Consider the following 144179-nt stretch of genomic DNA (forward strand, 5'->3'; position numbering starts at 1 on the left):
TATAAACACCGTTTGTCACTTGTTATCATAATCCGACGGTAGAATATTTAGGAGAAAAGCAACACAGCAGTGTCAGCAGAAATGTTAATGTCAGCCATACACATCGCCGTAAAATTAAATTCACCCGTGCCGGTTATCTTGCTTTAGTATCAGTTTGTTTGCCAAATCTTGATGTTTGATTTCATAATCGTCTTTAGTAATTTCATGGCTGAATTCGTGATAAATGAGCAAACTTGTAGAAAGAGTTGGCTTTGAGAATGTGCCACCAGATTTCGACATTCCCATATCAAGACACGTTAATAGTCGTTATAGAGGAAACAACAAGTTCTTGCGGCGGTATGATTGCTAGTTTGCGTCCACAATGCAGTGTACGTGTACTGTATGCGCCATGTGATTTCTGTGTGATGCGCGCTGTGATTGTGTTGAAAAATGATGCTGGGTGTCGAAATCTGATGCCAGCGACGGCGTGACGGAAATCGCTTAAGAATTGAACGCGAGTGCATTCAAATGGGAATTCATTTAAGGCATATTATTATTGGCCTTTGTAGCTCAACTTCATATCAAAATTCCGAGGTAAAACGGTGCAGTATTGATGGTAAACAAGGAAATGTGCTAAAGTGTCGAAAACCGGTGCCCTTACTGTAGTAGGAATTGTTCGTTTGTGATCCTGTGCATAATATTACTCTAGTAGGGCCTACTATAGGCCTACCTGTATTCACATGATTATAGAAATTGAGTCGCATATTGGAAATAGAGTGAAGCACATGATGAAGTAGACTATAACTTAGTTTGCTGAATTGAAGTCTCACTGCATGCACTGACATTTTTGACAATGAAGTGACAACTCACAGTCGGTTGCTAAAGGTGTAGAAATTCTAGGTCTAAAATTTAAATTAAATTTATACCTTTAAAATTTAATAGGCCTAAATTTACTCCCAGCTAGGCAGCTCAATACGACCTTAGCTTGTTGGGCTTGCATTGTAGTTCTATATATTAAGCTTAACATCTTGTTTGATGTTATTATTGATAACACTAATCATAATGTTTTATAATTTATGGAAATGCTGGCCATTGCATTGGACCAACAAGGAGGTTTGTCCTTGATTGGACTGAGTATCTTATGTCTGCAGTCTAGTGAATGTGTCATTGTATAAAATTATTGAAGTAGTGAAACAATACCCTAACTACTACTAGAGTAAATTGACCCTGTGGGAGGGTGCCAATTTCTGGCAGGGGCACTTTTATTCATCATCAAAACAGCTAACAAACATCATGTGTGCTTAGTGACTTAGTCCCACACACAAGCAGGATCAGGAGTTACTTGTACGGTAAGTGACACCTGATTGGGCCTTTTCATCAATGAATGAAGTGGCCCCTGCTGCAAATAGGCATGCTGTACCAAGCCTGCCACAAACAGGGCATGCAGGGTTGTTTACTCTAGTTAATGTGAGAAAATACTGTCAGTTTTGCACTTTTACATGATGAATTTGAAGTTGGGTGTGTACACTGTAGATGACAGTTGAAAATGTTCAGACAAACCCACAAATGGACAAACTCTTGAGAAACTCTGTATATTTGTAAACTGCCACATAAAGTCGAAATATAGTACTAATTATACTTTATTACGAAGTAACAAGTTAGTAGTGAAAATTTCACTTTATTAATATGATTTGCTTTTGAGTCATCAGAACTACAGTCTTAACCTCCTGCATAATGTTATTTAACAAAATAATAAATGCAAACAAAGTGACAGCACATTGCTGTTGCGATGCCTTCAATTATATCCTCTTGAAATCGTTCTTGTATTTCAGGTGTAACACAATGGTCATTCTCAAATCCATGATTCCCTCTGGAACTCTTCCATGTATTCACCATGCTTTTCTATTCAGTCTGAGAGTACAAGATTTAGACTGCTGTAGAAATATAAAGTCCATTGTGTACATGTTGTTAATTTCTTTGAATAGTTGGCCAAGTGAAAAATACGGCGCCGTCTGTGACACCTGTGGTCTTCAAGGACAAACGTTGTACGCTAGAGAGGGCAGAAAAATTTATATCCAGCCACTATTTCACAGACTGTAACTTGTATGGCAAGTGAGTATCAACAGGTTGTGTGTTTGTTTGTTTCCTTTCCTCTCATGGTCATATTTTGCATTTGTTGCAGTTAATGCAAATGATATGAATAGATGTGCAGTACAAAACTTACTCATTAAAAATGTGTTTTTTGTCGGCACAGTTTTTGTATTCTTATATGTCTTGTATTGCTGACACAAGCAATACATGCATTTCATACAAGAGTCACTCGTACAAAGTCATCTGCCTGTTTGATTGTGTCATATTTTTAATCACACTTTTTTTTTTTCAATTCTTTAGATATATTTAAAATATTTTAATTTGTGTTTATTTTTCAATGTCAGATGAACCATATCATCCACTGCAGATTTCAGTGGTAATGGAATCAGCCATTTTAAGGCACTAATTGCATGCTTTCAAAGTGGGTTTTTAGCTGTGGCTGAATCCATTAATTATCCTGCTAAAATATGCATTTCAGGCTCTACCCGGCAAAGCATCCGATTCACATCACACACAGGAAAGTCAATGGTCGAGTGACCTACCAAGAAGCAACGAGAGAGTGGAGCTCTGCACCAATCAATGCGCAGAATTCCCCAGTCAATGAAGTTTCAGTAGGCTCTTCCTATGGCCCCACGTAAGTACAAAAAGGTGAAGATTTCGGGCGAAGGTCTTATGTGAATGTTGTGAATTAGTACAGTCTGCTATGTCGAAATATTGGGTCCCGTGAGATTTTCGTGCCAAAATTGATTTTTTAAGCTAACTTGGTCAATTTGGGGGTGCTGAATCCAAAAAACTTTGGTTCCATTTTTTCCGACCACGTCTTCAGCCGCCATTTTGAATTTCAAAATGACCGCCATAGCAAACTGTAATTTGACCCAATTCTCATAATGTGAGCATCATAGAAGGTTCAAATTTGATGCAAAAAGCATGTTTATGATGTCAGGCATTCTGATGCACCATTTTCTGATACCGTAGATAGTTTTGATACAGTTTTTTGGCAGCCATCTTGAAATTCAAAATGGCCTCCATTGCTAAATATATTTTACCTATATCTAAGGTTGTAAGCATTATGGAAAGTACAAATTTGGGGCAAAAAGCATGCCTGTGATGTCAGACAAGCTATACATTTTGTTTTATTAATGATGGATCATTTTCATTGGCGGCCATCTTGAAATTCAAAATGGCCACAATAACAAATGTAATTGGGCCTGTACCTCACATCGTATACATTGTGCAAGGTTCTAATTTGGGGCAAAGAGCATGCGTATGCTATCAGACATTCTGAAACATCTTTTTCTGAAACGATGGTTCATTTTGATATTGAAGGTGGCCATCTTGAAATTCAAAATGGCCGCCATACCAGAACGTATATTTTGACCCATAACTCATGTTGTAAGCAATAAAGAAAGTTCACATTTCGGGCATAAACTGGGTTCATGATGTTGACCATTCAGATGCACTTTTTCCCTCCCTTAAATTGCAGATCACTATCGAGGCGGTCATCTTAACATTCAAAATGGCTGCTTTTCAGCTAATATCTCTGGTTACAAGCAACTTTTAGACATATGAATGGTGGTGGCGTATGGTGGCGTACAGTATACATTCTTTTAAAAAACACACATAGGGCCTATACATTCTGTAATAATGGATTATTCGCATTGGCCGCCACTCTTGAAATTCAAGATGGATTTCGACCATATTTGGTGCTGTAAGATCTGTAACTGCAAACCCAAGCATGCTGGAACACTCATGTGTAAGTCAATCACTTCAGTGAATTGCGTAGGCGGGACTGCTTCCTGTCCTGTAGGTACACTGCCATGTTGAAATGCAAAATGGCTGCCATGGGAAACATTACTTTAAAAGCATTGCGTTTGGGTAAAAATTGTGAATGGGAAATCATGTGATTCTGACGTCAAAACAAATGAATTTTAAAAGAACCTCTTAATAGCTGTGTCTGTTAGTGACTAAATGCCCTATTTAGACGATTTCGTTGTAGAGTTTACAACATTAGCCCTACATTCTAAAAATTCATGGGAAAGTCACTTAGATAGATAATGTCTTCTAGGCTCATTCCCTGCATATGTTTTTGAAGTCACCGCACTTTGAGGCTGTACACAAGGGAGAATTGGTTCTATAAAATTCTTCCAGAAACAGTGACTTTTGCATTTCTTGCTATGAGCATGATAATGAATTCTGTGGCCACCGTTGGTGTAGGAAGCTCAAAGCATTTAATTGAACATTTTATGCATACCCTCTGGAATTAACTACGATGTAAATATCATATTTCCCTGTAGTAGAGGCACAAATTAGGTTGTGAGAGTTTACGAGCTTTGCTCTCTGGATTTGTTGTATCAAGACTCTACGAGGGTAGAGCGGGAGATTGTCCTGGTTGAAGTCATCTACGCCAAACTTCTGGAAGGCATGCGGAGACTCCAACTCTGCCGTTTTCAACGGGAGATCTCCCACCGAAAACCCATTTTTACAAAATCTCCTGTTCTCCCGCTTGAGATTTGATTTCTCCCGCCCTGGCTCTGTGTCTCCCGGTGGAAAGGATTTCTTACTTATTGCTGTCGTATGTTGCAAAAATAAGCCTTAGATAGCACGAGAGAGCATCTAGAACCCTAGGAACTTTGCGCTTCGTACACATCAACTTGGAGTCTCCCGTTTGCTAGGGGTTTCGGGCGGGAGAATCTCCAGATCAGAACATGCTTTGGGTTGGGGTCTCTGCCGCATGGACTGTGTCATTGCACATTCTGCATGATTCCAGGTTTAGATACTTCTTGGTCCATCTGCTCTTTGAGACATCCTCAAATTTTCAACTTCAGCCAGCACCAGTAGAAGACATGAAAAAGCAGACGTTTGTTTTTTTCGCAACGAACTGCAGAACATAATCTCTCAATAATGTAAATTGTACTTTTATCATTTCCTTTTCCAGTGATGGAGCAGATATCATGCAATCCAGTAAGTAAAGCAAACTTACAAGATCCATGAGGAGAATTGAAATGTCAGTGTCTACATAATAATCATCAATATCTCTGATTATCCCGTTGCTCTTGAGGTAGCATCTATATACAATGGAATGAGGCTATCTATTTCCTCGTTGTGAGTGACGGGTGACAGCTCCCATGGCATCTTTGATGAACCCTTTGTTTCTTTTCTTTCCATGATGTGGTCTCTGTGGCAGATGGAAATGACTGCTCAGTATTTCAACTTTCAGGCTGATTATATGGCTCAGTTTTGTGGGTTTCTAAGGCATGGGTATGGAAAATGAACCTTTGTTAGTGAGAATGAGAAGGCCATGAAATTATGAGATGAAGAGTGATTGTGGAATTACTGAGAACTTATACCTTCCGATAATTGTATCGTTCAGCAATGACTGGATAATGACAAGTCTATCGAACTATAGAGCCAGTAGAAATGTTTTGAGAAGTTGGTGATCCTCTTAAGCTTAATGACTTTGGATCCAATCTTACATGGTGTATTTTAATTGCACGAGTTGAATGTCTGCCCTTTTTCATACTATCCCAGAGATTAATATATTTTTATTCTCCTAGATACAAATTCTTAGTACAGAACATGAAAACTTCCCTTTTCATCTCTTTCGAGAAAAATCCCCCTTGAATGTTTCCGATAGCTGATTGCCAAACACCACATTCATCAGCTTCAAGGCAGTGACAATTTTTGAGATTACCCTCATGTTGTGGTGTTCTAAATTGTGGAGGAATTCTGATGCATGCAAAGCGCCAAAGAACTGAGCTATTATTGCTCCTTTGTTGTTTTAGAAACATTGGCTGTACAGCAGTAAGCATATTGGAAGTCTTAATAATTGAAGATGACCCACTCAAAGGCAATCAGGAAAAAGCCTACTCATTCCTTATTCATTCTGTATTATTCCAGAAATATATCTAGTGTCTAGCAAATCTTGTTTCAGTTTGTGGCCAACAAACAAGCTTGTGAATGGGATGCCTGTTATGGTGACCATGGCATTTCTTGCCATTGGCCATTGCGAGACTTTTCCTTGTTTGTCTTCATTTTCTCGAGGCAGCATCAAGTTTTTGAAGATCACCTTCAGTTGTATCAATGCTTACTTTTGTACAAATATTTTATTGACTGGGCTTAAATATAATCATTAACGAGGTTCCACGATGCAAAATAATGTGTTCCCTGAGAGGCAAAAACAAACCGCTTTAGCGTGCAGTTCGCAAACCGCATATACCCGCCTGGCTATATGGGATGTAACGCTTACACGCTTGCCCACATATTGTATGGGACAGTGGTATGCCCCCTCCCCCCATACGCAGTTTTTGGCCCTCAGCATGGCTTGATGACGTCATTGGAACCTCGTCCTTACATTTTGAATTTACGGCGACCATTTTGAATTGAGAGATGGCTGTCAATCTGCTTGACCTGGAAATAAAATTCGGTCTATCTAGAACAATCGTGGCAAATTCATCTAAGCCGCTTACAACAGTACACGGTATAATATGTTTTCTATGGCAGCCATCTTGAATCTCAACACGGTGGCCTGTCTAATGATCCACAATGAGGAAACAGCTGTACTGGTATGTTGGACACCACAAGCATGTGCATTCTTGAAAATTTGATGCTTCTACAATAATTGCAACCTGAGATATGGGTAAAAACGTCATGGCGGCCATTTTGAATTTCAAGATGGCAGCCTACAAACTGTACAAAACAATCCACAATATCAGAAAAAGATATATCAGAGTGTCTGATATCACAACGATGCATTTTGCAACAAATTTGAAGCTTCTACAATGCTCACTTTATGAGATATGGGTCAAATTACAGTTTGCTATGGCGGCCATTTTGAAATTCAAGATGGCAGCCTACAAATTGTATCAAAACAATCCACAATATCAGAAAAAGATATATCAAAGTGTCTGACATCACACTCATGCATTTTGCACCAAATTTGAAGCTTCTGCAATGCTCACTTTATGAAATATGGGTCAAAATACAGTTTGCTATGGTGGCCATTTTGAAATTCAAAATGGCGGCTGAAGACGTGGTTGGAAAAAATGGAACCAAAGTTTTTTTAATTCAGCACCCCCAAATTGACAAAGTTAGCTAATAAAATCAATTTTGGCACAAAAATCTCACGGGATTACATAGTAGCCTCTACTAAATGGTGTAACGTGAGAGTTGACATCTGTCCATTACTGCTGAAATTTTAATGGGTCTTGCATGCACTTTTGATCTTTACAGCTTTCATTGAAACAATTTTTTTTTCCTTTGGCAGGTAAACAAAATGAAAACTATCAAAAGATGCAATGTCAAAGTGCTTACATGATCCAATGAGTTTGCTGACAGGATAGTTGACACCATTTCATGAAGCCATTTCACCAATTTTATTACCCCTATCGACACTGCATGGCATATTTTACTTCAATCGCAGCCTGCTGCATTAGATACCCCCATTATGTGAACTGTCCTACACAGGAAGTTATCACTGATCTCTGTCAAACAGGTGGGCTACGCACTGGTTCAGACTCCAGATCGAGATCCCTGATGATTGGAGAGACAAAGAAGTGCATCTACTGTGGAACTCCAGCTCAGAGGCAATGGTAGGCCGTTATATAACAAATACAATGTAGCACACATGTTCTGATGAGACCTGCACAATAATATAGCAGATGTGTCAGGGATATAACTGGGGGAATGTGGAATTGCATGCATTTGTCAACACTTAAGGCCATGGGGATAATGTGGGTTAAAGGCTACTGTAAAAGGAGGAATGTTCACATGCATTTTAGTTTCGCGAATTTTGCGAGCGCCAAGATTTGCAAAATTAAAATGCACGCAAAAGTTCTTGTCTACACTATATGCATTGAATGCCAGTGGCAATTCGCAAAAATTTCATGCCGCAAAAGAGGCCGCCAGCTCAATTCGCAAAAATTTCATGCCGCAAATATATCATGTTTTACAGTAATGGGGAAAACGGGACTTTGATGGTGGAATTGTAGACATTGTGTATTTGAGGTCCATGGTCGTCGATCCATGGACACTGTGGACAGACCCCTGATTAGTGTATGTGTGAACATGAGCTCACTTGCCTTTCACCATTCATTGTCCCCATGTAAAAACAGCAAGATCTGAAGATGCTTCACCCTATGTCAAACACTTTTCTTGAAGAAAAAAAAAAGAAGTATGTGCCTGTGCCAGAAAAATCCCACACAAACTTTGATACAAGATAGCATAATGGAAAAAGATTAGAGCATGCTTTTGCCCAAAAAATCCTGAACAAAAATTTTGATACTGGACATCTTAGTGGAAAAAGGGGTAAAGCCTTTACCTCACAAGTTGTAGTCAAGTTTATATCTGGCTGAGCTTGTGGACATTGAGACTGAAAATGTATTTGTGATCACCGCTTTTGTCGCAATTTTATTAATGAGAATATGGTTAATCCTTTACCCCAGACCATTAGCAATTCTCTACTACTGTAAAAGTAGAAATTTTTGCAGTGTGGAAATTTTCGCACATTTTGTGCAACCAGAAAGTAGCGCGAAAACAAAAGCACGCGAATATTTTTGCTTGCCATATGTTCCAGTAGTTGATATCTTGATTCGCAGAATTAAAAACATGCAAAAATCTTCTTACCCAGCTGAGCGTGAAAAATTAGACGTGCAAAAATGTCTACTCTTACAGTATTGAGGGCCAAGTTTTCTCAACCCGAAGATCTTTACTGAAGCCGAATTCCTGTACACACATCAGGCTTCCCAGAAGGACTTATAAACGTGCAGCTACAAACGTTCTGTTGTGTATGATGCTGCATATATTTTTGCTCGTACTGTGTGTGTACACAATAAACAAGCTTAAAGCAAGCATGCTTAAAGCAAGCATTTGCAAGGAAAGCTGATGTTTTCTGTCCATGGTAGGTGTGGAGTGAGTATGGTGAACCACTGCAAGGGCTGAACAAGGATGACCGAACCAGCTTCATACTGACCAGAAAACACACACCTGGCCTCCCAGGGTGAGTGATTGAGAGGTCCTCTTGTGTTTTTCTGGTTTCTGAATGATACAGTATTCCATCAATGCTTCCAATTAAATCTCACAGTTTCCCTGTATTTGATTGCACACAGCGGTTAATTCCCACTTATTTGTAATTTCTCATATCTAAAGCAGTACCTATCCTATCAATATGAATCCACAGGCAAAGAGCTTTAGAATAGCTGCAGTTTGATGAAGCAAAGAAACAAGAAACCTCTGACTGCTTTAAGACAACGCTACACACTGGCATTGGTCCGATGGTCCAGGACCAGTAAAAATCAGTGTTGGACCAGTAACTTTCTCAGGAATAGACCAGTAAAAAATGGAAAAACTGGGTACCTACTGGTCTGACTGACCGGTCGGACCTATAGAAAATATGGGTTAGTGTGCAGCCCTGTTTAAGGGATACTGTAATGTTCATCAAACATCAGCAGTTGGATTTCCATCATTTACAATGAGTCCAGGGATGCCAAGTTCAAAAAAAATTTATGAGTGAGATTTTCATGACTCAGCATCTCGGCATGCGAATGTGCGTGCGAGCGAGGGTGTGGAAGGGGTTTTTCCCCCCTGTGGCCTCCCACGGTAGGGAGCTTTTTCAATTTTTAGCTCTTAATGGTGCGATCAGGTGCATACTTAAGTGACTATTTTTTACTTATTTTGAAAGACAAAAGGGAAATATACCTTCAATTGCAACTATCACTTTAATCTTTTGAGCTATGCTCATTATTATAGCCCCAAGTTGCAGACTTCGCCCGATGCATGAGAAAAATGGGTGTCATGCGTGAGATCATGAGATGGCCCCTAAATGCTTGAGTCTCACGCAGAATGCGTGAGACTTGGTAGCTCTGTGAGTCACAATTATCTATTTACTCAAATTACTATGCAAGTCTGCTCAAAGGATTGCAAAACATACTAGCTGTTTTTTGCTGCTTTCATTTTGCATAGCCTTTCTGTCAGTGCTTTGAACACTTACCAACAAAGTACACTCCCACCACTTCTCTGGATGCCTCAAATGAATTTAATCCTGATACATCTGTTCCACATTGTGGTATGTAGATGTGAGACTCTCTACACATAGGCATTACTTGTCTCCATGTATGACTCTCTGTGTCACAGATTTGGAACTCTCTATATTGAAATGGCATGCAACTCCATGTTTGGAGCTGGGAACAGCCTGATTGGACCACCAGCACCAGATAGGACCTTCACCCTCAGCCAGGCGGAGATTGCTGTCTTTAATCGAGAAGCCTACGAGTTGATGATGGACATTGAGACACTGATAGATATTGTCAAGGTAAGAGGAGTTGTGAAAATTTTATGAACACTGTAGAATAGTTTCACAGCCTTCATGTTTAATAAGAGAAAAATAGGAGGCTTTTAAAAAGTGGACATACAATGTGATTGCTTTTAGTCTTTAAACTTTGTTGATTGCACATTGGCATGATTTTGTGTAGGATTAGGACTTGATATGTCTTGGTAATTGTGTGAAGTCAAATGCCCGTGCGGTGCTCTGTACCATGCTTTCTTGATTTGTGTAAGTGCTCAGTTTTCACATGATTACCTGGTCCAGTACTGACACTGATCTGCTTTTTGTATAGCCATATTATGTGATATGGATGATAATGATGATCTGTATTTTAGCTTTTAATAAGCCAATGATCATGATGTTTAAAAATCTCCATTTCCCCAGCTAATCATATCATTCACAAACTGAATGATTACATAATAAATTCCATGTTTTTTTTATATTAAAGCTTTATTCTATCCATTTTAGTCACCTTTCTTCTTGTCATTATCTGTAAAAATATCAGAACATTCCTGAAGATGACCAACGAAGCTTCCAGGCTCTCTACACAGTAAACAGAATGGTCAATGCCTGCGACACGGACAAGCCTGAGACTTATGTCGCTGCCAGGGAAATATGCCAGAATTTCCTTAACCAGAGGAATGGGGATGGAGTTCACAACGTCCACGCCTGTGGCAACGCGCACATTGATTCTGGTAGAGATTACCAGTCAGCTCTTCCATTTCCACTAGGAAATTTTTCCTGCAGAGGGTTATCATTTTTTTTTCTTTTGGTATTTGCTTATATTTTTTTTAGATCTCCATAAATTGCTCTAAAAAAGTACAGGCAAATGTACTGCTGCCATCCAGAAATGACAATGCATATTTACTACATTGTAAACATATCCACATGCTGACCATTCACTTAAATGTATTGAGCGGATATTTCCGTAAAATGAAATGCCTCAAAAAAATTTTCTACAGTGAGAACTTTTCAGCATGTCCATTTCATTAATTCATCAAGAATATTTTATGCTCAGTTATTTTTATTTATTTATTTATTTTTTATTTTTTGTAACCTTGCATTGAATATTCAGTGAGTATGAGGATGAAGGTGTTGCAATACTCTCCCTTCCTCACTATTTTTAGCTTGGTTGTGGCCGTATGCTGAGACGAAGCGGAAAGTGGCGAGAACTTGGGCCAATGTGCTGCGCTTGATGGAGGACTATGAGGACTTCACATTTATATTTTCACAGGTAATCTGATCTGCAAAAATGTGTGCTTTCTTTTAAAGTTAAGTGAGTATATTCAATCAGGATAAAGAGCATGGTAGCTAGTGGGCAAACATTGCTATAATGTGAACTTAATTTTTGTGTACTCTGACTCTATGACAAAGAGAAATTGGTAGCATGAAGACTGTAGGCCTATGCTTTGAAATAGACCAAAATGTCTGTATTATATAAAACAGAACTGAAAAAAAAAACAGATTAAAGGAGAATAATTACAGAAACATGATATGCTAGAAGGGTGGTAAGATGTGAAATGTCATAGCTGTATTTCTTGGATTAGACAAAGCTAGAGTTTCTGAAACCATTCCTCCCCCTCAAAAAAGATGTACATGTTGGACATTTTTTCAGTTTCTTTCAGGAAAGCAGTTTGTTTCATTTCTATCATCAGAGCATGTATGTTTGAGACAAGAAATCATTTTGAAGGGAAAATGTTGTATACAGTATTGGCATGATAAAGCTCAAAAAGTGATAGTACTCATTTTACTGGCACCAGATATCTGTATAGGTGTTTGTGCTTGTTCGAGGTACACTGCATTCTCATACAAGTTTATGACACAGTGATTTCTGTTTAGTTAATCCACAAAGCTGACGTGATAAGCAGAGATCAAAATGTAACCCGTGTCTTTCAGAACAGGTGTTTGTGACATGAACAGCACTAAGGCTCCAATATTGCATTATCTGTTGAACAACCTCCCAGGCTCAGCAGTTTGAATGGGTGAAAACCAACTACCCATCACTGTACTCGAGGGTCAAGGACATGGTCAAGCGAGGGCGCTTCATTCCTGTTGGCGGATGCTGGGTGGAGATGGACGGAAATCTGCCCAGTGGAGAATCTTTTGTTCGACAGCTTCTCTATGGACAGAGGTTCTACAAAGAAGAATTTGGCAGCTATTGCAAAGAGGTGTGAGAAACAAATTAACAGCAGCACATTTCATCAAATATAGATTTTCTAAAAAGATGCTTCACAATAGAGGTTTATCTATTCAAATCAATTTGTTAGAAAAGTTTCAGTGGTATCTCTTCAGTGTTGTTCATTTGTTGACAACATGCAGAATGACTGTGATCACTGTGATTACCTTGAATTTGACAAGCAGGTTGTATGATCAATGGACAGACACTGAGATTTGTACAATCTTTTTTTTTTTTTAGTAAAGATTTCACTCTGAATTGTCAAATTATGTAAAGTGGCTGCATTAGAGTGGATATTTTGTTGTTGTTGCACAAAAATATCACTGGCCTGGCACATCTCATAATCAGTGAGTGCTCGCAAGTGGTCACTCCATTTGTGGAGAGTGGTACTTTCTTTTCACCAACAAAATTCTGCGTTCCTTCCTCTTTTTCTCTGTGGTTCTCCTTGTTTTGATTTTTTTTTTGTCTCTTATTTAATTTTTGTTCTTCTCATGTTCAGTCTTTTGCTTATTTTCTCTCCCCTTTTGATCCATTTTCTCTTCTTGTCTGTTTCTGTCCATCCTCTTGTGTATGACTCTCTCCGTAATTCCTATGTTCTGCCACTACAAAGATTCTGCTGTTCATTACGTTCCTGTAGTTCTGGCTGCCAGATACATTTGGCTACTCGGCCCAGCTCCCACAGATCATGGCGTGTGCAGGAATCAAACGTTTTGTGACCCAGAAGCTCAGCTGGAGCCTCGTCAACAAATTTCCTGTAAGTTGGGGGGGGGGGGGGGAAAGAAGAAGAAGACACAAGAAAGTGAGAGAGAATGAACATTTGTGATCCATGGGCATTTTTATCTTCACATTCAGTAGAATAATTTTCCAGGTAATAACAGTTATTGGGGGAAAAATGGAAAATGCATAAATGAGAAATAATGTTGCAGTACATTGTAGATTTGTTTGAAATGTATCAAACTAAGGAAAAAAAGCTAGCTAGTACAGGGATGAAATAATTAGCACAAGTAATGCAACATTTGTATGACATACATACAAGAATTAATTTTGTATTTTACAAAATCAACTGAATTACTCCTCGTTGAGGGATACTTTGTGTTGAATTAATGATACAACCATCATTCTGCTGGAGTGAATCAGTCTTTTCTGCAACTAACTGTGAGGCACACTGCTGCTGTGATGAATCAAATCTGTGAGCTTGCAATAGCAATATGTGGCCCTGTCAAATTCTCGGCTGTACCTACACATTTCACAATGTATGTTACAGTGAGAGAAAGAATTGTAGTTCATCATAGATATCACATGATGAAAATACAATGTGGAACAAAATGATGGTCCCATATTTCATGAATATTCCTGTATCCAAGCCATTTCATATTTTTGGTGTGCACGTTTAGACTGCATTTGTGTGTTGAAAATAAGGTCCGATATAAGACCTTCTGTTTCCTCTTCATGTACAGCACAATACCTTTTGGTGGCAAGGCATTGATGGTACGAAGTGCCTGGCACACTTCCCACCCACAGACACCTATGGGGCAAATGTCAAAGTTGAAGAGGTGAGATACTTTCCAGCTGATCATATCATTAACTAAAAGTGCCCTAACATGCTTTGATCTTCCCTTTGTGCTGAATTTGCAAGTCTTCCTGTTTAAAGAAAGTCATTGCCAAACTTGTATGTTTGGACTATAACATAGCAACTTAAAGCCCATTACCCCATAGAAATCATTACTATAAGGCTTTTGCGAAACTCCAGTGATTTGTTTTTATGGACAAAAGTTCTTCTTTTCTGTTTGTTCTCTAAAAGAAGAAATTTTGAAGAGAATTGTATACTTGTTGATTGTTAAAGACTTGTGAGCCATGACATAATCTTTGCATCTTATTTGTATATGTTGCAACTAACATCCATCACTGTTTGGTGAAAATTAGTGAACCTTCGAATCCAATTCAACGAAACTTTTGCCATTTCTATAATTTAATTTGATTCCATTACTCAAAGTTGATTTGAGTACGGAGTGGCGTGTCCGCTTTCTGGGGATCTTGCTTTGAGGGGTGCTAACCGTAACAGTCTCTTTAAAATTTGGAAACTTTGACTAGGTGCTGAAGAATTCAAGGAACAACAAGGACAAGGGGAGAGTGAACCACAGCCTGATGCTTTACGGACATGGAGATGGTGGAGGAGGTCCCACGTGAGTAAAATCACGTTTCCTGAAAGCATCAGTGGAATTTGTACTTCCTTAATGCGTAGCATCCACGATAGGCAATTTGATGTTTCATTTCATTTTTTTTTTCCCTTTTATTGCCAAACAGTTTTATGTTGTTTAATTTTGCAGCTAGGCTGGTAAAGGATTTAACTGTGATGGCAACTTTCTCTGTGGCACTTTAAGCAGTCTGATCTTTTGTTTTGATGATATACTTGAGTACTTAACAGTTCTCTGGAGGGGCAAAGTAGCAAAGTATTCCATCGATGTACAAAGTCGTAAGCCCCAGTCAAATAGTCGCTTAAATTGAGCTGTATTTGTCGCGGATAGATACAGATGAGTGGACTTTAGCATGGACTCAGGCATCCACAGGGTCGTAAGTAGATTTAACTGTCTGTGATTTATCCACAGTAACATGCAAAATTTTGGCACCAAGCCTGCAAAATTTTGAATTTGTAAAAATCTCACAGGGAGTCACAATAGATGCAGACTTACACAAGTAACTGTAACTAAACCTAACTATCCGTAATTTGGACACAAACAATCCAGGAAAATTGTTACCTCCTGTTCATTTTTTTGATGCATCACTTGACGCAGAGCATTAAATGACTGATGCGTTACTCGTGCTGATTTCTTTCAGCATCAATGCAAAGCATGAAGCTATTATTGTTGACAAGCATAAGAAGAAAGAAAGAAATGTGTTTTTGTCACAGAAAGGACATGCTTGAGAGAATGAAGAGACTGAAAGACACAAATGGCATCCCCAAGACTAAGCCCTCCACCCCGGACAACTTCTTTGAAGCCATCGAGGCAGAGTCAGACCAGCTGTGTACATGGCAGGGAGAGCTGTACCTGGAACTCCATCAAGGAACGTTCACCACACAGGCAGAGGTAGGGTGATCTTGTGTTGTTTTGTTTTGTTTGTCTCTTTTTTTTTTTAAAAGCACATATATTTTGGGGATGTTGGAGGTGGATTGGACATGTCTTGGACATGTCTTATGAATGGCCGCAAACTCCATTCCTAGAGTGGCTCTTCGTTGGACACCGGAAGGGAAAAGAAGACGTGGCAGACCCAAGCAGACATGGAGGAGAACAGTAGAGGGTGACAGTCCTGGGCTTCTCTCCAGAGGATGACCAGCTACAGAGACGGGTGGAGAGCCTTTGTCTCTGCCCTACATGCCAGGGGGCTTAAAGGGTTGACCTTATCTGATATTTTTGGGATGTTCTCACTTTATTTTGATCTATTTTGTTCTGTTTTTATAGTCTCAGAACTCATTAAATGTTTCCATTGCGTAGTAAAAGTCTGTGTCCTTCAAACATCTAGGACGCTTTTGCTCAAGCCACAAGAATGGAATGTATAGCTTGATGTGTATCTGTGAGCTTTATAGATCTTCTCTGTAGCAGTTTTGTTGGGTAGATCTACCAGCTATTTACATCCTTCTCCGTATTGATAGTACTTGTGTCTGTTTCTCACCCTACCTTTACTCAGATCAAAAGACTGAACCGCACGCTGGAGAATAAGTTTCGTCTGGTGGAGTTCCTCTTAATGCTCTTCCAGGGAAGTGAGGTTCCTCGTCAGAGCGACATCTCGGCCAAGTGGCGCCGTCTGCTCCTACATCAGTTTCATGACGTCCTCCCTGGGAGCTGCATCAGAGAGGTGAAAGGTCACCGTTTGTTTCACTCTGATTGGCTTTCACATTTAGAAGAACTTGGTTTATTAACACGTTTCTGAACACCTCTCATCGTAATATAGAGTTGTTTTTTTTTTTTTTTTTTTTCAAAGTCTGAATGCAAAGTTAAGTCATATTTTTCCTAAACACATTTCTAAAATCATGTTTGGTCAGTTGTTGTCAGGAGGTGCTTTCCAACCCAATTTTGGTCATTTTTGGGTTGCTGCATATAGGCATTTACGCTTGCATGCACAGTTGTAGCTGTTTTGAGAGTGTGTTTTTCAATGACAAGCCGTTGACTTTGTGACACAGCTGCTGTATGGAATGTCCTTTGCCGTTACAAGTCATCAGGGGGATTCATTCATTTGTCGGAATGGTTGGATGCTTGAAGTGCGATATGCCAGCTTAGAGAATATATTGAATTGTTCACTAAGTAAAAAGCATATAAACTTTGTAATGCTGCATTTGGAGAATTGGTATAAGCTCAGACTATTGTTGTGTCTACTATTTTCCTATGAACGTCGGATCATGATATGAGATAACTTTAAAGGACAAGTCCACCTTTGTATATCTGTGGATTGAGTGAATGCAACAATATGAGTAGAACACTTCAGTGAAAGTTTGTGGAAAATCGGACAAGGTGTTCAAAAGTTATGAATTTTTAAAGTATCTGCGCGGTCACTTCTGGATGAGAAGACTACTACAGTGTTTGATGTCACATGAGTATTAAAAAAGGAAATTATAAAGAGAATTTCGCAAAATTTTTTTATTTTTTTTTTTTTAAGTGCAAATTTCCTCAACTTGCCATTGACATATGTTAAGGGTAATATTATTTCCCTTGCCTTCTATCTGAAAGAGGCAAGTTGCGTTTTATTATGCGAGAAAAGTGAAAATGTGTTAAATTCTCTTTATATTTTCTTTATATCATTCTACATATGACATCACAAGCTGTAGTAGTCTTCTCATCCAGCACTGACTGAGCAGCAACTCTAAAAATTCAAAACTTATGAACAAATTGTCCGATTTTCCTCAAACTCTCACTGATGTGTTCTGCTAATACAGCTGCATTCACTTAATCCACATGTCTATGAAGGTGGACTTGTCCTTTAACTTACCAATTCTCATCTGTCATCTGCATGTTCACCCTGTGATTGTTTTTTTCTGTGTAACAAGGTGGTGGAGGATGCTACGACAGACATGAAAGCTCTCATGGCGGAACTGGAGTTTGACACCAAGACTATCTTGACAGCCATGGCCAAGGTGAGACTTTGGGCATCTTGTCACTATGAGTGACTATACCACAAGAGACATATCAAGATATCCTACAAAAAATAAAGGGGCTGGTAAAATTATTTGCAGAAATTTTCTGTAGGTTGCAATTGTATGATTTGAATGCATTCATGTTCCCAGAGTCAGAACCACAGTAAGAATTCATGTACCAAAAGGTGAGATATAAGCAGTTTCCACCTGAATGTTTTTTTTATGATATTAAGCAGATTTTTTTTTTTTCCCAACACAAATGTTTTTTTTTTTTTTTGTGTTGCATTTGATTTCATATAGCATACTAAGTGTGTGCAATTTTCCCATTTTTAACCTAAATATGATTTTTGTCTTCAAGATGTGTTTTTGAATGGCATAATGATAGCAGGAACGTTTTCACTGTGCATGAGTGTATTTTCTAATCTGCATGGGGTGGTAGTCCTATTTTAGTGAATTTTTGTGTATCCAGTATCAAAATGACAAAACTTTGATGGGAAAAACATCTCCCTGTTCTTTGATCAGAGGCAAGAGTTGATTGTTCCAGGCTGAGAATTGACAGTACCAAGATCTATGAAGAAACCGGCTTACCATTCATATTCTACTTTTGTACAAACCCTTGTAACAAAGGTTGATCCTAACAACAGGAAAGATTCCTCAGGCTTCCTAACACAACACCAATCAATGAATACAAATTGGTTTCCAAGTGTGGGAAATATCTAATCAGAGACAAAAAAGTGAATGTCTTATTGCTAGATCGTCTGTGAAACTATCTCTGCATTTATGTACACTTGTAAACTGGCATTTTCCCATGCATATTTCATATTATTCAAATAAAAATGACGATGACAACACATACATACACGCACACAATTTAAAACATATTGCTTCATTAATCTGTTTTCACCTTAGGCCTTTTCAGTGACCGGTTATGTATCTGGAAATTCAAAGGTCATCTGCAATACATGTAGCTGGGACCGCCTTGAGGTCATCTCGCTCTCCTATGATTTGCAGGAATATGGCTCAAGTCCTGGCCAAGACTGCAAAAATCTTGGTGAGACAATCATTGATTTGAGTGGTATTTGTGAAGACAGCATATGAACGATAGTAACTTGTTCCATGCTGAATTCTGAAATGCCCATAAACTTAATACGCAGGCCACCAGGGTCCCGTATAGAATGGGTTAAAGGAGACCTCCGGATGATTTTCAGACTTTTACATTTGAACAACTATAAATTAGTTATACTGAGTACAGAGTTTCAGAATTTATAGTGATTGGGGTAAGGAATAAGAGTGTTTTCAAAATGTATAACAAATTGCAATAAACAAGGATGATGACATGGCAGCCTCACCACAAGAATGCATGACTTAGGGCTGAAGGAAGCATAACAAAAGAAGAAGGCATGCATAGATTCTACACAGGTAAGCGGTGTTGTAATGGAATTACAGTGCTACATTTCTGAAATATGTGAGGCTCCTATGTCATCAACACTGTTCAGTGTAATTTGTGTAAGATTTTTCAGAGTAGTGGTTTCTCTACTGAAGGACCAAAATAAATTCCAGAACTCTATACTATATCAGAACATGCAGAAATTTGGCAGAGGAAATAGAAATCTATTTTTTTCCCCCCTTACCATCAAAAGTGCGTGTAGCTCCTTTTGGAAAGGAACTCTTCATTCAAGTATCTCTCTGATTTTGATGTATGAATGTTGGCAGCCTCAAACTTTTGTCTCTCTTATCTGTTGCAGCAATGGTGACCATCCCGGCCATGTCGATGAAGAGTGTTCAGAGTTGTCAGGTAGAGGAACCCTGTGCCGGAGCCAAAGTGGAGAGCACTGCAGATGGGTACAGACTGTCCAATGAGCACATGGTGGCCTCCATAGATCACTTTGGAAGGATTATTCAAATCCGCCTCACCAAGGAGGACACACCGTGAGTATGGTGTAGAATGCATGAATGATCAGAGTGAAACCCTATCACTAAGGATTAAAAAAAAAAAGAAAAAAAAAATGAGCCCTCTTCTGCCGTGTAGTGAACAATCTATGTAGCTGTCATTTACAAGTGTTGCCTATTAGCTTGTCTCAATATTAAGATAATTCCAAGAGCTGAAAGTGGAATTCATTACAGTGAAGCTTAGAGCAGACAGACTCAGATCACAAAGGACCTCACCTAATTACACTAAGTCCTGGGGGAACTCAGAGACTCCAACTCTCCCGCTTTTGGTAGGAGATATCCCCCTTTGATGCCGTTTTCACAAAATCTCCCACTCTCCCGCTCTAGCTATGTGTGTCCCACGCAAGACATATTTTCTCCTGCTTGAAATCTATCTTTCTCCCAGCGAACTTTAGTTTTGTCATGTATGGTATGTTGAAATTACGGAGAGCTTCCAGGACCCATGAGGATGGGCCCCGAGTATACTCGGGCAGAGGTCAATGGGAAATGCATGTTACAGCAAAATCAGCCCATCCTCAGCGGGTTAAGCAGGCCCCTGACCCTAGCCGCAATTGATGTTGTTCTTTGTGATCGTATTTTGCGCTGGATCAGAGTTTCCAGTTTGCTAGCGGGGTCCAGGCGAGATAATCTCCAGTTCAAGAGATGTTTGGGGTTTGAGTCTCTGGGAACTTTGCAGAGATTAACACTTTTTCCCCCGATAAATGGCAACTCTGAAGCAAACTGTGTAACATTGGTTATTTTAGGTTGGTTTATATTGAGAATAAATCTTAAGATGTTGCCAAATGTCAGTGAGATAGGTGTCTTTCTAAATTTACTGTGTGTGTTATCATTGATGCATCACCAAACTCAGGTCCAGTGTGTTTTTGCCGCTACACAAATCACCATTATCTATTGAAGACATAGTTGTCCGTTGTGATCTATTTGTGATTCACCTGTTTCTACCAATCACCTCACTAGGGACGTCATCCTACCAGGTGGTCACCTGGGCAACCAGTTTGTGGTCTATGATGACATTCCTCTCTTCTGGGATGCGTGGGATGTTATGGACTACCATCTCGAGACAAGGTACAGTACAACCAAATCACAACAAAGCTATGAAAGAGTCTGAAAGAGGTCATTAACCCTTTGTGTGCAATCTCTCCAAACTTAAAGGCATAATTTACCATTTGCAGATGAAACAAAAACCCAGCATTAGTGCTTCAAAATAGTTCTAAAATGTGAGTTAGGGCTAGAAACAACCAATAAAAAAATTTGAATCGGTATTATCGATGTTAAGTATTGTTAAATATACAAAATGTGAACAATAGTTATAATAAGAATGCTTCCAGGCTAAACCGTCTACAGTTCTGGTTTACTAAGAAAAATAGTGATATCTCCTTGTATTTTAGGCTTTATTGCGAAATTTTTGTATGGTAGGATGTTTTGTGATACAACTGACCTATACATATGCATCAAATGTGATATCTTGAACATTTTTAAAATCACTGCTCCCAAAGGTAAACAGGACCTTTAACCCTAAAGGGGCCGGGCTTTTTTTGTGTTATAAGATTTTTTGAAACAATCAATTTCTAATTTTAATTAAGTAATTATGCAAATTAAGCTCAAGGTGATATTTTAGCTTAATTAAAAGCATTGAGAGTCTAATTTTTGATCTGTAAATCTGTTTTAGCATATTCAACAATTGTACATCACAAAAACTTTCAAAACTCATTTCAATTCTTATGTATTTTATTGTTTTCAGAATTTCTTATGTATTTCTCTGTTTTTCAACTTTTGTTTTTTCTTTGTTTTTTCATTGGAAATTGTCACTGACCACTTTTCTACCATAATTAGCACAAAATTAATCAATGAAAGTGATTAATTGTAAAAATAATCAGGTTTTTATGCCTTTCATGACAGAGCACTGTTTTCCATAGGAAATGTACACAAAAACACAAAATTGTGCCCGTTTTGGAGCGACATTCCGTTACAAAAATGGGCGTGGCTTCGCAAAAGTATGCGCGGACGTTGCAAATTTGGTCTCAAAAGTTGCGCGAGACTTGAACGAAGAAAGTCAAGAAGCCTCGCGATGAGGCCTTCTCGCGTTACAGAATTATAGCGCGAAACGTCGAGGGGGGCGGATTCCCCCCCCCGGCCCTTTTAGGGTTAACCTATGGTTGTGAAGTCATCATGTCCACTCAGGTGTAGCAATAGGTCTCAGTCCAACAGGAAATCCAAAGTGACACAATGTTGATTAGGGGGATTACGTAATCTCCATTCATTGACAATGAGGTTGCAGACATCTTGTACCCATTGGCGAACAGTGTACTCCAACATGTGTGCTCAATCAGCAAACAAAGGACAGTAAGAGATAACATTGAGCATGGACCTGGCAACAGGAATGTCCTCCACATCCTGGTCTGGTCCACCACATTCCAGTTTGCTTCCAACTCAACAGAGGTGCAAGTGTTCATATAGAGTTGTGATTTTCTGATGTGTGTGTGTGTGTGTGTGTGTTATAATGTTTGCAAATACGTTGAAATACTACCCACAATTTCAGTTGGCATCTCCCCTCAAAATATGAGAAGTTAGATAAACTGAAGTGACAGTAAATAAGAAATCATATACTGGAAATGGAAAGAAAAGGTACAAGAGTATTCTATAATGTAATTCCACGTCACTTGTAAATAGAATGCCTGCCAACGGTTAATGTTTCCTTGAACCTTGAACCTTGAAGTAGTAATCCCTTTCAGCAGTTTCTTGGAACTATCCCGGGATGGTAGAAGTGTGCATCAGTGAGAGGTGACATGATGAACAGGATGATTTTAAATGTCACTAATGTACAATAAAAGTGATTAAAAGTGGGATTACGTACTTGAGCTTATGGTCATGCCTTCCTATGTATGTAGCTGGGACAATCACATGTGGTAAACATTGAAGTTGACAGTAGTGTATCTTATGAAAGAGGGTGCACTGTGCAAGGAGACGCCGTGTGTGGAGACTATCCCAACCAAGAGCCGAGAACAGCGTTAAGGAAGATGTTGAATACCTGTAGTCCCCATGTACAAACCGAGCAGCAGTTTTCTGCACCTGCTCGAGAGAGTTTACCATTGTTGTTGTGTGTGGGTTCCAGGCCTCTGATGCATATTCTAGTTGGGACCGGACAAGTGCAGTATAGGCTCTGGCCTTTACTTCCTTGGTGCATGGTGATAATGTTCTGCGGAGAAGCCCTAGTGTCTTGCTTGCTCTGTGCCTGATGTTTTGGCAATGCTTGTTCCAGCTCAAGTCATGAGTGATTGTCACTCCCAGGTACTTGTATTCCTGGGCCTTGGGTAATTCCCCCCAAAATGGAAAAATAGTGGTATGGTTTAATTCTTTACACAATCCCTCTTGCAGCAAAGCATTGTAGCAAGTCAGCTTCCACAAATAATTTTCAAATATACAATAATGCAATATTCAAATTTAGGGATATTTCTCTTCAAAGGCCCTAGTCACAAGCTATTCTATTTACCTGTTTTATGTCCAATTCATTTCAATAGTTGGAATACACTGTAGTATCATTTTAATTGTTGTTATGCCCGGCCAGCCTCTTGGAAAATCTCTGGTCATCAGAAAAAGCCCTTTTACAGGTAGGCAAGCAATATGAATATCTAGGGAATGTCATTACAATGAGGTTGCTGTGACTACCGATTTTTCCTCATACTGTAAAAGTTGATATTTTCGCGTGAGTAATTTTTTGCGCTCGGCCGAGTAAGAAGAGTTTCGCGTGTTTTTAATTCCGCGGAATTAAGTCATCAGCCACTGGAACGCATGGCAAGCAAAAATATTCGCGTGCTTTTATTTTCGCGCTAGTTTCTGGTTGCGCGAAATGCGCGAAAATTTCAACACCATGAAAATTTCCACTTTTACAGTAACAGGATTCTCGTAAGCATACTAAAAGGAGACCACCTAAATTCAACTTGTGACTAGCGGCATATCCTCGTATTACCAAAGAGAGCTCGCTCTGACGGGATTTCCCTGTATATCAGTAAACCTGTCTGTAGGTAGTGTTTGTGATATGTGACGTGTGTGGGTATCTTCTTTATCCCCCTTTGCAGGAAGCCCATCACACACTGTATAGCATCAGATATGGAGTCCACCAACCCTCTTCAGGTGTCCCTCAGGGTCTGGCTGAAGATCAGTGAATACAGCTGTATAGAGCAGCAAGTTGTGCTCAGAGCAGCTTCAAAGTACCTGGAGTTCCACACTAAGGTATGTCCATTGTATTGGTCAAAAGCATTCACCAGTGCCGTTCATAAAGAGAGTCTGGCCAACTCGTTTTTTGGCTTATGACTTTTGAAGCCTTTGCTATTGGTCAAAACTGGTCCCGTGATCTTCATGGAGCCATGTCGTTACCAAAGTGCGCTCACACGCAGTGCCCATTGTTCGCTACCCTTTATTTGGCTTGCTTTCATTGTGACGTCCGAGCGTTAAACCTGTAACACGTAATACACCGAGTAATGACATGGCGTCTAATTTAGCTGTTGTCCAGACTCTCTTTATGTATGGCACTGACACACACTATTTGAATGTGATGGGGAGAGGGTGGGGGGGGGGGGGGCATGAGAACCACAGAGAGGCTTTTCAATACAATGGGGGGGGGGGGTATAGATGTGGGAAGATGATTAATAGCAGGGTATTTACCTTCAAAAAAGCATTTTGATCAAAGGGGGTGATATTTCAAGCAACATTTGTACTTTGTGCAGTATCATTGTCATTAGTTACCGCCATAGCATTTTTGTTCTGGTTCAATTCTTCTTCTTTTTTTTATGCCTCCGCCACGAAGTGGTGCCGGAGGCATTATGTTTTCGGGTTTTCCGTCCGTCCGTCCTTCCGTCCGTCCTTCCATCCGTCCGTCCTTCCGTCCTTCCGTCCGTCCTTCCGTCCGTCCGTAATGAATTTTGTGGACAGGGTAACTATCAAAACCTTTTGAGGTATCCTAATGAAACTTGGCATGTATGTGTATTAGGGGGTGAAGTTGTGTCTATCAACTTTTGGGTGCACATGCTCAAGGTCAAAGGTCAAAAGGTCAAGGTCAAATGCATACAATTTCACTATTTCCACCGTATCTATGCAATGCCTGAAGATATTTTCTTGAAACTTAGTGTATACATATATAACCCAATTAAGATTCTCTGGTGAAAGTTTGGGTCATGAGGTCAAAGGTCAAAGGTCAAAAGTTCAAGTAATAATATTAAAACTTCACGTTTTTTCTCTGTACCTTGGAAATAGTTCAAGGTATCTTCATGGAACATAGTATATATACATGAACTGACTAGCACTGATTATCCAGAGAATTTAGGGTTCATGGGGTCAAAGGTCAGGGGTCAAAGGTCAAGGGCAACACTTAAAAATTTTACTATTTTCGTCATGTTTATGCAATGCCAGCAAGATTATTTTTTTCTTTTACACTTGGTGTATGCATGTATAACCTAATAGAAATTCTCTGGAAAGTTTTTTTTTTCGTTTTTGTTTTTGCCTCAAAGGTCAAAAGGTCAAAGATCAAGTGAAAGTGCTGAACTAAGTTTTTCCTCCATATCTCGAAAGTGGCTCAAGTTATCTTGAAACGTACTACATATTTATGCATGTTTTGCCTGACAGTGATTATCTTATGAATTTTAGGGTCAAAGGCCAAATGAAAATGGGAACAATTTACTATTCAATACAGAAATTGCACTTTTTCTCCATACCTTGAAAATTACTCAATGCATAAATGTATGAATGGGTTAAAGTCAAGGTAAAGTCCTTAAATCCCAAATGCATGCTCTCCTATTCATTCAATTAAACCTAGGTCAAGGAAGGTGAACATTCCAACACATTTGTGACAAACTTGTCATTTTAATATCTTGCCAATTTTGTGAAAATGTAATCACACATTGTCCACATGTACTATCTAGACCTATTAGGAGAATCATGCATTATGGCGGAGGCATATCAGTCGCCCTAGCGACAATTCTAGTTTACATTTATTTTTGCTTAGCTGTTACCTCTGACAAGGGTACTATGCATTTGTAGTTATGCGTTTCCTCTAAAAGGCCATTGCATGTATGTGAGCATGTTTGCATGTCTATTTTCACTTCTTTGAAGTGCCTTGGACACTCAAGTGGATAGAGCGCTATATACGTAACCATCATTATTATCAGATTTAATGCTTCCTGTGTGCTATCTTGCCCTTTTTTTTTAGTCCTCCTTATCCATTTGTGCAACTGAAAAAAAAAAATATGAACATTTGATCAAAGATGATAGGAATGGTGTGCATTTAAGTGCGACAACATCTTGGCAATTCAACCAATTCTTACAAAGTACATCTCGCCAAACCCAGGTACACTGGAAGGAGTCTCGCAAGTTCTTGAAGGTCGAGTTTCCGGTCAATGTCCGCTCCCCCGTGGCCACGTATGAGATCCAGTACGGGCACCTGCAGCGGCCCACGCACCAGAACACATCTTGGGACTGGGCCAGATATGAGGTGGGTAACTTACACCTCCTGTCTCTTCCATGCCAGCGTTTAACACTGACTGGTTGCCAATGTGCCAATGACCTCACTGAAGGATATCGTCAGCTGAGAACCAGAAGGGTGCTATTGCATTCTAAGTTTTGAGCATAAATAGAAACAAACAATCTATTCCCATAAATTAAAGTTTACTTAACTGAAAGTGGATAGTTTTATAACATTGTTCCAAATATTGGGTAAAAATAAAAGTGCCCTTGTGGTTATGATTTTTAGCATTTCACTGAAAATGAAAATAATTTCAAATTGACAACATAATGTAAAGGAGATCAAGCTCCACAATGCGATACCAATAACTCAGTTCTCCCCCCCCCCCCCCCGAAAAAAAGAGAAAAAAAAATTGCGATAACGCCCTTCTGGTTCTCAGCTGACGATATATGTCATTGTGTGCACATCTGCATACAATAATTTGTTGGGTCCATACTACACTACCATGTAGTTCTTTTTGGTTCATTGTGGAAGGCTCTTTTCCCATCAGAGTGGGGCCAAAGAAGGGCCATCTTTGACTCCCTCCAACCCTCAAAACATGCTTTGTTCACCAACTGACACACTGGTTGGAGTGTTTTCTTTGCTGATTGGGACAGATGTGTGGAAACTAATTGTCAATGAAAGGAGATTACCTAATCCCCTTAATCCCTATAGTGTCACCATGACCTCCCTGTTGGACTGAGGCACATTGCTACACCTGAGTCAGCTTGCTAACTTTACATCTAGGTCAAATATGGAAGGATTAACTGAATGGAGGTGAGAAGGCTTGGCAAGTTAAGTGCTCAGCCACATACAGAGTTAAAGCACAGTCATCCACATATTTTTTATGACTCGCTGCCATGTATTTAAAGAAGTGACAAGCTGTGATGTAGTGACATGCTGTGATGTGGTCCTCATCCCACCAAATTTGTATTGCTTTCTATATCTCTGAAAGAGAACCCACCTAATTTGTCCTGTTTCCATTAGCTACTGGCTTGATTTACCAGGGTCAAATTTTCGAAGTGGACAAAATAAGGAAGCTAAAAAAAAAAAAAAAAAAAAAAAAATCAATCAAGCAGATCATTACTCTTCGAGACAACTTTTCAGTGCCAAGAGGTTGATAGATGAGGGTGAGCTACAAAGATGTTTTAGAAAGCGATACATGATACTCCTTCTGTCTCGAGGTTTCCACTTCCTGCAAACCAGACTAAACTGATCACAGTTGGTTGGTTGTTGCCCAGCAACTGCCATGGCAACTGTGGTTATACTTAGTACAGCTGTGGATGTTCTATGTATTGTAGCGTTGAGATCGCAGATGACCGCTATCAGGGAGTTAAATTCCTCTGTTTGCGGTGATCTGAGAAGTTTTGACCCATTGCCCACTGCCACAGGTGGTCGGACACAAGTGGATGGACCTCTCGCAGCACAACTGGGGAGTGGCCATACTGAACAACTGCAAGTACGGACACTCAGTCCATGGGAGCACCATGCGACTTTCACTGTGAGTAACTCTGACCAATATGGATCGCTATTTTTTGACAGGGGAATCAATTTATCACCAGAATGAAAGGGCAGTGTATGAGAAAAAGTAAGGAGAAACCCCTTTAAAATAAGCTTACTCACAAGTTTCCGCTTTTGATGTGATGAATTTGACTATGCCGAATTTCCAGTAGAGTGTGTACCAGGTAGTTGGTCTTCATTTTAGTACTCTGCAAAATGGTTCTTACTTTAGTTGCAAATTAATTTGGTGTAGAGGCAATGCAAAATATTTCATACATTCTATGCCATTGAATTTATTTGTTTATTAGATAAAACATGTCAACATAACATATGCAAGATGACTAATTACCTTATAGGAATTGTTTGTGTTTGTGTGCCTGTTTGTTTGTTTGTGTGTGTATGTTGGGGGGATTTAGCATACATAGGTTGTTGAGAAAAAAGTTCCAGTTTACTACAGGCAGGTCATGAGACTTCCAGGATGCTCAGAAATATCCATATAAAGTATGTTATGAATGAGCTGATAGTCCTCTTTGTGCATTGTAGGAATATGAGCTGATAATCCCCCTTTTGCATTTTAATCCCCTTCTGAATTCCCAGTCTTCGCTCACCAAAGAGCCCAGACGATCAGGCCGATATGGGTGACCACACTTTCTCGTACGCCATCATGCCACACACAGGTGAGAAGAGGGCAGTTCGGGGTACCACCAATACGCAAATGCCTCCTGGCCAGCCCTGTGTCAGGTGCATTGTGGGATAGCTTGGTAGCAAAGTTGGATCTCTGGGCTGCATCTCGCTGGCCAGACCAGTGCTGGTATATGTGCCTGGGATGAGTCATGGTTCGCAGTAAAACTTGCCAACCAACCAACAAGCCGAGATCATGTCTTTCATTTTTGCAAATTTCTTTGCCTATCGTTGTATGACCAGCACATTGCAGCATGGCAGTGATGACCCATGACTTTAATGGCGGCAAGAAGTCAAATGTAAACCTGTAAATTCTTTTCACGCCAAATTTAAAGTGAAGAAATGAGTAGTAAGAACAAAATGCATGCATTGATTGCACTGCATTGTATGTGGACAAAGACGCGAGCTAGACAACTGGAAGCGACAATGCTACTGAGCTATCCCAAAATGTCTTTGTGACAGGGCTCTGCAATGGTGCTTTGCATATTATGTTATCCCGCTTTTTTACCTGATAGCAAAGATACGGATAAGGGCAGTGTTAACAGCTAAAATTGTGGCAGATCACAAAACATGGCACTGAATAAGGTGTGCACTTGTTACACAGACATGTTTTTCTTTTCACTACACTGTTTGATCTATTGAGACGCGTTAGTTTTTTGGAGCGGGGCTATTTTTACTTGTGATACTTCGTAAAGTATCCTTACTTGTCCTAACAAATTAATCAAAATACAATAAGGAGTTGTAGAATTTCATGACTGCAATAAGAAGGATCTCAAAAACCTTGAGATATAATTGAAATATATTTGCCTCTGAGAGGTTCTAATTATTGTGACTATTTTACAGTGATTTTTACCTCCGCCAAGGGAGGAGGTTATGTTTTCGTTACCGTTGGTTTGTGTGTTCGTTCGTTCGTTTGTTGTCTGTGTGCAAAATAACTCAAAAAGTTTTAATGGATTTGGATGAAACTTGCAGGAAAGATTTAGAATAGCACAAGTAACAAACGATTAACTTTTGGTAGTGATCCGAGAATTTTGGGGGAATTTATGAAGGATTTTTGATATTTTGCCAGGTAGGGTCAATGAACTTGGGAGTTCAGGCTGCGCGTATTTGAGGTTTGCATGCGTGCACTAAAGTGCGTGCTCTAGTTTCTGCTAGGGCGAGGCATGCCGTGCAGCTGAGGGTTTATGACTTAACAAGGGCTTCTATATTGGGAAATTGGGCGACTTTCAGCACACTGCTATAAGAATGTATGGGTGGAAATCACTGATAATTTTATGGAAGAACAAGATCAGTGGTGGAAATGAGCTGCATGCTTGGCGGAGGTCTGCGCTCTCGGAGTGCTTTTCTAGTTATAACATAAATTCATCCTTCTATCTAGTGATTACCCTTTCCATCCCCTCCCCTCTTTGTTTCGTGGTATGTTGATGGTGAGTGTAGGAACCTTTCAGGATGCTGGTGTGATTCAAGCCGGCTATGAATTCAGCAATCCCCTGACTCCTGTGGAAGTACCCACTCCTCTCGACAGAGGTCACCCAAAGTACACAAGAGCCTTCAGTATTCATCCATCGTCGGTCATCATTGAAGCTGTGAAAAAGGTAAAAATCAGTGACTGGGTAGAATGTTCAGTAAATGAAGAATCGCACAACAACAACTCTGTAACACATGTGACCACAGTAACTAATGTATCATTACTATCACAATGTCAGTTCAGTTTTAGTTTATTTTATTTTAGCACAGAACCTGCTTCGGTCCATGGCTGTTCTGCAGCTAGTCCAAGCCAGATAAAAACTGCATACATCATTATACATTATACAATAACAGAAATAACAATAAAAAAAAAAAAAAAACTATAAATACAATACATTGATTAATGTAATTTCTGCTTCTCTTGAAAATTATGTCTTGTGCAACTTTTTGTCACAGTCACCTTATGTGCCAAATTTCTTCTGAATTGCTTCAATACAAACAAGAGGAATTTCAGTCAGCGAGGCTATTGCTGATTTGGGGATGTAATGCACTGTTACCATGGCAACAGAGTGCAATGGAGGAGGAGGACGAGGAGATGGAGATGATAATGATTGCACAAGTTTTGTTCTCTTGTTTCCTGCGCTTTCAGGCGGAGGATGAAAGTGGGGCTGTGATTGTGCGGTGCTACGAGGCCTACGGTGGTGAGGCGACAGCACAGCTTTCAGTGGCCAGGCCTGTGTCGAGTTTTAGGAGGTGAGATGGGGCATTCATGTCATCAAGGGGTTTGAAATTTAGTGCAGTGATTACAGTTTACAGTCACTGTCACTGGATGGGTATCTCTCATCAATATTCCACTGGGTCGGTATTGAAAGAAAGTTTATTGAGTCGTATGGCATTCATCTTATAATGCTACAAACATTTGGTCTTGTTACCTCACAAAAATCCCTCCCTTTGAAGGAAAACAAACATGAGTACAAAGTGAGTTTGCAGACAATTGGATGGACGATTTTATTGAGATAAGAACAGATGTGTTGATAAATAATGGGAATCAGTATAAACAAAATAAACAAGGAAACATAATGGAGTAAATATTTCATGAGATAAATCCTGTGTGTTTCAACAAGGTATAACGTTGCATGTTATGTTTCCAGACATTTTGAGCTAATTGTCCCCGCCGAACGAGTTCGAGCAGGGGACTATGAAACGGGCTCCGTACGTGTGTGTGTCCGTCCGTCCGTCCGTCCGTCCGTGTGTCCGTCCGTGTGTCCGTCCGTGTGTGCTCAAAATCTTCAATTTGCTACTTCTCTGTCATTTATGAGCCAATTTTGATTCTATTTGCTTTATATGATAGCACTACATGGGAGCTTTGAAACTTCTACACAGAATTTCAGTCGTGACCTTTGACCTTGACCTTTGACCTATATTGTACATTTTGCTACAAAATGCTACTCCTTCGCCATTTCTAACCTGATTTCGATTCCGTTTGCTTTATATGATGGCACTAGGTGAGGGCTTCAAAACTTCCACACAGAATTTTGACCTTTGACTTCTTTGACCTTTGACCTTGATTTTTGACCTGTATTGTACATTTTGCTACAAAATGCTACTCCTTCGCCATTTCTAACCCGATTTCGATTCCGTTTGCTTTATGTGATGGCACTAGGTGAGGGCTTCAAAACTTCTACACAGAATTTTGACCTTTGACTTCTTTGACCTTTGACCTTGATTTTTTGACCTATATTGTACATTTTGCTACAAAATGCTACTCCTTCGCCATTTCTAACCCGATTTCGATTCCGTTTGCTTTAAGTGATGGCACTAGGTGAGGGCTTCAAAACTTCTACACAGAATTTTGACCTTTGACTTCTTTGACCTTTGACCTTGATTTTTGACCTATATTGTACATTGGCTACAAAATGCTACTCCTTCGCCATTTCTAACCCGATTTTGATTCCGTTTGCTTTTTGTGATGGCACTAGGTGAGGGCTTCAAAACTTCTACACAGAATTTTGACCTTTGACCTTGATTTTTTACCGATATTGTACATTTTGCTACTAAATGCTACTTCCGGCGGGGACATATTTTACGCACCGCGTAATTTCTACTTTTCCTTGTTGCATTAGGAAGCAAACAAAAGGGTGTTATCAGTTGGCAAAACAAGGCAAAAAGTTCTTGGAATATATTTTTCCTTGTTCTACACTTCCTCCTTTCTTCTTCTTCCATACCAGATGTGACATCCTTGAGGAAGAATGTGAACCCCAGGATCTCGTCAGGATCAACGATTCCACCGTTCAGTTCAGACTCCGTCCATTCCAGATTGTGAGCATTCGCATTACACCACAGGCCAACTGAACTGTTTCCAGGTTTTAAACCCTGTAATATCATGAACCGCTCATTCTGCCTGTTGCTTAATTTTCCTCTATAGATATGAAGAGTGTAACTCGAGGACAGTGCTCCCTTTTAGCTACTTACCGGTACTGTTAATCTGTACTTACCAAAATGAGATGACTAAAGTTGAAATAAGTGTTTTAATGTGCAATTTATTGGTCAGAATCAAGCCACTGAGTACAGAACATACTGTGGCAGGAGAATGAGATACGGTTGGTAGGCTTCACTTTGACGATCAAGGTAATACATTCCCCAAGTGGCATAGCAGTGTATTGGTAATATACTGCAGTCAATCTTTCCAACCTCAAATCTATTTGGAATTCAGAATGTAGCTTCAACTTAAAGAGAAAATCTGACTTATGAGGGATTAAAATCAATAGAATAATGTATAGAAAGAAGAGGACTTGAAATGACCTTCGACATAGGCGATTATTTGACTTCTGCGAGGTTGACTTCAGCAAGGTTGACTGTAGTATAGAGAGAAAACATGTTTTAACAACTGGGTCTTTGCTGTTGATGAAGCAACTCTGGCAGTTCTGCGTTTGCTTGGGTCTAATTGTACAACAGGAAGCCTCACCTACACTGTAGCAGCTGACAAGATCATGGTTTACAGCAAAGACATTTTTGTTTTTGTTTGTATGAATTAGATACACAAGCTGCGAGTTCTTGAACAAGTTATATTACATACATATTTTTGACATTGGCAATAAACATATTTCAGAACACATATATTGGTCTTTATGGAGGCATTCATAGCCATATGCATGTGTGTGTAATATATTTAGACATCTCTGCTACACTGTGTGTGTAGCCCTGCAAACTTGAAATATTCTTCTGTACCTTCCGTGGGTTGATGTGTCCAGTGTAGCTTATGTTCATTAATAATTACTAGAAAATTTGAATGAGAACATATCTTTTTGAAATTTAAATTGTATTTTATTTCCCAAGTCTTGAAAGAGACTTTGATGCATAAATGAGTACCAATAGGAGACTTTGAAGCCTGTAGTCACATGTTTTGGGTGTACCTAATGAAAAAAAAAAGAAGAAAAAACTTTCCACAGGGGGATGTGACTTTTAACTCTTAAGATAACACTGCTTTGCTGAATCCCCCTTTCTCCTCACTTTCAAGGGGTTTCGCTTAATACGTTTGAAAAGTCTTCTCGTTACTCCAGCCTGCCCGTGCCAAAATCTTACGTACAGGCAGATATTTCCTCTTGGCAGCCACAGTAGAGGCTACCCTTGTGGAGTGTGTGGAGAACACGCTCATGTCTGTCCCAGCGCCTGTCATCACTGTCTTTATCCAACGAGACAAACTCTGGGTAGAAACTCTGTTGTACAGTTTACAGAAACTGATTAGAAGAAACTTTTGGTCCTTTCTAATGCCTTGAGTCTTTCTCAAGTACTCACGAAGGTATCGTACGATACAAACACTTCTGTCTGGAGGGTATGCTCTTAAAGGGGAAGGCTAGTAACTGATCAGTGGGAATCAGTGGAAATGCTGGGAGATGATTGTTCCAATCCTTATGGGATTCATTCAAGAGTTCATTGTATATCTATTGTTGTGTGAAAATGATTTGCTTCAGAATGGTCTCATATTCAAGTAATGTGCAGTTTAATGCTTCCAGGTTAGCGTCCCTGGTCATTGACGGAGCATTAATAACAGTTAAATTTAAATTTAAAGTTATCTAATCAAATTTCAATTTTTCAATTTTCAAGTTATCAAATTAAAGTTATCTATTTATCTTTTGCAAAGTCTAAAAATAATCCAAAGGTAACCTTGCCCTCGTCCGTTTGTTTGGTTAATTCATCACTTAGATTGATCAGCGATAGTTTTGTACTGTGTCCTTGTCTAAAACCATACTGGTGTTTGTATAATATTTTATTTTCCTCAAAAAATTTCATCAGACGACTGTTTACCAGTTTTTCCATTATCTTACTAATTATTGGAAGGACCGAGATAGGTTGATAGTTTGAAGGCGCATCTTTAGCTCCCTTTTTATAAACAGGTAGTACCTTAGCAATCTTAAGCGCATCAGGAAATACGCCAGATGATATTGATAAATTTATGATATATGCTAAAGGATGAGCTATGTACCGAGCAGCATCAAGTACAACTCTTACTGGGATGTCATCATATCCACATCCCTTATTTGCGTTCAAAGAGAGAATAATACGATGTACTTCAATCACCGTCACAGGTAACATGAAAAATGATTTATCAACTTCTTCTTTCATGAAAGTGTAAGCATCGTTTTCACTAATTTCTATTTTCTTAGCTAAATTTTCCCCGATTTCAGCAAAAAAAATGATTGAACCTTTCACTTATTTCTTGAGGTGTTTTGCATTCCCTTCTAACACCATTCTCAGAATCCTGAAGTTTCTGTACAATCAATTTATCTGTTTTATCTTTCTTTTTGTTTAATATTTCATTAATGTGGTTCCACGTTTTCCGTATATCCTTCTTATCTCTATCAAAAAGTTCATAATAATGCATCGACTTTGCTTCCCGTAAAACCTTTGTTAAGGTATTTCTATAGCGTTTGTATTTCACGATTAAATCAATATTGTGTTTAGATGCAAGTACCTGTTTATACAATTTATACTTTTTTGAAATTGATTTTGCTATTGCAGGTGTAATCCATGGCTTCTTCACACGATGTTTTCTTATCTTTGGTGTTTTTAAGGGAATATGTTTGTCACAAAGACTCGATAAGATCAAAAGAAATGAATCGTACGCATCATTTACATCGGTACAGTCATAAACATTTTCCCATGAAATACAATCTAAGTCATTCCCTAATGCTACTGGAGAATAGGTTGCATAGTTGCGGAACCTTTTTTCGGAGGCATGAGGTTTCAATCTTGCTTTTTGGAAATAACACTCAAATAAAGCAAAAACAGGTAAGTGATCTGACATATCAGCTAATATGGTTCCAGCTGAAATTTGACACGAACTGATATTTGAATAAATATGGTCAATCAAAGAGCTACTATGTCTAGCTATTCGTGTAGGTGTTTTAACAAGTTGCTGCATACCATAGCATTCCATCATTAATATATACTCACTAGTTTTGTCATCTTCCGAAAGTAAATTGAGGTTGAAATCACCAAGAATAATGCACTCTTTTCTATCTAAACTCATTTGATGCAATACATCGTTTAAAATGTTACAGAAATCATTAATTTTTCCACCTGGTTTTCTGTATACAGTACCAACAATAATATGCGTGTTACCATGTTCTACTTTCATCCAGAGCGATTCCGTATTCGGTATAGCGAAATCACGCATGCGCGTGTAACGCAACTCGGAGTGTAAGTACATTGCTACACCACCTCCTCTACCATCATTTCGGCTTTGGTATTCAAAGTTATAATCAAACAATTTATACAGATTCAGGTTATCGACATGTCATATTTCTGAAATTCCAATGATCTTGAATTTAGATTGTAGCGCTGTTTCAAACAACAATTGTAATTCGTCGAAGTTTGCATTAATAGATCGAATATTAATATGTGATACGCTGAGTGTGGAATTTGTGTCACATGGAAATGTAAGTAGATCATTCGGGCTTAGATTGAAATGATTTACCGACAATGAATTATCAACTAAATCGTTCTGAAAGCATCGTGTATTCATCTTTGAATATTTACACTATATACATAACATAATATCATCATGATATTAAACAATGTAAAGCCACAAGTAGACTAGATATCTATACAATCTACTTAATCTTCTGAAGATCCTCCTCACAGCAAATGACAATCGCCGGAGAGTCAGAGTTTTTCCTTACAAGGATTCTGGCGTTCGATGTCCAGAGGTACCTGTAATCGGCCTTCTTTCTCTCCACGTTGGCCTTCGCAAGTAGCTGCCTGGTGGCTGGCAGGAGATTCTCGTTTATGAAGACCCTCTGATTCTTGGTTTTGCCCCGCAGGTTCTTTCTTCCGTTATACACAGCATCCCGGGCACGTCGTGTCGTGAATCGTACTATTATGGGCCTTGGAGGTCCGCCTTTCTCTTTTTTCGGCCCGAGACGGTGTGTCACGTCCACGTCCTGCTCGGGAAAGTTGGGATCAGTGTGCTTCGCAGCTTCTACAACGATCTTTTTAACGTTTTCCCCCTCTGTCTCGGGAATGCCGACAAATTCTAGGTTGACCCGTCTGTGGTACTGATCTAGGTCGGTCACTCGGTTCTCCAGCTGAGTCACGCTCTCCTTCAGCAAACTGTTCTGGGCCTGAAGCTCCTTGTTCTGCTTCTCCAGCTTTTCCGTCTTCACTTTCATCTCTTCGAACTTTTCATTGAGAAAGGACAAGGACCGTACGATGGTTTCTTGTCCGTCGCTCATTTCACGAACAGTCGCTTGAAGAACAGAGAGTTTGGTTCCAATGTCTGATTGAAGTTTTGACATCTGCTCTCGACTGGGCTTCCATCTACCCCGTCATGTCTGTTGATATTGGAAGTTGATGCTGTAGATAAACTCCCGTCCCCGTCACTCTCAGCTTTTGCAACTAGGGTTGTATTTGCCCCCTTCTCACCTCCCTCCACTGCTGATTTTCTCTTCTTCCTTGGCATTGTGATGTCACAAAGCAATGTAACTGTAGCGCTTCGCGTAGATGGCGTAAGTGCGTTGTTTGCACTTGCTGAACTGCATGAAAAATGTGCGTGGAAACACTCACGCACACAAGCGCGAGTTTCCAAGAGACAGGCGCTGTTGAGATAACAATAAGATGCGTAGATGATCCCTTGCTAGGATAATGATGATGAAGCTCGAAGAAGTTTATATGATGAAAATATATCCAGAAATGACGAAAAATCGACGAAAATTTCAAAATGGTGATATGATGTAAAAAAGATATTATCACAGACAGGTCCACCTATGTGCAAGCGTTCAGCCAATACGAAAATTTTCCAGTAGAAAGGTGAATAGACGGATATAGGGAGCCAAACTCAAGAGCAACAAACACGCACCTCCTCCCCCACCAGATTGATATGATTGATATGATTGTACCAGTGGGGAAGATGTTCGGCTGGGAGGTTTTTGAGCTTGTCTTAGCACCAATTAATAACTTGAAGCACAATCATCAGAAGGGGCTTTGGAGACCATATGGGGTATTTTCTTCAGAATTTTCTTCATCTTCTTCCCCAAATCTGGAGACACAATAGAGCAGCGTAGGTCAGGCTGCTCCTCACCGATAATGGTGCAAACAGCTGTACTATTCTGTTTTGTCGCCAAACCATTATCGCCGAACGGAAGTGACTCTAATTCTGTAGCACAGTCCTCTGACCCAAGTGTTGCATGTATAGACTGGTCGTGCTGGTCTTTTAAGTGTTGGTATATTTTATCAAAGCATAGCTTGAAGCTTGATAAAATGCATCAAAACAGTCCCCAGAGTTCCAGTTGACCAAAGAAAGCAAAAAATTTTGCAAGGAAAGTACATATCCGCCATATGAGAACAATCCGGAAAAGGGAAACTGGAGCTCATAAGAGTTACTCCTGTTGGGTGGAACGAATGTGAGCGCATTGCTGGATCACGCGTGTGTAGTTTGTTAAAATTTAATGGTTGTGGTAGTTTGTGTCATTGCTCTCTCCAAAGATCCAATAGACAGTGTGCTGGTTTAAATATTGTAGTTATCTTAGAAGAAACACAATGGCAGCTGTTTCATGACTGTAAATTGAAAACTGAACCAAACAAGTATATATTGGATATATTGTGTGCAAATTATATGTGAAGTCAACAATTCAAGCCCTGTTCTCGAGTGTAGATGGTGAGAAGATGTTCTAAGGTATGATTATGATCCTACAACCATTGATGTACCTTATACCTTCTGGATTTTCATCAAATAGTGGTGATATGTGTATTTGCCATATAAGTAATGACTCTGTTGGTCAAGAATGACGAGTGATATCTTTCGTTTACCTAATCAGCCGCAGTATCTCTTGTGGCTAAACAGACTGATGCATTGAGTGACCATCACTTTTATATAGGTCACATGCAATAGATACATCCAATATTAACATTATACAGCAGCTGGTGGCATTTGATGGAAAACAAAGTACCTGGTATTCCACTAGTCAAAGACAAATGAAATAGGTGTACTCATATTTAGTGCCAATAAGAGTAGTATTTTGTTATACCCTAAATACAAGGCCATCAATATAGAATGCAGATAGGCCATGGTGGCAAAATATTTGTGTGTATTGTAAAGCAAACTTGCTTGATATTCATATTGGGTCTTTCATATGTCTGTGCATTATGCCTTGGGCATACAATGAAGTAAACAAATACAGTGTACGCATATTATTTTTCTAGAGGACTCAGTTCAGAGACACAATGATGATGTGGTACTCGTAGAGTGTATAAATACAATTGTAATTTATTCATCGTGGATTGACCATTTCATGTCCTGCAAAGTATATAAAATGGTCAAACATTGCATCTCAACTGAAAAACAAGACAAGTAAGATATTTTCAAATGTAATTCTCCAAATGAAAACAAAATGAAATTTTGTTTTACAGTGCACTCCCATTATAATGAGCATGCTTGTAACAAAATTTTGTTACAATTAAGTTTAAGAACTCGGATCCCAAAATCGTTATCACTACCATCTACAGTGCAGGATTCCATTCATTACAACAAAATTTTGATTAACAGAAGTAAACTGCCAGACCCCAAGGACATTGCTGTAATGGGAGTTGCTTGTCCATGCATTCCCTGAATGGTTTAAATGCCTTGCAGGATATCGCTCTTTAAAATGCTATGTAATGAAAAGTCTATCATTGGAGTCCTGCCAACATGAAGCCAAAGAAACATTCAGTTTTCCTTTATTGAGGTTTTTGTACAGTACATACTTCCTCTTCATTATTTAGATTCTTATACTCCCATCTGTTATTTTGCTCTCATGAGATTGCAAGGGGGGCAATGTTTGAATCATTGTATACACAGTCTGAATAGAGTTAGCATGCTTTGCAAATTGAGGCATGGAGCATGTTTGAGGTATCATTTGATACAGTTTTAACTATGGAAAGTGCAGATCCCAGTGAATCTACAAGTGTGGGCAAATTCTGTTAAAACCTCTTGGGTCTGTGAGCGCAGTGGGCAAGTCACATTCAATATTCTAACAGAGATCTATGAGCGAGAGAGAGAGAGAGAGAGTGTGTGTGTGTGTGTGTGTGTGTAAACAGAGAGGGTTTTTTTTTTTTTTTTGCTACATTATTTTATTTTGATAATCTAATTTTGTCACTGTATATAATACAAGATTATGCTATAATTTTGTGTATTAATCAATTGGGCAAACTTTATAAAAAAAATTAAAAAAGTACCTACAAGAAAAGTGTCTGTGCTTGTGTGTCTGTGCATCTGTGTGTGAACAAATCTAGAACAATATACATTCAACATCACAGGGACTGGAGAAAATCCTTTGACTTTTACTTCCACAACAGAATTAACATATTTATTCCCATCAAAGGGTAGAGTTTCTCTTCCACTTGGTCAATGTTTGGACTTGTGCAAGGTTGATTTGGGTAAGACTGATTGTGTTTTGGTCTATGGGACAGAGTGCATATCCTCAGGGGTCCATGATCTTAATCCTCCCATTCGTCATATTCAATGCCTATTTAATATGAATGAATGTCATATATCTTTGATGAAATGCCATGGACACAATCAGACAGCCATGAAACTGCGACAGAAAAAATCCATAAATCTTCTTTCCTCTCATGGGTAGACACATAACCGAGTCACTGGTGCACAATGCATCAGGATCTCCGTGGCTCATCTTCACTTTCTCAAGTGTTGCAACTTCTACAGGTCATGTCTCCACACGGCAGTCTGCGATAGACGTCCTTCTCGTCGGCATTCAGCTCGATGAGACTTTGCATTCAAGCGGGCTTCACTGGGAGGGTCAAAGTCAGGGTCTGCAGATTGTGCAAAGAAAAATTAACATAAAGATGAAAGCATGTGCATGTTAACTTGTACTGACTGGAAATCAGCAAGGAATCAAGGTTGTGTGACTTTTCGTTTTTACTTTTTGTTTTCTGCATAATGTGACTCACCAGTAAAAAGGATGTCGGTGTCCTGTGAATTGTGAAAAGATCATTTCATGCCCAAGAATGTCATATCAAGGCCAGTGACCATAGCATCACATTGAGTGTTGATAATCTGCTTTTTCTTTAATCACAAGGTCATGGAGGTACTTTTAAGGTAATTTGAGGGCCTACAACAGTGAAGAAACACATAGGAGGATTGGTTTCGAAAGATGAAGTACGGTAAGTTAGCTAATCAAGTGAAATTCCTGAAGAAAATCACAAACCATACAATACAATCCATCATGAAAGTTTGTTACTTTATACAACAAAATTTCAATTTCTCTCTTCAAGAAATGTATTCCTGTGACTACAGATCCATCTGTTCTTCAGATCGAGTCTTAAAATAGCACTGCTCACTTGTGGAGAAAATCAAATCCTAGATTACAGAACTTGCTTTCACAGCACAACACAGGATTATCATAGTTTCACTAGAATGCTTTATCATCCCTACTTCAAAATCACAATCTTGAATATAATATAAAAAAAAGATCCACTTTTCCTTTTAAATGATGCTCACAACAAATCTGCCATCATACTTGGAGCAAAAACTGAAAACAAAACCCTCACACACACAAACAAAATCCAAAAACAGAAAACAAAATAACCCCCCAAAACAAACTAAGAAACAAATAAAAAACCCAGGGGCGGTTCATACAAACCTGAGTGTCTCTATTAAACTGGGAGCCACTGGTATCCTGGTCTACATCAAAGGGAAGGAAGATGTCGAGGTGATAGGCACGGGGGTGAGCATGAAGCAGGATGCGATCTTCTCCCAGGTCAAGGGTCAATGTCTTGGCCGTTTTCTGTACAGCAATAATTAAATCAACCCTGTCAAACCTTGTGTTCCCCAAATACAAAACCCACTTGCTGCAGTTACCAACATTATTTGTGCATGAATGTTGTAGTGTCAATCATTAAGCTATGAGCTTATCCTTATGTCCCTGCACATTATAGGGTACGACTGTTTTCTTTTCAATAACAAATTTTCTAGTCTTCATGATTTGGCTGGTGTTGACAAAATTATTATCCAAGGCAACCGCAGAAATATTTTAGGCAATCACAGAGACTTGACAGGAATGGAGAGGAACTTTTCATGAGATTGCTACAGCTTTTTCATGTTTGTTGCTTCACTACTGAAGTATTGCAATGAAGTATGAAATGCCCCCCCCCCCCACAAGACCTAACAACCCCCCCACACGCATACAAAACAAAAGGATACCAACAATATACAACAGAATTCTCACTTTTAAAGACAATGATGACCTTAGTATGATATGACATGATGCGTTATGATAAACAGTTGCACTCTCAATAGAAACTTTGCCAGATAACTTGAAGATGAAAACAAAAGGCAACAAACAGAGAAAATAATGGGAATTGAATCAGAATATGTTCTTTCTTCAATGCAAATGCCACAAACCATCTGTCAAAAATGCAAATAGAAGCTACATTTGCAAATATATACAAATGTACAAACAAATGTAATTATACACAGATGTACAAACAAATAGGTGAAAATTGGTTTGAGGAAGTCTTACTATACACTCATTGATGACAAGTCCCAAGTATACTCAGGCAGGTGTCTGTGAGAAATGTGTGTTATAGCAAAATCAGTCCATCCTCAACAGGTTCAAGAAAATATAACATCTTAACCCTATTCTAACTGGGGGGGGGGGGGGTCAAATTGACCCCCCCCTCGACGTTTCGCGCCACGATTCCGCAACACGCAAAGATTTTGCCGCGTCGTTTCATGACTTTTTTCATTGAAGTCTCCCGCATATTTTGAGACCAAATTTGCGACGTCCGGGTACACCGTTCTGAAGTTATGCAATGTTTTGCATATGCATGTCAACCCGAAAACCGCTCAAATTCATGATTTCGTGTGCAAATCCAATGCAAACTGTGTTTTTTTGTTTAATTGATATAAATTAGATTATTTCAACTTTTAACCATTGAAATAAATCAATTCTAATGTAGATAAGCTTGAAAAAGTGCCTCCAACAAATTTTGGCAAAAAAACAATAGAAAACAAAAGATCGAAAAAACAGTAAAATAGATAAGAAATTAACAAAACAATAAAAAACAAAAGAAAATGATTTTGATTGTACTATTTTTTTACAAGAAAATTGTTTGATGTGTCTTGAGGAACTCTGACACAAAAATTTAATAATCCTTCAGTCTTTTTGATGGAGTTATAGGTGAAAATATGATTTCACGCGTTAATTTGCATAATTAATTTATTAAAAAATATGAAATCAACATTTTTCTATTGTATGACCATGTAATCTTGTAGTTGACATCCGGCTCTATGTTCAGGCAAAATTTTGCGGCGATCGCGCGATCGGCGGCCGAGATCTGAAGGGGGGGTCAAATTGACCCCCCCCCCCCCCCCCCCCCAGTAAAAACTTGGTCTCAAATAGCCCAGTTAGAATAGGGTTAATCTATACATGTTTACTTTAATCATTCTACTGATATTGTCTTTATGTATTGTATGTGACATTCATTTTGTACCTGAATGTTTATATGAATAAAATTTCTCTGTGAAAAAAATTCTACTCATATAATATCTAACATCACTGCAAGAAAAGATGAGCCTTTTACACAATCCAACAAACCTACCCTCTACTCTACACATCAGAGCGTTTCTTTTTCTTAGCTACATATGCCCTCCCCCTCCAACACTCTCCTGTGTCCCCAAAGCATCCACTTACCACCCCAGGAAGTTCAATGTCTACCACGAGAAATTCAGGATGACCATCAATAGGCTCCCTCATCATGGTGTACTTAGGTTCAGGGGCTTTCACGCCTTCAGCATCACTCTCTGTCCCTGGTGAACTCTGAACTTCTGATGTCAGCTTTGGAGAGAAATTTTCACAGTAAATATTGTCAACTGAGAGCCAGAAGGGCGCTACTGTTTTCTAATATTTGATCATAAATAAAAACGAAACAATCAATTTTCATGATATGAAAAAGTCTATTTAATAAAAAGTGGGTGGATTTATAAACATTGCTCACAAATGTCAGGTAAAACAGAGCAAATGTGGTTTTAATTCTTAATATTTTACTAAAAATGAAAAGAATTTAATATTGACACCATAATGTAGAGGACCTCAAGCTCTACAATATGATATCAATAACTCAATATCCCCTCCCCCCCCCCCAAAAAAAAAAAAAAAAAATGTGATTACACCCTTGTGGTTCTCAACCGACAGTACATAACCATGTGCAGACAAATCACCAAAGAATAGCTTTAAGCAAAAGCAATAAAAAGTTTTGGGAAGAAAGAAAGAATACCTGAATTTTCAGAATGGGCAATGACTCAAAAGTCAAATGCATTTCTGGTGGTAAGAACAAGCGAAATGAAAAGTACTATCTCGTATTGCTCTACACAAATATTTGTAACTACATTCTTACATTCCTCACATGCACTTGTTCAAAACAAATGTCAGAGATTCTCACCCACCAGCTATAAAGACTAAACATTCAAACAAACAACAGTAAAGTCAGCATCTGCATTGCGGAGTTTTTTTTTTTTTTTCTTTTTCTTTTTCTGGATAACCCTCCCTTCCCCCATCCTTCTTCCTAAAGATTTTGTCAAAATCACCATACATAATTCAAGTTTTCTTTGAGATCTCATAACCTCCAAATGTTACTCATACACTTTAAGATCTCCCAAGATAATAAAACAGCATGGAACTTACCTCAGTGATGAGTGGCTTTTTGGCAGTCACTTGCTGCCCTCTTGAATCTGCTGGCAGTGTTGAGTCTGCACTCTCCTCGGGATGCTCCATCTCAAGAATCCGTGGCTTGGACTTTGCCCGCAGGTTGTGCTGGTGTAGGGTACCAAGGCATTTCCTCTTCTTCAATTGGGACCAGTCTGGGGGAAATATATATCAAAATTAATTAATAAATCTAAAAATGTAAGGGATATACATACGATCATGTTAAGGGCACTGTTTACATTTTTGGAAAACTCAAATCACAATGTGATCCCTGTGGGTAATTACCATGCAGATTTACCAGTACTGTTCCACATCTTATTATGTGGATTTATCAATGTCTCTGTTGCTTATGTTTCAACCCCCCCCCCCCCCTTCCCATGCATGTAATGAGTACATTCAAGATGTGCACTGGGTTGGGAATCTCCCCAACTGTGTACTGTTCTTAATCTCATTACAACAACAAAGCAAATATGGAAAATAAAGACATATTTACCAGTTAAGTCTTCTTGTACTTAACAAAATCGTTTTAAGGTATTAGTTTCTGATATTAGCTCGTTTTACCATACAAAGGTGTGCCACAGATATGTGAAAAAAACTCTGTCAACAGAAAAATCTCTCAATAATGAAATATTGCTGCAACAGTGTTCATTATAAAAGGGTTTGCTTGTATAATACGTAGATTTAAATGTTTATATATATATATATATAACAATATATACTTTTTTTCACAATCAGAACCAGTGAAAAATAGGAACGTAGAGGCTAATGATTTAGAGATGGGAGATTGATATCAAAGATGAATTTACTGAGTTTGAACCCAACCAAAGAACATGTAATTTAATTGTAGATTAGATTGCTTTAACCCCAACTAGGCCGGGGGGGGGGGGCCTCCGAGGCCCCCCCCCTCGACGTTTCGCGCGATGTATCGCTATCGCGAGAAGCTATCGCCGCGACGTTTCATGACTTTTTTCTTTCGAGTCTCCCGCATCTTTTGACACCAAATTTGCAATGCCCGGGTGTGCGGTTCCGAAGTTGCGCATAAATATGCATGTGCATGTCAGACCAAAAATTGCTCAAAAACGTGAATTTGTGTACAATTTCAATGCAAACTGTGTTTCCAGGCAAATTTCATAAAAGCATGATTATTTTTGGGTTTTATTGATTAAAATCAATTAATAACGCATTTTCTTGTTGGGAACAATGTCACGGACAAATTTCATCGAAAAAACAATGAAAAACATAAAGTCGAAAAAAACAAAGAAATACATAAGAAATTCAAAAAACAATAAAATACTTAGGAAATCTTATCTGATTGCACAATTTTTTCTCTTACATTTGCTAAGGACACTAAAAAGAATATTTACACAAAAAATGTGCCCGTTTTGAGCTTTATTTAGTGATTTATAGCAAATTGTCTGATTTCATGCATCATTATGCATAAATTAGCATAATTTAGTGTAAATGATAATTTTTGAAAAAATTAACTTCATGGTACTTTAAATTACATCATAGGCAATGCGTGTGCCAATTTTCGTCGCGATCGCGCGGTCGACGGCGGAGATCCGGAGGGGGGGCCTGGGAGGCCCCCCCCCCCCCCTATCATCTACCTGAATAGCCCGGCCTAGTTAGGGTTAAAAAGCTGCATTTAAATACAGAATTCAAGAGAGCTGAGAGTATTGCAAAAGTTGGGATCAAGAAATCAAACTCTTGTTCATGCTATGGCAACTTGGACAAATTTTATTTTCATGATGCTTCTGAAGATGTGTAAAAAAGTTGTGTTAACCATGCATTAAGAGTTATGTTCCTTCATACTCACTTCTGTTGAGGAGAATGTTGTACTTTTGCTCCAGTGCTTCAAATGCCACAGACATCAAGAACCCCTTGAACAGATTGTTCTTTTCCACCTTGTCAAAAAATTTCTTATTGATCATGATGTCATATGCTGTACAGCCATTACCAGCTGAAAAGAGAAAACACAGTGGTTTACTGAATGTGGAAGTTGCTGAACCACAATTACACAACTCTACTTGTATCAATAAAGCTTCTAGACATTTCACAACATTATCACCAAACAGCTTTAGCAGACAATCTGCCTTCCTGGAGCCTGTTTCATATATAAAACTTGTCATCAGTGACAACTGCCACATTTCTATGACAAATTTGCTCTCAGCCAATCAGATGCAAGGATTTCAGTAGCTTGTCACATCTATGACAACTTGTCACTGATGACAAGTTTTATGAAACGGGCCCCTGATGCCTACTTTTCATTTTTTTTTTTTTTTAATCTTTCATGTATTAGTACAGTAGTTTCATTCTATGTTGGATTAGATTTTACATCTATTACTTTGAAAATCCATAATTTCTCATCTGTTTGAAAGGCTCATTTCACCCTTTCTACAACATAACGGGGAGGGAAAAGAATATGTGCATCCACATTTGATGACATACTTATTTCTTTGTGTGTGTCTGTGTGTCTGTGTGTTTTAGGGCAAATTGACTAAACAGTAATCTGTAAAGGATCATATTAGATGACACTTTTTTTTTTTTTGATGAGGGCAAATCAAAATAACGTTATTCTGCATAAAACTAACTATGTTACTGATCTCAGTTTGTGGACTAGTCACTAGATATGATATTCATACATTCCTTACAGTTGTTTGTACAAAGCAGTGTTTTTTGGGGGTTTTTTTGTAGCTAAGCATCAAATTGTGACGATGTCATCCAACAATACAGCATGTCTTCACATTCAGTTGATCTAGACTCACAGTTATCAATTTCAGCGTGAGCTTCCCCAATGCTCATTGGAACCCTGTAGTCGGTTATTTCAGGTGATTCAAGCAGCTCTAGCAACTCTGCATCATTGATGTCCTTTGGTGCTGGCATCTGATGTCAATCCAGTGAAAAATAGATAAAAACTGAGATTAAAAAGTTTGACAAGTCTATCATGGAGAAAAACTATGATGGCATACAGACTGACAAAGACAAAACAAAACAATTACATACAAGATATGAGTGAAAGCAAGAGATTATCAAGCAAAGGGGTGAGGATGAGGTGTGAGTTTTCATCAATTTGTCTCCCTCTACAAAGATATGGGTGCTTGCAAAACAAAAGCGGGCCCACACTTTTTTTAGGATAAAAGAACAAAATGTTATCCAGGATTATCCTGGATGGGTAGTTTACAGTCTTCAAAGGAAAACTGCATAGCTTCAAAACCATTGGCAATGCTCACAGGCCTCACTTATCATGCATAATCCCAATTGAATCGACAGGAGAAACGGACTCGGCTTGAATGTCTCTTACAGTAGTCCTACACAATACATGTATGTCCAAAGATTCACCTTTCCAGACTCCAACTCTCCCGCTTTCGACGGGAGATCTCCCGACGAAAGCCCATTTTTGCAAAATCTCCCGTTCTCCCGCTTGAGATTTACTTTCTCCCGCCCTGGCTCTGTGTCTCCCACTGGAAATGATTTCTTACTTGGTGTCATTGTATGTTGAAAAATAAGCCTTAGATAGCACGAGAGAGCATTTAGAACCATAAAGCTTCCAGGGCCCTTAAGTGGGCCCTGGACCCCGGCTGCAAGGAACTTCGTGCTTCGCCCACATCAAGTTGGAGTCTCCCGTTTGCTAGGGGTTTCAGGCGGGAGAATCTCCTGATCAGAAGGTGCTTGGGGTTGGAGTCCCTGCCTTTTCCCCATCAGTTAACATACACGCAGACATACATATTATGAGACACAAAAGACATAAAACATAGAAAACCTTGAAGCACAGCAGTACCACGAAATGCCCAGCTAAAAGGCCTACCATGGAACCACTTAGACGCTGTTGAGGAATACACTTGTATGTGCCCTTCTTCCAGCCACTTGAGTACACCCTTGCTGATTTAGCACACACACACACACACACACACACACATACACATACATGCAACCTACAAGAAGAAATACCAACCTCTGATGTGTGGCAAAGGTTTATAAAGACTTTGCCTCCCGTGTTGTCCTTAGTCTTGATACACACACCAGGTTCTGGGGTCACCACATTGCTGGCCAATGGGCTTGGCTCAGGCTGACCATCTCCAAATAACCCACCAGCATTCTCTGTAGCCTAGAACAGAAAAATAAAAGAATAAAAACATGCTCACACAAACACAAACACAAAATCATACCACAAAGGTATGCCCCTAAATGAGACTGGAATGTAAGGCCGAGGGCAAACAAATGCACACATCTGATCTGTATACTTAGCTGGGGAAAAAAAAAACCATGTGAAGAGATACCATACCATTTTATACTGGTATATGATTTTGAAAACACAAGATTTGAACATGTTGTGTTTCACACTCTGTTGTATCTAGGTCAGTGTTGTTACTTTTTGGGCTATATTTTTTCAAGTTCCTTACGTGATAAACTTCTACACAATCAAAATTTTGCACTGTACTGGTTTGGTACTGTATGCTTTCACATAGCATACTCCAACTCTATTCCTGGCTTTCATAAGGTAAATTTAAAGAAGTCATAAGAAGAAGAAGAAGAAAAAAAAAACTTACGCAATTAATACTGAATAATAGTAAAAGAAACAAGCCTAGTACTTCAATCATTTTTATACCAGGCTGTCTTTAAAAAGTGTTGCTACATGTAGATGTAGGGTTTTATGGACATTTGTTCAGATAAACTGGCTGGTCCGGAGCTGTTGGATTGATGATTTACATTACATTCATCTTGTTAGAAACACAGCTGGTTGTCCATTATTGATGCAGTTTGAAAACAACAGCATGGCACTTGTGGCTGTGCACTTTCATGTCCAAGCAGATATCTCACATTCAACAAGGCTAGAAAATTAAACAGTAAACTGCATCAAACTTGCACAAAATATTTTGCAACATGTAGACCCTATTAAATCATTATAATCATTGAATAACGGGAGGTATTTCACTGGGTTTTATTAACAACTGGTAAATAAGTGTACATTTATTTACCCATTCTTGCAACTGACCTCTGCTACCATGTGTCACTGTAAAGCAAGATATATTTGCGGCATGAAATCTTTGCAAGCTGGAGCCAAAAGTCCTTTTTGCGAATTAAATTTTCACGAATTACCACTAACAAAATTCAATGCTTGCATTGTCAAATGTCAGTGTAGACAAGATAAAACTTTCGCAAACCTTGGCTCTTGCAATACTGAATTGCATGTGAACATTCAAATCGTATTCATCATCATCTCTACAGGAGTGTATGAAGCAATGATGCCACATCCCGTCATCAGTGCATCACAGCTCTAGCTCAGCTCAGATATCCACTGATTCACATGAAGGAAAGACCCGATAAGATAGTTAGTTTTAAAAAACAAAATAAAAACAAACAAACCTGTTCTGTTTGATTTGTTACAAACCTAGACCTCTCTAGGCTTACTTTGCGATCTTGAGGAGACTAGATGATAGATCTAGAATAAGTTTACTACACTAGCGTCTAGCGAGTAACGTTAGATGTTCTACTTCTAGACTAGAAGTAGGCCCAGATTTTCTTGTTGTTGTTTTGTTTTGTTTCCCTGGATTCTATTTCTGCCATCGCACCATCGGCATTGCATCAAGCTGCCACAGCGAAATGACTTTGTGACATGTATGCGGATGGTTACTAGAGCAAGTTAACGTTAGAAGGAAATTGTCTAGACCCGACAGACCAGGCCAGCTCAGAGTCTTTGTTGAGAGAGGGAGGGTTGAGTAGGGTAAGGGCACCAGTATTCGGTCAGCCCCCGGTATTCGGTCACTTATCACTAGTCACCAGCCAGTAAGTTCAACTGTCACAACACACGCAAATCACATTAATTCACATACTTCCACACTCATTCACAATAGGAAACTCCCTTAGCCCCCTCCAAAAATCCATCCAAAATCCCAAATTTTACCGTCAAAAGTGCAGAATCGGCGCTACTTTCCAAAAGCGCGCGCGGATAAGGCCCAGTTATAAGAGTACGGGTCGCCGAAAAAGCGCTAAAAATCGAGAAATACGCTGTTCTCTCGCGGGAATTTTCGCTTATCGCAAGCTTGGAGTGTAATGGTATCCTCAAAAACGCAAAAGAAAAACAAAATGTCCGTACGTGCCGATACAGTGTCCCAATGTACAAGGGTTGAATGCAAGTGCCGAGGACCCAGTATTCGGTCACCAACGGTCGCCGCAACGTCCCCGATGCAATTCTGCGCCAACAAGGTAGCGCGCGTGCGCGTTTTTCAGCTGCCTTGAACACGCATTGACTTTGAACGCACACATCGCGTGACCGAATACTGGAGCCGATGACCGTATACTGGGGAATTTTCAAGGTGAAATATTTCGCGATTTTGTGCAATTCTGTGAGATATTTAACGAAATGAAAGTTGAGATTAAAGAAATTTGATATATTTCACATACATTGCTGTAGATATGATGTATGTATGTATTATTTTAGTTTGAAAAATATTGCAAAAAAGCTTAAGTGACCGAATACTGGGGATGTTACCCTAAATTCATAATCATGATCTGGGGGGCATTTCATGAAGCGTTTTGGTCAGATATTTTTCTGACAAACTGTTACAAGCTACTGAAATCCTTGCATGTGATTGGCTGAGAGCAAATTTGTCCGACAACTTTGTCGGACAAAATGCTTCATGAAATGCCCCCCTGACATGCAGCAGCTGTGCACTGAAGACACCGGCCCAGCCAGGCGGCGCCGGGCCCGGGCGCTGCCTGCAGCCACGAGCTTCGCGTTCTGGCCAATGCGGCACAGCATGCGGCTGAGCTGCGGTTACCTAGTACAAGTTCTAAATCTGCAAACAGACCACCGAATTCCCATACGGCACTACTTATTACCACCGCGCTTGGCAAATTTACCTGAAGCAATAGATGTTTGTAAAGACTTTCCTCGTCCAGCTCAAGGAGAGATTTGTCAAACGCGTCCTTCGATACGCTGCCATCAGTGTGAGCTGCCATCTTGAACACTATCTAACATTCCGCAACAGATGGCGCCGTTTCAAAAGTGGTCCATCTATCACCAGTCGTGCCGTACCCTAGTATTTCAGTGGTCCATGAAGTGGTAGTCAAAAATGAAGCGAAAATTCTCAAATCCCTGATTGCCCGCTTTGATATCCATCTATCCATCCAATCTAAACTTAGTTCAAGGAAAGAAACACAGACACAACACATTATTTTGTGATTGACATGTTTTATTTATTTATTATTATTATTTATTTATTTTTTTTTTTTTTTTTTTGCCAATTAGGTGACACTGTAACAGTTGTCTCGCATTGTCAAGATGTATACCGGTACTTTAGTTTCTATACACCTGGGGCCTGTCTTATAAAGACTTGTGATAGAAATCAATCACAAGTTTCTTGTGAGCTGCAATGCAAGTTGCGATTTATTTGGGGACTTGTGATTGATTTGAAGGCTTTATAAGACGGGGCCCATTGTGAGAACCACTTTGGCGGAGGCATACATGTGTCACTCAGTCCGCATAATTTATTATAAATAGGGACATTATTTTGTAGCTTTTATTCTAAATCTTGTGATAATACTTCAGCCTGAAACATAATTATTCCACTTTTTCTTATGATAAAAGAAAGCTTGACTTGCCTCTTTCAGAAGGCAAATTGTTTCACGACATAAGAATTGACAAAAATATGCCCGTTTTATGTATTCTTTTTGTTTGATGGAAATAAAGTGTTGAACCGAATTTAAAATTGAACAGTAACCTGCTATCGGTTGTTTAACAATAAAATCCTTAGATACAAGATGCACAATGACCTGAGTATCCCCAAATGTATAAAGGCTAGAAAAGGAAAGAGTGTCAGTTGTGTCGACGTATTTTATGCTCACATGTTATTTATCATAATATGAGCATTAAAGGACAATGTAGTCCATCTTAATTATTCTTACATGTGGATTGAGTGAAGGCAGCAATGTTAATAGAACACATCTCTAAAAGCTGGGAGTAAATCAGATAATCTGTTCAAAAATTATGAATTTTTAAAGTATCAGTAGGCAATCACTGCTGGACCAGGAGAAGACAACTATGTCACATGTGACGAACGATTTAAGAAAAACATGAAGAGAATTCACTTTTTTTGTAAAAAGTGAACATTTCCTCGACTTGTCACTGACGTATATTAAGGGTAATATTATTCCCCCTGCCTTCTAAAAGAGGGATGTCAAGTGCTGCTCTTTTATGTCTGCTATGCAAGAAAAGTGAAAATATGTTGAATTTTCTTTGTATTTCCTTTATATCGTTCTACACATGTGACATCACAAGTTGTAGTATATAGGCTCTAATGTTATAATCCAGCAGTGACTGAGCAGAAACTTCGCAAAATCCATAACTTTTGAAGGGATTGTCCGATTTTCCTCAAACTCTTGCAGTGATGTGTTCTTCTAATATTGCTGCATAAAATCTATCCACATGTCTATGAATGTGATTGTCCTTTAAAAGTGCAAAGACAATCACTCCATATAGGCCTTTTCATGACTTTGATTCCTGTAGATTAAGTCAAATAACCACACTAACATGTAGGATAACAGGGCGAAAGTTTCACGTCATAAGATATAGAATGTTTACACATAAGGTTAACCTCTCATCAGCACGTTTTTCCGAATTTTATGCTATCAAAATAATAATTAACCGAGGATGCAATATCGTAAGCTTATACCTCTCTCTTTGGTTTGTGGACACATCATAATCAGATGTTTTGGAATGATTGAGCAACTTGACACAACCTTTTCACCAGGGCATGTTTCCCATATATGAAAGTCGTCGTTGTTATTAATATTAGAATTCGACAAAAAAAAAAAGAAGAAAAAAGAAAGAGAACTAAGCCTAATAACCAGATACAACTGATTCTTTCTCATCCCCAAAATAGAAAGTACATTGTAGGCCCTAAGTAATGACATCAGCAGCTCCTCCGGTTTGTATTAGATGAATTCGACTTCAGAGCACTATGGCGGCTCTATACCGGGCTTTAAAAAAAAAGGAAAAGAAAAAAAAAAGAGAAAAAGACCAAAAGCACTTTCAGTGGGTTATGTAATGAGCCAAGTGCGTTGCTATGTCAGTGCATTTACTGTCATCCAGTTTTGTTAGGCATATAGGGCCTACTTGTAGTCCCCCCCCCCCAGTTAGAAATCACCATTTTTATTTAAAAAAAAATCCCCAAAACTAGAAATGTCGCTATGGCGACTGGTATGCCTCCGCCATAATGCATGATTCTCCTAATAGGTCTATAGTACATGTGGACATGTGTGATTACATTTTCACAAAATTGGCAAAATATTAAAATGACACGTTTGTCACAAATGTGTTGAATGTTCACCTTCCTTGACCTAGGTTTAATTGGATGAATGAGAGAGCATGTATTTGGGGATTTTAGGACTTTTACTTGACTTTGACCCCTTCATAAGTTTATGCATTGAGTAATTTTCATGGTACGGAGAAAAAGTGCAATTTCTGTATTGAATAGTAAATTGTTACCATTTTCATCTGGCCTTTGACCCTTGACCTTTGACCCTGATTCATAAGAGAATCATTGTCGGGCAGAACATGCATAGATATGTTCTAAGTTTCAAAATAACTAGAGCCATTTCTGAGATATGGAGGAAGAAGTAAAGTTCAGCACTTTCACTTGATCTTTGACCTTTTGACCTTTGACCTTTTTGGCAAAAAAAAAAAACACATCCCAGAGAATCTCTATTGGGTTAAACATGCACACACCAAGTTTAAATAGAAAATAATCCTGCAGGCATTGCATAAATATGAGGGATATAGTAAAATTTTGAAGTGTTACCCTTGACCTTTAACCCTGACCTTTGACCCCATGATCCCATAATTCCCTAGATAATCACTGCCAGTTAGTACATGCATATGTTCCATGAAGATACCCTGAACCATTTCCAAGATATATGGAGATAAAGTGAAATTTTAACATTTTTACTTAACCTTTGACCTTTAACCGCATGACCCCAAACTTTCACCAGAGATGACATGTATACACTAAGTTTCAAGAAAATATCTTCAGGCATTGCATTGTTATGGGGGAAATAAAAGTGAAATTTTGAGCATTTGACCTTGACCTTTTGACCTCTGACCTTGAGCATGTGCACCCAAAAGTTGATAGGCACAACTTCACCCCATAATACACATACATGCCAAGTTTCATGAGGAAGGACGGACAACCCGAAAACATAATTATATGCCTCCGGCACCACTTCGTGGCGGAGGCATAAAAAATGTACCCAAACCGAATTATGGTCTATACTCTTGCAGTCACGGTTCTGTTATGGCATAAATATTTGATGCTAAAGGCCACCAGTCGTCTCAAAAGGGCGATGCCCCTGGGATGGGTTGCCCATCTGTTCTCCCTTCCCGAGTGGAGAGTAAATTGCTTTTATTACCAAATTATTACTTTCTTTCTTTTACAATGAACGATCAAGTAGAACAGACACTAATGTTGGTTATCTATCCGTTTCTTCAGAAGCACGCAGAAATTATTTGGCCTCACCCATCATATCGATCAATACTTTACTAGACGCACACGGACTTTGGGGTATTTCATCCAAAGAGATTTCATCTAAACAAAATAATAGCAAAGAAAGAATACAATATTGTACTAAGAACTCAACAGACTCTGCCCAGTTCGTCTCATAACAGCTGATAGTGCAGTCCGTCCGCTCTAGAACAAAATGTACCCACACACTAGCATGAGGAAGTGTGTGTCTCCCTGCGCCCAGTCATTTAAAGCGTCTCGGCACCACGGTAATAGGGACGATATCCCGGATGTGCGAATATGGCCGAAAATTTTCAGCCAATCAGACAAATAGCGGGGAGTCATGTGATACGTTTTGTCCAATGAATGTCGTTGTTATGTACACAATCATGACATGGGCTGGGGAATGAATTAACGTTTCTTATACTTGCTACTGTAGTGTTATCGCGATTGCGAATATTTGAGAACGACTTGAGAGGCGTTTTCGGCGATTCTCAGCTATCGGTCGAAACTCATTGCTTGACAAGAATTGGCAGCAGTCAGAATAATAGTTGGATAAGCGATGTATGGGCACAAAGAGTAAGTATCATGGCATATAGTGTTACGAATTATATTACTGATAATCACATTCGTCTATTGTCGCAGCGACTCGGTTTTCCCATTCATCGCGAAATCCTACCGGCCACAGCGGTTGTGTTGCACCCTCAGCACCCTACGCCAGGCGGGCGCAGCACTCAGCCTGAGAAAGGGCTATGGACCTCACCACGTCTTCACAAGTTCGTATAATTATCATGTGCATAACAAGACGTTACACGTATAACACTAACAGTTATATCTAACGTTAGTGTGTTTTAGTAGGCGTTTCAGTATGCAGCAAGAAGCTGTGAGCTGTTGTGCGTACACGCAGATCATCGCCGCCTTATTTATACTGTGGATCTGTCTAACATGTCTAACTTACCGTAGGCCTAGTTAGAGTCTAACAAAATGTTAATTTTCTAGTTCTACTAGATCTATTGACTAACAAAAAACACTACCCGCGTGAGGCTCGTGCCATGGTTAATTCTGTGATCATGCACATCTTCTCTCACAACATTTGTTCCATTTCATGTCGAATCATATTCATAATAGTAGTAACACTGTCGCTTAAGTGTTAAAGTGTTATCTATTAGGTCCTACTTAGTGTTAGACGTTGCCTAGTACTGGTAACCTAGACAATGTCTAGAACTTGAAGTAACGTTAGATAAACATTACTGTATAGCCTGCTGCACACTACGACTCACGACCTTACGACTGACACACTGAATCCGCAATAAATCACAATAGCCTCTTGCTCAGAATTAACACGCTTGTTCATTTCACTGCTTCAGATTCAAAGTCTGTCAGTCGTATACATAGTTGTGAGTTGTATGGTTGAGGGGTCTAGATATCGCGCACGAAAATTTGTGATGTTCTTATAATAGATATTATTCCACAATTGTACCTGAATTTCTCAATAAATATCACAAAAATGCAGAAAAATCACCTCCCAGAATCTCCTGATGATACGATGACGGAGTAGTGTGCTGTCGCCGTTTGTATGTTGGACTTAATTTTATGCGTTCAATTTCTCGGGGTATGTAAAGGTCGCACAGCTGCCCTATTATGTAGTTTCATGCGTGAAAGTGTCTACCCCTCTGCGGCTGTAACGTGCTTCGGCTTTCATGGAATATAATAAACGATCGATCGAACAAATTACGAATTCTATCGGCTACGGGCAAGACAAGCGAGGCGACACGTCTAGGCTACAACATCCTTAAAACAGATTTTAAGCTAAGGTAGGTAAATTACAAGGTAAAAAATTGGAAATTTAGTGAAAAATTTGTTCGAAATCAAATTTTCTACCTGCTTCCTTCTCATGTTTAGAGGTTGTCGGGTATGTTTATTCCATGGGCGTATCGGCAAATTTTGCGCTTAGTTCCATGCGTAATATTGCTTGCTATACGCAGTTTCGCTATGCACGACCATTAAGTCCCTGCGCGAGATCTAGTACCCTTACTATATAGTGTGCTATGGCACTAACAAACAGAACTTTATGTCTGCTTATAACTTATGAATATAACTATATGGACAGTATAACAAGGCCCAACAAAGGCAGCATGTCATTAGCGTAGTTTAGACACTATAGACCCTAGTAGAAGTTAGGTGATATGTGTCTGGAGGAGTTTCATAACATTATTTTACTTTTATCGGTCTTTCTCAAGAAAGGAGGGGATTCCATGAAGCCAGACGTAGTCCCAGCAGAGCATATCCCCGACGATAAAATGTACTTAGTGGACTTGTCTTTTGGTCAACTATAGACAATAATGCCATAGTTTCATCACTCTGCTAGTATGGGAAATTGGGTCTACTACTACAGGACATACTCTGTACTAGTAATTTTCTATTAACTGTCGCGATTGGACCTTGGCATTAAATGCGAGCTAATTTTTTTTTATTGGCTGCACTTGTATCCCTTCCTAAAACGTAGTTCTACTAGATCTACATCTAGAAACTCTACATCTTATCCCTGTGTTATTTTAAGACCCTAAAAAAAGTGCGGTGCCAGTGTATATCAAACCATATCAGATTCAAACCATATTAGTTTTTGGTGTTGCTTTCCACTCACTGAAACAGATAGTTATAGCTAAAACATTTGAAAAAACTGCCATTGATCTAAATGTTATGGTTTCCTTTAACATAGTCTAGTTCACACCTACAATGTATGTGGCCCCCATGTGGCAAATTTAATAATGCTTGCCTAATGATTCCAATGCATCAAAATAAGTTGCATTAATGGATTAGTTTGAATCACCACAGGCATCAGATATTGATCTACGTATGGTATGCTCAGAGCTCATTTTAATTGATTTATTTTCCATTCTGACTGAGCTGTAGCTCATTTTTACGTTGTATTACACCGATTATCTTCATTATACAGCGAAGTTTGGATCATACTCCATCCAGTCTTTACAAACTTTATGTTCATGCTTATTATCATACAGTTGTATTAATACTTGATTTTACTTCCCAGGTTTATTTGTGCTTTTTTTTTTTTTTTGCATCCAACATTCAGTATTCTGTGGTGTGATATATTCTTGAGTGTTTTTTTTTCTTCCATTAGTGTGCATGGTATTGTTTTGTTTGGGTTTAGGTTTTTGCAGGTGTGTGAGTGGAAGGAACATCAAAACTATTTCTAACTGTTTGTATAATGTGCTTGCTGTATGTGTACAAGTGATTTAGGCATCACATTCAAGGTACTACACTATGTAACGCTAGCAACTTCGGTATTGAAATAGTAGTATGATATTATAAAGACTGCATCTTATTCAACATGCATTGTACCCATGTGCCCATTCAACTCAGATCCATTTTAATTCAATAATGTCAGCTGCAGGGCTAATACAGCTCTACAATGTTAGTGTGTTTGTTTGTTTTCCAGAAATTTCAAAAATGTTATGCAAGGAAATTTCCACAGAAAAGAACCCTGTACCCCTCTCACATCACATTGTCCCAGTTGTAATAAGGGTTCGAATCTGCGAGTGATTCAGATAATTTTCATGAAAGGTAAAAAAACAACAACAACAATGCAATGTGACGTTCTCTTCAGTTATCAATAAGATTGTGAATCTTTGTTCCTGTGGTGGCGTAGTCACCTTTCCAATGTTATTTAAGCATATTTATAGCATGATGTTATGTACTTAATTGATGCACTTATGAAAAGTATGAAAATATATTAAAAAAGTGTCCACTTTAGGAAACCAGAGTCGAGTTGAATCTTTATTAAATTTATAGCTGCATGCTTAAAATAAGTCACACACATGCGAAAGGTGCTGTTGATGATACAGAGAACAAACAAAGCAATGAAGTAGCATGTACAATGTACAATAATTATGTAATTTACGTAAGTGTGTTTTGATATCTGCTTGTGAGACACTACTTGTAATGGATCATGCGAGAACTGTTGGGTATGTATAGATGGGAGTGATGATCTAATTTTAAGAAACAGAATATGAGAAGACCTGAATAGTAGAAACAGACAAAACCTCATGTATCCCATGTAGTGATTGTTTCAAGTAAGTATAAAAATCAACCAATTCATTTGTTTGGAATTTACAGACACTGGTATGTGTGCATTCATGCATCAGTACACTGTACACACACATTCAGTCTTTTATTTTTATTTTTTTTTTCATGTAGGGTATAATATAACAAGCTGTCACGTGGTTACAATACAGACGTTCATGCATGTACAGCAGTGCTGACCACTTGACCAATGTTCAAGTGTCTTGCTGCTTGTATGATAGTGATGACCAGAATGATATTTAAGTCATCTGTAGGAGCACATTATGCAAACTACATTGTAGTACACTCTATGCTACAATGTACATTTATGTTGAAAAAATTACTGCCAGTGAAGCATGGCATCTACTTATAAAATATGAATTATGCTAATTACAATATCATTATCAAGGCAGATACATTGTACACATGTGTATATTGGATTTTCTGTCCTTGCTTTAATAGTATACACAATCACGTACACACACACACACACACACACACGCACACTATACAAACAAACAAGCACACACACATACACATTACCTACAAGTCTCCTGATATGTTGGCCTTGTGACATATCCCACAAAGTGATAAGTCATTGAGCACTTTGACTCAGACTCCAATATCAATTTGCTCAGAGATATTGTATGATCACGCTTGGTTGCCCGCTTCTTGTTGCTAGGCAACGCAAAGCCTGTGCTAGTGATTGGGAATCAGAAAAGAGGAAGTATGCCATTTATCATCAAGGACCTGCCTATACCTGCTAGGATGGCAGATCTTCTGTCCAATAAACAAAAAGAGAGAGGGGAGAGACCCTAAACTGCAGTATAAAATGTACATACAGTGTATGTATCTCTTTTATTTTGTTTGATCTCCGGATCCAATTGTTCTGCTTAAGATATTTCCTGTGGGGAGTCAGTGCTATATTTATGTGATTACAGTTTGTCAGATTGATGTCCAAAGGTCACGTCAGTGACTGATTTAAATCAGAAGCAGTAGAGCAGTAACCATGTCAAAGTTGTGTGTCAATTGCACAGACCGTGTTCAATGCTTTGCAACTATAAAACACACATTACATAGATAAAGAATTAGACTTTAGTAAGCTGTTATTAGGCTTTGATTGAGTAATATGTTAATATACATTCTTTGGATAAGAATGGTACCAATTGTGCTGCAAAAAAAAAAAAAAAAAGTATTGTAGGGCAAGTATCTTTAATAATGTAAATATGATGGGAGATACAAGACATTTGTTCCGTCACTTTAATAGTACATGTAGAGCATTAATATCTAGAAAAGCTTTAGAATCATAAGATGGTGAAGAAGATAAGATTACATGTAGTCAAATGAAAACCAGGATGGATTACAACTGTTAACTCTTTGAGTTGCTGATTCTGTTTGTTTTTTTCTTTATCTATGTGCTATTTTTGTGGACCAGGATATAGATCTGTTTTGCTCCTTAGTATTTCTAATAGGAAAAGACAAGATAAAGTGAAGCAAAGATTATGATTGTGCTTTCTAAAGATAAGCACCTCAACGTAAAGCATCGATGGTTTAAATCCCAAGTGTTGCAGGTGTTGATACTTTGTTGTCAACATGTATTCATTATTCTGTAAGCTACGGATTTGTGCACAATGATAGAAAACATTTGGCCACTTCTTTCTTTAATTTACAATCGTACAATGCCTTTCAAGTACAGTGCGACCTCGATTATGATCCTCTCTTTTCTTGACGCCTCCAAGCAGTAAAGACAAAAAAATATATATATATATGTATATATGTATTAATATCGATTTCAAACGCAGTACAAACGTTTAAAACACTCACACAGTTTACCTATGGATATTTCCTGCAGAAACTTATGAATTTTACAGTAAAATGTTTCAAAATCATGACTCTGATTTTCAGGAGGCTTGCATAAATTACACCAGTAGTTGCTGTTGCAGTATACAATTACTTACATTGCTACCACTGGGATGGTCCAGCGAGTGAAGCTATTGAATGTGCTATACCAAGGGCAGTTTTGAAGTGACTGCAATCTTCACATGGATGGATGGCATGCATGACTACAGCTCTAGATGTTAGGAGAACAAAGTCAAATAGAATATAACAAGCAACTGCATTTCGGCATAGTGAACCGCAGATATTGGCCCTGACCCTGCATTGCCGCACGGTGCGTGCCGCCTTCAATTTGCATGATTTGTCAAAGCTTCAGACAAGATAGAATACTGCACACATGACTGACTGCATCATCAGGTTAAAAACATAATGATTAGTGCAGGTTCAATCAATCCAAATGGATGGTGGTAATAGGAAGGAAAGAAAAGAGAGTGATGGCGAGAGTGAAAAAGAATAGACAAAGGGGGTGGTGAGGGAAACAGAGCTTTTAGCATACAAATACGATTTAAAGCTTGAAACAAATCGAATACATGTGAGATGAGCACTGCTTTTGGCACCCCCCCCCCCCCATCCCACCAAAAAAATAAAAATATGTACATTGTACATCAGTATATTTCTCTGAGGTTACATAAGTTACGTTCAGACAGGAGCCCTTAACCTCGAGGCTAGGAAACCTCGAGGTTAGAGCTTGTAGTTAGGGACCGTGAAGATGCACTCGTATTTAGCAAACCTCGAGGTTTGCTCGATGTTTCGAGCCACGAGAAATCTTATGGTTAGCGCTCTAACCACGAGCCGCGGGGGGTCCCCACTCGTAGTTAAGCACAGTGTGGACACAAAAAACAACGAACTCGAAGTTAAGAGTGACCTCGCCGTGAACTCCAACCCCCACAATTTCCCTTTGCTTCCGGGTCAACCTCCCACACGTAAATACACCACAAATATACTACACATGCGCGTGAGGGTGAAAAACCTATGACGCACATCACAACAACATCATCTTTTCTTCCCATGCGCTTGATCAATGAAACTGAACACGTCGAACTCACTACTGTATTTTATTTTCTTCTCCAACGCTAAAAAAAAATTGTTTTCGACGAATATCTTCATAAAGGCATAAAGTCATCAGTGCAGTGCTATCTCTGCATACTAGAAGCTTAACCTCGAGGTTTCGTAACCTCAAGGTTAAGATTCGTCGTGTGGACACACGTCGTAGTTAGGGGGCAAGAGCTAAACCTCGAGGTTAGGGCCTGCCGTCTGAACGTAACTATTATGACAAAGTCTGACCTTGAAAGATGATATGGAATACAGACTGTTTCACAGCACGAGACTAGGCAGAGCATATTTCACTTGATTAAACTGGTATGCACTGTTCTCGAGCATGCGAAGCAGTGACCCCATTTGTCTATGATCCCATCAGATGGCCAAAAAAACTTGTTTATCAATGTGCCATGAAGCACATTTTATGCTAAATAAGCATTTGTGTGTATGTGTATGTGCATCTGCGAACAATCTACAACTTCAAATTCCATATGGTTATTCATGGTCAGGACCTGTTTTGTTTTCTTTTGTTTCTTTGTTTCTTTGTTTGTAGTCTAGTCCTTATATTCGGTGAGAGCAGCTTATTAACAGTCTTTACTAATTCTCTATGCGTGATTAGAATGACTGCAAATGATAATTTGTGCCATAAATATAAAAACAGCCCATATGACAAAGGATGAGTGCATATGACAAAGGATGAGTGATGCAGCTCCAACATGATACTGATAACCCCCCCCAAACAAACAAACAAACAAACAGATGCATCATACTCTTGCAAAAATTAACAACAGCCTTGGCAGATACCCTGAAAACTTTACAATGCAAGAGTTGTATTTATAAGAATGCTACCACATATGTATTTGGCCAATTTAGTGTAATAATTCATGAAATTTCCAAACAAGCACCTGTTCATATTTGAATTTAAGTTTATTTTAGTTTTTATACTATGCCAGAGGGGAAGAGTAGAGTTTTCTTACTTCCCAGTGCCAAAATACCATTAGCCCAACACTAGTTTGAAACCTGCATGTTTGCCACAAACAAGAGAGCTATGTACTGGAGTGGCACAAAATCAATAGTGTTCTTTGCTGTTTTAGAGATCGATGATTGTATTTTGAGTTGGTATCACAAAATTCTCTCTTGAGGTAGCCATTTTTTTTTTCTCTTTGTAATGTACATTGTAGGTTTTATCAGGAAAAGTTGTGCAAAAGAATTTATATCAGAACCTACTTAACTGTCATGTTAATATAGAACTTAATGGCACTGTTTCTTCATTCTTCATATTGAGTTCAATTACACCCTTACACCCTATGCCTATCTTTATGGAATTTTGTGAAAAACACCCATTATTTGTTTGTATCTTATATGGCATATATTTCCATGCATCATCATCAGTGTTATTTTCCATACTTTGGGGATTAGCCTCAACACGCATCAACGCCTTTTGCTACTAATTACCCCACTACTACGCAACTTCATTTTGTTTTTACCTGTTTTATATTGTGTTCCAGTGTACTTGTTTATTTCAAATAAAAGTGCCCCCTTTTTCTAAAGACCCCGACCAATGTGCAAATCATGTTGCCACTACCCTATGGCCACCCACACAAGTGCTGATCTACTGTATCACAATCCTGACAAATGATAACAGCTCAATCAGTGCTGGCTGCCATGATAGAGAAATATGCAAATAACACCCTCTTTTCAGAAAGAGGTTTTAGTGTGCAAATGATAATTCATCCTGAGCATATTCATCCTCTGAATAAACACTGTACACTGCTTTGTCTATAGTATCTATCATTTCCCCCTTTAAAAGGAGGTAGATTGTGATTGAACTGTAACTACTTTGTGTGTAGTGTGTAGATTTCCTAGAAGGATTTTTCACTGCCTTGGCTAAATCATTGTACCAAGTACAATGGTTTCCTTTGTTTCACATGATCAATAAGCTCTATGCTGAAGTTTGTAAAGTGTGTTATGTCCATTTTCATTTGTCTACTGCATATGAACCATTCACTCAGTTGATTATCCTCTACACAACTGCCTCAGATGCATGCGTGAAGAAAAAAAAAAATGTGGCAGAGCAACTCAGCACTCCATTTGCATTTAGTGATTACCATCGCATGAGTGAGTTCTTTCTGACAAATTTGATAATTTTGTCTGTTTCATTGGTGTGTGTGTGTGTGTGTGTGTGTGTGCTTAAAATTGTGTGTCCAAATGCTTTGTATGAGTGTGTATGTTGTGGAGTATACTCATGTACACCTACTTATCTGAATTAGATAGTAATATATTCCCTGTATCATTATGCAGGGAATAATTTTCCAACTCAAATTTGATTAGCAATTTCAGCTGATGAACAATATTTTATATGGTATTCAATTCTGTACACTTCTATGGAAGAAAACTGTTACACAAAAGTTAATTTGTGTATAGCAGTAGTATAAAAATGCATAGCGAATTGCTATGCGATACCAGGAAAATTATTCCCTGTTATGGTTCAACTTTTTTTCATTGTGATTTGATGAACAAGACTGATGGCATTTTCGTCTTGTGGAGAGGAATACATATTCAGTCGTGAAAATTTTCTGGATGCATCAATTGTCATTAGTGTACGATGCAGAATGCACATTTAGAAAAATGAAACTAACATTACACAGTGCTGATACATTGCTTTTTATTGGGGGGGGGGTATTTCAGAGATGGAAAATGTGTTTGGATTGAAATTTGGTGGAAGCACATACATGTATACAGCCAATGCCATTTCCTCTCTCCTAAAACAAGTAGAAAATACCATAGTTAGGTTAGGTTATGATATCCACACCAATCCATCATCATAATTGTTGTCAGTGTTTGTGAAGTACATATTATACACACATGCATACATTATTATACTTTACCTGCATGTTACAAACAATTAACATAAAAAAATAAAATAAAAGATGACACTCAGGGGGTATTAAAGGATTCCAAGTTTGTCTTGGCTTAAAAACCTCAAGAGGAGTATTTTTTTTTTTTGGAAAAACATATTTGTTTCTTAGGGATGATTACCTGCATATGGAGCTAACATGAAGAACATTGAGAGTATGAGTGACCATGTGACCTGCAGGTTAGACAGAGTGCTGCTGGGAATCATACAACCACCTGCTGCATTGTCCTGCGACTATACTGTCTTTGTGGATTTCTTTTGTGACAATCCACATGACGAAATAAAGATACAGGCATACTGTAGGCCATTTTTGTCTGTTACATTGCCAAGAAGGGAGATCTACACCCTTGTACAAAATATCACTTATAATTTATAAATACACTTGTATGTCTAGATTGGTTCCAAAAAGAAGTTGTGTCGTATCCAGGAAAAGTGTGGATTACCTGAAATGGATGTCGATAATGTAATGTTACACAGTGTTAGAGCTCTCAAGATAATGACTCTTTCTTGTGTGTGTGCTAACTGTCAAGATTTTGTAATAGAAAGTTACAGTATTGTCGATATTTACAACAGTTACTGATTATGCACTAGATTTGGGTTATCTGTAGACCTAGCTGATTTTTTTTATTTTTTTTTTTGCTTGCTTTCTGCTTTCTTTCTTTTTTTTTGCATGCATATATTTTTGCTCTGTTGTTTGAATCTTTTCTCTCTTTATGAATAATATGTTTATTTTCCAAGCAACAATTATGATTACCTCCTTCAGAATATTGGTGGTAAAGGTTTCTGTTATGCTCATGTTACCTCATGTGGGCAGGCTTTTATTCATGCAGATATTGCCTTACTTCTTCACGTGCACTGAAGGCAATTCGATCCACTGTCTTCGTGACTCAAATGCTGATTCAGTGGAGATGACAATGTGCTGGAAATTCCCCATTAAAATCATCTATAAGTAGTCACACTGATGACATGCACATCTTGACATTGGTGCGAAAGCTTCATCTCTCATCTATTTCTTTTTATCTTTGTATTTAGGTCTTGTGCAGTTTGTTCATCCTATGTCTGTCTGTCCCTGTTTATCTCTTTTGTTTGATGTCCTCTTTCTGCAACGCACAGTCTCCTCCTCTTCCCTCTCTCTCTTTCTTCTTCGTCTTTCAGGAGAATTTCTCTCCTCCGTCTCCTGTATTTCTGTCTCCTGCTGTCATAATCTCTCTTGCTCCTTACATTTCCCCCCTCTTAGTATGTGTTTGTGTATCTTTCCTGATATGTATCCTGCAATCTGCTAGATGTAGTGCCCGCCTGCTGCCGTATCCAGGCGTATATATCACTGTCGTCATCAGAGAAATTGGTCTACAAGGGCTCCCCCCTTAGTAGCTGGAGCTTTATCACTGCTCGTAAAGTTCAGGAAATGCAAGCATTTTCATGGAACATGTTAAAGGTCAATAAGGACTTGATACCGTTAACAAGATGCAGAGGTGATAAGAGTAAGGTTCCGGTTCTGTGTAAAAACCCCGATACATGTAGATAAGCATTTAAAGAGGTAGGAGGGTACCTTGGGGTATGAATTTCATGAATGTAGCATTCTTTGCCTCGTTGCAACAAGAAGACACCTTGGGCAATAAAAACACTGATAGGAAATCACTAAACACCAGTTGATATCTTCTGGATGGCTCCTCAGGAAGTTGTGAAACTAAGCCACTCGTGAAATGCAAAATTTGACATGCTTTTATCCCATATTAAAAGCCACTCAGGAGGGAAATATGAGGAAAATTTTAGGGCTCCGAGAAGAGGTGTTGAAGTTGCACCAATTTTAACAACTTTGTGTAGATGGCAGTCCGAGATAATGTGTACATGTATATGGTGTAAAACATGCACATGTAGTAAAGTGTCAATAGTGAATGGCAAATTATCACAGAGCTCATCATGTTCTAGTCATGGTCACTTCATTTCATTTTAGGCTGCTGGTAGATGCTGTAAGAATTATTAAATGATTAAGAAAGAAAAAAAAAAGAATATCTGTCTGGCAGCTTGGTAACATCACTTTTGGATTGTAATCTACTTGTCATAATCCATGTTTATTTTATAAATGCAGTACTTGTCATTCATGGTACCAAATGAGGTACAATATGTAGAACTGCATTGTGCTTTACATGAAACAATTTTGTACCATGTATCCAGCAAAGCGGCATGGTGTGCATTGTGTATTTAGTTGACAACTATGAATAATACTGAAAATTTGATACCTACAAGTATAGATGCTTTAAAATTAATGTCTCTGTTACCATCTTTTATGTGTATGTGTAATTTGCCATTGTTTGAATGAATTGCATTTCATATCAAAGATTTTTTTGGTGGAAGAACTAAACACAGCTCAACTAATCCTGAATACCCAATCTTGCTCCAGTCATAGCTAGATATTTTTAAATGCATCCATGCTCGGTGTGCCACAGTTGCAATGTTAGTAGAAACTTTTGGATCTTGTAGATAAGGAAGCCTGTTCGACAGCAAAACTGGGGCTCTGACAGACCTTCCCGCAAGGCAATTTACTCATTGAACACACCCATTTATGTTGGTCGGTACTTCTCTCTGGAGAAACATATATTGTGAAATATGGGCGAAATAATAATCGGTGATATCAAACAGAGATATGATGTGCACGCATGTGTGCACCAACGTGAGCTGTGCTGCCTCTTGAGAATCGAACACAATTCACCACACAGCTCTCCATGAGCCACCGTGCCCATATTAATAAGCTGATTTATGGACAATATTCCAAGTTTGTAGCGCAACTGTTTTTCCTCTGAGGCATGTTTCCAGCGACTACACACTTTTGGCTTTGCATTGTTCATTTTCTCCCCGAAGAATTAGCAGAGGTAGTGAAACCAGCCGTGACACTTAGCTTGCGCAACCCGTGAATGCTGTAAAGTGGGTTGTTGCATGGAAGAAAAAGTCTGCTGTTTACAGATTCACATGGTAGATCTGTTTTCTTCTTCTTTGCCAAGCATAAATGTTGTTCAAAGAAAAAATCCGAGTCAGAGAAAAAGAAGAAGATAGCAGACATGCAAGAAGTTCACTCCATCTATACAAAGGGAGGATGCTGCTGTTACAGCGTGTTGGTTCAACAAGTTTGGAAGGAGCCTTTTCTATTCCAGTATAACTCATGCATGCTGCTGTGACTGAAACATATGGCTTAATATTCTCGCCTTTGTTTTTTTAATATCATTTGATGGACAGGGAATTTAGCGGCGTAATGCATACAGTGGTAATCTGAGGTGTGTATTTACAGCAGACGCCAATCGCAGAAAGTGCCCTGCACAAACCGTGTAAGAGATCTGTGGCCTAAAAGGCCTTGCTCCAAAATTGTGTGCTCTCAATGCCCACTGGAATGGATGGATGTTAAAAGGTCTCGCTAGAAGTTTTGTGCCATATGTTAAAAGGTCTCATAGAAGTTCAGTGCCATTAATGTAACAAACCCTGTAAAGGCAACAGTTACCATTTGAACATTTGATACACCCTTTGTGTGCCACCTGTAACTCAAATTATCATACCGGGGTGGTGTTGCAAGTAAGTCAAGTTGCGATCAATTGCAAATAGCTGTTGCAAACTTTACACTAGATAGAACAACTGCAACTTTTGCAATCAATTGTAGGATTTGCGATAGACTTTGGAGAGTTGCAATTGATTGCAGCTTTCTTGCAACACCCCTAGCCGTGCTCGGTTTGACGCAGTACAGCAATCAGCCAACATCTTTTTTTTTTTTTTTTTTTTTTTTTTTTTGAACTTCAATATTCAGGAGAGGTTATGCTACACAGGAAAGCTTTGAATCACATGTAGTAACCTTTCCTCCCTTTACATCAATTGTATACATTGTAGAAAGGCAGGCAGTCCGTATTGGTGACATGCCCCTCTCTCACATTTTGTGTCAGGTTTGAGTTAGAGTCTTAAGACTTATGTGCACAGCTTGTGTTGGTAGTGCAATTTTCTGGAAGACAGGCCATGTCTCCTGGGACCTATTTGGGCAGTAATTTCATCCGGCCAGCCAGAACTTTGCACGCCCGCCGCATCGAATGTCGTCTGCTCTGTACGCCATCGCGAGGAAACCCTACATACCTCTGAATAAACATGGCAGATTTAAGACGCACTCGGGTGCACATTCAGTGGGAAATTGACTCAGAAATCAGGTGCGTGCAGGTAGATTCGTTCCGCCAGGGCTTTACTTTAAATGCCAACTCTTCAGCTGATCTTTTCACTGTGTTAGATGGCAGCTTCCCAGGTAGGCTATGTTTTCTTTTGAAGCCGAACTTTCTAGACAGAGAAATTGGAATTTCTGACCTACATGTCTTACTTTCTGTTTTCCCTTCCGTTGGTTTGTTCTTAAGCGAAGACTCGCATCGCTGGTATTGTATCGTCTTCAGATCAGTCCTGTTAGCCTGCTTGCAAGCAGTTTTTTTAATGTTATGTTAACTCCGTAAAATGTGAAATCATAATTTCTCTTCCAAGGTTAGCATGAATGATGAACCTGTAAGTTGGAAATGCCCTCTTGTTGCCTAGCAGGTCTCATGATAGCTAAATTTGCAACTGCAAACGGATGAAATGCTTAATGGTATCAAATGCTAGCAACCATAATATACAAAAGTGGATAGTTAGGAATCATGAATTTGTTGTCTTGTAATAAAACTACTTTTCCATACTCTTCAAGCAGTTTTAACAATCAGTATTCATGAATATCTAAACGTGATTCTTTAATCAGAAACCAAGCCATTTATCAATAGTTTCTTTATCTCCAGGTTGTAAAATTATAATGTCAAAGATTTTAGCACACACATCTATCTCTCACTATTTTAAATGCATTGAAACTTGACGGGAGTAATTGATGGTGATAACGGGGAGCAGTAATGACAAAAAATGATTTGTATGTACAAAGGGGTTTCAGAAGCAGTACGTATGAAGCAAGGGAAATATCGTGCAGTGAATTGCTGCGTTTTGTCAGGAAGGTAAGGAGAGGAAATTTGTCAATTGAAATGCATTTTCCCCTTGGTAGTATTCAGAGAGTGATCTAAACATTAGGCTGTAATTCATTTTCCTGGAAAAGTTATGAAATACAAGTAGTCTTTGGTGGCACGTGAGATGAATGCCTAAGTATGTGCTAATGATTTCTTGTGCGTGGTCAAGAATGCATACAAGATACAGCTGTACATTTGAGCAAAATGTCCCATGCTTCGTAAAACGTGGTTTACAGGGTATGAAGATAACCAAAAAAACAAAAACAAAAACAAAACACAAAAAAAACACAAAAAACCCTGTTGAATTCATTGTATTGTGCATATTTCTCATGAGAGGAAATTTATTCAGCAAAAACTTGAAGAGCATGACAATGAGCTATATTGTTTTTTTTTTTTCTTTATATATGAATGAGCTATATTGTTGGTGAACAACCTTTCAGATTTAATAAGGCAAGTCTGTTAATTAATGGAATGCTTATTGGTTTCAATCGTTAGCAGATGTAATGCAAATATATATATATGCATGTTGACTTGTGTTCATTCATGATGACCTTAAAGGACAAGTTCACCTTTTAAAATTCATAACTTTTGCATCGATTGTCCAATTTTCCTCAAACTTTCACTAATGTGTTCTGCTAATTTTGCTACATTCTCTCAATCCTGAAATGTTTATGAAGGTGAACTTGTCCTTTAAGGGATCTCATGTGGCCAAATTGGTATCTAAATACATTAATGTCATTAATATTTTAAAGATTTATGTACAAATTCTTTTATTCTTTTTTCAGGATTATGTGGATAGGCCCATAAAATATCTTCTTAACTAAGATTCTGCACGTCATCTTTCAGTCATTGCTAAAGCACTATTATGATTAACAAAATACATGCAGTGATTGACTGACCTGATATAGCATCAATGGCATTCAATGCAATTTTGGTGTGGAAGTTGTTTTTTTTTTTTTATGGGAGTATGCAATTAATCTGACAAAAAACAAACAAACAGAAATCCAAAATTATTGTGAAATACATGGTTTATTTAATTGTAGTATTCATTTTGCCACAGAAGTGATGTCGAGGATATCATAAATCAATACAAGTCAACATGCATTTGCATTATTACATAGTTCCTTTAAACATCCAGTATCAATTTAGTCTGTGTTTGTGTATGTGTGTGTGTGTATGTATGTGTGTGTTTGTATAGCTCTCAGTGTACCATTTGATTTAATTTTATGCCGTGCACCATCATCAAAGAAGTATCATGCATGAGTATGTCCCTGGTCAAAATTGAATAACGGTAGCGGGTAGTGACATTGAGAATGCTAGCTATAAAATGTTGCCTCCGAGATCGGGAATGAGGAAAGTGGGTCACCTTCCCGTTTGTGCGGGTGGTATGGTGTCGGCATGATACTGAAATGGTGCCATGCTTGCCTTACAATCGAGGTATCTGTGGAAATGATGAATTTGTGAGTGTCCATTAAAGCGGCAGAAAAGATGTGAATGCGTATGAAATGGACATTTAATGGGTGGCTGATATGGTAATGAATGATATGTACAACTTGTGTCTGTATTAGTTGACTCAGTCTGCACCTGCTATCAAAGAGACCATTAGGGAAGGATGACACTGCAGATATTGGATTGTGACAAATAGTGCGTTCAAAGAGGATAAGGTTTGAGGCCCATATTTGTGTGTTTGTATGTTTTATCATAGTACACTTTGTAAATCTTGCTCTCTTGATAATGATAATGAAAATAACAACAAAGCAATAGTAGTAGTAGTAGTAGTAATAATAATAATAATAAGAATAATAACAATAATAATAAAAATAGTAATAATAATAATAGTAACAATAATTATGATAGAGGACCCTGCCATTTTTACTCTAAGGTTGCCAGGTACCCATTTATACATGTGGATAGAAAGGGATATGGTGGATGAAAAACATCTTGTCCAAGGACTTTGGCTTGATGACATTTGAACTCCAGAAGTCCCACTGAAAATCAGAAGTCGTATCAAATACATTTTACTTGTATGCCACAGCAGGGAGGTGGACCTCCCTGGCCACACTGACCCCCACAAATTTAGCCTCTGCATGTACTTACATTTTTACAAATTTGTTGGAAATGTTTGTTGATATGTATCATTCTTGGCAATCATCTATTTTTCATTCATGTTCAACTGACATAATGTTAGAGACACCCAACTTTTTAATAGTGATGAGATGGACAAGAAAATGACTCCATGTCACTACTGTGCTACATGTAATGGCAGCTTACAGCTCGTTATAAGGCTAAAAACAAATTGTTGGCCTTGGTAGATTGATATGCCTCAGTGAGCCTACTCTCGATGACAAGTACACAAGATGTGTTATTTGCATGTGTGCTCAGAGTACATCAGCACTCCACATTTTTATACCCCCATACATTATGTATGTGTACATTGTACAGTATGTGTACATTGTACATGTTGTCATACTGGCTCATCAACAGCACAAAATTGTACGGTTTCCACACTAGCATGGCATTTAAATCCCCCCCCCCCCTTCAGTCACTGTTTTACTACATACATATTTGTAGTGGAGGCGTATTACTACCAGAGAATGATAGGCTAGGAAAATGTGAATCTTGAAATAACACAATATATAGTATTTACTTTGATTTTTCTTTTTTTACTGTAAGTTTTTAACCCCCAGTTTTTTTTTCATTCTAATTTTTTTTTTTTCACTGTAATTTGCTTCCTATCTGGTATTAAACCTGCATGCAACAACAACAACAACAACAACAACAAAAATTTGAACATTTCTATCTCATCATCGGGTCTGGATGTGAATATTGTACGACTGTATTTACCTTCAAATTTTGCTGAAATCTGTTTGCAAGAGAAAGTGGGTTAGCTTGCCAACGAGGAAGGCACTAACACCAAACCAGTTGATGCATTTTTATAGTGTCACAAAAGGTTAGTTAGATTCATGCATTCTACCTGATTTGATACATGTAGATACTTTCCACCTTGTATTAAAGGACAAGTTCACCTTCATAGACATGTGGGTTGAGTGAATGCAGCAATATTAGTAGAACACATCAATGAGAGTTTGAGGAAAATCGGACAATCCGTTCAAAAGTTATGAATTTTTGAAGTTTCTGCTCAGTCACGGCTGGATGAGAAGACTACTATAGCTTGTGATGTCATATGAGTACAACTATATAAAGAAAGTATAAAGAAAATTCAAGATATTCTCACTTTTCTCACATAATAAAAGGACACTCGACTTCTCTCTTTCAGAAGTCGGGGGAAATAATATTACCCCTAACATAAGTCAGTAACATGTCGAAGAAATGTGCACTTTATTCAAAAAGTCAAGTTTTGTGAAATTCTCTTTTTATTTTCCTTATATTATTGTACGCATGTGACATCATACACTGTAGTAGTCTTCTCCTCCAGCAGTGATTGCACAGATACTTTAAAAATTCACAACTTTTGAACGGATTGTCGGATTTCCCCCAAACTTTCACTGATGTATTCTACTAATATTGTTACCTTCACTCAAACCGCATGTACATGAAGGTGAACTTGTCCTTTAATTATTTCTTTCACAGTACAGTATTTTCAGTGTTGCAACTGCCTATACATGAGATATCATGCTTTCAAATGAAGTGAAACCTGTCCTGAGCGAAATGCACTTTTGCTTTAATGAGAAGAAGTCATATCAGAATCTATAGGTATAACAGCAGATGAAGCTGTTTACTGTACCATCAATTTTGTGCTCACTTTGATGTGGAACGGCTTTTTATAATGTTCTGTTATAGTGTTAATACTCAAAATAATTCCAACAGCTCTGTTTCATTGATGACTATAGTACTTTGCATTAAAAGTGAAATAAAAGCCACTGATAAAATGTTGATTTCTTCATTTATGACAATGTTAAATTATTTCTAACATCAATCATTTGACTGCCTCTAGAGCAAATTTTTGCTTCAGAAAAAAAAAAAAAAAAGAGAGAATCCTTTCCTCAATATGCTTTCCTTTTTGGAAAGCCATGACTTGTATGAAAGGTAGAAAAAAGCATTTGAACTTATGATTTGATCATGTCATATATTCTTCAAGTAAATCCGAGGAGAAAAAATCTGCATGCAAGAAGAAAATCTAATCAGTAGAAAATTTCCTTGGGAATATTTCAAATCACGGTACAGCACACTATTTCTATCACAAGTGTTCCTCGATTAATCTTTTGGCAAATTTACCAAAGTGAATGTTGTAGTGTTTGTTGTCCACTGTAGCGTGTTGCTTCATTGTGGGTAGCAGCCTGGAGTTGTATTAAAAAAAATCATAATAATCTTGATTGTGTAGCCTGCTTTCCTTTGAATGAATTTTATGCTTTAAACTTAATGTCTTTGGCTCTCCAAGGAAAAATCTATATCCTTGATATCTTGTATAGGAATAAATGTCTAGAATTTTCATTGAAGATGCAGCTGTTTTGTGAAAATTTGCAACAACAGAGTATTGTTCACAATATATGGAACCATATAATCTCAAAGCAGAAGACCTTGTTTTCAATTGAAAATTTTTGATAATGTAAATGGAATTTTAGTTAGACGTGATCAATTGCAGATGACAGCTCTTGTGCAGTAAAGCAGGTGTTCCACCACAACAGCAAAAAAAAAAAAAAAAAAAAAAAAAAAAAAAAAATGTCTAGACAGAAAAACATGATTTGACGGATGAAATGAATTCAGAGTACACGTACTGAACTTCCAAGTGTTTTTGTGGAACTTCAAAGAAAGAAGAAAGAATGTGCAGCAATACTTGAAATGTCAATTTGCTTTTTAAAATTTACTTTCAGCTAAGATCTCATATGTTCCAATAACCCTACTACATGTAGTCTTAGAATTTACCGGGTGGCCCAGAAATATTGAAAGGGGTTGGGGCCTTTGCTGTTATGAAAATTATGTCAACTGTCGTCGACCAGGCTGGCAAATCTTGAATTAGAAATGCCATGGTCCAAAAGTTTAGAGAAACTGAAATACACACAGACTCCACAACTGGTCTTCTTAGAGGATTTTATGAAGAGCATTCCATCACTCTATTAAACAGAAGAAATACCATTCTATTTTTTTATATTGTACCCCCTTTTTTTCTTTTCTTTTTTCTCTCCCCTTTTTTTCCACTATTATTATGGAATACTGTGATTTCTGATCATATTTATTTCTGTTATGTAACTGTTATGAAAATCAATAAAGAGAAATTAAAAAAAAAGAGAGAAAAGATGGCATGCAACTTTAACATATAATATTCGCATGAGATGCCAGTAAGTGACATATATTCCCACCATCAACAATAATGCTCACAGGGTAACTGCAATTAAAACAGCATGTTTGGGGTATTACGTTTACAATGTATTGATTTTTTTTGTACATTGCTTATCGTAACAAAAAAATAAAAATAAAATCAAGTGACTCATTTGCCTGTTGAGAATGAGAAGGGCGTTAAGTTGTCTTAAACACTATGGGTTTAGTGGCAACTTAACGCCCTATCATTCTCGACCGACGTTTATGTCTCATACTACTAGTAATCTATTGTTCTCCATGTAATTCAATATGGCAGAACTAAGCTTGATATGGAAGACACATGTTGATCATATCGTCGCCGGTCACATGAACCGACGAATCCCTCAGAAATTGCGTAAGAATGACAATTTGAGAAAATCGCGTTTGAAGTTAACCCATTTTTGACTTATGGTTGCTACACTTTCATGTCTATAATTTTCAATTATTTTTGTAGTACATCAGACTTCAATTCTTGCTCTAACTTGTGAAGTTTTTATCGAATTGTATTGTTAACAAATAAGCGGGAAATCGTCAAAGAGCTGCATGCATGTATTTTCGGTCTGCAAAGAACGTTGTCATTTTCCATGTTTGTCCATATGTACATGTACATTGAGCGTTGTCATTGTCAACACATGTATTACATAGTACGCGCACTGTGCGCGCGGTCAATGAACTGTTGAATCTCAAAAATTACACGCATGTCAATGCGCACTGATTCGTCGGTTCGGTGACCGCGCGTACGCGCGGTCACCGAACCGTCGAATCGCCTGATTGTTTAACACACGCGTCTATGGGGAAAACAAATGATTTTCACAAATGGAATTACATACTTCTACAAAAGTGATAACTACGTAAAAATTAAACCGAATTACACACTGAGAATTTCAGAATATGTAGTATGGAATATCTACTATCGAAATGATTGCAAATCTCAAAATCAAAAATTTGACCCAAAATCGAGTGATTCGTCGGTTCGTGTGATCGGCGACGATATATCAGAGCAGTTGTGACAAAGACAGATTATTATTTGTGTGTGTGTGTGTGTCTGTGTACAGTGCAGAACTACAATGTGACCATGATTATGTGTTGAGTTTAACATACAATTGCATTCTCATCCATACAAGGTACTTCAGATATGACCAATATATTGTATGAAGTGAACATCTTCAGCTTCAGTGGTACATTAGTCTGCACTGTGTGTGCGAGTGTTTATTTGAATGTATGATTACCTAGAAACTAAACTGTGATCAGATGGTGGAAATGTACAATGTACCCCTTTTCCCCATGTTGTGTCATTGCTTGACTGTATAATGTGGATGGTTGTATTAGAACAAAATTTTAGGCTCACAGTCTTGCACCTCTGTAGCACTGTGCTCAGAGATGTAAGAACTGCCATCAGTTTGATCTGTCAATTTTCCACTTCTTTTCATTGCTTTGAGTACAAATGTGTGTGTGTGTGTAGCAGACGGAGATGCTTGTTTCAACAGACAGATCTATATTTAGGCCTTAAACAGTGGGTATTGCTCACCCGGTTTGTATGCAATACCACAATGTGGACAAGCACAGCTCCTTAGTGTACATAAGGTGCTTGAAGCTGTAAAAATGTACTGTACATGTATGTACTAGTGTATGATCTCTTGAACATAAAGGCCCCTTTCCATACTGTGGTAAGTTTAAAACTGTTGATAATTGTGACTATCAGAGGTTTCTTGGCTTTGATTGACTGTGGGATAGTGTTGTTACAAATGTATGGTAGTTACCATTAATTGTAAAGATACTATAGTTTTATTCAATAAGGCACGTGAAAGTAAGTGATGACATTCTGATATCATTTTCCTGTATTTGTATACATAGGGGTTCATATTTGTCGTTACAGTTTTGTTGTTGGGTCTTCTTTTTTTTTTTAATATGCAGAACACGTTTATGTTTTGTGGAAATAGTTTTGTTTTGTTATTTTCTAGGGACATAAACAGTCAAAAAAGAAAGAAAAGAAACCTTAACATTTGTGCAACTACATTTCTGTGCTGGCCCGGTATAAAAAGCAAGAGCTTCTCTGTCTAGTCTTTTGTGTTATTTTCTATTTGTCTTTTTGGAGGTAAAAGTGTGTGTGTGTGTGTGTGTATGGGCAAAGATGCTTATCAAACATAGGCTAATACTGCAATATTTCACTTTGGTATAGATGTACATTTTGTGTGTACTATACCACAATGTTGACTATGTACAGTACTCCTTGGCTCAATGATGCACTGGAGGTGGTGATAAAAGCATACCGTGCTGTATGCAGAGTGGATCAGCGTTGATTTACAACGATGGCTGCATTGTGATTGAGCTGTCAGCCATTTTATTGCTGTTCATGGAAGTAGAAATGATTTTGCCTTGAGGGTCTTCACAATGCAAGACACAAACTCCCGTACTATAGACAGTTGGTTAGGGCATTGCTCTCACTTGTATGTTCACATCTTCAGTAGTAGTAAATGGGAAGTTAATGTATGTACTCAGTCAAAGTCTGTATAAGTACCGGTAGTGATGTATTTGAATTTTTTTTTCTTATGTACCGGTAATCTGTTCACACGCTTGGTATGATTCACAATAGATATTTCACTGTGTGGTACTTGTATTCTTTTTTTTTTTTTTTTTAATCAAATGAACACAGCATGCAATGTTCCCTGCTGAAATGTAGAGATGGTGAGCTTCCATCCCGTCTGCGACGGCAGTCTCCAAAAAGAAAAAATCGAAAGGTCCATGGTGTCACGTTGCCCGTATCACTCATCTCCCCTTTCCGCTCTGAGCGGTCTCCATTAGCGCTCCCTGCTCCAGCTCACTTTAATCCCATGTTTGGACTGCAGCTCTGTAACAGGCGTCCTCCAGTTCTGTGGGGGCTGACGACGATAACGTCACACTTTCGGGGAGCAGGAAGTGGCTGGCCATCGTCGGAGGAGGAGTGTTGTCCCACTCGGATGTGAATTGCTGGCAAAATGCTTGGTCCGAAATGCCCCTCAGCCAGCACAGTGCATTCAGAGAACAAGACTTTGTAGTCTTCACTTGCCTAGTGTCTGGCTGGGCTGTCACGTGTATACATGTATCATATGCTGTCCTTGCCCGGGGCACAGAGTCCAGTGCCAAAACAACACGCCCTTTCTCCTCGCTTCTGTTGATATCCTGAACTTGAAATTTGATAATAAAAAAGAAAAACAAAAAATGTAAAGCTATACCTCATGCAGGATCCAGAAGAAGGGTATTATTACTCTCCAAGGACATTTTTGGGCACTGTCCTGATTATTAATTGCACGCTGTTGTTACTTTAATAGTGAAAAATGTAATGCTTGGAAATTTAGAGTAGATGCCAGCAGGCAGAGAGGAAATATACGTACGTGGCCATTTTTACAATCAGTGGTGTAAAACACGGTTTTGGCACTAATTGGTGTATAACTTTCTTATACACAGACAGATATGCATTATTTTTTCTCATAAACTTACCACCCACAGTGTCTACCTTGGGTACCTTAATGAACTTTCCTCTCTTTTTCTTTCAGATGTGGCATGCATTTACATGCTTGAAATCCAACACTTTTGGTGTATGCACTCTGACATGGTTTTTTTGTCAGACCTAGCATATTAAATTGTTTATTCCTTTTCATTATTTTTGTTGTTGTGGTGATAGACAGGTATCCAAACTTAAGAACTATTATGTTTACCAGGTTCTGCTTTGTCTTCTTTAAAGACTGAAATTGTCCAAACTTTATGTTTCGGAGGTGACATTTTCCGTTAACAGTTAACCCCTCTTTTGAGTTAGCTCTTGCTCACAATTATAATATTCAACTTTGCTAATTTCCATCAAAACAGAATAGTAATCAGTCTGACTTAACTTCGATCCAAAGATTATTTGATTCAAATAGCTTATCATTTTTTGGTGAGTGTTTATAAATTTATGCAACTTTTCCGTTAACTTTTCTGTCACCTCCGAGACAACAAATTTATGTATTTGATTTTGTTATTCTTGACATCAGTTATACATAACATTTACAAAAATGTAACATATCCCCTCACATTATCTCAGAAGGAAGGTAGTAGAAATATAGCCTGTTGTTTTCATTTCGGAGCAATTTACAATTTTCCGTTAACACTTGTCACCTCCGAAACAATTGTCACCTCCGAAACAACAAGCGTATTATATTTGATAATTTCTCGAAGACAAAGCAATTTTGTTTGATTCTGTCCAAATGACAGGAATCTCTTTTGGATGAAAATAGTAATATGGCAACAGGAAGTGAGAATTTTCTAGAGATTAATAAAAGATCTGATAAAAACTAAGAATTACTGTTTCGGAGGTGACAAAACACTGTTAACAAGAGTTTTTGCTCATTTCTATTGAAGAGAAACCATATCATGTACACCAATGGTTTCATTTATTTTAGTAACATAAGTCTCAAAGTGGAGAAATCAACTAACACACTCTCACTCTTATTTTTATTACTATACTGTACGTTTTAGTGCAAATTTACATTTTTTCACTTTTTTAACAAAGAGAATGCACAAAATACACCCATCTGTTGTATATATAATATTGTAATCAAGATCAATTCTCCTGCTTTAGTTAAGTAAACATATAGATGCTTTCATCTTAGAAACTTGATTTCCAATTTAAGCAATTTAGTTGTGAAGATTTACCAATCACAGCTTTCCATGTAGGTTGCTTTTTCTTGTGTTTCGGAGGTGACATTGTTTGTTAACACCATATTGTTATGTGATAGTGAAAGGCAAGACTTCAGTTCCTTTTCACTATCTATTAACATTTTCAAATACATTTAATATCTACAAAATCATCACAGTAGAAGTGACTTTTGTATACCTAGCTCACCAGAATTCCCTTGATACCAAAGTGATACATGTGGCAGTTCATGCATGCCCTAGTCCACAATCTTAAAAAAATCATAAAATAATCAAACTCCACAAAAAGGCCACATGCCTATAGCTGGTGCACAACTTGTTCTTGAATTCTTAGTTGTTGTTTTTCCATGTACAACGTGGTAATCATAAACAAAATTATGTGACTTTTTTTTTTATAAATATGACAATAATTATTACATTTTCCAAGTTGAACCAACTGTTTATGATATTGTATTTTTAAATATTATTGAAGTTATCTGACAACTAAAGTGAACAGAGGAACAAGTCCCCAGGACTGGAAAGGGAAAGATCCAAAAACAAGATTTGTAGTTCTATCTCAATATAATTTTGATGATGTGTTTACCTTGTTTTGTTATTATGTTTTATCTTAGAATTTGGCTTTAAGTACTGAAATTTCAAGGAAAAGAAAATGGTTTCTTAAAGGACAAGTCCACCTTCATATACATGTGGATTGAGTGAATGCAACAACATTAGTAGAACACATCATTGAAAGTTTGGGAAATTGGACAATCCATTCAAAAGTTATGGTCTTTTTTAAATATCGATGCAATCACTGCTGGATGAGACAACTACGACAATGTATGATGTCACATGCATACAACGATAAAAAGAAAATATAAGTGAATTTCACAAAACTTTACTTTTTGAAAAAGTGCACATTTCTTCAACTTGCTACTGATGTATGTTAGGGCAATATTATTCACCCTGCCTTCCAAAAGAGAGAAGTCAAGTGTTCTTTTGTTATGCAAGAAAAGTGAAAATATGTTGAATTTTCTTGATACTTTCTCTATATCCTTGTACACGTGTGACATCACATGCTATAGAAGTCTTCTCATTCAGCTTTGACTGAGCAGAAACTTCAAAAATTCATAACTGGAACGGATTGCCTTATTTTCCTCAAACTCTCACTGATGTGTTTTACTAATATTGCTGTATTTACTCAACTCTCGTGTCTATTGAGGTGAACTTGTCCTTTTTCGGTCCCTTATAGGGTTATTTGAGACCAGTTTGTGTCCGGGACCTTCTGTGAAGTTGACGGGTAAAATTACTGAACTAAAAAAATCTTTCCCCATAAGTTCACACAAACGCATTATGCTGCTCTCTTCAGCTGGGAAACACAAACTGTTGTCTTAACCAAACTGTAAAAATTTGCTAAAGATTAGTATGAATTACAATCTAAAACAAAATATGAGCTGGTATCCACTATCATGAAAGAGAATAACTAAACAAAATAACAAGTAAGAACTGAAAGAAAGAGCTAATATTTGAAAATTAAAGCCATGAGGAAAGACATGAATGTTCACAATTGTATTAGCTAACACCTGAGAAGTTGGGTTGTCTCTGTGTTGTGTCACCTCCAAAACAATAAAATGATTTTTTCTTATCTTATACTTTTTACTCTCAAAAGTGACTAATATATATGATTTGCTGTTAATTTTCAAGCAATTCAGAAAGATACATAAAATATATTTTAGTAATGTCAACAGTTTAAATGAATCTGGTATATAGAAAATTTATCCCAGATGAACCAAACACCTTTCACCAGTATCATAACATTTGGATGGTGGCTATCAAGAATGATGAAGAATTCATGAACATCCTTGAATTAATCTATTTATAATACTATGTGCAAACAAAAACATAATACAAGTCAAATAAGAATTTTTGCTTTTGGCATTCATAACCTATGTCCCCACCAAAAAATTACAATGGTACCCTCCGCAACGATAACTTTAAAGATAGTGAATCAATCTAAAATACAATTTGAGGGATTGAAACTATAACTCATTGCCCACACCTTTAATACAGAAAACCCCATTCAATTTGCTTCAGAGGTCAAAGACAAATGAGGATTTTTGTAGAGCATGTCAGGAATCCCTTTCCTCCAAGTTCTGTATATTGTGTTTACACATTAATATGCAGTTCCAAGAGCATCCAAGTGCTAAACTTGGAAGAATCAGACTCTTGACATCCTTTATAACAATCCACATTTCTTTGAGACCATTTAACCAAACTGACTGGGGCTTTCTGCAAAATAGAGCTAAGATGTTATAATTTAAGACCGCAAAGTAGATTTTAGCTGATTCAATCATATTGGGTGCTATCAATGCAAAAGTCTAATTGTAATTTTTTTTTTTTTTTTTTGGGGGGGGGGGGGACATACTATATGAATACTTGAACACAATGTTAACATTGAATGTCACCTCCGAAACAAAGTTATTCTTCCCTGGTGTTGTGGAATAAAATGTTCTGAGAGCAAAGAAACATTACTAAAATGATCTTACACACTCATTTCAATTTAAGGTAGAAAATGGAATGCCATGTTTCTTCAGGTTACAATATCTAGCTTTAAATATGTCCGTCATATTCTTACTGTAAATGAATATTTCAACACAATGATAACATTGAATGTCACCTCCGAAACGAAGTGATTCTTCCCTTGTGTTGTGGAATAAAATGTTCTGAGAGCAAAGAAACATTTATACTAAAATGATCTCACACCCTCATCTCAATTTAAGGTAGAAAATGGAATGCCGTGTTTCTTCAGATTACAATATTTAGCTTACAACCTTCCTCCAAATGGAAGGCAAACTACCGGTGCCCATGCTAATTAATGAAGTGTAAAAAAACACTTGTTCTGTGTGGTTTATCTGCTTGAAACAAGAGTTAATTTCTTGTTCTCGAGTTATAATTATCAAAAACATTGATAAAAAGAAGAAGTTTTGTGTTATTGTCACTTATTCTCAAAAAAACTGAGTGTTAATATTAATGTCACCTCCGAAACATTCTATTATGTTAACTGTCACCTCCGAAACATCCATGTGTGAAAAATCCAAGATTTAAAGAAATGATTGGAATTTCATTTAACCTACATAGGAAGGTAGCCCTTCTTAAAGACTTGTTATAGTATAGAGTTTGACCTGGCTTGCCCTCCAATAAATAGTTAAAATCTTAAAAATTGCATGTCAATTGGTATTTTTACCAAAAATTTGTAAATCTCATGTATTTTTTTTTTTTAATTCACTTTATATTCAACCCCCAAATAGTTTTGATTCACAAACTATATACTGTTGTTAACCATATAAACTTTGCATGGTGAAGATTGACTACAGAGTTTTGTCATTATGGTGCAATTCATGAAAACAAAATTTTGCTTAAATTTACTTCAGGTGCCAGGGTTTTCCTTAAATTACATCAATAACTCTTCAGCTTTAAGGTCTGAAATGTTATTTTTTCAAAAATTTGAATACTTTCCAACAGGAATCAAACAGAATAATGAAAAAATATTTTGTTTGAAATTTTGACCCTCTGAGTACAAAAGTTACACCACTGATCGTAAAAAAGGCCACATACAAATATTTTGCTGTTTTCTTTTATCTTTTTTTATTATTCTGCTGTGCTAGTGGTATTTAAAAAGTGTCATAACAACGGCTCATTAAGAAATACAAATTTTTGTGATTTTTATACAAATTTTGTCTGGTACTATATATGAATCAACTTCTGAAAATTGATTGACAGAATTAAAAAAGAAGATAAATAGTGGAATCACGGTGTAATCACTGTATTAATCATTGTAAAGAAATGAGCTTTTAAACTGGTTTTACAAGGAGCTAATAACTTGCCAAATTGGCTTTTTAAAAATTCATACATGTACTGAAAGCTATTCAGTCTGGTAAATGATGCCCTGATGGGCACCATGTGATAAGGACGTCTCGTCAATTATTAATTTTGATGTACGTCAAGCTCAGTCATATAATTTAAACATTAACTTATACAAAATTATAGCTTCTCCAGTTGAGCTGACCCTTTTGTATGCAATGTGACCAGAGAAAACGAAAGCCATTTGGCAGACCCTATAGGCACCAGTGATCTGCTAAAAAGTGTTAATTGCAAAGCGTCATGTTTTTTTCAGCAGTTTGATTGAATTACCTCCTGATGGAGGGGTTCGTGTCCTTTCCCGCTGTTGCGGCGCCACCAATTGAATCTAATCCAGTGTGCAATGACCCCCGTGTATACTCCTACTTTCACACATGGATCATAAGTCTGAAATGTTCATCTCAGCGCTCGGTCATAAGCTGGCATTGCACGCACATTTTACTATGCAAAGTACAAGTGTAGATATTCTTGTGCTTTCCTGCATACACAATTTGGGCATTGCATCATGAGATATTCAATATATTTATTGATTTTTTTTTTTTTAAAATCCAGTCTTGTTCTGGTGAAGTACATTGTAGGTTATGGCAGCAGTATCTTGACAATGGTTTTACGTAATTGTCTGAAATGATGTCAATATAATATACGACATTGGTAAGATAATGTTTCTGTCTATCAATGCCAGATTTACAGAGACTAGTACTAGAGATTTGCACTAAAATCACTTTGAATTCAGTGAGTATAGGCTTGCGTTTGGACATTTTATGTTCACGTATGTATGTGATACTTCACTGAGTTGCTGTTTTTGCTAACATCTGTAGCCGATTTCTGTTCACTTTGATTTAAAATGTCAGTTGTCATATTTTCAACATGCACACTGCATTCAACAAACAGGGTGTTCAGACACAAAAAATGTTTGCTGGATCGGTATATCTATACCAAAACGGTATAACATAATTTATATGTATGAATGCTGATTAATGAAATGATGTGTAACGAAACAACGGTCAGAGCATCGTTTCGAACTACAGTAGAACTTGATAACGAATCAGCATTCCATCGTGTCCATTGTGCGTCTCGACTCTGAATGTATGGCAACCATAGAACGGTATAACTTGGTGGGGCTTTAATGGGAGCGCGCATGAAAGGTGACCCCATAGCTGTCACTCATGACCATAACAGCATGCACAGTGGGAAACTGCACATCTATGTGACATTTTTCAGAATGGTCGAGATTAACGTCTGAACTTTCTTTCAGCTACACGATGATTCTTTAAAGGTTGTTTCTTTATCCAGTTTGGTATAAACTGGCTTGCGTCTGAACAAGGGGAGAGCCTTTAGAGGTGTGTGTTTCTTGAGAATCATTGGCCCGAATTCACGAAGGTGGTACAAATGAAACCATGGACAAAAACTCAGAGCTGCCAACTAGTACTGATTTTCAGTAATTTCTACTGAAATTGGACAAGAATACTGAAGGTTACAAGCAAATTACTGATTTTAGAAATCATTGTCTGTGATAAATTCTATGACACTGTTAAGGATTACTGATTTTCACTCAAAAAAGGTGCAAATTACTGATTTTCAGCCATCGTAGTACTGAAAGGCTTTTACAAAAGTTGGCAGCTCTGAAAACTATGGAGCGCCAAGTGTCGCATGGAATATTTCGTTACGAAATCAGTCATTTCGTCGATGAAATGATTTTTTTTTTTTGTAATGAAATGACAACATTTTGTAACTAAATGGACATTTTGTCCAAGGTCATTTTGTCGACAAAATGACCAATTTCGTAACGAAATATTCCATGCGACACTTGGCGCTCCGTGGTTTTTGTCCATGGTTTAAACCATGGTTTCATTTGTACCACCTTCGTGAATTTGGGCCCTTGTGTTTTGATAACACTGGTAACATTGTACAAACAGCATGTGGCTGAAAATTTTATGTTCCACCTCGGATGATTCTGTGAGAGCTACATATAAATTTCACATACCAGTATTCAATCACTAGTTAGTCTCTTGGTCAGTTTGAATGATCAGCGATCATTGACCACAGTGATACATTGTAATTGATGAGGGACCAGTGAAATCTGTGGCTTGAGTATCCACCACATTTTCCTCTCCTATCGCCCTGGGGAGTCTTCCCTTTACCAGCATCATTCCCTGACCCTCTCAACCTGTGGTCTAATCACCACTCCACTCTCTCTTCCTCCAAAGATTGAGCCACCCCCCCCCCCCCTTTCCCCCTCGGAAAGTGATTTATCGAAATTGAGCGTTACCACTGGAGATAGCCTAACTGCCGCACATAAATCAAAGCACTTCAATATGATCAATCCGTGGTTTCCTCTCAGGAGCAGTCGCAAAGGGCATTGGGAAATGAGGAGTTTTGTGCCCCCCCCCCCCCCCAACCATCTGTGCATGAGACATTTGTGGGCATGGGACATTCATTTTCTTTCTCGATGAGTTTTGAAATGATCCTGCTGTAAGTGAACCTCGCAACAAGTTGACGAGCATGAGTCTGCAGGGTATATTATGTATCTTCAAGACGAGCTTTATAAAGTATAGATAAAAAAATCTTTTTAATTATTGTATGTCAAGATATTTTCCAGTTGTTTCCAGATGAAATAATTCCAAAATCCTTTCGTCCTCTTAGGAAGTGAAAACAACCTGCTAAAATACTATATCTTATATGCATTTTTTGAAAACATTACTTTATTCAAGTTCAAGACAATGAGTATGTAACATAATCGTGTACATCGCACATGTATGCAAAGTCTAGATCCACTGTTCTATGGCAAATGGATGGCAGGTTAAAAACACTTGCATGGGTTACAAAATAATTACTGGTATTGAAAATTACAGCACTACACCACAGAGTACAAAATTTTTTGTACATCATCTTAGATTTAATCTATTTAAACATTTATAAATAATAATACCACAGCAGTAAAGTGGCAGGTAAGTGTATGTGTGTGTGTCATGTGTGTGTGTGTGTGTGTGTGTATTTGAATAAGACTATGTATCAAGCAAACAAAATGAACAAATTTTGTTTCTCTGTTTTGTGGGGTCTGTATTGAGTATGATCTGTTTGTTATTAAAGCTTAATGATTATGAAAGTGCTTGGAAGCAGTGACAAACACACATTGTAGGTCTAGATGAATAGTACATGCTGTTATCTACTGTAGTTCTACCAAAAATGTTTGTGTGCATTTTAATTTTGCGAATGTTGCGAGAGCCAAGATTCATGAAAATACATACAAAAGTTCTTTTCAACGCTACATGTATATACATTGAATTCCAGTGGTAATTTGTGGAAATTTCATGCCACAAAGCATCTTGCTTTACAGTATTTGTGTGCATACAGTAAGCATTTGTATTTTGTTTGTAATACCAATACAAAAAAAAAAAAAATGATAACTATAGACCTAGCGGTGATTTACTCTGTCAGTCCCATCAGCATCATATTTATCTAAATTTAAAGTATCTTAGGCAGGTGGTGTGATAAACTGATCTAATGTAAGTCTGAGGTTGAGACTACTATACTATCATTTCCGCTCTTGCTCTCACCCTCTCTATTTCCAGCCCTGTTTTCTCTCCTCTCTGATAACAGTAACTCTCTGTTCTTCCTATGCCACACTATCTATCATCTTTCTCTTATCTGCTGTAAGACGCCAGTGGTTAGACTGGATGCATTCCTTACTGACCACTGCTGACCACAACCCCTTCCGTTCCCATGGAACTCACTGTATAAAAGATGTACATAGACTGAAACAAAGTCAGTCCGGTAATTGCAGCCACTGAGTCAATGTCTACTTTCTTTTGCGTGCATATAACCTAGCTATATACTTCACACATATACTAAGGTTATAATACTGGCGACGAGGATTAAACTTCTGTAAAATGGCTGGTCTGGTAGGAAATATCGAAGAATTCCGAGAGGGAATCGACTGGTGCCAATACATAGAGAGATTGGACCTGTACTTCAAAGCCAATGGGATTGAAGCAGAGGAGAAGAGGAAAGCTACATTGCTGACTGTCATCGGGCCGACAGCTTACAGTCTTCTCCGCAGTCTTGTTTCTCCAGCCAAGCCGGTAGACAAGAAGTATGCTGAACTTGTCCAGGTAATGACGGAGCATTACACCCCAGCACCAAGTGAAATTGTTGAACGGTGCAAGTTCAACAGCCGTTTTCGAAAAGACTCAGAAACAATCAGTGAATTCATAGCTGCACTAAAGTCAATGGCAGAGCACTGCAATTATGGTTCTACTCTAGGTGAGATGATTCGCGATCGATTAGTCTGCGGCATCAGACATGATCGGATCCAACGTATTCTTCTAGCTGAGAAGAAGCTTGATCTCACTAAGGCCGTTGACATTGCGACAAGTGTGGAGATGGCAGAAAGAAATGTGTGTGATCTTCAATCAACACAGGCTCCACGCGGAAATGGTGCGACTAACAGAGTGTTCAAGCAGCAGGCAGGACACAAAAAGAACAAAACCGGAGCTCAACATCGCAACTCGTGCTATCGCTGTGGACAGGGGCACGAGAAGGGCAAGTGCAAAGCAGTCGACGCCACTTGTCATAATTGTGGAAAGCGTGGACACTTCGCAAAAGTCTGCCGGAGTAAGACTAATTCCGGGCAGAGGAAGGAGGTCCACACAAAGTTCGTAGCGGAGACTAGCGCGGAAGAGTCGACCCCTCCCAAGGACAACAATGAGGAGTACTTCATGCACAAGGCATCACCAAAAAAGGAGGCTCCGATGTTGCTCGAGTTGGGGATTTCCCAAAATAACACTGTGATGGAGATCGATACAGGAGCTACACTATCGATAGTGAGCGAGGCAACTTATCGTGCATGGAAACATCAACCCCAGCTGTCACAGTCTGATGTGGTGTTAAGAACTTACACAGGGGATAAGATACCAGTAGTGGGCGCATGCAATGTGAATGTGAGGCATAATGCCCAGGACCTGGAACTCCCCTTGCTAGTTGTTGCAGGTGATGGGCCAAATTTGCTGGGGAGGAACTGGTTAGCGCGGCTGAAGCTCGATTGGAACACCATCGCAGTGGTAAAGCAGACCAACTCCCTCGACAGTGTGCTCGCAAATTACAACGACCTTTTTCATGATGGACTGGGCAAACTGAAGGGGCAAACAATTCAGATTGCCATTCAGGAGGATGCCCAGCCCAAGTTTTGTAAGGCGCGGCCTGTTCCGTTTTCGTTGAAAAAGCGTGTTGAAGATGAGCTAGACCGTCTACAAGAGGAGGGAGTGATTCAACCGGTGAGATTCTCGAGATGGGCAGCCCCCATTGTGCCGGTTTTGAAAGAGTCGGGCGCATTACGAATTTGCGGGGACTACAAAACTACAGTCAATCGCGTCTCCAAGACTGACATTTACCCCTTGCCAAGAGTGGAGGAGTTATTCACATCGCTATCTGGTGGTACGTCGTTCAGTAAGCTAGATTTGAGCCATGCTTATCTGCAGCTGGAGCTGGATGGGCGATCACGTGAGCTGGTGACCATCAATACGCACAAGGGCTTGTTCCAGTACACACGCCTGCCCTTTGGGGTATCAGCTGCTCCAGCCATATTCCAGCGCACAATCGAGGGATTGCTGGCCGACATCCCTCACACTGTGGCCTTCTTGGATGACGTACTCGTGACCGGAGCTACCGAGAAGGAGCACCTGGAGAACCTCGACAAGGTTCTCAATCGCCTCAACGATGCTGGCCTGAGATTGAAACGCGAGAAATGTGTGTTCTTCGCACCGGAAGTGACGTACTTGGGCCATCGCATCTCGCAGACCGGCATCCATCCGACGGAGGAGAAGGTGACAGCGATCAAAGAGGCGCCTACACCTACGAACGTGTCAGAGTTAAAGTCTTACCTTGGCATTCTCAATTACTATGGGAAATTCATGCCAAATTTGTCGACCGTCCTGGCACCCCTGCATGTATTGCTGCAAAAAAATACCAAATGGGTCTGGGGAGCCGAGCAGCAGCGTGCATTTGAGTCATCGAAAACGCTGCTGACGTCAGACAAGGTGTTAATCCACTATGATGCAAAGAAACCACTCGTCCTAAATTGTGATGCGAGCCCATATGGAGTGGGCGTGGTCCTTGCTCACAAACTGGCAGATGGCAGTGAGAGACCGATCGCTTATGCATCACGCTCGCTGACACAAGCAGAAAAGAACTATGCACAAATCGACCGAGAGGGTCTCGCAATCGTTTTTGGGGTGCGTAAATTTCACCAGTACCTGTATGGACGGAAATTTGTGATTGCGACGGATCATAAGCCTTTACTGGGGCTATTTGGTGCCACCAGAGCGATACCGACAATGGCGTCATCGCGTATTCAACGGTGGGCACTCACGCTGAGCGCATACGACTACGAGCTTGTCTATAAACCAGGACATAGCAATGGCAACGCAGATGCACTCAGCCGACTACCTGTGACGACACCGAACATGCGCATCCCCAAACCAGCAGACTACGTGCTAGTTATGCAACACCTGGAGTCGACACCCGTCACACCGACATCGATCAGGCAGTGGACCGCGAAGGATCCAATATTGTCGCGAGTGCGCGAATACGTTCTTCGTGGATGGCCGTCAAAGTGTGATGAGGAAATTTCGCCTTATTCTAGGAGGCGAGATGAGTTGTGTGTGTATGATGGCTGCATAATGTGGGGAGCACGTGTTGTGATACCTCCACAAGGGAGAAATCAGCTCACTGAGGAGCTGCATGAAGCTCATCCCGGGATCTCGCGAATGAAATCGCTCGCTCGCAGTTATTTCTGGTGGCCTGGGATGGATGGTGACCTGGAGAGCAAAGTGAAAAATTGCAAGGAGTGTCAGCAATCTCGTAAGTTGCCGCCAGCAGCACCACTTCATCCATGGGAGTGGCCACGAAAGCCATGGTCACGAATCCACTTGGATTATGCAGGGCCATTCATGGGCCGTATGTTTCTTGTGTTGGTAGATTCGCATTCGAAATGGATGGATATCTTTCCAGTCTACAAGGCAACCAGCTCAATCACAATTGAGAAGCTACGCGAAACCTTCGCGATACATGGCCTGCCAGAGCTTATTGTCACCGACAATGGAAGCGTGTTCACAAGCGACGAATTTCAGCAATTTCTACAGCTGAATGGAATCCGTCATGTTCGCACTGCACCTTTTCATCCATCATCAAATGGGCTGGCAGAGAGGGCAGTGCAGTCCTTCAAAGCTGCAATGAAGCGCATGACCAACGGCACAATCGAAACGAAGTTGTCGCGATTTCTGATGGCATACCGCATCACACCTCATCCAACAACCGGGACCCCTCCTGCGCAACTTCTCTTCAATCGCATTCCCCGTTCGCGATTTGATTGTGTGAAACCCAACATGGAGGAGCGCGTTCAGCGAAAGCAGCATGTCCAGAAACAGAAGCACGATCAGCGTGCTAAAGCTCGCGATTTTGGCATCGGAGATCGCGTGTACGTGAAAAACTTCGCCAGCGGTCCGCAGTGGATGCCAGGCGAAGTCATTTCCATCGACGGCGTCCAATATACGCTGAGGCTGGCAGATGATCGCATCTGCAGGCGACACATTGAGCACATCCGACGTCGCTATGACAACGATGATATGACCGCGGATGTGTTCCTTCCTCATCCACGTGGGGAGGGGAACAACAATGCACAACAAGACCATGATGACGAAGCACCAGCACTTCGCAGGTCTAACCGCCAGCGAAAATACCCCGAACGCTTTGGGGAGCCAATACCACATTGAGGAGGCAGTTGTAAATAACACTTGTAAAAATGCCGGACACTTTGGACAATTCAAGGTTGAAATTAAGTTCAAAGTTAAGAAAGCATGATTTTGTAACTCCTTGTTTCACAGCTGAACTCAAATGGACAGTTCATTTGGACATTATAATTTTGGTTTTCATGTGTTGATACATTTGACGTGGTACACACACACAGTTATACCTCCCTGAATATAAGAAAGGTGACTTCAGAATATAACAAACTGCAAAATAAGTCGAACAGACCGATTAAATTAGATAATGTATCTGGAAATGTTAGGCATTTGGAAGTGTTTTGATAATATTCAAATAAGATACTGATATTCAAAAGAATTAAGATTTCACTTTTGGGTTAAATAATGTTGTGTTAATTGATGAGAACCATTTTTGGAAAAACCAAAAACAATTCTAAGGGGGAGGAGTGTGATAAACTGATCTAATGTAAGTCTGAGGTTGAGACTACTATACTATCATTTCCGCTCTTGCTCTCACCCTCTCTATTTCCAGCCCTGTTTTCTCTCCTCTCTGATAACAGTAACTCTCTGTTCTTCCTATGCCACACTATCTATCATCTTTCTCTTATCTGCTGTAAGACGCCAGTGGTTAGACTGGATGCATTCCTTACTGACCACTGCTGACCACAACCCCTTCCGTTCCCATGGAACTCACTGTATAAAAGATGTACATAGACTGAAACAAAGTCAGTCCGGTAATTGCAGCCACTGAGTCAATGTCTACTTTCTTTTGCGTGCATATAACCTAGCTATATACTTCACACATATACTAAGGTTATAATAGGTGGCCATGAGAAGGTTCACAGACAAAAGGTAGTTCGCTGTGCCTCTCAAAAAGGGTATTGTTAATAACATCACTCATGTGTTGTAAATTCAATATTTTAAACAGCGTCTTTATTATCATAATGGTAATAGAATTGATGCAAATTTGTATTGGCATAAAATTTTGTCATTTGCAACCTCTCAGAAAATGAAGTGCTATTTGTGTACAGTGATTTAGTGGTGCATGGAGTCACTGATGATATGTTTCAGTTGTGGAAATAATTTTATCCTCCGGAGTCAGAAAGCCTTTAATCGGCGAGGAACACAGTGAGAAGGACATCTCTTTCTTGGACTCTGATGAGGTTTACTGCTAAAGCTCAGTATTCTAAAAAGCACCATGTGCATTGTTTGAGGTGATTCTATTATTAGTTATACTGCTGCCACTCCAGTGGATTGAGAGATACATGTAGTGACTGTACAGGGCATCATGTAAATTAGGGCTAGCAGGAAGGCCATTAAAGCTAAGGAGAGATGTTAATATCATATCAGATCTAGATATCTGAGGTTTGCGGAGATTGCCCGTAAAAAGTACGAGAGTTATTTGTCTCGTGCCTACTTATGGTGATGCTCTCAGAATTCATTTAAAGGATTTTAGAGGAGAAAATGGACACAGAAATTCTGCAGACACTTTTTCAGACAATTTGTAAAGACTGTCTTGCCAACGAGGAGAACCAACCCTCAATAAAGTTTGATACATGAAGGAAGCTTGCTGTGGCAGGAACAAAAAGAGAGAGCTCTAGAGAGAGGAGGTGGTGTTGGGGGGGGGGGGGGGGGGGGGGAGAAGGGCAGAGTGTACGATGTTTGAAGATGACGTATCTTGTAGCGGAAAAACCATGGTTACCATAGCAGCAAATCAAATTTCATTGACAAAGCGAGAGGTTGTTTTTGTTTTTTTTTTGTCTTCTGCTTTTTCTGCTTCCATGTTTTTGAGAGGGTCAGATCTGTTGTGATAAGGACTAGTGAGCGTGCTGGTTTATCAATGACAGACAATTTGCATCTAGCGATGTTTGTATCTTACTGCGTTGCCAGGAGCATTGTGATGACTATCATGCATCTCAAAGCAGGAAGACTGGTCTGTCAGGATTAATTCTAATATTTTCATTTCAAAAAAAAAAGAATAATAAAGGCAGTTGTCAACTTGAATGCAATATCTGCATGAAAAATGTTTTTTTTTTTCTTTTTTAACTTGAACTACTTACCATTATACCTGGCCCACACATTGCGCTGGCGGTATATCTTCAAGGACTTGTGAGAATGCAGGATGTAGAGAGGGAGAGAGAGGGGGAGAGAGGGAAGAGGGGGGAGTATATGTGTATAAACAGCTCTCAGATGGTTCAGTTATTTTCATCATTTTTCTTACAAGGTAAAACTTTTCCTTTTTGTGTTTGAAATGAGTAAGAGCTTTCATAGTCTTTATAAAAGTCAATGTTTGATTATGTGACATTACAGTGTGTATACAAGTCGTGCCTTTTTAGAGGTGTAATGTACACTGTAAGTGTAATGCTTGATACAACCAAGGAGCTTCAAACACAAGGTCCTTGATACAACCCCCTGTGTTGCATTTTGCTATAACAGAGATAAATATTTTCCCCAAATGCATGCAGTTCTGAGGGAAAATATTGTCTCAAGGGGAAAATGTAACTCCTAGTTGACTAAAATTGACTGTAAGTGTAACAATATTATAAGGATTCATGTAAGGTAATATTTGTTATATCAAATGGTCTACATAAATTCACATCATTTCATTCTAGCCCTATCAGCAGCCAGTCATTGAATTCTTGAAATGTAATTTAATGCCCAGATGCCTGAAGTGACTGGCCACTGCTTACAATATACATATAACAATTTTGATCCTGGCCACATTAGTCTTGTGAATGCATTATGACCAATCACTGCCCAGTATATTACAAGCAATTTGATATACGGTAGTGAAATACTAAATTACCTGATATATAGTATGCCTTGTCGACTCTGTACCCCGACAATTTATTTTGCCAGTTGCCACCAAAACTTCCCGTACTTTGCGATTCAATTTAGGATCCCAAATCATAGCACGGAGGAAATGATTTGACATTTATGCATATCAATCAATCATGTTGATTAGTTAGATTCAGATGACAATTACAGTTTTCTTGTTTAACAGTGTCCATAAATGGTCATTTTGACTGAGCTACTGCACAGAGCACTTTCACGTGGCACACAGAACGCACTTCGCCGGCTGAGCAAAGGCCAATTTAGCCCCCGTGCAGCCACTTGTGCCTGTTTATGCACACTTGCCTTTTTGTCTGTCAGCGGAGGGGTTGGCATGGCAACCATGACAGCTGATGGGACCGAGCTGGGAGTTGACTTTATTGAAGATGAAATTGCTCTCTCCCCGGAAGATTTCTTCCGTCTCTCCTCCTCTCCCCGACTCCCCTCTCTCCTGTGTGTTTTCATTGGCAATATTAAAAGAGCCTCTTCCAGCCCGTTGGCCGTTTTCATTCAATTTATCATAACGGGTCACAAGAGCAATCTACCTGACCCTGTAGGCATGATATTGATCCATTGTTTCATGGAAGCAAATTATCTTGTGGATAACAAAGTGGAAGGCACTACACATTGCAGACTGCTCAGCAGACAGACAGACAATCCTAGAATGTACAGTAGTGCCTGTGTTTCCAATTGAAGAGGCAATGAAATAATGTATTAGTGGACTGAAAACGGTGTAGCCCATCTCTTTGAATTAGTTGGTATTGGTCGTTAAGATTACCCCCCCCCCCAAAAAAAAAAAAAAAAAAAAAAAGAAGAAAAAGACATGCAGCCACAGTTTACCAAAAAATCCCAAATTTCCTTCTGTTCTATACAAGTGACCAGTCTCAAGTATAAAATTTTTTGGGAAAAAAAATGATTTAGAGGTATTAATCTCATTTGGTAATACTTCACAGTAATTAGTGCTTTGTGAAATATACCCACCATCACGAAATACAGCAAGGCCTATAAATTGAAGCATTGCTCACGTCATGTCTGTCATTAGTAGAGCATGCATAAAAGGTGTTCCAGACCACTCGCCATGCATTTATGAGAATATTATTGTTCACTAGATGCCTTTGTGTATAATTTTTCTGAGTCCCCAGTTTCTTCATGAGCAAATTGATCCACAACAGGGTTTTACATTGAACTTGCATCACTACTGACCATGTGCTAGAAGTCTGGAATGCTAGTTTGAAAGGATGAACAATGTACAGTAGCTCTCTGTCTCCAGAGTTTTGCAGTGTGCGTGATTCCAAGGTAACATTCAACATCAGAGTCACGTTTGTGCTTGAACTGCAATAGTCTTTTGTAGTGTGGGCAGTGGCTATGACTTTCAGCTAATGTTTTTTGTTTGTTTGTTTGTTGTCTAATATTTACAAGTTGATAATAACATCATGACTGCCAACTGTACCATGGCGTGGCAGTGACAACAGGCAGCCCAGCCAGTCGTGTGCCCAGCAGAAGGGCCCTAGCATGGTAACATTAACATTATGCTATACAGGCCCTTCTGCCATGCACAGCTTTTGGAAATGACTGCGAGCCAAGTCATCATTTTCATGGAATAACCCAATGGCAGACTAGTCAAAGTTTGGCAAACATGCTAGAATTTATGGATGTGATCCCTGTAGTGTAGTAAATTCTAGCTACCAGCCAGGCTTATATGCCAGTAGAAATCAAATAGTCCCTAGTGCTACTCCCAAGTAGAGGTTAGCCACTTGTCGCACAAACAGGTGTTAGCCTTCCACTTCTCACCATTAGCAGTGAACCCCCTCATTTTTTTAATCACAGTACGTGACAAATGACAGAGTTGCATTTGCCGTTTATTATCGCCAATCCCAGTTCTGCAATGATGATAATGAGAAAATGAGTGGGTGTAATTCTAGGTGGATTGCCGACCACAAGATATTTCATTTGCACATGCGATTTGCAACAAGTTTAGCAGCTTCTGTGCGAGTGAAGAGTTAAGTGCTTTTAAAGAGCATCTCCATGGCACCTCAAACCATACATTCCTCTTTTCTTTATCCCCTAAGGAAAGACTGAACAACAGAGACATCTATAGAGAAAGATGGGGGGGGGGGCATTAGAGAGTGGTTTCCTGAATGTGCAAGACTAATCTATTAGTGTTATCACATAATACAAACAGAAGGTAATGTGTGAAAAATGAATAGCAGAATCATTTTGTGTATCATGTGTGTCTGTCTGTCATCATTTCCTGCACTGGTCCTAAAAATCACTTTGACTCGGAAGACATGATTGATTGTCAGTCAACATCTATAATAGCAAGGAGTATGATAATTCACATTCAATAAAGAGCTTATTAATCATAAATCCATGAGGGGCTGTGCTCTGATTTGCCATCGCAAGTTAGATGGGATAAGAAGATGATCATTTCACAAAGTGCAATGAAAGAATTTAACCAGTCTATCATCATCAAGCTATACTTTTTTTAACCTTTTTGATTAACTTTTACTGTTTGTTTAATTTTATATCTATTTTTCAATTCATTAAATTTGTTTGATATTTGAGCGAAAATATTCTGAATCATAGATTTTTGATATTCCCCCGAGCCAACTCATATATCCCGCATGTGAATTTACATATTTGTAGGTGCTATGCAATATTTTGCAGTGAGTTAAAGTATAGAGAGCATTTTGGATAATACAGCTGCTGAGTATAGAGTTTCAGGTGAGGTTGATTTATGATTCAGGTTTGATGATATTTATGCAATTTGTATGTAATGGAGATATGATCAACTCCTGTCGGTGCTGCCCACGCTGCAGTTTACTAGAAGGCTGTGATCGAGAAAGGCCATCCTGGAATACAGTGTACCTCCCGTGGTAAATGAAATCAAAGGGTTAGAAGCAGAATACCCAAAAGCACCACAGACCATTTCAGTAGAATATCCACATCCTTATTTTGTAGTAAATGAAAAATATCAGAAATCATGTTTTTCAGAGAGTCAGCCATATTTTGTGGGCAAGAACAGAAACTAATTGTTTCTGTCTCAAAAGCCTGAATTTGTTTTCTGCCCTTTTTTTTTTTGGGGGGGGGGCATGGTTTTCTGTGAAACTGATCTGCTGTAATCAATACTTGGCATGCATGATGAAATCTCTGCCTTAGATGCTTATGAACAATGGACTTCATGGTACGTTGTATATATTCTTGTTTTGTCTTCTGTCCTAAGCCAGCATCTGTAGTAACTGATCAGCCCCTACAGGCATCATATGTACAGTAGGTAGTGAGGCTTTTGTTCTACATCAATTCCGTGTGTTCTACATCGATTTTGTGTTTTATATAGATGTGGTTATTACTGTTGTAATGTAGACCCCAAATCCAGATGAACATCTATGGAAATGTTTGTACGGTGGACTCCGTTGTAACCAAGTCCTCGGGACTGGCAGTTTTCTTTCAAAATACACATATTGAAATTTAATTAAGACTGAACACATGAGTAATAATTAAAACAAAAATATAGAGAGGATAATATTGCAGGCTGAATTTTTACTTTCGTTGTAGCCAGAATTTTGTTATAACTGTGTTTGTTAGAACAGGAGTTATTGTCAACATGTCTCAACGTGTGAATGTCTGCAGACTGTTGTTCAGTTTTTCCTCAGTGTCGAAGAAGGATTGTTGGCTCTTTGCATCGTACACCAATATCACCTTCTCATTGATTTCTTTCTTTTTCTTTCCTTTCCAGTCATCGGACGTCCACACCTCCACAGGAATGGAGCCCTGGGGGCGGGGCTCCTCCTGGTGCCATCATGGACGATGACTACTCCTCATCTCCTAATGCCATCCGGCAACAGAAACTTGAGAAGCAGGTAAGCTCTATTGCTTGGAAATGTTTCTCTTTACTTTTAGCTTCTTCATCATTGCAATGGCTACCTCTTTCATTGCATGTCGTGTATGGTAAAAAGCAAGACTGTGGATGCAGCACATAAATTGACTCACTCCAGCGCGTTGTATGACAGTTGTGTATCTAGTCGATTGGCCATAAACCTTGAGTTTCTAGTAACGAGCTATTGGTGGTTTAGGCAATGGCTCCTTGCCCTTCGAGAAAAATTAATCCCAGCCCACGACGCAAACTTGGGGGAAAATTAGCCACGATGCGCTCGGCCGCCGTGGTGATCCTCGGCGGGAATTGTCCAATCAGGAACTAAGCCAGGGGGGAGATCATCACTGCAAAATTGTAGACAGATCATCAGCTTTCCACCGTAGTATCAAAACATCTGTCGCTGATTGGCATCACAATGAGCGTGGGTTTACTCCGTTTAGGTCTAGGCCCCCTCAGGGAAGATCTCGGCTGCTCAGCCTTCATCTTCCACGTTAATACCTGCACCGTCTTTTCAAGCGCGGTCATCATAATCAGGGTGTGTCTTTCAATTCGATACAGGAAATTACAAACACTTTGTGCTGGAGATTGCCTGCCTATATGTAGCAGTTTGCTATTCACATCCTTTCCCTTTTTATGATAAGTTCTTATAACTGCTCGAACCTAATATGACACTACTCACAGATTAAGTGGCCATGTTGGTCAAGGACATATTTGGTGTTAAGAAATTAGAACATTTTCTTTGAGATTCTGTTTATTTCTGGGGGGGGGGGGGAATTATTTTTCAAAGTCATACCACTTCCCACTAAGCTATATAAATTTATTATGAATAGCAGCACTTCATAATGCTGGATGCTATGACCAAGGTTTGAATTTTCTCAGTCTCCACTTTGTTGTTGGCACGAATAGAGCTCATAAATGTTACTGTAAAACACGAGATATTCGCAAATTGGAGCCAATGGCCTTTTCTGCAGCATGAAATTTTTGTGAGTTGCCTCTAACATTCAGTGCATGTAGTATAGACGAGAACTTTTGTGTGCATTTTAATTTCATGAATCCTAACTCGCGAAATTCGCGAAATTAAAATGCACGCGAACATTCCTCATTTTACAGTACATTGCACAGTATGCGATCTCCCCGTTGAAAGCATGTAATGCTATGCTCCAAGAGGGCTGCTACAATATGCATATCATCATTCATGTAGAAATTGTGGCTTGCATTGCTTGAAATGCTGTGTATACTGTAGAATGGAAAAGGGGTTTGTGTGTACAATCGTGCAAGTACAGTGGATACATGCATTCACACCTGTGTTTTGTAGTCATAGTGATAGTGTTGTTTGGGGGTTATATTCCCAGTCTTGTCAGTCCAGCTGTATAGAAATTTCTGTGCGTGACAGAAGCTTGAAACTTGTCGTCATATTTCAAATAGATGCAATCAAATTTTGTGCGAGTCAAGATTTATGAGTAATAAATTTCCTTGCATGGTGGTGGGAAAAATCTTTCCAAGGTCAAGAAGTAAAAATCCAAAATCTTATTTTCACTTACTTCTATTTTTTTGTGTGTGTGTGTGTGATGGGGAGGGGGTGACTGCTATCAGTTGAAATAGTTTGACATAAATAGAAAAAAAAGAAGAACATTATTTCAATGCTTGTCTTTGATGTGACAATTGTAGAATGTAATAATCATGAGAGCTGATTGTTGCTGTGCTGGTACCTACTGTATCAAAAGCTGCTGTCACACTACAACTGTACATGTACCAGGATACCATATCATTTATAGAAAGTATTGAGGTCTGCATGATGCTGTAGTTGTGGTTCGTACAACACACCTTCCAATTTTTGCTCCCCAGCGTGCGTTGCTCAAAGAGAAGCGTCAGAGGCACAACCAGCCGCTGATGGTACAGCCCAACCAGGAGCGTCAAGGGTCCGGAGGCAAGACGCGGCGGAAGGTCCCGGAAGAAGTGCGCCCTCTAGTGTCTCCCACGCACAGCTCGTCAGCGAGCGAAGGACTTCAAGGTATTCATTATTATTTGTCAGTCCGTGACTGATAACACATCTTCAGTATAGTTTGATGGCTCTGTTGCGATGGGTGGAAACTGTAAAATCAAAATCTAGAATCAGGGATTTATAATTGCATTTGTGCTGAATGTCCACATTTACTTGCATTAATTCTTATTCATTTATGAAATTAATGGCAGTTATATTTGCACTGCAGTAAGGCCCATATAAGAGTCTCATAATGAGGCAATCATCTTGTGACAGAAATTGTTTCTTTTCCAGCTGGATGTTGGTGAAAAGCCAATTTATACAGACGTTTAAATAATAAAATTCTGGATGTAGTTTATCAAACATTTGCGCTAATTCAAAAAGATATCACAGATTTTATTTCGGGAAGTTTCGAAAGAGACTACTGTACGATGCATAATGAGTAATAATAGGAGAGCCCACACACACGCCCAGCAATATGTTCGCGTTGTTACATCACATGACCTTTATTATTGAATTTGCATGATATGTGTAGGCACATTTGGCAAGGTGCAATATGACAACAGGTGATGCATTTTGATGGTACACAAGATCCTTTGAACGTACTGCCGGAGATATTCCAGAAAACGTGCATGCAGCTGTGCCGACTATGACACTGTTAAATGTCACAGTGCGATAGAATTATGATGAATATGATGCAATCTTTCAGTGCACATATGGCAGAAATGTCAGGATATGGGGCAAAAATGCATAAAATAATCCTTCTAGGTCAAACACTCTTTTTTGAGTTCACACTTTCTTTGAAACTGACAAAAAGGTCATTGACTTAGAAATACATGTACAGTTTGAATCTGAATGCATCAATTTCCTTGTAAAACGACAACCCTGCAGTAAATCATATTCCTATGGTGTGTGGGTGATCAAGAAGACAATGAGATACAGCACAGGTCTGAATTCAGCTGGAGTCTGACATGTGACATTTCAGCCACTTTGGCAGTGATAAATCCAGAGCTAGCATTTTACAGTAGTCCTTCATCTTTCTTCTTTTCCTTGCAACCTTTTTTTTTCTTCCTCTTTTTAAATATTGAGATTGCTAATGGAGCTTATTCCAATGACTCTGGCTGCTTCTTGTAGATAGAAACCTCCTCTTTGTCAACGACCCAGTTTACATTGTACTTTGGAGGTGGGTGGGGGCGGGGGGGGGGGGGGGGGGGAGGAGGGGGGATGGGGAGAGCTGCATGATAAGGCTATTTCATGAAGAGAAATTATTCATGTGCAGCCCTTCACTTTGTCCAGTTCAGTCCCAATTCAGGACTGCTGCGCAAGGGGCATTCTGAATTTCTTATATGTCATGTGTACATTTGTATCAAATATCCAGGGAAAAAAAAAAGCATCATGATGCATAGTTAAACATGACTTCAACATTGCATTGCTGAATATTAAGGGGAATGTGTGTGCATGTTATGCTCACTGCAGCGACAACTAATGTGAGGCACTCGACTGGATGATCTGTAACCATGACGACGACAAGTCCCTACCAACTTTCATCAAGCATTGTTAATGACCTTACAATTACCTACCTTTTATGATGCTCCATTGTTTTTTGAATTGTTGAAAAAAACCAACTGTATGTCACTGACATCATTTAAGGCCAGGGCAGTACCACTATCATCATTCCAATGTGTCTGAAACAGAGTTGCCAACATGATTGTTTATCTTCCGACAAAATGAGAATATATTGTACATATGTTTTTTAAATGAAAAACATTTCTTTCTGAAATTTGATTTGCATGCTTACTGTATGCAATTTGTTCATTTTAAAACCACCAAAATCAGTTTTGCTCTCAAGATGTGTTGATAATAGTTTTCTTTTTTTTTATTGCTGTGTGTCAGCATGCTTGTAAATCTGCAGAAGGGTGTAGCCCTGCTAACATGACGTAGTACAGAAGCAGTTATAAAGGAATCGAAAATCATCACATATATAAAATGGATAATCATTGTTGCTTCTGTGAACTGAATGCAAGCTTTGCATATTATATATCGTAAAAGATTATGAAGTACCGTGCTATCGCCAAATATGGCTGCACAAAAGCACTTGGCATCGGCAATGTGCAAAACCTATGGCAAGAAAGCCCTTCAGATTAAGTGAAAGTTATGAAAATGATGCCTCCAGTGAGCTATCATGGCCCAAGTAATTGAGATTTTTGTTGTTGTTGTTACTATACAGCTGCAGCTTGCATCTAGTATCAGTTATCAACAAGTGCCTGACTGGGCCGCCAATCCAATCTGAGAGCGATAGCCTGCTTAGCCTTGAGTATCTGGAAGGTTTTCTGTGAAGTCTTCCTTGAATGTCTGAATGGATAATCAGGCAGTAGTGATTACTGTCCTGCTCTTATGATTTTCAGAGATGATTCTTAAGAAGGTTCTCGCATGTTTTCAAGTGCATACTTGCCAACTAGTAAGATTTTATCAGATTCAGTAAGATGTTTTACATAAAAAATAGCAAAATCAGATTTTCTGTGAGAGAAATCAGATTTTTGAAAAATATTTAGATATACCTTTCATGTGTATTTTCTGAAGATTTGACCGAAAGTAAGATTTTTAACTTCAGTTTTCATATAAAATAAGATTTTTGCAATCCACGAGTAAGATATTTCATCTTGAAATGTTTGCAGGTATGCAAGTGTTTATTTCAAAAAACTGTTAATCGTGACGTCTGTTGATGCATTTTGGTTACTGGTGTCAAAAAGAAAAGAGAGGTTTTCAAAAGAGAAAGAAGGTTCTCAAGCAACTCCATGGAATCCAAAAGTAATCTGCACTAGAGCATGTAGCACATACTTCTAGCATGTATTCAAGACAGCATGTATCTTCCCCAGTCACGTGTACATAATCAATAAATCTGGAAAATGTATGACTTTATTATCAGATTTAAGTAAAGTATACATCAATCAATCAGTCTTTCCTTTCCCGGTAGATTTTTTTTTTTTCTCCAAAGTTAGATATCTCAACGAGTGCTCTCGTTCACTTGCGTAAATCTGGGAGATGCATACCCACTGTTATTAGGTTAATATAATCCGATCCAATCCTGGGCCCCCTGAGTAAGTGATCCGATTCCCACTCCATCCCACTATCGCTTGAAGACATAATTACGTCTGCTCTCCACACCTCGACAAGGCTGTCAGGTACACAGTATCATAGTTAGATTACAACTGGAGAGGTCCTGGTAATCACGCTCGCTTTTCAAGTGTACATGGTACCACCCCACCCCACCCCACCCCTCCCTTTTTCCCTTCCTCCCTTACCCATCAGAAGCAGTTTTAGTTTCCTGCCATCCTATGCATGAAACCTTAATCCCCTTGCTGTAAACGGAGAGCTCAAAAAGTTTTCTGCTCCGAGCATTAGCTTGAAATCAAATTGTCAGCAGAATTAAATTACATGTGTCCATGGTAATTTTTCATTGCCCACTCTTATATCTATGTAGATACTGTACATGCAGTATAACTTCGTTTTATATTGAGGAACATCAGACAAGCGTCAACACTTGTAATCCAATTTTTATTTCATTCAGGGGGAAAAATGCTGATGCAATCATGTGTACGGTGATTGCTTCAGATCTGTGGCTGATTATTCTTGGTAGTGCTTGAGTTATGCAATTTTCATGCATATATATGTGTGTTTAGATACAAGTTTGATTAAGATTTATGTGATAAGAATTAAGGTTATTTAGAAAAGATTTATAGAAAAACATATTATATCCATATTCTCACAGATATTAGCAATTGTATGGTTTTCATTTATGGTGACATGAAATAATGATTCCAAGTTTCTGACGTGCTGCAAATGAACCAAGTTCTGGTGCATTCCGCTTTAATATGTGAAAGCATGTACTGTGTGTTTCATTTGTAGGCACGTGGCCAGGGCTGTGCATGGGCAAAACGATGACAAGTTAACATTTTATTTGTGTGTACCCAATGAATAGCAGTGTATTGTGTCAATGGTCTTCTTTTAAATAGTGATTATGTTTACATATCATCACCTCACATTCACATCTCTACGATCTTCTCACACGTCTCTCACCAGGCATCGATGGCCCAGCATCAACGTACACCCTCAATAACTCGGGTTCCTTTACGACAGTACAGGTCCTTACTGTGGAATCATCATCACCTGAGGAGGAGGCTGCGCCAAAATTCAAGGAAACAACAGGTATTCACCATAGATGTTCAGTGTAACATGCACCCCTGCTAGAGTGTGCTCTGGAGGAGTTCTCTCTGAGACCCTATTCATGTCCCATAAACCTCAATTTGGTACAGTGCACACCCGTTACAATGAACACAGTTATAACGAAATTTTCGGTTACGATGGAGTAAAAATTGGGGCCTGAACATTATCCACTCTGTGTATTTTTATTGTGTATTTGTTCGGTTATAACGAAAGAAAACTGCCGGTCCCAAGGACTTTGTTATTTAATGGGAGTCCACTGTAGTGTGCTACTGCATCTTTTTATTACCTCTACCAAAGAAGTTACTAGTGTAGTATGTTTCTACCGTCATTGGCTTGTTTGTTTGTTTGTCTGTCTGTCTGTCTGTGTGCAAAATAACTCAAAGAGTTGTGAACGGATTTGGAGGAAACTTGCAGGAAAAGTTGATAATGACACAAGGAACAGATGATTAATTTTGGTAGTGGTCTGGGCATTCATATGAATTTTGAACAGTTTTTTTTAATCTTTTGGCATATAGGGTCAATGAATTTGCGCGTACTTGAAGTCTGTATGCACATGCTAAAGCGCTAGTTCTGCTCAGGGTAGCACCGCGCAGCAGGAATTATTAAGCTGGTGACGTAAATAAAATGTTGTGAAGTATATCATGCTTGTAGAGCGCTTCTTTGTTTATTTTAGGCATGAGGATGCCTCACAGGAACATAAACTGGCATGGTTGTATCTTTGTTATATGTTGGAGGAATGCAGATACATGTATCTCACTGTAGATGAACTCTTTTGTTAGTTGTGCAATGATGGCTCAGATTAAAGATTCTTTGGCTCCGATTGAGATGTGGGTATTTTTAGTGTCCGCACCATGAAGGATGCCAGCGGCATTATTATTATTTTTATTTTTAATGTTGTCTAGCTATCTGTCTCACATCTCATTAGTATTGTCTATTATATGCAGACGTGTTTTTAATAGAATACAACAGTACTAACATTGGCTAGTGGTGATGGTAACCCTGAGGAGCTCCATTGTCTCCGCTGTGGGAGTACCCTGAATGAATAGCGTGCTATTTGTGTACGTGGAGAAAAACATACATTCGGGCACCTCTGAAAGTGCCCTATTTCACTAAACCTGACACTAAACTTGCACATATCCAGATCGTTTCCATGGTCTTGAAAAGACGCTTTTCTTCATTCATCTTAACTGCGATTCACAATAGAGCTCCCCGGGGTTGGTACGTGTATGTCTTCCATGCTAATGCACAGGTGATGATTGGCTAGCGCATGCAAATTGTAGGTTCCAAGTCACCTAGGTAATTCACACAATTGAAGTGTAGAGATTTCATTGAAGTTTACATTGTAATAAGCTTGACTGCATCAAGAAAAATCATCAATTTGGACAGTAAAAGACCATTCAAGGAATCAAATTTTACCCGTCGTGAGTTTTTGAGCATTGACCTACATCTATACATATTCGAATCAAAATAATTCAACTTTTAAAGCTTAATTTCAAGTCAAAATACCACCACATATTGTACAAGACACCAAATGCTAAACATTCAAAGCCTGATTGCTTCACGTTTGGGCTGGTCACAGTTATGGTGATAGTAACTCTATATTTATTACTGCTGGCTGATGCATTCTTCACTGTCTCTGTCGAGTTGCTTTTGTATATCATGTACCACTGTAGAAAGTTTACAAAGTTATACTGTCACAAAATGCTCAAATGTTCAGAACACCATATAATTCTAAACTAGGCAATGAAAAGTGAAGAAAGAGTGAAATACAGTCAAAGGCTTATTCTGCCTTTTTGTAACACCTTGTCCCTTCCCAGTAAGAAGCAATCATGTTGAGAGTACTCTGTTTCATGGATCTTGAAGTCCAATGTCCGTCTCTCTGTCTGTGCATTCAGAAACGGAGCGCAAGCTGAAAGCCATGGGAATCTCGGGAACAGTGCCTTTTGAAGATCCCGATGACATACCCACCTCCACCCTACCAGAGGGTGTGGTAGCCCCCACCCATATCAACCCTCCCCCACCCCCCTACAGCACAATTCCTACCCCGTACGAGCAGCCAACGCAGAATGTGAATACGTCGGGCTTTTCTGCAGTGGGAGGCGGGATGACACAAACTCAGCCAGTGCAGGAGAAGAAGGTAAGCATGGTTACAATTTGAGATGAAAGGAGAGAATGGCTTGCAGGATTTTTTATTTTTTTAAATATTATTAATCAGTCAGATCACTTGCCTTGTTTTAGCCGCCCATGTAGGAAACGGTATGTTTGTTCTTGGATTTTTAGCTCACCTGAGCCAAAGGCTCAAGTGAGCTATTGCGATCGCCCTTCATGCGTCGTGCGTCGTGCGTCGTAAACTTGTTACATTTTCATCTTCTTCTTGAAAACCCCAGGACCGATTTTCATCAAACTTGGCAGGTAGCATCCCTAGGGGGTTAGGAACTCAATTGTTAAAATGGGCACCATGCCCCACCCAGGGGGCCCCCAGGGGGCCCAAACCCCCCAAAATTAAGGAATCTGTAAAAATCTTCTTCTCTAGAACCAGAAGTGATAGAGCTAAGTTAATACTATGAGTTAGTACATTGATGACTGTAGTTTCAAGTTTGTTCATGGCAGGATCAGGGGTGCCCCCCTTGGGACCCAGGGGAGGGGGTGGGGAGGGGTTCTAATGGGGCCTAAATTGTACATTTTCATTTTCTTCTTGAGAACCCCATGACCCATTTTCACCAAACTTGGCAGGTAGCATCCCTAAGGGGTTAGGATCTCAATTTGTTAAAATGGGCACCATGCCCCACCCAGGGGGCCCCCAGGGGGGCCCAAACCCCCCAAATTAAGGAATCTTTAAAAATCTTCTCTAGAATCAGAAGTTATAGAGCTAAGATAATACTATGAGTGAGTACATTAATGACTGTAGTTTTGAGTTTGTTCATAGGAGGTCCAGGGGTGCCCCTCTTGGGGGCAGGGGTGGGGGGGGGGGGGGTGGTTGGGAAGGTCCAAATGGGGGCCTGAATTGTACATTTTCATCTTCTTCCTGAAAACCTCATGATGGATTTTCGTCAAACTTGGCAGGTAGCATCCCTAGGGGGTCAGGATCTAGATTTATCAAAATGGGCACCATGCCCCACCCAGAGGGCCCCAGGGGACCCCAATCCCCAATAATTAAGGAATCTTAAAAAAATTGGGCCCTTATTGTACATTTTCATCTTCTACTTGAGAATGCCTGGTCAAATTTTGGTAGAGCTGTGAATAAGTTAGATTAGTGACTGCGTGAAAGGTGAACTTGCGATACTCAGGGGAGTGCTAGACCCGCGGGTCTCTTGTTATGTAAAGTTATGCTTTTACCTTCAAAACGAACATTTCTGGCAATTGAGATATCACATTGAGACATATCTTGAGTGTTGAAGAATTTTCAGAGAATTGTAGTAAAGATTACATCATAGCATGATATTATGTATATGTTTTTGTACTTTTTGATGATACTGAATTCAGAAATGATGTGATGATCATTTGATATCAAACTTTGTGTCTTTGCATGTTAAGCAGCTATTTGTCTGTTTATGTGAAGTGTTTGAAATAGATTTTGCATGTCTGCTGGCCTGACTTTCCCTTTATTATTGTATTTATTGTCATTAATTTCAGACAAGACCAGACAGTGGAAATTCAGGAGGTGCTGTGGGCGGTGCCCTCGATGGGGCAGAGCTGGACAGATTCGTGTTGGCTCCAGCACCCCAGGGACAACCAGTACGGTGTCGCATCACGCGTGACAAGAAAGGTGTCGATCGCAGTGTCTACCCAACATACTACCTACACATGGAAAGGGATGATGGCCGGAAGGTGGGTTTACCCTAAACACAATTTGACAACGTTGCCTTGTTTAAAAATTCTGAACTGCGTGCTCCTACTGCTACTGGATTCTCCTATGTCAATATGAAGGTTTAAAAACCTTAAAGGTTGAAAGTAAATGCCAGTACCTTGATAATGTCACTTTGACATCATGATGCACGGACTTGACAATCAATGCAAGAAGGAGGAGAATGTCTGTGTACATCAACAAATTTTTGCATTTATTTAAGAATTATGCTATAACGAAGAATGTGCCCATGAATATCATATTCGTCATGTGAGACTGATAAGGGCATTATGTTGCCACTGAAGCCATAGTGTTTGAGGCGCCTTAACGCCCCTATTGTTCTCAACCGACAAATTATCATGTACATCTGCACAGCAAAAGTGAGACATAGGCATGTTTGTTTTTAATTCCTCAATCTTCTTTTTTTTTGTACAACTTTATGTGTTTGTAATGTTCTGATATGTCAAATGTTCATTTTGACCCTTCACAGCAATTCTTGCTGGCTGCCAGGCGGCGTAAGAAGAGCAAGACCTCAAACTATCTCATGTCAACTGACCCCACAGACCTGTCGCGGGACGGAGAGAGCTTTGTAGGCAAACTTAGGTAAGAACGCTGTCAGATTAAAACCCCTGTATGTAAAGTGAAGTTTTTGTTGGTCTTGCTAGTATGATGATGATGATGATGATGATAGTGATGATATTACATTACAATCACTACTACTGCTACTACTACTACTACTACTACTACTACTACTACTACTACTACTACTACTACTACTACTACTACTACTACTACTACTACTACTTTTACTACTACTACTACCACTACTACTACAACAACTACTACTACTACTACTACGACAACTACTAATACACTACTACTATTACTACTGCTACTACTACTACTACCACTACTACTACGACAACTACTAATACTACTACTACTGCTACTACAACTACAGCTACTACTGCTACTAATACTGCCACCTATTACTTACTACTAGTCATAAGAGTCCTGGTAGTAGTAGGTGTGACAGTGGTTGTCACTAGAGTGGTAATGATGGTACAGTGGACTTCCATTATAACAGAGTCCTTGGAACCAGCAGTTTTCTTTCGTTTTATCGAAATTTCATTGTAACTGAACAAATAAAAAGTAAAAATACATTGAGTGGATAATGTTGCTTCCTGAGTTTTTACTTCGTTGTAACCGTTGTATACCGGGAGTGCACTGTAGTAGTATTGCTATGAATATGGCGGTTGTGACATTTCTTCATCATGAAGTTATGGTACTATTTGCAGATGAGCCATTACCTTTTTATTGTATCTCTTGAGTAGAGTATCGCTCATGGCAGTAACTCTCACTCAACTTGTTTAATTGCCATACAGAGCCAACTTCATGGGCACCCACTTCACGATATATGATGGTGGCCTCGCCCCTGAGAAGCCTGGGGCGCTACCCGATGGAAGCAATGTCCGGAACGAACTGGCTGTTGTCTACTATGTAAGCATTACGTGTTAAGATGGTCTTATTTTTGCTGCCAGACCTCTTCAGATTATGAAACTCTGAGCTGTTACAACTTCTCATGAATTGTTCTTTTAAAAGGGGATTTGTTTGGGGTATATGATGCAATATTTCGTACCCTCTGGTTCCAAATGAAAATTTACCATCTTGTGGATTTTTTTTTTTTACAGCGCTGTACCCTGGTTACCAAAAAAATGTGTAAAAATAATTTTAAGTACTATTATGCACAAAAATGTTTTCTTGTTTGTGAATTAATGCATGCAAATAATAATTTTTTCTCATTTCAATGCTTTGTTGTAATATATCTAATGATTGTGTAATAAACGTATCTGTAAAAAAAAAAATGATAATAAATTCTTTAATAAATACTCGATTAAATTTTTATTATCATTGTGATTATCTTACACGAGTTAACATGGAAAGAAAATCGGCAGTGGGATCATTATTGCCGCGCCGAATTTAGTGCCGGCGCTGATGATGAGAAAATAGTCACCATGACAACATTGCGCAACTGTATGATAATGGATACGAGATGGCGCTACACAATGCTGTACCCTGGGTTGCGACGGTACCCCTGGATATGGCATGCCAATCATATGGTAATTTATCGTTGGTATTTTGCATTCCTGTTATCAAGCATGTCAGTATTTGCCTTGTACTGTAGGACACAAATGTGCTCGGATTCAAGGGACCCCGCAAGATGACTGTGATCATTCCAGGAATGAGCCTAGACCATCAGCGAGTGGACTGTAAACCAAGGAATGTGAGTATGATTGATGGTTCCATGACATTTGCTCTTACGACAATTGCTTCCATGAAATATCTGCACGCTAAGCCAGACAGAAATTCTACCCACAAACACACTCCTAACGGTAGTCCTAATCTTCACATCAAACAAAACTTAGAACCCTATCACAACCCTAACCCAAACCCTAACCCCAAGTCCTTGGAGAAAATAAGACTGGAGCAATTGTTGCAGGAGCAAATGTTGTGTTGCCATGAGTGACATATCCCTTCAGGGGTGTCAAGTTACAGATACTCTTCCACGCGGAAATGTGCTATTGATGGTTGATGATGTACATAAAAAGATGTTGTCATGGTCCTAAACCAAAGGACTGAATATCTGAGATCATTAAATAATGAGCAAACAAAGTATTTGTACATGATTCCTGAGTGGGTCTCCAGCAAAGAGGTTCCGTACAAGTAGTAGGTACTGAATACACCATATATTTAGTGAGTCTAAATTTTTGCGAATCGAGACTTCCCGATGATTTCGCAAGTAGTTGAATTCGCGATCATGGAGTGCAATACTGAATGGAGGAATGTATATGTGCACTTCACATTAATACACGTGTGTCGATATTAGAGTAAATATTTTCGCGTGTCTTTAAATTGGCGAATAGCACCTAACTTGTGAAATTCGTGAAAATAAAAACCTCGCGAAATATTAGGCTTATGCAGTATTAGAGTGCTGGCTGGCAATACAACCTGCACAGTTATTCTGTGATTGCGCGGAGCACTTGCGTGCTGCACTCGCGTGCAGAGCCAAGTTTACCAGTACTACAAAGAGCATGATGACATCTCTCTGTGATCACAGAAATTTTATATAATCTGCCCTCTATAGGTAGTGAATATGGAACATCTTCAGTCTCGAGACAAATGACAACATGAAAGCATTCCGCTGCCACCTGTCCCTGTCTCTCACCTCCCCAATCCTCTCCTGCCATTGACTCCTTTCATCTCCTTTGATGTCTTTCTTTGCCATTTTCAGGAGCGAGAATCCATGTTGGAGAGGTTTAAGAGGAAAGACATGGAGAACCTTCTAGAATTGCACAACAAGACGCCGGTCTGGAATGATGGTATGTGGCCAATCCCGTGTGTAGACACACACACACACACACACACACACACACACAAACACAAACACAACTTTGTTGACTCTTTGTTGACTCTTTGTTGATAGGCATCGCACTGGTTCTGATCTTGAATTTTTTTTTTTTTGGGGGGGGGGGAAGGGAACTCTTGTAGTGATTTGCCATGTGCTGCATGTGTGACTTTCATGTGAAGATATCATTGCTTTTTAAATATCCCACATTGTAACTTTGCCACATTAAGTCCAGGCACTATGGTGCCCAGGGAGCATGCTCTGTGGTCATTGTTTAGGCATGCACTGTCTGGACATTCCAAATGCATCCTTTGCGTCTGAGTGATTTTTCACATTGCGATGCAAAAAACAATAACTCGCCTGTTTATGAATGTGGTCAGTGTGCCACTGGTGATGATGAGAATGCTGCTAAGTGTTGAGCCAACCTGGTATTGAATTGATCACATGTGAATGCTTGCCAGTTTTGACAGGATGCCAGCATAGTAATAATTGTAGGTGAGACAACTTGTTATACTGTTTTTATCATTATTGTTATCATTATTTTTTTAGTGTCTTTGATTCTACATGATTCCTAAACAGTGCATAATCAGCCCTGTCCTGGCAAAGTAATAGTGCAGCCCATATCGGGATAGATACCGGATATCTTGTACTTAAAATCTCCACAGAGACCACATACAGAATATCCTGTAGTTGAAAAAGCAGCCATGCAGATGTATGTTAGAACCTAATTGAATGCTGTAGTTGCTGAGTGAATTGAATGCCAGTGATTTACGCATGTGAAAAAAAGATGATTTCCCCTCTTTAGAATGATACCTAGCTTGTCTTCATTTTTATTTTTTGTTAGCCAATAAAGAGCAGTGTTCATGAGAGCTTACGATTTAAATGTACTCATCTGGAGAAGTGGCTGGCCTCTTTGGTTTCCATGACAGTGTATGCGCTGGCCTGATTTGGGACTGATGGTTCTTGTATGTTGCCCTTCTTGCCCACAGATACCCAATCCTATGTACTCAATTTCCATGGGAGGGTGACACAAGCCTCCGTCAAGAACTTTCAGATTGTGCATGACAATGACTGTAAGTACGGCCACACTGTGAGGTTCCTATCAAACCTTTTTGTGTTTCATCCTCTGCTACTGAGCCAACTATTGTTTTCTTAGTTTCCCTGTAACCTCCCTTTCTGTGTATGTTTTGAATGCTAATATGAATGGCAAAATTCAGCACAAGCATTTTTAAAACATCTTTTATTTTGTGACATGTTTAGCCAAGAAGTCATAACCTTATTGAAGTCAATTATGCAATCACATATATCTGTGCACATCCTTGTGAGAGGCATGGAATAGTATTTCAAAATTCTTCCATAAACTTAGTATGGTAATAGGCAACATTATCATCTACTACACTAGCAGTTATTCTAATATATTATCCAGTGACAAAGAGGGAGGGTTCTTCAGTGGTACTAATTAGACTAAGATAAGAGAAATCTGATATATTTTAACTTGTGATAGGGGACTGGTGATATTAGGGTAATATAGTCAGTGATAGGAACCAACTGAAACCTGATTTCCGAAGGCTGGATTGCTTTTAGCTTGCTGTCATCTTTGCATTACCCGTCTTGTCTGCCCAGAAAGAAAAATTGATTTTGTAGAGATGTGTAAATGTGATCATTTGCTTGTGAATATCATTTTGTGACAGAATGTCAGATATATCGTCACTGGGGTGACAAGACCTCGTATCTCAAAAATGTCAAAATTTTTTTTTTTTTAGCTTAATGGTCAAATAATGGGTCAAGTGATGTCTTGGCCAAATCCTAACTGTCTTACTCCAAAAATGAAGCCACCATGACATGTCAAAGAGAAGGCTTTCCCATTCACTATAGTGCTTTGGCCGCCATGTTTTTTCGCTCTCCTGAACATTTGCCAATTTTGAGATACGAGGTTTTGTCACCCCAGCGACGATATGCATGATAGGAGAAGTTGGCATGTGAGCTCCACGGTAGAATGAATCCTCGCATGCCACGGAGGTGAGAGTTTGACAATTATAGTCTTCTTGTAAGACTTCCGGCCCGTCTCCACTCTTGTGTCGATGCATTCATGCCATCACTTCGGTTGTCTCCTCTAACCCCTTCCCCCCACCTGTTTCTCCCCAGTGGATTACATCATCATGCAGTTTGGCCGTGTGGCAGAGGAAGTCTTCACCATGGACTACAGCTATCCGCTCTGCGCCGTGCAGGCCTTTGCCATCGCCCTCAGCAGCTTCGACAACAAACTTGCCTGTGAATAGCCGCCACTCACGCACACTTGCTCCGCCCGCTGCCTGTCCCTCTGGAGGAAAAATTGCCATGGCAACTGCAACAAGCTTCTCGCGATTTCTCACCGTTCTTACGAAATACCTTGTCATGCAGGTTTGAATTATGTTGAATGGGCTTCAGTTTGATTTGTCCGCTGTCATGGCAAGTCTCTAGATCTCTTTGATGGCTAAAGACCCTGGTCTTGATTAATCTGGTCTGTCTTCTTTCTTATTTTTTTAGGCTGGTCAGAGATATGTTGAATTATGTTCATATGCATGAAAAAAAAAAATGGCATGACAGGTGCAATGAATTGACAAAAGAGCTTTGTTTTCTGGTCGTACAAACAGGTCTGTATTTATTGTACTGCCAGATGGGGGAAAAAATTAGGATGCACATGAAAGAAATGAATACTAACGCTGCCCTTTTCACTGAGGGTAATGTATGCAATGCGTCATCATGAAAGTCATATAATGTCAGGGAAAATAATTTTGGGTTTTGACAAATCTGAATTTGTTAGATGCTAAGCTTTACATTGATATATAGTTTGGCCTGCTACATTACTTTCAAAATATCTTTTAAAAGAAATGAAGTGAAAGTTCAAAAACTGTAAAGGATATATTGCCAAAGTCGACTTTATGTGCATTTTTCTTCCTTTTGATTATCTCTGGCTATATATGGGTTCCGTGATGACGCAGCACAGATAACAATGCTTCTTGACTTTTGTTGCGAACATTTCTGGGAGAAAAAATGGATTTCTCCTAAAATATCACTGTATAGCCTTCTGAAGGTGCGGATAGATTCTTTTGATGAAAACGGAGGAGAAAAATATCAACCGTACAAACACCATTTCTCCTCGTCTTCAAAATGGACCTATTCCGATACCGTTGGCCAATGTCAAGTAAACATGTGCATCCTCTGACTTATTGTATAAAAAAAGCTGTTGTTTTGCGTACAGGTATTTTCATAAATGAGGAGGTTGTAGACATTTTCGAAAGATGTTGTTTTCGCGATGTGACACCAAGGCTGTAGTCAGTGTACAGATGCCCGTCTGTTTACTCCGCCACTTTATGCAACCAATATCAGGTGGCGGTATTTTCAAGTGTTTGTTCAATTTGCGGCGCAATAGTTACTCAAGAAATTTACGAAAATTTAAACCTTCGCAAAGATACCAGCTATTACAGTGTCAATTGCATCATTGTAGCTTGTGAGTGGAGATCTATTCCAGAAAGCAGCAAGCACTCAAACCTATGAACTGAATCAGATGATGTCTGTGCTTTTCTTGATCAAGTTCATGCAGTTTAGTTACAAGTATGACTTAATGCTGGCTGTGAAACGAAATCTGGTGTTATGCATGTAGTGTATACATTTTTTTCAAATCTTTCATGAAGAACAAATAGCTGATGTTGTAGGGAACTTTCCAAAGGCAAGGCAGCAAGGAGAAGAAACTTTTGAGAAAACAAACAATTAAAAAGGTTTTATCTTGTAGTATATCAAAGCTATATTGAACAGTTTTAGTGACAAGAGTTTATTTGATGCTTTTTCTTCGAAGGGGAAAATCAATGAAACAAATCTCAGTCTTACATTTATTGGATGAACATTGTGTCACCATCTCTTTCATGTTATTTTCCCAGTACTATACTAGGGTTGCCACTGTGCTAGGTTGCACATGATATATACAGAAATTGTGTTCTTGAATTATGTTTTTTAGTTGGAAGAAAAAACAAAACATGAAAATCAAGCATAAGGAAACTAACTGTGCAGAATAAGTGTGTGTATGTGTGTGTGTGTGTATGTGTTGTACATTGTAATATCAAATCTCTATTTTGACACTTGGATACAGTAACAGAGTAAAGTTAAAGAGAGCGACTTATATGCGGATGTGTATAAAAGAAATATAAAGTATGTTATTGTATCAGCTGGGATTGCCCGCCTTTTAAAAACGTTCCTTTTACTGAAGAAATGTCAAGCTCGAATGGATGCATCTTACCTTGGATTTGGCACTGTGTTGGCAGCAGAGGAATGCTATTGTTTTTTTTTTTTGATGCATCAGATCCGTGTAATGAGTTTTCGAGCAGCCGTTGTTTTAGGTTTGAATGGTTGTTGTCTGAAGCACGCACACCTCTAATGACTAGCAACGTGAGGTTAAGTGGCATCATGACCTACCGATACTTTTGTGAGTGTGTGTGTGTGTGTTTTGTCTTTTTGCTTGTTTTGTTAAAGTGGATGTGCTCCAGTAAATTTCCAGATTTGTTTGTTTGTTTGTTTGTTTGTTTTTTAAAGCGTGGTATCTGCTTATAGCATTTGGTAAAAGTGGATGTCTTTCTGCAGTCATGTGTAAGATGAAAATACTACCTGATTTTACCTGGATTTGATTTTTTTTTTCTTTTTCTCTTTTTTGATAGTGGTTTTTATTGCTTTTTTTATATTGTATGAAAGAAGCTGGAGGTGTTTCTATCATGAGTTTTGTAGTATTTGAAAGGTGGATGGGAAATGGCCATTTCTGCAAGGAATCACAGAATTTGTTGGGAAGGGTAATTGTCACATGACCGAGCTTGGCTCCAGTGAAAAAGAAAAAGAAGAGGAATAGATCCACATCTCTGTGTGTTTTACTTTGTATTCGTTCAGCAGGCACTGGTAGTTTTTGAGCTGCAGGCATAGTCAGCTCCAAAAGTTACAAGTAATTAGTGTCCAAAGATGCAGAACAGACGGAAAAAGAAAGGAAAAACTAAACCAATCACATTATCTGGGGCTGAAATCTGGACAGGATTTTGTTGTGAAATGTTCTAAATCAAGACTTAAATGCAGTCAATGCCAAATCAAATCAAATGCAAAAAGAAAATGTGGCATACTGGCCACAACATGTGACCATGATCCAGTCCATATGCTCATTTGGGGGAGTTCACAAAGAATTTGACACTCTGCAACTAAGAGTTACTCCCAATACACTGGATCCATGGAATAATGACCTGTGAAACAAAAAAGTACTTGGAAGAGTAGAAATGAAGAAATGAAATCAATGATTCTTATAAAAACAACTTTACAATAGACCTGGTTAACAAAGGGCACATTGGGATGTGTAGGTTTAGCGTTACACAATGTGTCATTTAGGTATTGTTTTGTCCTGTTTCATTGTCAATTCAATTTGGAGTTTATTATCTGGAGAACCTTTCTACATCAGAGTGATGATACTAATCAAGATTTGACCATCAGTAAAGTGGTATTCTGGTTTAGTATGATGGTACTTTTCCATGTTTGAATTGCCCCAACATGGAGTAGAGTGATGAAGTTTGAGACAGGCTCTATAATTTGGCTTTAATTCACCCTCCAGCATTTCTAAGCAACCTTGGCATTCTATCTCATCCATCTGAAATTCTGACATGAATCCCACGTAGGACCTAATGGTGTGGCCTTGCATTGAATTCAGTGATTAATGTATTGCAGTTGAAGTTACTCTCTTTTAATGTAATCTAGTAGGAGCGTATCTTATGTCAATGCGATGCTCAAAGGAAAAAAAAAAATCCAGCGTGAAGTCTTTTACTTATTGGTATTCAGAAACTCTGCTAAGAGGATCGTATTCATTTCTTGCTCTTGTTTTTATTATAAATACATTTGCAGATACATATTGATTAGTGGAGATGTATGACATGTTATATGATTTCCTGTTTAAGTTGTGTAAAAAAAAAATTGACAAAAGTACTTTTTTGCAAGTTCCTTCGATAATAACCGTCCACTTGTCTCTCTTAGCCAAGTTGTCTGTGTATTCGCAGAAGAGAAAATACCTTGATGATTATTCAGTTCAAGTATTCTAGTCAAGTTGTACAAGACACATATTGTTAAAGTTTATTATGTTTGGGCGTTATCTCATGCTTCACTCTGCCATCCAGTGATGGTAGCACGAATTCACCTTAACCTGCTTTGTAACTTGTGTACCACTACTAACCTGGCCATATGATGATGAAGAAGGAAAAATTTGATCTCTATGATTTTTTTTTCTTCTAATCATATCATAGTTAATCTTTCATTCGTACTAGTTATGCAAACATCGTGAGGCACTTTACCAGCATTTAGTCATTTCTGCGAACAGCCTAGTGAGTGCTGGATAACCCATGTGATCTTGCACTGAATGGCTGATTCAGTGCATAGAATCATGTGGAAATAAACTGTATATAATTAACAGTCAAGGAATAATTTGCTGTTGAATAAACTCAATTCACATTCTGGCCCTTGTATCTTTATTTTAGATTCGCTCTGCCCCGAGAATTCTTTGATACATTCATGGAGAGATATTACAATATGCAAGTGAAGGGATTAAGTCTTACCCTTAAAACAGAGTACAGGCCAGGTATGTAAATACAGTCACTATTTGGGCAATTTCTAAACTTTTTTTTTCTAAACTGTTCTTTTCATACTAACCTGTACTGCAATACAGATATGATATTCCTTGAAAAGGGGGGACTGGAAAGAATCATTGTTATGGTTCTTTGTTGTTGTCTTGTCTGTTTAAGAATAAACCAGAAAATTGATATTGGCCCAAATGTACACAGGTAGTGCAAATAAAATCCATGGTTTGAATTTAGTCTATGGACCAAAATAAGGTGTATCTTGTGCACGTGTGTTGGCTTACACAATAGGTCATGCACAATTTGCCCATTTGATATTTGCATAAACTACTCACGTAATCTATGAAAACTACTTATGTGAGTTTATGCCCTTTGGTTTCGATCAGATGCTTAGGTGGGTATCAGAAATTAGGGGATGGGGATTTTTAAGGTCATTCATGTTCAAAACTTGTGTGCTTTCTTTAGATATTTCAAAACATAGATGCTCAATGCACTATAGAGGGAAAGAAAAAAAAAATGATGTCTCACTATTGCACCTTGATTTATGAATTGAGAATGTTTGTGTGAACGCAACTTAATCGTTGAGAGAACAGGACACAGAGAATTACAGATAGGGAGAATGTAGCATTCAGTTCGGGAGAAGAAAAAAATCGCAGTAGAGAGTTAAGTGCATGCCATAGGTATTTGTGTTGAGCAGAAAACAATTCTTGTTGATTATGATTTGAGTAGTGTTGTATATCAGTATCTGTTCTGGAAAGTAGTCGAGGAATCCTCCCTATCACAGATTACTGTAAACCTTTCGTCATTGGCGTTTGGGTCAGCACCCTGGCTGTATGCTATGTGCCAGTGAATGAGGTGACAAACGGGGTCACGCTTTTTGGAGTTGTTCATTGTGTACTTACAGTAATGTGGAGTTACTGTGCAGTAGGAATGGACGGAGCATATACTGTATAGGGTAGTCTTGAATTACATCTTTTTTCATGTCATGAAAAAAATAAATTTTCAGGGCTTATAACTTGATATTTCTTTTCCCAACACCATGACAGTTGCTGTGAAAATCTACATAACTGTGGTAGCTAGTTGGTGATAGAGATAGCTCCATGTTTTCCTTGTACGATCAAGTAGAGTTCATGCTGTGCACTGGCACTGCGTTGTCAACATGTTGTGGAAATTAAATAGCGCCGCCACTGTTTGAGTTCTTACAGTTGTATGTAATGGGGGAATTGATAAAATTTTTAAAATCAAGTCAGCACACCTTTCGAGCAGCCAGAACCTGCAGTATAAGTTGGGATGACCACCTTTTACAAGGGAAGGCAGAGGTATATTGTTCAAAGTAGAGATTTTGTCCCACTCTACAGGGTAAAAAGAGTGGAATATCATTCATGTGTAACATTATGTTTGCTTGTGACAGCTTACAATTCTCACCCAAGTAAATTTATGTAGAGACAAGTGTCGCTGGTGAAAATTAGCACTAGAGTAGCACTGATCAAAGCAGACAACTTTCAGACACTTCAAGTCAGTTTGTTGCATCAAAGCCTAGGCGTAGGTTTGTAGTTAAAAAAAAAGAAAAAAAAAGAGAGAGAGAATAAAAAATGCAGCTTTAGAGAACATGATTGAAATTGCGATATTCAGTGATTCAATTTAGAGTATGAGATTTAGAGGCCAACCATGACTGAACTGAGAAAAAAAAATTAAAACAGCTTGCTGAAAAAACAACAAACAAACAAACAAACAAACAAACAAACAACAAACAGACATGTAAAATTACAACCACACTTACTGACGTGATATGAATTTTTCTGTTGGCAAACTGTATGTCAGTTACTTGATTTTGGCAAGTTCATCCTTTTGATTTTTTCTTTTTCAGAACATCTTAGCCATAATCTTTTTCAAATGAATTCAGGAGAATCTGTGCCCTGCATCTCACACTCATCCACTCAATGTTTGAAATTTTTGTCCTCCCAAGTTTGCTAATGACTGTTATATTATCAGTGTGTGCATGCACAAGTTATTTTCTCTTCTAATGCTTAGCATTTAGAGGACTATGAAATAATATGCAAATACTGCTCCTCCTGTGCAGTATAGAATTGATCACAGATGTGTTAATGATAACATTTCTTGCTCAATGAAGTCATACAGATTTTGTTTTGATACACAGTACAGCTGCAATCTGAATATAACGCATTGAGGCATGTGCAGATAGCTGTGCAGTATAAGAATTCATGTATTTAGCATCTGTAAATCTCCCTACAATATTTTGAGTCAAATTCATTTTTTTTTTTAAATTAACGCTTGTGCTTACTTATATATATATTATACTTTGTTTCGCCACAGGGATTTAACTCAAAAGAAATGCCATAATTGTGTTATATCCGAGTGTTTCTTCTTCTTTTTTTTTTCACTCATATGTATAGAATTTACTGTGGCATGTTCGGTTATAATCACATCAGCAGTACACCATGCACTTATGAAGATATTTTTATGTACGTGATATTGAATTGCTACATGAAATTACAACTGATATACTCCTAGTCATTGAATTCATCAAATGTCTTGTAAGATGATTTCTTACACCATTGTATGCTCTGGTACGCTATTTGCAATTTACATTTGTATTCCTCAGTAGCTATTAAACATAAATGTTTATGCAAATCTACAACACCAATATTTTTTTGAGTGCCACAGTTCATTCACTTTCTGATATTGTTTCATTATAATCTTTGGTTACCAGTAAAAAGTAGAATTTAGACATTTATCTGTAAAAAAGAAGTTTAGCAAACAGAAAGTGTGTAGTGTGAAAACAGGTGAAAACAAATTGTCCTGCATTGCAACAAAATACACATACAAACAGAAAGAATTATACGATAGTAATGTATCTTTTGCCAAAATTTTATGCCAAGTCAGCAAATGTCAGTACATTGTACCATCAAAGAACTTTATAATCGGAGCAACAGCATATGATGGACTCAGGAGTACGGGGTGTAGCTCCTTTGTGAAGCAGGCACACCAGGCTTTCCCTCTGGCCCAGTGTGGCATCATTTGTGCCGATGGAGGTTGTCTTTACATGGCATCAAATCTGGATTTTGGTGCCGTGAGCAGTTGCCCATGCGAAACATTTTGCGCAATTCATCTCTGACTGCAGTGATGAAGCAGGGTGGCCCTGTTTGATTTCAGTTTCAGGACACCTACAAGGTGGAAAACCATTGCTGGAGTGTGATAGGTTTGTCAAGTACAAGCTCTGTAGCCTACAAGTTTCTGCTGCAATTACTTGTAGCTGTATTAGCTGTAGAGAGCTAGACCAGTGAGGTTATTCATGTGTTTTGTATTCACTGATGGCAATTTGCTTGACTCGAATGAGTCTCCAGATATCATTTAATATACGTGTATTTTTATGGTCACTTCAAATAAGGCTGAATTGTGTGGTGTCTATTGCATACAATTTCTTTCTGTGATATCAATTGCTTAGATCTCAGTAGATGCAATGATATCTTTGAAGTATACGAGGTGGTATATGTGTTTTTAGTCTACAGCAAAGTTCAGAGTGGGTTTGAAACTGTACCTTGTTATTTCAGCCAGGAGCTTATCTATGAGCGGTAGTATTTGGAGCACCAATTTATTTTTATTCTGCAGGGAAAAGTGGCCAAGCTTTGTAGACGTGTATACCATTATATCTCAATTGTGATTATTGTGCATTAGCCTTGATGGTGTACTTGAAATCACGAACCTTGAATTTTTGTTCTTTTAAGAAAAAAAATCTTTGATAAAACAAAAACTTTGCACCTTGATTGATTGATTGAATGATTGGAAGTGTGACAATGTATGATGACTCGGAAGCATTCACAAAAGTACTTACATGTGTGTTAGAAATATCCTGGAGTTGTGAGGAGTTTTTTCATTTACATGTACAATTGTATTCTGTATGTTAATCTGATATATGTGATTTACAGTGCCTCTTTGTCTACCAAAGTGAATTCTGCACCATAATTGGCAAACGAATGATATTAATGGGATCATCTAGAAGGAGTGTACAGAGAGCTGTAAGGAAATAATCTGTGTCTGTCCAAATTTAGTGGTGTTTATTTGGAAAGCCCAGCTAAAAAATAGATTTGTCACAAAATCTACATCTGCTGTACCATGACACTTCAGTCGTGCCCAAACTTTCTCGTTGTGTGAGCACAATACAAATTGTAGTTTTTCGTGAGGTGATATAGGCCCTGAAGCAGCCTGTACCGTAATACATGTGACTAATCAACTTTTTTCACTGATTCTCTTTCCAACCTTTTCATGTGTGTATGTGCCATGTATCAAGTCATATGAGCAGATTCACAATATAAATGTATATGATTGATAACAAAGAAATTACCTGTGTCTCTGGTCATGTGTTTCTTCCTGTGAATGTGTGTCTTTTTTAATTTTTTTTATTCAGAGCTCCAGATAAACGAAAATTCCCAAGGGCTTAGTTGAATGAAGTGAAAATTGAATGCTAGGTATGATTCATGGTGTCATTTGTAGACTGTTGGAGAGTCATTTCAATTATGTTTCTATAATAACCTTGGGCAAGCTCATCTTGTTTGGTAGACAAAAACATTGGCACTAGTCCATGTATTGAACACATTTTTACAGTTTAGCCAAGAGAAAGGAAGTCAAATTTTCATAAGAAAAACCAAGCCCTAAAATTTAGTTTGTGTGTGTGTCACAAGGCATATGATATGATAAAAATGTAGCAAATGTTACCAGTGTTTCATGCGAAACTCCCATTTTCAAGGTGCCCGTAGCATGTCATATAAAATATAGAAGATTTGCTACTAAAAATTGCCATATTGACTCATCTTTTTTTGTTATTCTGTAAAAGTTTACTGAGCTATTGCTTCTGCATAATCCTCCTTTAAAACATTTTCTTCAAATGAACAGAATCAATAAGCTTTCAAAAATCAACATCAACCACCTGCTTCCAAATCAACACACAGACATTTTAAGGAGTGTACTGCATGTACCATTTTTTCGCAAGCTGTGAGTAGGGTTCCATATCTGTATTTGTACATTTTTTTAACTTGTCAAAGTCAAAGTTTTGTATGAGAACGAAAAAATCAACAACTGAAAACAACTTTATTTGTGTGTGTCACAAAGCAAATGAAAAGAATGAGGCAAAACATGCTAACATTTCGTGCAAAACTCCCACTTTCAAGGAGCTTGTAACATGTAATATAAAATTACGAGATTTGCTGTTAAAATTGTCATACATGTATTTATAATAGCTCTTCTTTTTAGTTTTTCTGTAACAGTTGAGCCATTGCTACTGCATAATCCTCCTGTAGAACATTTTCTTTGGGGTAAATTCTTTAAATGAACAGAACCAATAAGCTTTGAAAAATCAACACCAATATTTTGCTCCAAAATCAACACAGTTGTAAGCCCATTCTAATGAAATGTCTTCACAAGGGAGGTCATGTTTTCAGAGCTCATAATAGAAAACAAATACTGTAACATTCTGAAACTAGAAAAGCACTCTGAGAGTGCAGACCTCTGCCAAGCAGCTACTTTCCACTGATGATCTTGCTCTTCCCAATGAGATTTTTCTCCTCTCCACCACTGGGGAAAAGCTCTTTGGGCTCTTCCATAGAGATCAGTGATTTCCACCCATAGGTATACATGCTGAAAAATCGCCCGATTTCCCAATATAGAAGCCCTTTTTTATGTCATAAACCCTCAGCTGCGCGGCGCACCTCACATTAGCAGAAAGTGGAATACGCGTATGAAAACCTCAAAAATGCACAGCTTGAACTCCCAAGTTCATTGACCCTACCTGCCAAAATATCAAAAATCCTTCATAAATTCCCCCAAAATTCTTGGATCACTACCAAAATTTAATCATCTGTTACTTGTGTCATTCTCAACCTTGCCTGTAAGTTTCATCCAAATCCGTTGACTACTTTTTGAGTTATTTTGCACATAGACAAACAAACAAACTCACAAACAAACCAACGTTAATGAAAACATAACCACCTCCCTTGGCGGAGGTAATAATTTCCACATGAGTGCTAATATAACAAAACAAATAACATTATGAAATACATTGTAGTCTCCACATGAGAGCTCATGTAGGCCCGAATTCACGAAGGTGGTACAAATGAAACCATGGTCTAAACCATGGACAAAAACCATGGAGCGCCAAGTGTCAAACGGAATATTTCGTTACGGAATTGGTCATTTCGTCGACAAAATGACTGTTTCATTAACGAAATTATCATTTCGTGGACAAAATGTTCATTTAGTTACAAAATGTTGTCATTTCTTTACAAAATAATCATTTCATTGACGAAATGACTGATTTCGTAGCAAAATATCCCATGCGACACTTGGCATTCCATGGTTTTTGTCCATGGTTTAAACCATGGTTTCAGTCCATGGTTTAAACCATGGTTTCAGTCCATGGTTTAAACCATGGTTTCATTTGTACCACCTTCGTGAATTCGGGCCATAATGTCTCCACAGTGGAGCTCTTAAATGATTCTCCCGGTTTAAAAGCTACAATGAAGTTCATTTCTTGTAAAGTGAGCGGCCATACATACAATATAGTACATATCATGTGAGAAGGTGGTGGCCTCCAAGTCATTTCATTTGTTTATTTTTGGCATGTACCCCCTTCGGCAAACCAGCTTAGCCAAACCAAATTCAGCTATTGAGTACAGATTAATTGATAAACATAATATATATACTATATATACCTGTAAATATACTATATATACAGTTGTATATATATTGTTAGCTCACCTGAGCCAAAGGCTCAAGTGAGCTATTGCGATCGCCCTTCGTCCGGCGTCCGTCGTGCGTCGTCCGTCGTGCGTAAACTTTTTACATTTTCATCTTCTTCTTGAAAACCCCAAGACCGATTTTCATCAAACTTGGCAAGTAGCATCCCTAGGGGGTTAGGAACTCAATTTGTTAAAATGGGCACCATGCCCCACCCAGGGGGCCCCCAGGGGGGGCCCAAACCCCCCAAAACTAAGGAATCTGTAAAAATCTTCTTCTCTAGAACCAGAAGTGATAGAGCTAAGTTAACCCTAACTAGGCCGGGCTATTTAGGTAGATCATAGAGCCGGGGGGGGGGGGGGCCTCCCAGGCCCCCCCTCCAGATCTCGGCCATCGACCGCGCGATCGCGACGAAAATTGGCACACACATTGCCTATGATGTAATCTAAGGTACCATGAAGTTAAATTTTTAAAAAATTTATCATTTATGCTAAATTATGCTAATTTATGCATGATGATGCATGAAATCAGACAATTTGGTATAAATCACTAAATAAAGCTCAAAATGGGCACATTTTTTGTGTAAATATTCTTTTTAGTGTCCTGAGCAAATAAAAGAGAAAAAAATTGTGCCATCAGAAAAAATTTCTTAAGTATTTTATTGTTTTTTGAATTTCTTATGTATTACTCTGTTTTTTTGACTTTATGTTTTTCATTGTTTTTTCGATGAAACTTGTCCGCGACATTGTTTCGAACAAGAAAATATATTAATAATTGATTTTAATCAATAAAACCCCAAAATAATCATGCTTTTATGAAATTTGCCTGTAAGCACAGTTTGCATTGAAATTGTACACAAATAGACATTTTTGAGCAATTTTTGGTCTGACATGCACATACATATTTATTCGCAACTTCGAAACCGCGCGCCCGGGCATCGCAAATTTGGTGTCAAATGATGCGGGAGACTTGAAAGAAAAAAGTCCTGAAACGTCGCGGCGATAGCTTTTCGCGTTAGCGATACATCGCGCGGAACGTCGAGGGGGGGCCTCGGAGGCCCCCCCCCCCGGCCTAGTTAGGGTTAATATAATGAGTTAGTACATTGATGGCTGTAGTTTCAAGTTTGTTCATGGCAGAATCAGGGGTGCCCCCCTTGGGACCCAGGGGAGGGGGGTGGGGAGGGGTCCTAATGGGGCCCAAATTATACATTTTCATCTTCTTCTTGAGAACCCCATGACCAATTTTCACCAAACCTGGCATGTAGCATCCCTAGGGAGTTAGGATCTCGGTTTGTTAAAATGGGCACCATGCCCCACCCAGGGGCCCCAGGGGGGCCAAACACCCCAAAATGAAGGAATCTTTAAAAATCTTCTCTAGAATCAGAAGTTATAGAGCTAAGATAATACTATGAGTGAGTACATTAATGACTGTAGTTTCAAGTTTGTTCATAGCAAATCCAGGGGTGCCCCTCTTGGGGGCAGGGGGGGGGGGGGGGTTGGGAAGGTCCAAATGGGGGCCTGAATTGTACATTTTCATCTTCTTCCTGAAAACCTCATGATGGATTTTCGTCAAACTTGGCAGGTAGCATCCCTAGGGGTCAGGATCTCAATTTATCAAAATGGGCACCATGCCCCACCCAGAGGGCCCCAGGGGGCCCCCAATCCCCCCAAATTAAGGAATCTTAAAAAATTTGGGCCCTTATTGTACATTTTCATCTTCTACTTGAGAATGCCTGGTCAAATTTTAGTAGAGCTGTGAATAATTTAGATTAGTGACTGCGTGAAAGGTGAACGTGCGATACTCAGGTGAGCGCTAGACCCGCGGGTCTCTTGTATATATTATATATATAAAATTATATATATATATATATATATATATATATATATATATATATATATATATATATATATATATATATATATATAATATTTAGTAAGTTGTCCACGTGTCAGTGTGATAATATCAAAAATAAAACTATATATATATATATATATATATATATATATATATACACACTCATTTTTGTCTCAGGGTATTTAAAGCATACATTTACATTTCTTCTGAAATTCAATTTAGCACAAAATATGATTTTAAGTTCTGCAGGAGACTCGCACGATGTTCAGCAAATGCTGGGTGCTACAGGCTCGAGTACATCCACACATTTCACACATACAAAAGACATGGTAAAAAATAGAATGTTATGTAGGAAAAATTTTAATCATTGATAAGAGAAATCATACAACTTGGTTGATGTCTTTTCAAAAGGCACATAGCTAGAATATACACATAGGAATAACTGCATGGTATTTTCTGTGAATTTTGTATTTTGCACAATTGGGAGACATTTAATAATCACAGATCTCTTTTACGCCGAGGACAAACAGATTTTCAAGTGTACTCTAGATAAATTAGAACATTAAATAGATGTATTCTGTTCAGCCTATGTATAAATAATAAGTATCTCTGCATACAACAGCAGACCTAAACTGACCATAATCACTGTATCTTGTTCATTTCTCTATCAAGGTGGAAATCCATGGAAAGGAACATAACTGTATCATGCCTTTGACATGAAGCTAATGAGGCAGCCTGTATAACTGCAAGGGGGGGGGGGATTAACTTCCCAGTATTGTTCACTTGACCTTTGAACCATCAAATGTGGATTAATCTGATTAGAAAAGCAGTTGACAACAGCTATACAGAAAACGGTTACTTACATGCCAGTGCTGCATGAACAACTTTTGTTAATTTGGTTGGAAATAAAAAAAACATATTCACATGAACATTCACAATTATACTATACACACTTTTCATGTAGAAAAGACCCATTCAGTTTCTAGAATACCTCAGTTCCAAGTTAATTTCAAGAGATGGCATGCGTTAACCTCTTATCTGCACATGCTCACATCCTAACAGTGAACTGGCTTATTGACAAAATGTTTGCAAGGAGATTCACTAACATGTTGGTGCCTCTAATGTACTTTCAGTTGATTCAAGGAATGACCCCTAAAATAATGCTCATAATAATCAAGGAAGTACTCATATAATTGTGTGTTATCACATCTTCAATAGAAAAAGAATTTTTAAAAATGATTCATATGAAACATAACAATTGTCAACAGAGCGTATAAACACAAGACAAAAAGAGAAAAAAAGGAAAGCAACATTGTGGGGTTAATACTGTTTAAATTACATGCATTCACTCATGTCCCATTTGTTTGTACTTCATTATTCTCAACCGCAGCAAACTACTTCCCCAGAATTTTGGGACGAGTAAATGAATTTTAAAAGTAACCCATAGTGATGCAGATAATACAGGATACAAATATAAGGGAAAGACAGAATCTTAACATATCAGCTCTAAAATAATATATCAAGAGAACCCACCCTGTAACTGCTATTCCAGACCTATGAAACATTGTCTTACAACTAAAGGAATACAAGAATTTGGAATAACAAACAAACAAACCTGTAACCAACATTTTCACAGCTGCATACTTGGAATTCTACACTTATACACCTATGCTGCTTGCAGAGGATATCTCATAAAAGAAATCTCCATGTTTCATGTTTTCATTCAAAAAACTTTTCCAGTACTTCCAGGCATATTTCAAGCCACTTTAATTACCTAACAATTTCATGAGAATATGTTGGCCTGCACAGCAAATAGCCTTTAGGACTGCATTCCTAAAGCGATTAGAGTGTTCTCAATGAAGGGTAAATGAAATGCTCACTCACTGTGAAACATGAATACTCTGCAATGGAATTTAGACTTGTCAGCATTCTTTAGACCTCTTGAGCACCTGTGCATGCCTGTGAAGTACAAACTAAATTCTACCGTGATGTGGTTCATGTGCAGTGTTTAGATTAACATTACAACCCAAGTTAGCACTATGCTGATGCATTATCGCCTCGATACAGCCAGAGAATACAGCTTCTGCACATATTAAATAACATATTACACATTTGTGATGAAAATGCATATAAACCTAGAACAATAATACCGATGGAACGTAACAACTGTTTTGCAGAATAGAAAAAGTACAGTAGTTTTATTGTGACCATCAAAATATTTGTCATTATGCACACATGGTAGACTGTACAATACAGAGACCACGTGTGTTCAATTTTTTCATTCCTTAGTAGGCTACTTCTAGTTTGAAGGGATCAGTGTCTCCTACAACAATCCATCTTCACAACATTCCCTGGATTCAGAGGACAGAGAGAGCCCTTTACAAAATTGTACTCATTACCATCACCCACCATATCTGATTTGCCTTAGATGACCAGAAGAAAAAGAAGGGGAAAAAAATGACAGTGTTATCAACCCGGAATGTTGAGCTACATGAAAGAAGAGAATCACTGCAATCAAGACAGCCTGCCTAAAATTGCACGCTTTAGCTACTTGCACTGGTAGAGATAAATATGAGAAAAATATGAACTTGTTTTCATGCCAAGGTGTATATTACAATGTATCTGATCACACCCATCTAAGTAGTCAAACCTACACTCTACACACAAGGGATACCCTTGGGTGTTCAATCTGCATTCAATAGTTGACACATTGCAATCAAATTCTTATAAATTGTAATATGATAATACATTGCAACTATTTGTAACGTGTCCTGACTAAAACAGATGTCCGACTGGTACATGGCAGCTGAATTCTTATAACTTGTCACAATGCTAGCGCACGTTGCAACAATTTATAATGTGCCATCACTAAAACACATTTTGGGCTGAAGCAATACTTCCATCGCAAATGCTTCAAAAGAGTGTAACACAGTGAATCATCCATTGTTCCCACAAATGTTCAGAAACTGCACAAGTACTGTAACAGCTTGATTAACTGGGATACTGCGTTTGATATTTTGCACCATTTTTGAAGGAACAAATAGCCATGTCCAGTGACATACCCCATAATTTTTGGCCATACAGATTTTTCGGCACCAAGCTGAAATTGAAATCACATACAGTAAAAGCAGAAATTTTTGTATGCATAAAACTTTCGTAAATTTTGCAAGCAGCCAAGATTTGCAAAAGTAAATTGCATGGGAAAGTTTTTCTGTCTACACAATGCATTGTATGCTGATGGTAATTCGCGAAAGTTTCACGCCGCATCAAAGGCCTTCTGCTCCTACATTGTATTCACAAAAGTTTCCACGTCACAAGTGTTTCTGGTTATACAGTGTGTATTTCTGCTAGCAATAACTGGATGTTAATGTAACATCCTTGTTCATTCACTCATTACAAACATTTTTCAGAGTGACAGAGTCATTTCTGGGCAACCACTGCATTCCTTACATTCCATGCAGGAGGCGCTCCAGTATGACTAATCAAATGAAACTACTCAATAAGGTTGGAAAAAAAAAAAAAAAATTGGCACTGTCCATTGTCCACTTGGAACATCACACACTGGCCTGTATTTGGAAATGAACACATACATCAACTAAACTGGTCACAACCTGCTAACAATCTTGTAAATTGGCACTGTCCATTGTCCACTTGGAACATCACACACTGGCCTGTATTTGGAAATGAACACATACATCAACTAAACTTGTCACAACCTCATTGAGGTCAGTGACTGGTATAAACATACTGTTCATCCAGTAACATGCGCTGCATGAAACTTTCGCGAATTGGAGTCTACGGCCATTTTTGCAGCATTAAACTTTTGTAAACTGGAGCTAACGGCCACTTTTCTCATGGCATAGAACTTTCACGAATTGCCACTGACATTCAATGCATTGTGTAGACAATGACTTTCGTGTGCATTTTACTTGTGCGATTCTCACCTTGCAGCATTCGCAAAAGTTTCATGCACGCAGAACTGTTCGGTTTTACAGTATAACAACTTCCTCTGTTCATACAGCGCCACACTGTAATCATCCTACTGATGAAAAAATAACCAAATAACAAAAATCTCAAATCAATTTTTATGTGGAGAACATCTGTGGAATAAATAGGGCCAGACAAAATACAAAAAAAAAAAAAAATAATAATAATAACATGGGAACTCACCATGGAATTTAAAGAATATATCTACTATTGAATTAGCATTAAGTAAGTAAAAATTATCTAAGCAATGAGAGACAAAAAATTCTTTTACTACAGATAGAGAATTTGAAATAGAAAATGATTCATAGAATCAGAGAGCTCTAACTATCTTCTATACATTAATTCATGGAAGCAGGCAATGGTGAAAACAACGGTGGGATTCCTACTTGCGAGCAATGTCATAATTTTCCACAAACCAGTCGACCGTTTCTTTCAATGCTGGAAAAGAAAAAACAGAAAAGGAAAGAAAAGAACACAATAAAATGTATGTTGATTTCTGCATGACAGCAGGACTTTAGATAATAACATATAAAGGAGCACAGGAGTAATTAAACTTGATGGTTTTTAAATATAGACGAAAGGTGGATATCCACAACAGTATACTTCTTTTGAATAACACCAGTAAGATCAATAAGTATCAGCAGGCTACTAATAAAATCAACACACATACTATTGCCAAAAAGTTGATATTTCAAAAGAAAGAGGGGGGGGGGGGGAAGAAAGAGAAAAAGGTATTTCAATTGAATCTGTTCTACACAAATATGCAGTGTCTTAGAAATGTGTGTCTCTTTTGCAACCCTGAAAATCAGATTCCTTTCATAAACTGGTACAATCATGTATATTGTACAAGTAGGTACTTCAGACCTTTGCTCAGAATAATAAAACCAGATACTTTTTCAGTGAATGAATTCATACCTTAAAAAATGATTCTATCTTTGGTAAAAAACTGGAGTGCTTTCTCAAGTGACATGGAGTTAGTTATTAATTTCTTTTGGAAAAACTCTAAAGGTGCATTAACCTTAAGATTTCATACACGATGCTGGGAGACACTATTCTTATACCATGCAAGATTTTGTGATGTCTGCAAAAAAAGTTTTAAAGTATGAGTCACAAAAACTTCATGCTTGTTTTGAATCTACATGTAACTTGTGCAGTTTACACTACACTGTAGTTATGTTTAGATGTGGTTGGTTGGAACTGAGCAAAGTGATTGCATAATTTGACATTTCATACTGGCCCACTGAAATCTTATTACTACAGAATCATCTGAGAGTGAAGTGGACTTTTGCCTGGTATTGATAACACTGTCTACATTCTATACTATCGGTACATGTTAACTGTGCTCATGTGTGAAGTCAAGAATTTTCAGTTGCATAGAGATTCCTTTCCTTTTATTCCTTTTATTTATTTATTTATTTTGAAATATTTTATTTTATTTTTTTTTTTTGGGGGGGAGGGGTATCTATTAAGATGATGCATGTACACATATACACACACAAATAAATTGGTCACACAAATCATGTAGATTATACATAACTGATAGGTCAATGACTCAACTGACAAATGCTATCACATGTGACCTCGCACCACAAACCAATAAAAAGTCGCCAGACATGGATTTTTAGTTAAAGAAAGATTTTAAACAGATCTTAAGGGATTATGAAGGGATTATCAGATTAGGCTGAAATTAGTCATACTCTATTAACACATGCTATCCATGACTAATACCAACTTTCAAAGCACTAGCATTATCCTTTCAAAAGTTATTAGAGTTGAAAGTGAAGAGAGTGTAAAGGGTTTTTAAGAAATGATATGGGGATTCCAAGACCACACCTAATTGCACTATTCTACAGAAAAGTATTCTAGAAAACGTGCCAAAAACACAATTTCCCATTCGTTTTATGATTCCAAACTTTACCACAATGTAGACTAAAACATGTTCTTTCAGAAAATATGGAAAAGTCACTCAAGATTGACCAGGTAGACCAATCTCACCTATTTTTAGTCCTGGCACAAAAGGAGTCTGTGCAACTTTTTGTTGGTTTTGTGATGCACGACCACATATATTCTGTGGTCATGACTGCTAATTGTAATCTACAGTATGTAACCTTGGCAACAAGTTTTTTTGTTTATTTTCTATTTTACTTATGGAGAAAAAGAGGATGGATATGCCAGTTATATGCATTGCTCACCTTGGTCTATAGGTGTAAACTTGAAGTCTGGTAGATAGGTCCTCAGCTTGGCATTACTGGCTGTCTTCTTGAACTGGCCATCTGACTTTGTTGTGTCATACTGGGAGTGATGATTGATTGTAGTTAAGGCAAGCAAACCACTGGACAGGTGCTTGTTACCATAGAAACTGCTTCACATGATACCACTATCATCTTTAAAATTAGTTGGCCTGCAGACTGTCTATGTAATTTGCTCTTGATATCCAATTGCAGTTCTGGGGCCTGTTTCATAAAACTTGTTATCAGTGACAACTGCCACATTTCTATGACAAATTTGCTCTCAGCCAATCGGATGCAAGGATATCAGTAGCTTGTCACATCTATGACAACTTGTCATAGGTCATAGGTCCTTAACAGGTCAAATAATATTTGCTAATTTACATATGCCCTTGACATTAAATTGCAGTTTAGGGCAAATAATACTTGCTAAATTACATTTACTCCCATTTACAAGACACATTATTTCCCTGAAAGTAAGTACAGAATAAAATTACTTTTGTGAATAATTGTTGACACACATAAATTTGATCTACATTTTTTTTCGGGTCTTTTTTATGAATAACACTGTGCATCACATTCTGGTCAACAGTATGCAATAGTCTCCTACTGAAAATACTGAGACACCATGACAGTACTGCTTTTTCTGAACCCTATACACATCGAGAAAAACACAAACAAACAGACGAACAATGATATTTACTCTATTGCTACACAGCAGGCTTAATTTAGTCTATGCCATGATAAGTAACATCTGCTGAAGCATGACTCCTCATTCATGTACTGAAACCCTTTACCTTTCAATGCACTGAGCCCTGACTTACAAAGCTTTTCATTGGCAGAAATGCAGATCAGACAAACCAACTTGGGTGTGACACTGTGACAGACTGACATGAAGACCATTGTGGTCTACTGGAAGTTGATTAAAGTACATGATCCTGACTGACAGTATGTATTGGATATCTGAGTGTGCGGGATGACGTAGAGATTGGCAGATTTGGCATAAAAAGCACATAACAGGTTTAACCCTCAGATGTAACTACATTCATATATAGTTAAATACCAACAAACTTCCCATTGTTGTAAGCAAGACAGTCCACTTGGGCATAACAATGCCTTTAATAAAACAGAAAGGGCCATAGTGATGTAGCAAGGATCGGGGGATAAGGTAATCTCCATCCATTGACTCATGGTGTGCATTCCAGTGCTCAAAAGCGAACCGAAGTGGTCAATACAGTACTGTGCTATATTTGCAGCAATCAAGCGCTCTGTGGAGAAAGCGTATCTCATGTGTTATTTTGAGAGGGGGTCACAGATTTTGTAGTAAGAGGGTCATTCACCTTGCGTGCTAAAACTATTTACAGATGACCCGAACAAAGAGAATGAACTCTTTATATCAAGACGTATGTATATGTTACGCGCATTCTTCACATGTTTAACTTTTGGTACGCTTTGGCGCCTTTTTGGAGCACATCACGAAGTGGTTCACTTTTGGCTCATTTTTATCTCACTATGGTACACTTTAGGAGCATTCGAGCGTTCCTATGGCGCGGGTTCAGTATGGTTCAGTTCGCTTAAGGAGAGCGCTCGAATGCACCCTTAGTGCTTTGTGCTATTTCATAAGTGTTTTCTTGGTATCTCACAAAAAGTTGAAAGTGCAATTCTTTACATCTCCAACAATACAGTACCATCCCTTTAAGATCTATTCAATCATAGCTCCCATGTTTCCTCCTGCTATCTGGTCTTAAATAATCTAATTTGGGGGTTTTATGTCAAGGATACGACCACCTCTCCTTTGAAATCAAAAGCCTTGACGACATGTTCTGCGCACTGCTTGATGGACACCTCATCCTCCTCGCCTACCGACAGGATGATGGGATCCACCTCTTCATATTCTCGCAGCACCCACACAAAGAGGCGTGCCAGGTCGTAGGAGTAGATGAATTGACGTAGAGGCTTACCAGTGCCCCAGATAACGAGTGGTGTTCCATCACCTGAAATGATAAGCGAAAAGTGGATGTCACTGCCTCAAATTTTATCAGAACTTTGAAATGCTACACAGTCTACAAGCATCTACAGGATGCAATACCATCTGACTTCCTTTTTTTTTTCCCTTCTTTTTATATATCTCCCACTGTTACATTACTGACATAGGACTAATATCACAAGGTGCATAACTATAAGACTATACCAAGGTAAGGGTGTACACTTAAAGGTGTTTGGAATGTTGGAACCGCTGGATGAGGAGACTACTAGAGATTATGACATACGTGTGGACAACAATGTAAAGAAAATATAATGGGAATTCCACAAAAATTTGCTTTTCTAGCATGATGAAAGAGCACTTGACTAACTGATTTGAGAAAGCAGGGGGAATATTTGCTACCTTATGTTAGTATTAAGTTGATGGAATGTGTAATTTTCATGAAACATGAATTTTTGTGGAAATCCTTTTATATATTCTTTACATTGTTATCCACACATGACACCATAACCTCTAGTAGTCTTTTCATCCAGCGGTTCCGACACCAAACTTTACAAATTCATAACTTTTGCATCCCATTTTCCTAAAACTTTCACGGATGTGTTCTACTAATGTTGCTGCTTTCACCCAATCCACATTTCTCTTTGGGTTTGGGTTACCTTTGATACACTCTTTAATGGGTTAAGCTCCCATTATTCAGATGGAAAGGCAGTTTAAGGGTGACTAGATCATTCACAAAAGGGAGATTGCATCCATCTGTGACAAAGACCATCCCTGGCTGAAAGATTTGTCAAGGGGCCTGATTACTTCAGGAAGAAAAGGGAAGACACAATCCTTTGTGCATGGATTATCCAGTCACCTGGAAACTCATTGTAGTCTGAACAAAAGAAGCTTTGAAACTGCCTTTCCACTTGACATTGCTGATTGCCCACAAGCTCAAAGAGCCCAAAAAGTGCTTATACCATATTAAAAGGATTGGGGGGGGGGGGGGGGGGGGAGAGATTCTGCCCTCCTCTTTGATGTTTTGTGCAATAATTCTGCAACGCAAAAAGGCCTTGTCATGAGGCTTCTTTACCTTGTTTGTTCAAGTCTCGCGCAACTTTTGAGACCAAATATGCAATGTTCATGTCATTGTGTACCGTTACGAAGCCACGCCCACTTTTGTAACTGCATGTCTCACCAAAACAGGTACAATTTGGGGGATTTGTGTACATTTCCAATGGAAAACAGTGCTCTGTCATGAATATCATAAAAAACTATTTTTACTATTAATCATTTTGATTGATTAATTTTATGCTAATCATGGTAGAAAAGAGGTCAGTGACAATGGCCAATAAAAAAACAAAGAAAAAACAATGGTCGAAAAACAAGGAAATGCTAATTTCTGAAAAAAATAAAATACATAAAATTTGATATGACTTTTGGAAGTTTTTATGATGTTGAATTGTTGAATATGTCTAAACAAAGATACACACAAAAAAGCAGTTTTGAAGCCTCCTTTTTTCTCCCTTATCCCCCCCCCCCCCCCAATGTGTGCTGTTTATTCAATGAATTGTGTTCTTTAAGCCCTTCACTTACACATGATCTTCTATATTATTTTCTTATATTTTTTACTTTCTTTTCAGGCTGGTAAATTTTATGTTTGGGCAAGTGTTGTGCAGCAAATTTGAAAATCTGCTTGCCTGACTGGGCAAGTGGTAAAATAAAGTTATGTAGCACCCTGCCATATTGACAAAGCTGAAAGAGGTTCACCTCTGTCCAATTGATTTTTATGGTGCTTACTTCACAAATTGGCACAGATGTCTGGAAACTTTCTGTCAATGAATAGAGATGCTATTGTGCTGCCATGGCCTTTCTTTTGGTCTTCAGGCAAATTGCTGCACCCGAGTGGGCTTGCTAAATTTACAACTAAGTCAATACTGCATGCTGTTGCTTGGCAAGTTAAGGTAAATGCCTGGGCCTGACAGGGTAAAGGTTACAAGCAAAATGTTTTACAAAGAGGTTTGCTATTCATTAAATTCTATTCAGAGTTCTTCTTTGCAGGAGGTACATTGCACACATGAAATTTATATATCCCACAATATTAAATGGCAGTACACTAAAAACACCCAGCAAATCAATTCTGTGTAGTCACAAAACAATGCTAAACCACAGCCATGAAGATGTCAAATAAGATGGTAAATAAAAAACACCCAGCTTATCAATTCTGTGTAGTCACAAAACAATGCCAAACCACAGGCCTTGAAGATGGTAATGAAAATTAAATTCTTCTTTGTTTCAGTGAGCTTACGCTTGGCGACGTAGACTTTATGCATAAGTCCCGGGATCACATGGCCATGTTCCAGGTTAAAGTTGTCCCACTGCCCGAATACATTGGTGGGAATGACAGCGGTAAATCGGCAGCCATGCTGGTTGTGGTAGGCTCTGAAAGAAGACAGACAAATGAACAAATAAGTGACAATGAAACAGATTTCATCAATAAAATACCCACCTCTTTTTTAAAGTGTACCTATGTCGTGTTTAAGTTCATTTAGCTATCATTTCTGACCATGCATCGCAAAACAAACAAAAAGTCGCACCCCTTGATTTTACGTGAGGACTCAAGAAAGGTGAAACGGGTCAACCAAGTCAATTTTCAGTTTTCCATATTTTCTAAAAGAGCTATTCTTCTTCTACACTATTTTTGAGTTAGGGATCATAAATTGAATGGGAAAGTGGGTTTTCAGCAGTTTTTCTACAACCACTTTTTTTCTTTTTTTTTTTTGTAGAGAAGTGTGATCAGGTTTTTCTTTTAGGCCACTGTTCATTTCTTGAAAATCCTCTGCACACTCTTCATTTTCATCTGTAATAAGTTTTGAAAGGATAATGCTACTGCTTTGAAAGTTGGCATTAATCATGGACAGAATGTGTTAATAGAACATGCTTGATTTCAGCTTAATCCGATAATCCCTCCATTGTTGTTGCTTCAGTGGTTTACAGCATGTTTTTTTTTTAATTTTTTTTTACCCATTTATGTCACAGGTAGCACGGCTTAGTAAAGATTAAGCGCGTGAATAGACACTGTACTTCAGAGCCTCTTTTCTCAGTTCCAACTTTTCCAGAATGTGGGCTTTCTTTCCAATATTCATACAGGTTAGGAGAAATTGAGTTATACATCATTTTAAAGCTTCGAGTCTGCTCATTCAGAATCTGCGCTTAACTACAAATCCATGTCTGGTGACTTTTTGTTTGTTTTGTGGTGCAGGGTCACATTTGATCTGACTGATAGGGCATGACTGATAGGGATGAATGTACATAATGACAAACTTCATTGCACACGTAGCATTCAAGATTCAACACTTGCATTTGAATATGTTCAGAGTACATGGAAAATGTGCTGTATATACAGTGTATCATGATCACTATCGACATGAATCACAGATTACTGTACAAGTGGATATTTTCGCTCAAGTAATTTTTCGCGCTTGTGCGAGTAAGATGAATTTCGTGTGTTTTTAATTCCATGGAATCAGGACATTAACTATTGAAACATACAGCACGCAAAAATATTTACGTGCTTTTATTTTCGCACTTAGCTTCTGGTTACGCGAAAATTTCCACTTTTACAGTATGACTTTGGTCTCTGCGGTAGTCCTTCGAACGTCATACTTGTTCTGGACGTCGATCATCCGCTTCGAGTAGGAGTAGCCAAAGTTGGAGTTGTGTGGGGGTCCGTTGTGAATCATGGTCTCGTCGATGGGGTACGTCGTCTTGTCTGGGAAGATGCATGTGGAGAGGCAGGACACGACTTTCTTGACGCCGTTCTTGTAGGCACTGTGCAGAACGTTGTCGTTGATCTTGATGTTCACTCTCTGTATGCAAAAGAGCAGGGAATACAAATGATTATGTCTGCTACAATACTATTACAGTGTGAGACTACCAGTGTGCAGATATCCAATTGTTCATAATTAAAGGCCAACTTTAGACAAGATGAAAGTTAGTCTGAAGAGAAAGAGTCAAATTTGATAAGCACAACAGTGAAAATCTGGTAAGAATTAAATAGAATTATGAAAGTTATGATATTGCAAAATTTCAATAATTTTTACACAATTCTTGAATGGTCAATACGAACATATGGGTGAGTTAATGATGTCATCGCCTCATAATATTGCCATCATAGCTCATACACAAAATCTTCAAATTTCCAGTTTTTTGTTCAAACACAATTATGCCCCAGTCTCGAATCTTAATACCTGTATAACTCGCTGATCATTATTCTGAAGTTATTCAGCAACATTATGTTTTTCACTTTTAAAAGAGGAAAATTAAATTTTGAAAGAAAGATATTATTCAGAGGGGTAAAGGTTCAGGTGTGAGTTTCTTCAATTTGTCTCCCTCTACAAATGAAATTTGCTGAGATCGCAACTGCTGATATGTCAATTAAACAAACATAACAGAAAAAAGGAACCAGCGGGACTCAAACCTGTCATCTACTGCTTTCTGGGCAGCGACACTACCACCAGGCTGTCCCTGGTTGCCGGCAGTGAGACGATGAACCTGGAACAAATACCCAAGCTCCGAAATTTCGACACTGCTATGTCAAGTAGTCCAAGGCAGACAAGGCATTCTTTTTTCCAACATGTTTGTGAATTTACAGATCAGCAGTTGCGATCTTAACAAATTTCATTTGTAGAGGGAGACAAAGTGAAGAAACTCACACCTGAAAATTAAATTTTGTTAAGTTTTTGAAACAATGTACTGTACATGATCAATAGAAAATTGTGAGCTGATGACATCATCAGCTCATCCACTTGCATCAGCTGTTCGAGAACTGTTTAGCAAAACCGAGCCAAATCCAGCATTTCATAACTTCCCTCTAATATTTTTACCAGAGTTTGATCAAAGTTTTATTGATGTCCTTTTAAAATTTTACTCTATCTTTTCAGACTGACTTTAACTGGTTGGAAACTGCAGTTTAACATCCAAAGAAAAGGACATTTCAGCACTGAAAAATGTGGATACTGTAGCAAGTGATGAATGTTCACAATGCTCTTCTGCTTTTTACTTAGTATTTAGTATGCCTTTGGACAGTAGCAAAAATATGTGCGCTGTATACTCTTTAGTATGTAGTTTATGGTGTTTTGTCATGAAAGATTTACCAAAACTGGTCCAACATTCTTCTTATTGGAAATCCCAATTGTTATTTGAGGATTTTCAGATTATGGGGCACCCAACGCAGTTCGTGATTCCATTGTCCGATGTTAAGACTGGAACACTGTGTGTACTGGGCCTTTAAAGGGCATTGTTCCAGCAAATAGTCTTTACTTCTAACTCTACAACCTCCTCTGATATTTGCAGCTTTCTTACTCAATGGCACTGTTAAATACTCTTTCTGATGTGTTATATACTGTGCAAAGTTTACCTGTATTGTTTATTAATAGTAATGGGGCAAATCGAGACTCTGGAAGACTCTTGAAAAGCATGCAAAAACCAACAAACCAGATTTTGGCATCACATTCACAAAGAACAATTCCAGTGCCACCATTGTGATTTGCTTTTTGGCTTTGATAAGTATCAATGGTTGTTCACATGCTGTTGTTGTTGTTTTTGTGTGTGTCTTTTTTTTTTGGGGGGGGGGGGGGTGGGGAATCTACACAATGATTCATTTTTGTTCAAGCTCTAGAGCTCTTTACGGGTTTTATCCACATACCAGTACTGTTCTTCAAAGACTGGACTGTCTTACTTGTCAAAAACATTTACTTTCGACTTGTTAATGATGAAGTCACTTAAAGTTGAAGGGCAATATATCCACACAACACAATGTGTCAGACTACCTGTACTTATTACCTGAATAACAGTAAATTATGCAAAATCTCAAGCCTTCACATTCCCAATTATAAGCCCATAACATGCATCCCATTCCCCTTGCTTCGTTTATGTTGTACGCCACTTTCCCGCACTAGGGTAGATTAGTTCATGTGGACTGTTAAACAGAGGTCAAAACAGTCTGACAGTGCACTCTCAATGATACACAATACAAAATGATTCCATTGAGTTCAACGTTGTACAATATTCCATGAAGTCTTAATTTCCATTGTAAGTAGGAAAAGTGTGCCTTGCCTATTTGAGGACGAAGTCTCAAAATTCTGCCAAATTTGATCTGAAGTTAGACTGTTTACCTGCTCACTTTTGTGTCCATGCTTGTCTTTCAAATAATGTACTTTATACATGGCATGTGTTTGTTTTACTGCTTGCTTATATAACAGATTTGCTTTGCAATACTAATTCCTGTTTTCAAAATGAACACTGCATGCAGCATGTTTTGAAACGTAGATGGAAAGGGACAGTCCTTTTTTACTATGACATGATTTTAAAGACTGAAAAATCATGCATCACCTAATATTTTTCTTAAGGTTGTACAGTACGTTGACTACATCATATCCAAACTTCACAACCCTAATCAAAACATGGGCATTTGATGACGACAAAACATAGGACTTACCCAGAAGTCCAGGTTCTGCTTGAGATTGTAGAAGAGACCGCCAACCATCGCAGCAAGGTGGATCACGTGTGTGGGCTTGTATTTGGCAAAGAGGGCAGCAGTTTCCTCCTCTGACCTGGTCGGATAAAGTAAAAATAGTGAGAAACAAAGGTGAGGTAATTATAGAAAAATAAATATCTCAACAACTTGAGAGAATGCTATGTCTGATGTGAGGTTCTCAATTGTGTAAAAGTTTGTAAATCACTGGAAAAGAAAAATACAACAGCTAGTTTATTTATTTATTTTTTCAATGTGAAACAAGTGAGACAAGTTAGAAGAAGCTGATGATACACGATATGGTGATGCTCGATAAGACTGCCTCTGCGCTACATCTCACTGTCTAACGGCAAATGTTCAGACTGCAATCGGCATAATCTATTGGGAACTGGTTCGAAAATAATCCTTCTGGTAAGGAAATGAAATCCCTGCAATTATTTTTTAAGGATTTACTTATTATTTTTTCACATTCATACACGGAAAATGGGAGTATTTCAGCCAGATTTGTCCCGATAAAGCAGTACATGGTTCCAACTAAGCGGTGGAAATAACACGTGAAAAATTTGTTACATCAAGTTTTGTTGCACTTAAGCGGGATCCCACTAAAGCAGTCCCAATTAACAGGTGAGCACTGTATCCACTTAAAGGGACTGAACAGTACTGGTTGAGGTGGGGATTCATGTTTTGAACATTCCTAAGTGAGATAATGAAAAGTCTCTTATGAAATATGAAAGAACATGTAATTTTAAGAAGGATTCAATGTTTATTTGATGAAAATTGGTTTTCAAATGGCTGAGATATCCCAAAAAGTGCTAATAATAAAAGGCGACATGCCACAACTTTATTAGGATCTCTTTGTTTCACCTTGTTTTTGGATATCTCAGCCATTTCAAAACCGATTTTCACCGAATAAACTTTTGATACCCCTTAGAACTGCATGCTCTTTGACATCTCATAGAGTGGTTTCTGAATATCTCGCAAAAAGTTAAAAGCTAAATCCTCACCTTTAATATGTTTTAGTACTCTAGCAGAGAGCAAATCTTTGCTTGATATTTCAAGATTGGCAATTTCTGGTGAACTTGCATGTTACTTAAACAATATGTATTCTGTCATTTGCTTGTTTAAAAAAAAAGAAGACACACTTTGTCTTCAGCGTCTGTACAGCTGTATATTAACATCTCCCAATTTTGATCACTCTATATTTCCTCTCTGTAAAAGTAAGTTTGTGAGGTGTACAAGTATGCGTGTAGTGTCAGCACAATCCCATTGGTCTACCGTTACACTTGTGTCAGATTATCAGCCAACAATGCGCTGGCTACTATGGAAACCTGGGATGGGTTGGGGGGGGGGGGGGCTGGAGTGGAAATCACCATGCAGCTTGAAATGCCAAGCTCTCCGAAAGCTGCACATGTGGGGCTTTCACTCAAATCTTTCTGAAAGTCTTCTAGCTGCATGCACACTGCCACGGAGGCAACATAGCTGTCCCACGACCAGACAAAAAGTAGGCCACAATGGCTCAGTAAACCTGTGTTTCTGGATGTTGACCACACTACACAGCACTTTCCCTGTACTTACAGAGCGTCCTATAGACAGATGCCTCTCCAACAATGTCCTTTGAAAGCAGTCCTATGGATAAGATGCTTGACAAACCTTATTGACTGTATGACGTATTTGCTCTAGATTTATAATGGGTTTTCCAGAGAAGGTAAAGTCACCCTCTGCACCACTTCAACCTGGGTTTAGTTTCACACAAATTTCTAGACAATGGTTGTTTGCTGAAAGACTTGTTCAAATGCCACCCTTGTTTTCCATATGTGGACAACAGATTTGCAGGAATGCACGCCACCCTTTTGCAACAAAATTCGGTGGCCATCTCTAAAGGATGTGGGCTATTAGACAAACATCACTGACTTTATGCACACTGGGGTCAAAAAATGAACAAGATCCAGCACATCAAGCAGCAGATAGCCCTTGACAATTGGGTGACAAACTGTACAGAAATCTCACCCCTATCCTTCTCAACAGGAGTGCAGGAAATTTGCTTACTACAGTCACACTGGCTTGTACTTATGAACAACTCTTCTGAATTTGTTCTTCCACATAATCAAAAAGGGCCAGTGATGAGAGGACCAAATTGTATTATAAATGTCTCAAGTATTAGCCCCATCCAACCCCCTTAAAAAAGAACCGAAAAAAAGGAAAAAAAAAAAAAACGAGATCCACAGAGAAATGAAAAGAGGTAATGTGTAAAATTCAAATTCACACATTTATGAGCTGGTTGGTATGAAATAAGAGATGTTTTTCTCCCAACATCCATGCCTTGGGACTATCACAAGTAAAGTGACAATCTTTTTCGTTGGCACTTTTTACACACCCGCGATTGGAATCGATAAAGGTATCACTCGCATCTATCGGCCACGCAGGTAGCTAGCAAGTTCTAGTGGCACACATCGTACAATTATCGATACATCAGTATCGCCTGTTATCGTCTTACATCTAACGTTACTCTCGTTCATTCGAATGCCGCTGTGCTGCGGACCGTGGTTTTACAGTACAACCACCTGTGTTGTAAACGTTCGGAAGGATATTCTTATAAAATAAAAATCTGCTCGGTTGATGGAATATATTTTTATCAAATCTAAAGTTTGTAAATCGATGTGGGATATAAAGCAAAGAATCATCTCCTATTTCCTGGGCAATGGATACAATCTGACATCGCCTTTGTGATCCTTGAGGTGTCTATCAGCCTTCGCCTTCAGCTCAGCCTGATAGACATCTCACAGACCACCTTGGTGATGTTAGATTGTAACCATCGCCCTCGCAGTCGATGATCATATCACTCCCATTGTACAGAGAGGATGCCACAACAAAGAAAACGTCAGTGCATGACAAAACTAAAACAAAGCACACAAGGGTGAACGATATTGATCTCAAGCGCAACCTACAATTGTAAGTTTCCAGTTAATGATAAATAACAGAAAAAGCCAACATAATATCAATGTATATCCCATGCTTCACTTCATT

At 38.6% G+C, this 144179-nt stretch overlaps 5 protein-coding genes across 5 annotated transcripts in view; 2 read left to right on the top strand and 3 right to left on the bottom strand.

Annotated features, from left to right (window-relative positions):
* Positions 1 to 2537: 2537 nt before the first annotated feature.
* On the top strand, positions 2538 to 32885 carry LOC140228553 (alpha-mannosidase 2C1-like). Its single transcript, XM_072308786.1, has 23 exons — positions 2538 to 2704; positions 7562 to 7658; positions 8970 to 9064; positions 10198 to 10375; positions 10893 to 11082; positions 11515 to 11621; positions 12352 to 12555; positions 13201 to 13317; positions 14021 to 14116; positions 14655 to 14746; positions 15472 to 15649; positions 16248 to 16415; positions 17602 to 17688; positions 18598 to 18739; positions 19434 to 19617; positions 20596 to 20703; positions 23715 to 23868; positions 25979 to 26122; positions 27523 to 27632; positions 28229 to 28308; positions 29750 to 29907; positions 30429 to 30532; positions 32008 to 32885. The coding sequence occupies exons 1-23, from the start codon at positions 2538 to 2540 to the stop codon at positions 32129 to 32131; spliced, it is 3084 nt and encodes a 1027-aa protein (XP_072164887.1). The 3' UTR covers positions 32132 to 32885.
* Positions 32886 to 35892: 3007 nt separating this feature from the next.
* Positions 35893 to 36450, bottom strand: LOC140228554 (uncharacterized). Its single transcript, XM_072308787.1, has one exon. It carries the CDS (start codon positions 36448 to 36450, stop codon positions 35893 to 35895), a length of 558 nt encoding a protein of 185 aa, XP_072164888.1.
* Positions 36451 to 38524: 2074 nt separating this feature from the next.
* LOC140229134 (PIH1 domain-containing protein 1-like) lies at positions 38525 to 50942 on the bottom strand. The gene is made up of 8 exons (XM_072309399.1): positions 50839 to 50942; positions 47930 to 48082; positions 46743 to 46860; positions 45794 to 45937; positions 43957 to 44132; positions 42967 to 43110; positions 40915 to 41058; positions 38525 to 40084 (listed from the first exon to the last, which is right to left on the bottom strand). The coding sequence occupies exons 1-8, from the start codon at positions 50935 to 50937 to the stop codon at positions 40049 to 40051; spliced, it is 1014 nt and encodes a 337-aa protein (XP_072165500.1). The 5' UTR covers positions 50938 to 50942; the 3' UTR covers positions 38525 to 40048.
* A 3981-nt stretch (positions 50943 to 54923) lies between these two features.
* LOC140229135 (tubby-related protein 3-like) lies at positions 54924 to 114123 on the top strand. The gene is made up of 12 exons (XM_072309401.1): positions 54924 to 55055; positions 97617 to 97740; positions 99600 to 99765; positions 103816 to 103941; positions 105855 to 106096; positions 107593 to 107787; positions 108294 to 108406; positions 109189 to 109303; positions 109989 to 110087; positions 111096 to 111183; positions 112199 to 112282; positions 113355 to 114123. Exons 1-12 carry the CDS (start codon positions 55039 to 55041, stop codon positions 113486 to 113488), a joined length of 1503 nt encoding a protein of 500 aa, XP_072165502.1. The 5' UTR covers positions 54924 to 55038; the 3' UTR covers positions 113489 to 114123.
* Positions 114124 to 130737: 16614 nt separating this feature from the next.
* The window catches only part of LOC140229136 (GDP-L-fucose synthase-like), an 18559-nt gene continuing 5117 nt past the window's right edge, over positions 130738 to 144179 (bottom strand). The window contains exons 3-8 of the mRNA XM_072309402.1: positions 141120 to 141234; positions 138287 to 138489; positions 136929 to 137062; positions 134437 to 134648; positions 132619 to 132718; positions 130738 to 130864 (exon numbers count right to left, since the gene is read on the bottom strand). Coding sequence (XP_072165503.1) covers positions 130809 to 130864; positions 132619 to 132718; positions 134437 to 134648; positions 136929 to 137062; positions 138287 to 138489; positions 141120 to 141234 — 820 coding nt within the window. The 3' untranslated portion in view covers positions 130738 to 130808. The remainder of the gene's footprint in view (positions 130865 to 132618; positions 132719 to 134436; positions 134649 to 136928; positions 137063 to 138286; positions 138490 to 141119; positions 141235 to 144179) is intronic.

This window comes from Diadema setosum, chromosome 5, assembly GCF_964275005.1.
Source record: "Diadema setosum chromosome 5, eeDiaSeto1, whole genome shotgun sequence".
Classification (NCBI taxonomy): Eukaryota; Metazoa; Echinodermata; class Echinoidea; order Diadematoida; family Diadematidae; genus Diadema; species Diadema setosum.

Coding starts and splice junctions, on each gene's coding strand:
- LOC140228553 (XM_072308786.1), top strand. CDS start 2,538: ATGCATTTCAGGCTCTACCCGGCAAAGCATCCGATTCACATCACACAC. Junction 13,318..14,020: donor GCCTCGTCAACAAATTTCCT/GTAAGTTGGGGG, acceptor CTTCATGTACAG/CACAATACCTTTTGGTGGCA. Junction 15,650..16,247: donor CGTTCACCACACAGGCAGAG/GTAGGGTGATCT, acceptor ACCTTTACTCAG/ATCAAAAGACTGAACCGCAC.
- LOC140228554 (XM_072308787.1), bottom strand. CDS start 36,450: ATGAAAGTGAAGACGGAAAAGCTGGAGAAGCAGAACAAGGAGCTTCAG.
- LOC140229134 (XM_072309399.1), bottom strand. CDS start 50,937: ATGGCAGCTCACACTGATGGCAGCGTATCGAAGGACGCGTTTGACAAA. Junction 44,133..45,793: donor CAACATTCTCCTCAACAGAA/GTGAGTATGAAG, acceptor TATTTCCCCCAG/ACTGGTCCCAATTGAAGAAG. Junction 41,059..42,966: donor ACATTGAACTTCCTGGGGTG/GTAAGTGGATGC, acceptor ATTGCTGTACAG/AAAACGGCCAAGACATTGAC.
- LOC140229135 (XM_072309401.1), top strand. Junction 97,741..99,599: donor AACAGAAACTTGAGAAGCAG/GTAAGCTCTATT, acceptor TTTGCTCCCCAG/CGTGCGTTGCTCAAAGAGAA. Junction 107,788..108,293: donor AAAGGGATGATGGCCGGAAG/GTGGGTTTACCC, acceptor GACCCTTCACAG/CAATTCTTGCTGGCTGCCAG.